Genomic DNA, 125,234 nt, shown 5'->3' with positions numbered 1-125,234 from the left:
GCTCCATAAAACAGTGACCTTGCGGTTAGTCCTCAACTTCCCCATCTGCAAAATGAGTAAGTTTTTTGGGTCTCTTAAAAGTTCGTTTGATTTCATGGATCAACGACTAAAGAGCTGGGACCGTGCTGTTTACAATGATACTAGAATGCCTTCTCATCTGGTTCCCTAAGCGGTCTGTAGGACAGGAAGGCGCACTTCACTAACTGCCTCTCACATGATGCTGGGGGGAGGGGTCTCTCCATCTTCAGAATTCGGCTCAACCACACACTCCCAAGAGCAGCCAGTGATTCTGTGACCCACCTCCCTCTAGCCCCGCAGGGCAGCAAGAAGGTCAACAAAAAAGGCCAGACCGGAATCCAGCCTCTACGTGGGCTCATCCTGAGTTGCATCTTCTTTGCTCACTTCCACCTCTCTACCCACTTCCCAGTCTTACAGAAGAAAGGGGGAGGGAAAGTGGGATGGGGACTGTTAAAGAGGAAGATGAGGGAAAGCGGGCCTCCTGAGTTAGTTACCAAGTGGGGCGTGGGAGTTTGCTATAGGTTCAGAAATAGAATCCAACAAGGAGTTTGAGGGGTTTTGTGTGTGTGTGTGTGTGTGTGTGTGTATTTGTTTTGTTTTCAGGTTGATCTAGCTCAAAAAAGAGCCTGCTGCTGCTGCTAAGTCGCTTCAGTCGTGTCCAACTCTGTGCGATCCCATAGACGGCAGCCCACCAGGCTCCCCCATCCCTGGGATTCTCCAGGCAAGAACACTGGAGTGGGTTGCCATTTCCTTCTCCAATGCATGAAAGTGAAAAGTGAAAGGGAAGTCGCTCAGTCGCGTCCGACTCTTAGCGACCCCATGGAGCCTAGAGATCTAGAAATCTGAGGGGCAGAAGTGGCCAGACAGGAAAGTGGGTGGAGAAAAGTAGGGCTGGATCACATGTGGAGAGAGGGGGGTGGGGACTGGAAGAAATCTGGGTTAGAGGAGCTAGGATATTAGCATATCCCGCAGGTACCTCAAATCTGGTATAAAACTGAATTCATTATTTACCGCCTTCCTGAGCCTGCTATGCTTCCCACATTCCCTATCTCATTGATTAAGAGAACCACTCCCACCTGGAAAAGTGGGCATCCTCCTAGTCTTCCCTCCTTCTAACCCTTTTTCCTATGAGTCATTAAATAAATCCTATCTGCTTCTCAATAACCTATGGATCCTGATCATTGTTCTCAATTCCCACAACCACCGTCCTAACCAGGACTGGCTACATGATTTGTGGTGTCCAGTGTCGTAAGTAGTAAGGAAATTTCAGCAAAGAAGCCCATATTTCACTAGTTAAGCCAAATGAGTAGGACCGGAGGCAAGGGAGGAAGTGGCTGAGGTTGGGTAACTGGGGCGTTTCTTGTTCTTTCAGGCCAGTATAATAGGAGCAGAGCACCTCCTGTTTGAAGCCTGACTGCCCACCAGAAAGGACTGTGCTTCGAGTGAGTTGAACTTCTTCCGCTGAAGAGAGATTTGAAGGCTGGGAGACTCAGGTGAGTACTTTTGTGGTGGATATACTTTTATATTCTCTGTCTCATCTCCCAGGTGGTAAAAACAAACAAACAAACAATAAAAAAAACTGAGGCCTGTTATGTGTGTGTGGCAGAAGGGACTATAGATAGATAGATAGAACTATTATGAATACAGAGGAGAAGGGACTCCTGGGAGGTCTTAAAAGACAGGGGAGACTATCTAGATGGATATTGAAAAGGCTTGGAGATGGGAGTAGACAGAAACTTCATAGATAAAATAGATAAACATTTGGGAAAATCTTTGAGAATGGGAAAGAGGAGGTTGGGGATCTTGGGATGAAAAGGCTTGGGAATGGCTCTGGAGCCCCTGGCACAAACAGTTCAGGTGCCTGGAAGCCCAGAGTTATTCGAGAGATCTGAGTTCAAGGTCAGGTTGTGACTTCCTCTTCTCCCCACCCCTTTCAGCTTCCATCATGTGGAACACTTCTGACGTCAACTTCTCCTGCTACCATGAGTCTGTGCTGGGCTATCGTTACGTGGCAGTTAGCTGGGGAATTGTGGTGGCCGTGACGGGCACCGTGGGCAATGTGCTCACCCTGCTGGCCTTGGCCATCCAGCCCAAGCTCCGAACCCGCTTCAACCTGCTCATCGCTAACCTCACAGTGGCTGATCTGCTCTATTGCACCCTTCTCCAGCCCTTCTCGGTGGACACCTACCTCCACCTGCACTGGCGCACCGGTGCCACCTTCTGCCAGATCTTTGGGCTCCTCCTTTTTGTATCCAACTCTGTCTCCATCCTCACTCTCTGCCTCATCGCCCTGGGACGCTATCTCCTCATTGCCCACCCTAAGCTCTTTCCCCAAGTTTTCAGTGCCAAGGGCATGGTGCTGGCACTGCTGAGCACCTGGGTGGTGGCTGTGGCCAGCTTCGCTCCCCTCTGGCCAATTTATATCTTGGTGCCCGTAGTCTGCACCTGCAGCTTTGATCGCATCCGAGGCCAGCCCTACACCACCATCCTCATGGGCATCTATTTTGTGGTTGGGCTCAGCAGTGTCGGCGTCTTCTATTGCCTCATCCACCAGCAGGTGAAGCGAGCAGCACAGGCACTGGATCAGTACAAGCTGCGCCAGGCAAGCATCCGCTCCAGCCATGTGGCTGGGGCACACGAGGCTGTGCCTGGTCGTTTCCAGGAGCTAGACAGTGGGCTGGCATCAGGAGGACCCAGCGAGGGGATTTCATCTGAGCCAGTCAGTGCTGCCACCACCCAGACCCTGGAAGGAGACTCATCAGAAGTCAGGGACCAGAGCAACAGTAAGGCAGCTAAGCAGATGGCAGAGAAAAACCCTCCAGGAGTGGCTGCCAAGGCCAGGATGACTAAAGGAGCCCAGAGAGCTCAGGACTCTCCATCAGAGTTTGGGAAGGTAACCCGGATGTGTTTTGCTGTGTTCCTCTGCTTCACCCTGAGCTACATCCCTTTCTTGCTACTCAACATCCTGGATGCCAAGGTCCAGGCTCCCCGAGTTGTCCACATGCTCGCTGCCAACCTCACCTGGCTTAATGGCTGCATCAACCCTGTGCTGTATGCAGCCATGAACCGCCAGTTCCGCCAAGCCTATGGCTCCCTCCTGAGACGAGGGCCCCAGAGTTTCCATAGGTTCCATTAAAACTGTGTCCCCAGTCACCAGAATCTGGGATTGTCCCTTCCAGAACTAAGGTGGCCAGCTGTTATAGGAATAGGTGAAAGTGAGACCTGTGGGAATTTTCATGGACAACCACCCCTCAAACTCCCCAAACCCGGCCTCTCCACGCTTCACTCAACATTTCAGCTCTAGGCTGCTCAAGATGCATTATTAATTATTAATAAATGAATTCTATCCTCTTCATGTTCAGGTGTGATCTGTGGGGAAGAAGAAAATAGGCCAGGATTGGTTTGCAGCTGGAACCTAACAGTTGAGGGTTTGCTGCTGCTGCTGCTAAGTCGCTTCAGTCGTGTCCAACTCTGTGCGACCCCATAGACGGCAGCCCACCAGGCTTCCCCGTCCCTGGGATTTTCCAGGCAAGAACACTGGAGTGGGTTGCCATTTCCTTCTCCAATGCAGGAAAGTGAAAAGTGAAAGTGAAGTTGCTCAGTCGTGTCCGACTCTTCGCAACCCCATGGACTGCAGCCTACCAGGCTCCTCCGTCCATGGGATTTTCTAGGCTTTGGGGGGACATAAGTCAGAGCAGGGGCAGGAAGCAGAAACTTGGGACAGCCTTCAGCTGAGGGGTTTCCAGGTATAAATCATGTGAGTTGGTTTAAGAGGATTAGCCTGCCTCTTTTTTTAAAAAAAATCAATTACCATTAGCTTCCCAGGTGGCGCTAGCAGTAAAGAACCCACTTGCAAATGCAGGAGACATAAGAGACACTGGTTCAATGCCTGGGTCAGGAAGATCCCCTGGAGGAGGGCATGGCAACCCACTCCAGTATTCTTGTCTGGAGAATCCCATGGACAGAGGAGCCCGGCAGGCTACAGTCCATAGGGTTGCAAAGAGTCGGACACGACTGAAGAGACAGCATGCACGCACACCCTTAGCGGATGCCAGACACCCAATTCTTCTTTTTTTTTTTTAATATTTTTTTATTTGGTTGCCACGGATCTTAGTTGCAGCATGAAGGATCTCTCCTTGCGGTGCTCGGACTCTCTAGCTGTGGCGAGCTCTGCAGCATGTAGGATCTTAGCTCCCTGAACAAGGATCGACCTTGTGTCCCCTGAATTATTACAAGGTGAATTCTTAACCACTGGACCACCAGTAAAGTCCCTATTAGCCTGCCTTTTTGTTTAACTGAAACTCCAATATTTTGGCCACCTGATGCGAAGAGCTGACTCAAATTTGAAAAGACCCTGATGTTGGGAAAGATTGAAGGCAGGAGGAGAAGGGGACAACAGAGGATGAGATGGTTGGATGGCATCACCGACTCAATGGACATGGGTTTGGGTGGACTCCGGGAGTTGGTAATGGACAGGGAGGCCTGGTGTGCTGCTGTTCATGGGGTCGCAAAGAGTCGGACATGACTGAGCAACTGAACTGATTTGTTTAACTTCCCAGAAATGGCCCCCACTCTAGCTACTGCTGCCAGGATGACCCATCACAACAGTTTTTTTTTTCAACACAAAAAAATTTTGAAATCCAGCTTTGATAGCCACTCCAGTTGAGTCCAGCCCCCTGACCCTTGCCCAGTCCAAAGAGAATGGACATGGGGGAAAACTCCTCTCTCTGTGGAAATGGAACTGAGCTTAACCAAAGCAGTGGCAGGCAGGCATTCTAGCTGCCCTAGCAGGATCACACTGCTTGGAGATAATTCACCTGGGTCCTGGCCCCTCCTCTTCCCTCAGACTTGCTCTTGTCATCCTGGGTTACAAAAGTTACAAAAAGACTCTAGTTAAGAAGGCCCAGGGGCCAGGCTAAGGGGAGGTCACACCACTCCCTTCCTCCAATGTGACAGATATCCTGTCATCCGTGTGCACATGCATGAACTCAAAGCACCTGTGGCCACCAGGTGACGCTGGTTCTCTGTGTTTCCCTTCTGGCTTCCCTATGAGGACAGAAGGTATCATCAGCAAGACAGGGAGTCCAGAGATACTACCACCCTCCTGGCCAGTAAGGGCAGAGATCCAGGAATCCCCACCCCTCCTTTTTGCCCACAGTTTAGGAAGAAAAGTGAAGAATTAGACACTTATTATTCATGAGATATTTACTGTCTACCTAGCTGGGGTGGGTGGAAAGAGTGGGCACTGTGGATAGAATGTGAGTCATGTTGGTGACACTGCTCTGGCTGCATGTATCCCTTCCCTGCCCATAAGTCCATGGTTTGAGAGAACAATGTCCAGAGAGAAGAAGATGAGAGCAGAAAGAACCATAGTCAGAGTGGACAAATTGATACTCTCACGTTCAACACACCTCCAGGGCCCAAGAGTCCTGCTTCCTAATAAGCAACATGTATTTTTGAGTGTCCTCCTTCCACAAAAATCACAGCAGCCTGTACAGAATCAAGTTCAGATGACTGAGCTGGGGGTCCAGACAGGTAGGGGTGAACAGCAAGACCAATAAAGATCATTGGCCTGGGAGTATAGATACCAGGGCTCCAGTCAAGGCTCTCTGATAATTTGTTCTGTGAATTGGAGCAGGAACCTGAGTCATCTTGGACCTCAGGTTTTATCATCTGTACAAAGATGCAGGTGGGGCTGCACTCTTACCATGCACATTATACTGTCCTAAATCCTGTAAATATATTATTTTGTGTAATCTTCACAAAATTTACCATAAGCTATCTGTTATAATGAGCTTCCCAGGTGGTGCCAGTAGTAAAGAATCCACTTGCCAATGCAGGAGATGTAAGAGACTCGAGTTCGATCCCTGGGTTGGGAAGATCCCCTGGAGGAGGAAATGGCACCCCACTCCAGTATTCTTGCCTGGAAAACCCCATGTACAGAGGAGCCTGGTGGGCTACAGTCCACGGGAGTCACAAAGAGTTGGACACGACTGAGCATCTGAGCATAACTATTATAATCTTTTGCTTAAAAAATAAGTAAATAATGCACAAATAGGGCAAGCCATTTGTCTAAAGTCTAAGGGTTAGTAAGTGATATGATCATGATTTGAGAACTGGAAGTCTGACTTTAGTACCAGTCTACATGTCTAACCACAGTAAGACCGAAACTTTTCTATAACTAGAATCAAGTGATCAGATGACCCCTAAAAATCCTTCCTGCTCAGACCTTCTAAGATTCTCAAAGTTGAGAGTTCTCTGCAGGGGTTGTAAAAGGCTCCACTTTTCATATTCTTTGAAGGCGATTCAAAAGCTCTGGCAAGTAGAAATGAGCAGCAATAGGGATTGAAGTTAGACCTCAGGAGGGACTTCCCAATCCTCAGTCACTGGAAAAAATGACTCAAGAGGACACGGGAAACCCTAGAGTCTGAGACCAAACGGGACACATCATAGCGAGAAAGTCACCCCCTCCTCTCTCACCCTCAACAGCCCCACACATATACCCCACCCCTAATCTCCATAGGCGCTGAGTGAGGGGAAAAGAGAAGGAAGATTATGCCTCAGGCTCGTTCTCTCTCTGGCGTGTGTGCACGGCGCGCGTGTCCACGCACGAGGTCCCTCGTGGTGCAGAGCTCACGCGTATCTTGGGCCAGTGTATGCATTTGTCTTGGGGAACTGTTTCACGGGGGCCCTCCTGAGGGTGTCAGTGTCGGTCTCTCTTTTTTCTTTATCTCTGTATCCCGCCAGAGCCCCAGCTCTATCGCTGACTTTCTGACGCTATCTCTCAAGGCTTCTCTTTGTCTCTCTCCATCTGTCCGTCTCTCCTCTACGCTGTGTTCAGCGCTTGTACCTCCGTTATCGCCCTTTTTTCTCCGCAGCTCTTTCTCTCGCGCCTGCACCCCGCCCCCTCCCCTGTCCCCCGCCCCTGCAGCTCTCGCTCGTACGCACACTCTCTCTCTTTCTCTGTCTCTTACAGGCAGATTTATGGTCAGCCCAGGGCCTTTCATTGGCCAAGCGCTGACAGGACTTGATTTAACGCCGCCTCTCATTGGCTGATCTTGACAGGCCGATTTACGAGTCACTCTACCATTGGCCAAACCGCCTTAGCTCTGATTTATGGCTCAGTGGCGGCGGGGAGAGGGGGGCGCCGCTTGGGAAGTGAGGACGCCCCTCCCCTCTGCACCGCTTCCGTCTCCCTCTCCCCTGCTTTTTCTCTCCTTGCTCTCCCTCCTCTCCTGGAACCGCATTCCCTATACCTATTCCTCAAGCTTTCTCCTCCTCTTTCATCCATTGGGAGAGGAAGATGGGGTGTGGTGGTGGTAGGAACTGAAGCAGATGAGGGGGTCTGAAGGGGTAAATAGGACCTGAGGAATCCGCGGGGTAGGATGGGGTACAGTAGGGAGAGAAAAGGAGATTGGAGAGGGAGAGAGAATCCTGAGCTGAAGGGGAAACTGAGGAGGCGCAGTGAGTGACAGAGGAAAAGGAAGACTGAGGAGAAAGGAAAGCCGAGGGAGAGAAAGGGAGGGTGTGAGAAGACTGAAAAGGGCGCGTTTGAGGGGGCTAATGGGCAGAAGCGGGGAGATGGGGGCACAGAGGGGGACTTTTCTCTTCAAACCTCACTATCCAGACAGAATAAGAGATGAAAATTTCCTCTTCAGACAATGGTTCTGAAAAGGGAGAGACTTGGAGGAGCAAAGGCGTAGAGAAAAGCGCAGCAGAGAGGCAAGAGGGGCGCAGGAAAGAACTAGAAGGTAATAGCAAGGAAAGAGGGATGGAGAACTAATCGAGAAGACAGAACTAAGTTTGTTTTTTATTTCAGGGCAGGGAGTGAGAAAAGGCTAATTCCTAGAGGAAATATTGAGAGCCGCAACTCCTCCTCTCAACGAAGACCCACAGGCGTCAGCCTGGGGATAAGTCAGACACCGCCCCCAGGAGATGTTCGGTTTCCTCAAGGCTGCAGTAGGCTCCCCTTCCCCACACCTCACTCCTCCCCTTGCCCACCTCCCCAGTTAAATTTATGAGTTCAGGGCTGGCCTTCAGGAATTAGGAATATTTATGCTTCTTTGAGAGTGAGGTTTGGAAGGTGATAAATAAGGGGCCGTTGGTGGGGGGGTGCAGCTGGGGGCTCCTAATTTTAGCGTGGCCACTTTCCCTAGCCTCCCCCCTCCTCCACCTACCAGTTCTGTCTCATCCTGAGCCAGAGAAGGGAACACTGAGGTGGGGAGTGGGTTTCAGATATCAGGAAGGGGCTTTGACTATCCTGGAAAGCCCCTCAGAGGACTGCAGAGCTTTGCAGCAGAAAGGATTGAAGGCTGATGGGGGAGGAATTTTCCAATCATCCTGGCATTCTTATAGCCCCTGGAGTGCAGTTACAGCATTTTCTGCAGAAGATGGAGAGAAATGGGGAGAAGCCAGTTTCCCCTGTTACCCCCTAAACTCAGTTGCTGAGGAATAAAAAAGAGGAGCCAGTAAATGTAGGGGCAGGTTTCTCTGGCTTGTCATTTCCCTCACAGAGAGAGGAAGATTTGAAATGCCACCCCACCGCCACCACCACAGGCTGGGTCCCTGGGAAAGGAAGCCAGGAATGTGGGGCTCAGGGCATCTCCTAGGAGTCTCAGCCTATCCGCCCCCACTGCTGGCTGAGAATTAAAAACAGCCAGTAATTCAGGATACCCCTTGCCCTGGGCCTCCAGGAAATGAGAGAGGGAGAGAGGATCTTCCCTGTGGATCTACATGACTTCTCCAGCCCTCAGCTTTAGGAGCCATGTCTGTGACCCTCAGCTCAACTGGAGGGCTTGCTCTGGGCTTGGGGAGGTAGTGAACAAAGATGAGGGTCCCTGATATAGAGGAACCTAAAGAGAGCAGAGGGAGCTAGGGAAGAGCTGCCCCCTCCCTCCACATGTACACAGTGGGCCTCCCATCCACTCTGGCCTCAGCAAGGATGGCTGCACATAAACACACACACACCCTCCCACCCCCAGACTGTGCTGCCTGGAGTGGGAGAAGGGAGGGAGAGAAAGGTCTAGACTGGCCCTTTAAGAGCCACTTAGGGTCAGAAAGCCTGGGCTACAGAGAGGGGAAGGAGCTGATGTCAGAAGACGGATGGGCAGCAAGATGGGGATTGATGCTAATGGGGGAGTTAAAGCTAAGTACCCAGACACTCAGAGGGCAGAACTGCAGATCTGTCTTCCTTATGCTTACCCCCCTTCCCCAAACCAGGGCTGTAAATCTGCCTTCTCAATTGGGGGAAGGGGGAGCCAGGAAAAACGAGATGCTGGAGATGCTCACTTCTCCCTTTTCCTATTTTTTTTTCCTTACCCTGTGCAAATCCTCCCATGCACCCACCCCTGCCCCACCATTCTTTTGTCCTTTCCCAGTCTCTGCTCCCAACCCATGAGCCTTTCCCACTGAAATTTCCAAATTTGGGCTTTCCATTGAGAATTAAGAGGATGGTTTCAGCTTGCAGAATTTAAAAAGAAACCACGAGAATGTCTCCTTCATCAGCCCCTGGGTAGGAATGGTTTGGTGGGGCTGTGTTGAGAGACTGGTAGACAGACTAGAAGCTCCCAGTTGCCTTGGTTTCTCTTCCCTCCATCCTTTTTTCACTTGGAGGTAATTCATCCGAGCATCCTTCTCCTGAAACAGTGGGGTGAAGGCAGAAAGCAGGATGTCAGGGAGGGGGAACCAGGAGTTGGAAGTGGTGCAGCTTCAGAGTTGGGTTTTTGGAGGCCTCTGACATGCTGAGATTCTGGAGGGCTAGTGGGGCTCCAAGGGCGGCTAGGGAAGCTGCAGGAGCTGTCCACTGAAAGATATATGGTCTAGTTTCTCGGAAACTCCTGGATCATACCATTCCCTCTCCTTGAGCACACACCCTGCCTGCTGAGTAGAGACAATTTCGGGCCAATAGTCTATTTACTGTAAAGGCAGGGTCCAGCTGCTCCCCATCCTCTCAGTAGGCAGTGGGGGATCTCAGGGAGGCAGGTCTTCTCAAAGGGACTGGAGCTAGCAAGTGTTAATTGCTCAGTCGTGTCCGACTCTGACTCTTTAGACTGTAGCCCACCAGGCTTGTCCATAGAATTCTCCTGGCAAGAATACTGGAGTGGGTTGCCATTCCCTTCTCCAGGGGATCTTCCAGACCCAGAGACTGAACCCAGGTCTCCTGCTTTGCAGGCATATTCTTTACTATCTGAGCCATCAGGAGCTAGTTACTCTTGGGGAATTTCATTTCTTCCTTTGATTTCAGGTGAGATGGTATCTTCCATCTTTCAAGACCTACAGTCACCTTTATCTCCCTCTTTGCTGGCAATCAGGGCCTGTTCTGGAGAAGTCCCTCTAGATGGGGATACCTCTCCATCTCATTTCATCTGTTGCATTGCTAAACCTGAACTCCTTTCTAGTCCAGGAAATAATAGGAACCTGATTGCTGCCTGGTTTCCAGATCCTCCCCAGTATCCATAAGACATCCATCTCCCGTCTTCCCTTTTCCCAGGTTGTTCTTCAAGGTCCCAAAATCACCTGAGGCCGTCCTGTCTTTCCTCAATCTTCAAGAACAAAGGAGAAAGCAAGGTTTGAGTAGGGGAAAGGGTGAGGGGGCGAGAGTTGTGAGCAGGAGCCACTAGAACCCAGGCTTTCCACCTTCCAGCATCTGGCCAAGGACTCCCTCCCATCCAGGGAGGTCAGCCATTGCCCTCAGCCCTGGTCTCTGGCTGCTTCTCTATTCTGGTAATAAATCCTGTCTTTGTCTCCCCTCCAACCCAGGCCCCAGGCGGCTGGGGGTCAGGGGCTGGGGGAGGGGTCAGTGTGGAGGAGGGAGAGATACAAGGAGAGTGGGAGGAGAAGATGGACAGGAGCAGCTGGTGAGCAGGCATGGGGGTGGGCAGTGAGGTGATGGGGCCTCTTGATGCTACAGATCCTAACTGCACATTCCAGCAGGCCTGCATTCCAAGTGAAAAAGCCTGGATTCCTTGGAATCCTGGAAATACCTTGGGGATGGCTCCTGGAGCATCAGGAATACTGGTTGAGGGGTGTATAGGTGTGGGGTGCCTCAAGGAAGGAGGGGCTGAAAGAAATAGGAGAATAATATTGTGGGGATCATCTCTACCCTCACCAGACACCCCTCTATGCCTGTGCCCTGCATTCAGGCACACAGACGGACAGACAGACACACATGCACGCATACACAAGATTTATGGCCCAGCAGTGTGAGGGGGCCCAGGAGGGCCAGGCTGCTCCTTGCCTGGCCCCTCCCTAGCTGCCTTCTCTTGCTATGACTTTCCTGTCTCCATCTTTCCATTCCCCCTGCTCCCAGCTTTGCTCTCTTTGTGTGGGTTTCTCTTACGCAGTTTGCTATGCTGGCTTGCTGCTAACCCTCAACTCTCTTTGTGTCGCAGTCTTTTTCTCTTTCCATCTTTCTGTCCCATTCCTTCCACCTCTCCTACTTTCTTGGACCCTTCATCTGCCTGTCCTGCCTCTGCTGTTCTTCAACTCAGCCATCCTTTACCCCACCCCCACCTCAGAGCTCTCTGTCTGGCCCAGGGGGACTGTCAGATTGCAAAGAGGGATGGAAAGGAGAAATGAGTGACTTTGTATGAGTCTCTGCTTTGGTAGGAGGTCTGGGATCATATTGTGTTGTGATATGGGATGGATGGAGTTGGGGGAGGCCAGGTGACCAGGAGGGAAATTCAACAAATTGAAGAGGGTGAAATGGGAGGGAAGAGAGATTAATAGAAAAAAGATACCGAAGGGCAAACACTGAAGAGAGAAGGGTAAGAACTAAGGGTTTCCTTTAAGTGTGTTTTGGATAAGTCTGAAGGGGAGGAGCTGAAGGGCATTTACTGAGTCATATTGAGACACAGATCCAGACAAGATCTGGAGACCCAGCCGGAGACGTGATGTGATATCTACCAGGCAGCCACAATTCTGAGCTCTCCTGCCTACCTGGGGAGGTCTCACAGACCTCTGCAGTCAGTCTTGGAGTGCTAGTTCTCTCCCCACTCACCCCCTCCTCCCCTCCCCACCTCACCAGTGAGAATGACATCAGCTCTGGCTGCCACTGTCCTCAGCCCAGCTGATGTACTCTCCCATGGGTGAAAAAGAGGCCAGTCACCTCTGCCCCACCCATTCACTCTCCAGTCCAGGAGCTGAAGCTTACCAGCTGAAGCTGAAGCCAGCACCCCGAGGTGGGAGCAGGAGGAGGCTGTACCAGGTGGAAAAAAGTGGGAGCATGGGCACCAGGGGGAGAGCGAGGAACTGGAGGGGGCACTGAGGAAGAGGGGCTGCAGCACTAAATCACCCTGTAGGGGGGCTCCCTCTGCCTGAGCTCAGTGGGGTGGGGAAAGGATAGACATTTGGGGAGGGGGGAGAGAAGAATAGGGAATCGCCACATCTGGCAGGCAGGTGTCTGGCACTATTCAGGCTCTAGTCACTTTCCCAGCCAAAGGGGAGGAGGGGGAGACAGGAGGGAGGAGGGGTTCCCAGGATCCCCTGGGGAAGAGGGAAGGGCTCACAAACAGAGACAGAGGCCCAGAATCAGACAGAGAAAGACCAAGGGAAGGAGAGAATCAGACCCTACTCCTCAGTCTCTGCTTCAGTCAGTGCTGGGGGAGGGCTTGCTCATTGTCCTGAAAAAACATTGTTGGCCAGAGGACTGTGTAGGCCAGGGCACCAGAGTTCCATTCCTAGTGCGAAACAGAAGGCAGGAAAAGTTCACAGCAGGCCAGGCTGGGAAAACAAGCTCAGAGAATTCCAAGTTTGAGAACTGGATAGAACACTACTCTCCACACCATTGCTGATCTCGTGCGTATTCAGTCGTGTCTGGCAGCCCCCAACTCCAGCAGGGTCCATGTTGGGTGATGAGGAGGAGGTTTAGGGTGAAAGTGAAAGTCGCTCAGTTGTGTCCAACTCTTTGGGACCCCACAGACAATTCTCCAGGCGCTTTGCGACCCCATGGACAATTCTCCAGGCCAGAATACTAGAGTGGATAGCCTTTCCCTTCTCCAGGGGACCTTACCAACCCAGGGATCAAACCCACGTCTCCCACACTGCAGGTGGACTCTTTACTAGCTGAGCCACAAGGGAAGCCCGGAGGATTAGGGTGGTAACTTTAATGCCTGAACACTGCTTTTCCCCCAGCTTAGACGGGCAAGACAAAAATCCCTAGCCTTTATCCAGCCCCCTGTACCCCAACTCTCAATGCAGGATTGCAGAGTGCTATACCCAAGCATTTTTTTCTTCCCTTTGCTGAGGGGGACCCCGGGCCCTGGGGTCCCACAGTGGCTGAGCTGAATTGCTAGATTCTCAAAGAGCAGGCAAGATGACACCTCTATGTTTCAGGCATCACTGATGCTGGAGAGGCTTCTCCCTCTGGTTACCTTCCTTCCCTCAACCTTTCCTGTCTCTGTTGCCTAATCCTGAAGTTTACAGGCCCATCTCATGAGCAGTAGAGGTGACTGCAGAGACCCTTAAAATTGCAGTGCAGAGAAGGGCTCCCCACACTCCACCCCCCCCTTCAAATCCTGCAGAGGAAGGGGGAAAGAAAACCAAAGCATTCTCCTGTCGCCGAGGCAACCATAAAACCCCCAGCTAAATCCATCTTGTGAGCTCACCGCCCCATTAAGATGCAGGGCCAGGCTCTGCGCCAGCCCAGCCACATTCATTTGTGCGAATAAAGGTGGAGGAGGGGGTGGGGAGCAGGCTCTGGAGGGATGGGGAAATGGCGAGGAGAGGTTATTTACACCACCGTCCTGACCTTCTGGAGCAGTACTGGCTCCGATAAATAACCCGCTCAGCGCCATTTCGGAGCGGGAGAGGGAGGTGCAGGAAGGGAGCCGGGGCTGCAGGCGAGCCCCCACGCAGGTGCGCGTCTCCGGGTTACTAATGGCTGAGGCGGGAGCAGGCAGCTGGCTTTGGGGGTGGCGGGGGGAGCACTCCATTCCCTGGGACTCCCACTGAGAAAATACCATCCCCACCCCACCCCTGGCGCCAATTTCCAGGAGAGTGGACGGAGAGATGCCAAGGAGGCAAACAGCCCCGTAAATTAGGGATGGGGGCGCAGAATGCTGGGGAGTCTCTGAGGTAGGAAGAAAGAAATATTATAAGATGGGGAGCAAGGGGGGGTGGCGTTTAGAGGAATAGGAGCAGCTGCCAAAAAGAGAGGAAGAGGAACACAAACATCACACAAAGGCAGTTTGGAAAAAGAAATGTTTTATTCCTCTTTGCACAGAGCAGTATATGAAGGTGGCTACCATCCTGACTCCACGTATCTCTTACACAGAAATGCCCCCTCAAGGATGGATGCCCAGTTATCCGCCCACACTCTTGGAGAATTGGCAGTTAGTTGGTGGGGCAGAACTCAAAGTCTCAGGAAGATTTCTTGAGATGTTTTTTGTGGGAAGTTTTGGGTCGGGGGAGAGATGAGACGAAACAGTGGCTGTTCCTTCCTCTGTCTTCCTGGGGGAATCCAAATCCCCAAGGTTTTCTGAAAAAAGGCGCCTCTCTGTGACCAAGGGAGGGAAGGCGCCCAGGCCTACTGCCTGGATGTAAGGCTGAGGCAGAGAGAGGACAGGGTTAAGCAGCAGACAGAGACTGCAGACCCAAGGCAGAGGAGTGAAATGCATATGGGGGAGAGAAGGGGCTGAGAGAGTCCAGAGGCCCAAGTCATAAATTCCACCCTGTCTCTGTTCTGAGCAGAAACTCTCCTTCCCAAGACTAGAATGGAGTTTTAGTTCAGGAACTGGCTTTGCTCCAGGGCACAGAGAGGACAAGCCAGGTGGAGATCCCACGGGTAGTGAAGGTGGAGAGTTAAGGTACTGGCCCAAGAGACAGACCCTCCCACAACGGACACTCACAGACCACAGCAGTCTTGAAGTCACAAGCCAGGATTGGGGTAAAAAAAAAACTCAGCTGTGTTTGAAATAAAGAATTTTATAGGCCCTCTCCAATAAAATTTAAATCACTGCTTCTTCCACACTGTCCCCTGCCTATGAGTTATTCCCAGTCTTTTTTCCCAAGGCTGGAGACCTGGGCAGTAAGAAGAAATGGGAGAAAATACCAAGCCCAGCCAGGCTGTGGCAGAGACCTGATATGCCTCTCCCCACCCTCACTCATTCTATAGAAAAGAATTCCCTTTCCCTCCCCTTGCTGGACATATGGGCTGTTCGGATAAAGGCAAAGGGAGGAAAACACTCAGCACATTCTTTCTCCTGCTTTGAAGCGTAGCTGCAGCAAAGGGCACAGAAAGGGAGGAGAAAATACAGGGGAGCCTAATCCAGGGGAGAAAGGAAGAGGGTGCTGCCCCTGCCCATGTCCAAATCCACTGAGAGCCTGATGGACTCCCAGAACTGCCAAAAGCAGGGAGAAGGAACGGGAAGTGCATATGGGTTTGGGGTGGGAATGAGGAGGCAACAACAGACGGGATGGAGATTTAAGGATCCCTGTGATCCCCAAGATGACCCTGAGAGCATCATTTGGGGGACTGCATGACAAGTCACAGCCGACGTGGATTTTTTGAGGGGGTGAGGAGCCAGGAACAGTGGGGTCTTCACCGAAGGAGGGACCACTTGATCTGTTCTTTGGCTGACTGTAGCACCTGCAGGGACAAGGGCGGCATTGAGGGGCTTGCTGAGGGGCAGGGTGGGGGTGGGGATGGGGCTCTCCTTCCCCTCACTTGCCTTCCCTGTCCTTAGAAGATTGGCAAATAGAAAATCCCCAAGGGTAGAGGGATGGGAAGAAGCTCTCTAAGGCCCTAGAGGACTGTCAGTTTGGGAAATTCCAAAAAAATTCAAGTCCACTGGGGGGATGAAGAGAGAAGAGGTATACCTGGGAGGAAAGAAAAAACTGGGGGTTACTGGACACATGTTAAAAGGAGGGGGGTTACCACATCCAGATGGACTTCTTGGTGAGAATTCCAAGTGGGTAGAAAACAGAATCCCTCCCTGCCCCTCCCCCTCCACCCCCATCAGGTAGACAATCTATCTGCAAAGTAGCAAGATGGATCTGCAAAATCTGCATGCATATTCTACAGTATGAATTGCCAGCTTAGCCCTCATTTGAATAATAAGAGAAAGAGAGAGTGTGTGTGTGCATGCACACAGACCATCTGCTTAAGGCAAGCCTCTGCTGGGGAATAAATCACTGACTGAGGCATCAGGCAGGGAGGATTTGAAGGGTGCAGAGCAAGGCTGACAGCCACTGCTCATAGGAAAGTGGAATGGGAGTTGGGATGGGTAGGAAGCACTGGGCTGTATGAGCCATGAGCCCCAGTTCTCGGGATTAAGTGGGAGCCAAAGAAGATGTGTCTTCAGTCTCTAGTCTGCTGAGTTCAGGCCTGGTGGGCTGGGGTGGAATGCTACGCTAGCCTCTTTAGTGACCCGGTCCCTCTGGAGAGGAGGAAAGAAAGAAGCAAGTCATACCTGAGACACGGTCTGCTCCGTAAGGGGTACATCTTCTCCCTACAGCACAGAGAGACAAGCGTTCAGCGTGGAAAAAAGCTGGAGTGAGACCTGACTGAGGTTGGGCAGTGAGGAAGGAAGAGGTAGAAGAGGTAGTCCTTTAAACTGGTGAAGGGCACATGCCTTAACCTTCTCAGTCCCTCCTAGGGACTAGTTAGTGCAGCTACAATTTTACTTGGCTAGCCACCATTTTACTTGGCCAGAGGGACTGTGAGCAAAAAAAAAAAAAAAAAAAAAAAAAGGGTCATTTCATCCATCTTCTCTTTTAAGGCAGGAGGACTTCTTAAGATTTATTCCATTCCAGGTAATCAGCAGGTTATCTGATTCTCAACTTGGGGGTGGGAGACCTGATTCCCTAGTCAGAGAAGACCTTCCCTGAATATCAATATCGCTAGGGAGAGGATGAGGGGGAGCCCGGGGTAGTTTAATGGATCCCGCAAGGCCTGATGGGTAACGACAGCATGTTAATTTGAGAAATAAACTGCTGCAACAGCAGCCTGAGAAGGGAAAGGAGGGAGTCGGTTGAGGGGGTGGGGGGACCTTCTCTCTTGCCACACAGAGACATATGTTAAAGGAGAAGATTAAACTATGCAAATGGAGCCCACGACAGTTAAGGGAAAAGATTTCCCATTACCCGGCACTGTCAGCCTTCATTCTGGAGGTCAGAGCCGAGACATTCTGTGAGTGGGGAGACTGGCTTTGCTCAGGCCTCCCTGTAGCCCTACAATTTGCTGGTGGGCTCTCTCTGCACCTCGATGACTTGAGGCTTTCTATGGTTAACTCGGAAGCCTCTTTCTGGTACCACTGGCACCAAAGAGGACAGAGGTTCCTGCAAATAAGTACTTCCTGATGGAGAGGTGCTGTCCTCAGTTTCCTGAGACTTTAAGACAAGGAAGACAAGCCTCTGCCTCAGATGATTGGATTCATTCCCCCAGGAAGAAGCAGCCAACCTCAAAGTCCTTTATCATTTTAGAACCATCAATATTCAAGTTCCCTTTATTTCATCTTTGATTTTAAAAGTATGTATTAAATGTCCACTCTGTGCAGACTATATGAGATGCTAGGTACCAGGTTAGGGGCAGAAACACATTCCTTCTGCTTCCCGTCCTTGAGATAAGGACAATTTGAAAGGGAAGGAGACAGTTACATGTATTCTACCAGCCCAACCCTTTAGATCATTGAGGAGGTTTGGTCCTGGAGGATGAGTGGATGGGGGCTGTGGGGAACAAGCACAGTCCTACTTACCCTTAATGCCACCCGGTGTACCACTTGCTGGGGATCGCTCTCTAGGATCACCCTGAAGAGACATAGAAGAGACCACTGTTCACTCTGTCCTGAAGGACCAACTTACTGTGGGGGAACTCTGGTCACTCAGCCCCCTTGCTTCAGGACAGGGGCAGTGGCCCCACCCGTTACCCCAGATCCAGGGAGGCCCAGGGAGGGCAGAGAACTCACCCTCCATCTACGATTTCATCCACAGCCAAGAAGAGCCCCTCCATGTTCTCCAGCAGAGCTCGCTTTTCTACATTCTTCCTGAGTCCCCAAGAGAAGAGAAAACCCAGCCTGGGTGTGAAAGGGATCCTAGGACATGGTCTGAGTTGCGGGAGCCTCAGCTAGACCAATTGTATGTCTCCACTAAGCACACAAAGAAGTGAATAAGAACTTTCTGGCTGACCCATCCTAACACCCTTCCTACACTTCTTTGCTGAGTAAGGATCAGGAATGCCAAGAAAGAGATTCAAAATATACATACAGTCAATTTCTGCCTATTCGAGGGCTGATTTCCAGAGCTATGCTTTCTTTCCTATCTGCTATGATGCTGCTTACAACATTGCTCATGAACACTGACATTAGTGTGTGGAAAAAAGGAAATCCACAGAGCTAACACTCAATCTGGAGGTGGCAGGAGGTGAGGAGAGGCTGAGTGCAAACTCTATTTGCACTCAAGCTCTGACAAGCCTTCTAAGACTCTCCTTGCTCCCTCCCCTCCCCTGGCCTCCTTCCCCAGCTCTGCTCAGGCCTTGAAAAGAAGCCCAACTAGGGGGCTAGGAACCGCCAGGGCCCAGCATCCACCAGCCTCAGATCCGGTGGTTGGTGCACATGGCCAGTCACATCCGTCAGTTTGACTCTTTCACTAGATCACTGAAATGAAGCCTATTCATTCACCTGGCTGAGAAATAAATCATCCCCTTCCTGAGGAAATCTAAGCCATTCACCCTGCTGATTTTGTGGGGCTGAGAGCGCCTGCTGTTCTGCTCCGTCTGGATGGATGTCTGTACTGGGCTCACTGGGGAGCCCTGGATGTTTTCAGGAAAAGTATCTTATATCTCTTCTACGGCCCATCTACGTGGGGAGTAGAAGATGGCGGGGAGGTAGATGGGGAGGAGAGGGTAAAAGGCACATTCTTCCTGTTCTATAGAAGGAACAACTAAGGGCCGCACATGAAAAATTAGGAGTGGTGCCTCCATTCCCGAGGTGCTGATGTCATATCCGGGACACTTCCCTACGCTTGCCCTTTCTCTATCTCGAATGTAAAGAATGAAGCCCAGGAGAACGCTGTGATGTGCTTGGAGCTCCGACAGAGCCACGGCAGGATGTGACAGCAGACACAGGGGCAAAGATTCTGCTCCCTCCCAATCCTTTCTCTCAGGAGAATTATTCCACAGGAGTAACACACTCCCCCATCCAGTCCTCCCCATCAGTGTAAATTACTCTGAAATAATAAGCCCAATTTCTCAAGGTAAATCAACTCCTTGCAGCCTCTGTTGAGCCCCCACAAATCCCTGGGCCCGAAGAATAGCGACTTTCTCTCCCAAACAGATGTCAAGAATGGCCTGCTCACCTCAGCATCTGGCTCAATGAGTCGAAGAGGCAGTTCAGAACAGTCATGAGCATCAGCTATTTGGAGACAGAAGAAGCAGAAGGATAAAGTTCAAGGCCCCGAAAGCTGCTACCTGAAAACAAAACCCTCTAACTCATTAAGGATCAAAAGACACAGGTTTTCACAAAAGACCAGCAGCATATGGTGGAAGTGAGAGTAAAACAGGAAGAAGACAAAAATAAATTCTGCTTCATGATCTTGTAATTTGAGGTCTCTCTTTGACCAGACTGTTCAAACAACTTTCCTGTCAGTCTTCTGCGTGTATTTCCCAACTGTATATGTGTTACCCTATGTCTTAGAAAAATCATTAACCAAGCAATAGCTTAAGTCGGTTGTGCAGACAGCACAGACTTTGGAGTCAGACAGATCTGGACTTGAATCCTCGCTGAAGCATTTCTAGATGTGTGACCCTGGGAAAGTTATCAGGTTGAACCACATGAAACAGCCACATCTGTAGTCCAACAGTGGTCAAATGTAAGTAATTTCATACAGTTCCTCAAGGTTTAGTTTAATCATCTATAAAACGAGGGCACTAGTGCCCAAAACTCATAGAGGTGCTACAAGGTTTAAATAACAATGCATTCTACAAAGCACTTACAGCGGTAAGAATTCAGTAAGAACTGGTTTTCTCAAACTGTGACTTTTGCCTCAAATTATGTGGGGGCTTATTTTGACTTATCTACTCTCCTTAAAAGTTGTGACCTGAGGTAAATAGTTTTTCCTACATATGGGAAGCAGGTTAGGGCTATACACAGTTTTCAAAGAGCCACTCAGAATATATGGCTTCAATATGACCTGGAATATTGCCTAATTGGCCCAAACTCAGTCAGGTGTGGCTCATTCACAGGTGAAAGCTGATCACAACTCAGAAATCCATCTTAAAAACACCATGGAGGGAAGGCCATTGATAATGTATGTTAGTGTGTTATCAAAACATAGACGGTGTGTCCTAGGCGGACACAGAGAGAAAGCTGGGAAAGCTTGCGTTCCAGGTTGATTTAGTTGCTCGGCCATGTTTGTGAGGCTGACATGGATCTCGGACAACTTCATTAGCCAGTCAGAAGCCAAAGGCACACGGCAGTCCTTGGGCCCAGAACCAGTCACAAGGGCCTGCCAGCGGTTCAGGAGGTGAGAGCAGAGATGGCAGAGTGTGGGGATTCTCACCTCATTTTCATAGGAGCTGCCGATCACATAGAAATAGAGATCGATACTGCTTTTGTATACCACTGTCAGGCCTTCCAAGAGGGCAATTTCACCTGTGGGGATGGGTTGGGGGAACAAAGGTGGAAACAGTAGGTGGTCTGAGACTTGGAAGTAGGGTAGAGGGAGTTACCATGAATTAGTATTCAGCTACGTGGGGCTGAGGGAAGGTGGGTCTTAATGACCCCCCCAAAGACCAAAGTTGACCTGCTTTTTCTTTTCAGGTGATAGCAGAAGAAGGCAAGTATAAATGGGGGAGTCTAAGCATCTCCTTCTCTAACTGCTCCCCGCCCCTACTACCCTTATTTCCCTCCTTGTATATGAGACAGGATACTAGTCGATCCTTCGGAGGTGAAAATGCAGAGCGGTCACCTTTACAGACTTCCATTTACCTGCCCTAATGGATGCGGTACAATAAGCAGAGCTGCAGTTAAATTTGTCAAGTGAGGCTCATAAATCCAGGGACTAGACAGGTAGCTAACAGCCAACCTTCTAGCGCGGTATTCCCGCGTGAGGTACACTCACCTCCCCATTACATTTCTGAAGAGTTTATTATATGAGGGGAGGAGGAAAAAAAAAGAGAAAAAGGAGGCAGAGTCATTTCATCCTTCCTCCACAGTCCCATTGCCGCCCCCTTCCCGCTGTGGCTCCCCCCGGCCGCCCGCCACAGGGAGTAGGGAAAGGAAAACAACCTACTGTCAGTCCGATGGGTCTTGTTGAAAATGTTCTTCTCAAAGGCCTTTTGCTCCTTGACACTGGGGTAGGTGTCGTCATAGTACTGGTCAGAGGGAAGGAGACGGGTTGGGCTGTTAGAGCTGGAAGCCCAGGATGATTAGTGACTGTTTTGCCCTGGGTCTTGGATTTCTCCCCTTCAAGGGATGGGGTGAAGAGAAATACTGACAGGAAGAAGGGAGAACCACAGAGGTAGGGAATGGAGAGTGAGTAATCGGATAGAAAACAAATTTTTTAAGGACCCTGCTCTAAGCCACCCTACCTCATGGTTCCCAGGTTGGAAGGGCAAAAGGCCTAGAAGCCCTGTGAGGAGGCTGTGCCCCATCTGTACGCCAGGGCAGCAGCCCTGAGGCCATCCCAGGCGCTACCCCAGGTCAGGGAGCACTGCTAGAGAACACAGAAGGCACCAGCCCTCACTCACTGAGCAAGGCTGAGGAATTGGGAAGGGCTGCAATACCCTCCTCTGTAGAAGGACAAGCTCTGCCTGGGCTCTTGGCTCTCTGGTATTTTAGCTTCCTTTCCAGCAAACTCAAAGAAGCGGGAGGCAAGCTAGCACACCATGGAGCCCACTCCCAAGCTCTCCCTGGCACGGGGGCGGAGATGCAGGCTGCTAAATCGCTCTGCTCTTTAGGGGCTAATCCGTCGCAGTCAGCTGAAGACCTATGACAGGTCTGGCATTTAGTAACTGGATAACTGTTTCAAAAGGTGTCCTGCATAGTTACATCCAATTACAGGGAGGAACAGCTGGTGAATTCTAAACTAATCTCTACCTGCTGATTGATTTATGCGATGCTTGCCCGGAGTTAATACACCAGGGACAGAAAAAATTTCTTTAGGAGGGGGAGAATATGGAGGGAGAGGAGAGGGGTGTCCTTCCTCTTCTCTTTCAATGGATTCAAAGTTAGAAACATCGGACCGGGAAAGTCAGGAAGTAGCAAGCTTGGTAGTGCCTGCGGATGTAGGGCTGGAACCCTGGAACTGCACGAGAATTCCCTGGAAAAACTCAGGCAGGATGATGGGGTAGAAGGGAAAGGGACAGGGGTGATGGGCCTTTGTAAGAAGCAGGCTGCTTCTTACATCCATACACTTCTTTGTTCAGAAACCAAGCTCCAAAGCTTTTCTCTCTTCTGATGTTGATGACAAAGTCTAAGGATGGGCGGATAGGGAAGCAGGGCAACTAACAGACAGGAGCAATTTAGGTTTTATCTGGAGTAGTCAGAAGAATTCTCAAACTTATTTGTGGATGAATAGGAGTGAACGGGGCCAGTCCCAAGATGCAAAACTCTGTCTTGCTTCTCAACTAATCTGAAAGGGAATCTCACCTTGGCAAAAAGTCGATCTCCATCATTGTCCAGAATCAGGATGGCTTTGACGGTATACAGGGAGGGTTCCTGAAGAGATATGAACATAGCTTCAGTCCTGAAGGCTCTTGCCACCACTCACAAACCAGATACCATCTCCTAATCCTACTGGTGCTGCAATGGGTTACAGAGATGCCTCTGTATGTCCCCTATCCCAACCTGGTTAGACTTTGACATTTCCCACTGAGAATGACTGAGCGACAAATGAACTGAATTAAGGGAGGGGACTTTTCAACAAAGGACCCAGAGCAGCGCCAGAGAAACAATTTCTATGAGCCAGACTCACAGAGGGCTTAATCAAAGTAGGTCATGCTGTTATTTCCAAATATTATGCTATAGTTATTTTCCAAATTACTGTCCCTCCTCCCTGGTCTCCTATGCACAGGTGGGTATGGAATGTGACCAGATTAATTAATAAGCACTGCACGGGGCTATAGGAAAACAGGGTTGAATGCCCTAGTGTACTTGGAAGTTGCTGCAGTGGCGATGCAGAGGCATAAAGCAAGCCCTCCCTAAACCACCCACTCACTGAGCAGAGGGGAAGCAGCAGGCATGCGCACACGTACACACTCACACACAGACACAACAGTTCTGAATGCAGCCCAGGGAGACATCCATCTTCTAAGACTTCTCCGAGGATCCCGACTCCTCTACTATACCCTGACCACCACCACTTAACTTGCCAAAACAAAAACCAATCTGAATTTGGGGTCGTTAAGAAGCAGTAAGAAGAGGCTCCATCTAAGAAACACTGTGAAACCTGCAGATAAGGAGCAGGAGAGGAGTGGTCCTTCACCACCAAGAATCAACCTTTGAGGACTGGCTCTCATAAAGAAATGAGGGACTTCCCTGGTGGCCCAGTGGTTAAGACTCCATGCTTCCACTGTAGAGGGCATGGGTTTGTCCCGGGTTGGGAAACTAAGATTCTGCATGCCACACGGCACAGCCACAAAAAAAAAAAAAGAAAGAAATCAAGAATCTCAGCCTTAATGGTTACACTCAAACTCAAAGCATGTCACTTTGTAAAAGCTCCTCCACTTCTGCAACTTCCAGGGAACCAACTAACACGAAAGGAGAAGGGAAGGGAGGTAGCGGTACATGTATGAAAGTGTTTGCAGGCTCAGAGTCCTAGACTATCAACGTTACTTACCATGCATATCCTTCTCCTGTGCTATGAGACAAGGCTGATGCTTTGCTACCTCCATTTCCTGATCCTACTTAGGAAACCCACAGCTCTCACAGGGCCAAACATATTCTGTATTCTCCAAGCATACATTTAACAAAGACCCAAAGGTGAGGAGGAAAGAATCGCTGCCAAGGATCTGTAGCTTCTACCAAGGTAAACTATCCTATGAGGCGCCAGGAGGTTTATGGTTCCAAGCAAAGAACCAACCTGAGCTCAAGGAATTAAGAAGGAGAGGAAAGGGAACCCAGTATTTTAGAACAGAATGATGAAGAATGTAAGCTTTCCCCACTTGGATTCTTGAGGACAGAAAATTTTGTTTCATTCACTGATTTATTTATTACAAGTGTCCAGAATAATACACATACTAAATTCTCAATATTTATTGAATGATTATGAGAATAAATGAAGTTTGAAAGTAAGGTAAAAATTTATTGATGCAATAAGCATCTAGGGGATTTCTCTTATAATTAGGTTTCCTCATACAGGTAGATTTTCTGGTGTGGCCCTTTTGGGTGACATTACTACCAACTCATCCTCCTCTGACGAACACTCCTTAGAAATGCCCATGCTATACACATTACTTTCTGGAATACTCTCTCAAACTGAGGGACTCTGTCTAGCAGAAGGAAGTCCTCTAGAGTCTCATCTAAAAGGTCACAAATACAGCAACTTTCCCAACTCCTAATTCCCCACAGAATGATCTTCCCATAAGCAGGCTCAATTCTGTAGAAACCTGGATCCTTGATTCACCAACAGGGAGACACTCAGGGATTCTTTCCTTAATGAAGGAAAAGAAGTCCATCCGGAAGGGAATTCAGAAGAAATCATTTTCCCCACAGCCTCTTCCCTGGAAATCCTTGGCTCTGTTCAGGCTATCTGCAACCTTAGAGAGCTTCCCAATGGCTTAAACGGGCATTGATCTGGCACAGGTAACTCGTGCTTGCAGCCGCAGGGTCTGGCATCTCTAGAAAGAACGGGATCCCAAAGCAGAGGAAAACGGTTACGGCCACCAGCCAAGTCGGAGAGCCAGACAATCCTCTGTGGCCAACAGGGAAAGAGAGTGCCTAAAACAACTGGCAAAGAGGGGACAGGATGCCTGGGTCCTGCTCCCGGCTCTTTTCACTGGCTTCCTAGAAGGTGCCATCAAGGAAACCCCCAAAATAGAAACATGGATCTTCCTGGGAAGGATAAAAGACAGGGCAAAGGCGGGGGAAGGAGAAGACCAGATGTGACTGTAAGTCTGAAAGGTGTAAGAAGGCACTAGAGAAAAGGCTGGTCATTTCAAACTTCCAAAGGAATGACCACTCTAAATAAAGCCGAGAACTTGGCCAGAGCTTCCACGCTGCTTTAGTTCTCCACTCGGCTACAGCCAGCCTGGCAGCTTCTCCTTTACTTCTCCTGCCACCTCCTGACTACAGCTGGTTCCACTTCAGCCTGGGGCCTTTACCTCTCAGGACTGTGTGTGTGTGGGTGGGGAGGGGGTGGGCAGGGGAGGGCCTGAAGTTCCTCTCATATCATAAAACCAGGCTGTTTAAAGGGCCCAGAAGCCATTACTGATAATGTAATTTCATTTTAAGTTTTTTGCAAAGGGCAAGTTTATAAACAACTCCCAGCTACTGAGAAGCAACATTCCTGGACAATGGACTAGGCCTGACCTTGTTAACACATTAAATGCTGATTATTGAGAAAGACCTTACATGCTTAAGGACACGTTCAAAGGATTTTTAAAGGCCTGTTCTTCCCTCCCACTCCCAAATGGGTAGCTGCTAGAAAGCTTTCGAGACAAAGTTCTGTGATGCACTGACTTTCAGAGAGCCACAGCCTGAGTGTATAACAGAACTTCACCTCAAATGCTAACGGTGACTGGAAATGATAGACAGGCAGATTGGTCTGTGGGAGGTTGGGTGGCTCCGATTTTCATGTCCCTTTTTATTATCAAGAAAACTAGACTGTACTCCTCAGGAGAGCTGAAACAACACCAAACAAGCAACAAGACTGCTACAAACAAGTCTTTGATCTCAATCAGAGGCTTCTGAAGCTTGGTGAAAAACATCAACATCTCCTGGTACCCCCTACCCCAGCACACAGAGGACTAAAAGGGAAGAGTCACTGCTAGTGCTGCCCCCTGTGGGTCTTCAGGTGACCTGCAGCTTCCTCAGGACTATAATTATTAGCAAAAAGACTCAAAAGGCAGCACTGGAGAAAAGCTCTTACCCGTGTGTCTTTTAAGTCAAACTAGAAGAAATGGGCCCTGAAAAAGCATGGAATTAAGTCTGTTCACAACGTATAGTAAAAGGATACTCTGGGATAAGATCGTGATATGCCACCAGAAGAGGACCAGGGTAGTGTTTGGAGCCGGCAGACAGGATATTTGGGGGTTATGACTATTTTATTTGATCTTTGGTGGGGGCAGGGGGAGAAGGCAGAAGGGAGGGAGCCAAGAAGGCTTTGTGGATTTAGAGGATGAGATCCACAAAGGTGAAAGGACACAAGTAAAAAATCTGGTTGAGATTTCTAAAAAGTTCTTCACTCTCTACTTATAAAGAAATCTTTATGGCCATGCCAGAAAGTAGTGCCCTGGCTTGAAAATAGGTCTCAATCAACTAGAAACAAGATGCTCTTTCCTTAAATCTATTTTATAAAGTAAAACCAAGGCTATAAAAAACTAGGAGAAATTTTTAGATACCACTCCAGCTCCACATGGCTGAGCAGGTATTTTGCTCCCTGATTCTGTGCCAATTTCTAAAATGAAAAGCTCCTCTAGGTTTGAAGGCTCCAGTTTGCCAGCCACAAGCCTAGGGACTTCAGATGAGAAGAACTAGCTAAAGGTTTTAGCCAGAGAAAAACCATTTTCACATCCTACCCAAGGGTTTACTTAGATTCAGACAACACAGCTCAGGAAAGAAGAGGAGCCACAGGTACCACAGAACATTCCCCAGCCGACATGAGACCAAATGTTGGTTATTAAGAGGAAAGTGAACCCAAGTGTCAGGAAGGAAGAACTGATGGCAGGAAGAGCCACCCGGAAAGACTCTTCCGATCTGACACAGAAACAAAACATAAAAGCATGGTCACCGGAAGTCTGCCACTACAAGAAAAAATGTCTCTCACTCCTAAAATCTTTTATTACAGTCTGCATCAGCCATTAACTCAAGTCCTACCTTTCTCTAGGAGTCAGCTTTCTCACTGGAGAAATGAGAGCCCTGAGCTAGATCAGTTAAGGTTAGTAACTTTTTTGAGTTACATTAGACCCCCTTCGATAACAATGAAACGTTCGATGAAATCCATGGACCTTGTTACCAGGAAAACACACATTCACAAATTTTTATGATTTCAAGGAGTTCACAGACCTAGATTTAGAATTACATGAGATTCTCTCTGCAGACAAAAAGATGGTGTGGAGAGGGGAGAAAAAAAGGATAAATGAGTGATACTTGTGTAAACCACCCCCTCGCCTCTGCCAAGCACCGAATAATGACTTCAATAAACATGTGTGTGGCCTTCATAAATAAATGATTGAGAAAACTAACACAGCCAGCAGGGGGAGCTAAGGTCAGCACCACACCCCTCCAGCTTTCAGTGAGTAAATCCAGCAGCTCTGAGACAGGCAGGACAAAGATAATCAGATCCCAAACTCTTCAGGAATGCAGTTTCAGGTCCTTTCTTAAAATTCTGAAAGCCCATCTGCCAGAGAATTTTTTGCACAGAGGTTACACAATCCCTAATTCTTCAGCTATTCTGGAAACGGAAGAATTACAAAAATGAGAGTCAAAGCAAGGAGTACTGCTATGAAGAGATGAACTGAACAAGCAGAAATAGAGTACTCCTCAGGTGTGAAATATCTGAACCCTGAGAGCAACATTAGAACTTCCTGCTTGCCCCGTTGGATAATCCAAGAGCCCTCATTTAAATATCACACAGCAAAGGAAAAACTCAAATGGGGCTAGATCTATTTCTTATGAGTCCTTAGTCATGATTTGTATCGTGATTTATTTCCCCCACCTGTGTGCTCCTGAAAACAAAAAGCTAGTCTCTGAAAGACTGAACTGACAGCCTCTGTGTTCATCTTTCAAGCTACTTGCTCCCCCAAATCAACCCTGAGACAGAACTGCTATCTTCTCCCCTAGTTTCAGCCTCCCTCTAAAATCTACACAAATAAAAGAAGCTAGAGAAAATTGGTAGACAGAATTATCCAGGCCAAATGGCTGTGGATGGGGATACCTACCTTAATACTGGGAAATTTTAAAAGCCAAATAAGGAGACCAAGGTTTCATCTGCAGCATGTAAGACTTAGATTACACAACAGGAAAGACTTCCTGAAGAGATGGGGGTGGTCAAACATCAGAAAAAGTGACAGGCTTGGGAGTCTAAGAACAGAACTCCTCTAATAATCTGATCTGAGAGAAAGCATAAACTGTGTAGAATCAGCAGAGGGAGATGTAAGAGGCTCTGGCCAGTACGGGTATCTCAACATGTGCATGGACTCAACCTCCCAATCCATCTTCATCAAAGCTGTCCATGGGCACGCTGCCTTCCATCTTCCTAATTACTCTAGCATAAGTGGGTAGGTAGGCACTGATTCTTTATCCCTGTTCCATCTTTTATTTGCTTCTCAGTTTTCTTATCAGTATCCTGACTCTAACCAAGTCACGTTGACGGAGTAAAGAAAACAGTAGCAAGTATCTAGCTGAAAAAGAGACCCTAAATCTGCCAGTAGGCTCCCTCAAATATCTGGATAATTGCATTCATCCTCCGAAGGAAGACCTGGTTTCTCAGGGGTCTGGCTTTCTTCACATGGAGGCCCCCTCCTCCTCCTTTGACCATGTGACAGCTCCCCTAGACCTCTGATATAATTTATACCTTGCCAGGGACCAACTCTTTCCCACCACTGTGAAGGAGAGGGAAAAAATATATATAAATACGTCGGAAATCTATAACGAGGTCTTCTTGGAGGGCAAGACATGGGGAGAGTTAGAAGCAGCGTCAATTGCTCTTTGGGGGTTTTAGTTCAAGCCGAGGTCTGCTTCCAGCAATCAACCATTAAAACAAGCCGGCCAGAGTAACAGCACAGTTTATTCTGATCATTTAATTTGAAGTGTCAATAAATTAAACTTCAATCAATTAAACTAGGTGTGCAATAACCCAGATGGACACCCCGACACCAACATAATCACAATAAAAATTTTTATGGCTGCCAGGGACCTCACCGGGGGCAGTGCTGGCACTGCTCACGCCCTAGCTGAGAAATATATCTCCACAGTGCAGGAATGAGGAGATTGCTTCTAACGAAATGGACCAGCCAGGCACCGGCAAGGACGCAGCTGGGAGAGGGGCACAGGGGACTGCCAGGAATGAGATGGGAGTGCTTTGGGGGCTTAATGGAATTGATACCTTTGCCCAGAGCAGGGGAAGGGGGCATTTAGGCCAAGTACCTCTACTGTTAGTGCCAAAAGAATTTAACAAAAGCCCCATTAAGATGATTCAGGAAGCGAAGGCCATAGAGCAATATCAGCCTTTAAATGTCATTGATGTATTCTACATAGTTTCTTCCTCCAATATATACGCATACTCCTGTGTGCACTCTGGATTCCCTGATTACTGAAGGAGGCTTAGAATTCAGGATCTGGTCATTGTTTTAGGATAGAAATTTACAAAGGGGAGAGAAAGAATAGAATTAAGAAGTCTAGTCCATAAAGCACTGGAAAAGCTCTCAGAAAGTGAATCCAGAGAGGACTAAGAAAAATGAAACCTATGAGGAAGATTTAAAGATCTGGACTGCTAGAGTAATTCAGTTTTGATGAAAAAAAGGGTAAAAGAGGGAAGGAGGAAGGGGATACGTCATTATCTTTAAGATTCCAGAGGTTATTAATGGAGAATGGTGACCTGCAGAGATCCCTCTCCATTCACCAACAGAGAACCAGCAGAAAAGAGCAGGAAAGAGGAAGCTGTGTCCAGGCCAGGAGCATTAATATCAAGCACTAGGAATGGAAGGAGATGAAAGGGTCTCTTTCCGTAGAAAAGAACCTGAGAAAGATTAGACAAATGTGCTTGAAAGGTAGGAATGGACCACTTAATTCAAGAAAGAAACGTGACCCATTGTAAAGTACATAAATGAAGGGAACGTATTAGCATCACCAACTCAATGGACCTGTTGTCGTTGCTGTTGTTCAGTCCCTCATCGTCTCCAACTCTTTGCAGTCCCACGGACTGCAGCATGCCAGACTGGTGTGTCCTTCACTATCTTCCAGAGTTTGCTCAAGCTCTTGTCTATTGAGTCGGTAATGCCATCCAACCATCTCATCTACTGTCGTCTCCTTTGCCTCCTGCCTTCAATCTTTCCCAGCATCAGGGTCTTTCCAATGAGTTGGCTCTTCATATCAGGTGGCCAAAGTATTGGAGCTTCAGCTTCAGCATCAGTCCTTTCAGTGAATATTCAGGGTTGATTTCTTTTAGAATTGTCTGGTTTAATCTCCTTGCTCTCCAAGGGACTCTCAAGAGTCTTCTCCAGCACCACAGTTCGAAGGTATCAATTCTTTGGCACTCAGCCTTTTTTACTGTCCAGCTCTCACATCTGTATGTGACTACTGGAGAAACCATAGCTTTGACTATATAGACCTTTGTTGGCAAAGTAATGTCTCTGCTTTTTAATACGCTGTCTAGGGTTTTCATAGCTTTTCTTCCAAGGGGTAAGCTTCTTTTAATTTCATGGCTGCAGTCACCATCTGCAGTGATTTTGGAGCCCAAGAAAATAAAGTCTGTCACTGTTTCCATTGTTTCCCTATCTATTTGCCATGAAGTGATGGGACTAGATGCCACAATCTTCGTTTTTTGAATGTTGAGTTTTAAGCCAATGGACCTGAGTTTGAGCAAACTCCAGGAAACAGTGAAGGACAGTGAAGCCTGGTGTGCTGCAGTCCAAGGGGTCACAGAGTTGGACACAACTTAGCGACTGGACAACAACAACAACTGGTATTTAGAAATTTCCATAATCAGATCAAATTTCAAATGATGGTTCTTTTTGACACCTCCCCCCACTTTACTTACCCTTCTCCCCAGTATCCTATGGCTATGTGTCTTGTAAAGGTGAGGACTGAGTATACTTTGATCAGATTTTCCCAGAGGGCCAGTCAAACCAGGAAACAGACATGTGAGAGGAAGTAGCCTAAAAGAACTTTAGAAGAGGTCTGCCTTCTCTAAGAAGCGGTTTGTTAAATACTGGTAGCTCAAACGGTAAAGAATCTGCCTGCAATGCAAGAGACCTAGGTTCAATCCTTGGGTCAGGAAGATCCCCTGGAGAAGGGCGTGGCAACCCACTCCAGTATTCTTGCCTGGAGAATCCCATGGACAGAGGAGCTTGGCAGGATACAGTCCATGGGGTCACAAAGAGTCAGACACAACTGAGTGACTAATACTTTCACTTTCACCCAGATACAATCAACACTTTAGCTCAATAGGAAGCTCAGATAAAAGTCCAGGGAATTCCTTATACTTTTCACAATGAAGATGGTGACCCAAGAATTAGAAGATGCCACTGAGCAGACAGAGAAGGGGATAAGATAAAAAGGAACAGTGAGAAAGGGTGATTCTGAATCAGATGGAGCTATATTTTGTGGATCAGAATGTGAGGGTAGTGAGAAGAGAAAAATTTAGGGAATACCACCTGATTCTCAACCAGGGTTTCACATTTGAAACACTGAATACTGAAAATTATTTAATACTATTTTGTTACTCCTCCCAAAGATAGTATAAAACTAGTAACACTGTGTATACAGAGAAGTTGATTCATTACATACAATGATGTCTTAGAGCATTAGGGCTTAATTCTCCCCTGGAACTCCAGTTGAGAAGGGCTGGAATGGTGAGAAAGATACATAAGTTCTTAATTGGGGGCCCAAAATATATTGAAAATAGTAAAGAGCACACACATATAAAAATGTTGGGAAGCACAGACAAAGAGGGAAGAAATTACTAATATGATATTCTAAGAACTCTGGTGACCAATACAAGAACTTGTATTGGTACTTTGTTGGTACTTTGAAAGTTGGTACTTTGTACCTAACTAAAGTTTTATATAACCAATATTTGAATGTGCAATTTGGCATACTGAAGAGGTGGAAAGCACACAATAATATGAGAGAAATACTTGATCTGGAAGGATTAGGAGTCAAAAACTAATCCTGGTTTTGATTGTGCTTACTCAAGGAAGCCCTTTTCCCTTAACCTTCGTTTCCCCTTACACATCACATAGGTTCCTCAGGACAAAGAATCAGTAAGGTTTCTAAAGCAAACTTCAGGGATACCTGATCAGGTCAGCAAGGATCTGTGAATGAAGCATCTTAGGTAAAGATTAAAATGGATATAAGGAAGAAGCAGGTCGAAACAAATTTCATCATGGAAGCAAAGATAAGAACTGAAGTAAGAGAAAATGTGAGAGGGAGAGAGACTTTCACATATAACTCAGGTCACCTCTACACACAGATCCCTTGTTAAAAGGGCTCCTGGAGTATCATCTTCCTCACTCCTTTACCTATAAGCAGGCTCCCTTCTAAACAGAACTAAGGGGCAGTCTAAAATTTTCTTAAAACTTCCAAAGAAACCAATTCCCTAGAATTCATCTCAGTCTGTTAACTAGTTAAGAACACTGGTTAACTGGTTGGTACAGAAAATATCTTTAGTAAGATTTCAAAGCTTTCTACCTAGACTTCAGTTCAGTTGCTCAGTCGTGTCCGACTCTTTGCGACCCCATCAATCGCAGCACACCAGGCCTCCCTGTCCATCACCAACTCCCGGAGTTCACTCAGACTCACGTCCATCGAGTCAGTGATGCCATCCAGCCAGCTCATCCTCTGTCGTCCCCTTCTCCTCCTGCCTCCAATCCCTCCCAGCATCAGAGTCTTTTCCAATGAGTCAACTCATCGCATGAGGTGGCCAGAAAGTGAAGAGGAACTAAAAAGCCTCTTGATGAAAGTGAAACAGGAGGGTGAAAAAGTTGGCTTAAAGCTCAACATTCAGAAAACTAAGATCATGGCATCTGGTCCCATCACTTCATGGCAAATAGATGGGAAACAGTGGAAACAGTGTCAGACTTTATTTTGGGGGGCTCCAAAATCACTGCAGATGGTGAGTGCAGCCATGAAATTAAAAGATGCTTACTCCTTGGAAGGAAAGTTATGACCAACCTAGATAGCATATTAAAAAGCAGAGACATTACTTTGCCAACAAAGGTCCGTCTAGTTAAGACCATGGTTTTTCCAGTGCTCACTTATGGATGTGAGAATTGGACTGTGAAGAAAGCTGAGCACTGAAGAATTGATACTTTTGAACTGTGGTGTTGGAGAAGACTCTTGAGAGTCCCTTGGACTGCAAGGAGATCCAACTAGTCCATCCTAAAGGAGATCAGTCCTGGGTGTTCACTGGAAGGACTGATGCTGAAGCTGAAACTCCAATCCTTTGGCCACCTCATGCGAAGAGTTGACTCACTGGAAAAGACCCTGATGCTGGGAGGGATTGAGGTCAGAAGAAGGGGACAACAGAGAATGAGATGGCTGGATGGCATCACCGACTCGATGGACATGAGTTTGGGTAAACTCCGGGAGTTGGTGATGGACAGGGAGGCCTGGCGTGCTGCGATTCATGGGGTTGCAAAGAGTCGGACATGACTAAGCGACTGAACTGAATCCCTATATTTGCCATTTTGAAAGAGGGATATTGAAACCTATTACTCTCTTTAACCCGATGAGGATTTGGAAGTGTACATGTGAAGAGCTGAAGGGGGGTAAAAAAGGCAAAAAAGGAACATAGAGTTCATTCAATTAAGGAAGAAGCTGGGAGTTAAATTCCCATACATTACACATACATATATATGTAACAACCCCATGTTTGAAAGGGGTGGGGCACTTTTGAGAGAAATGCTCAGTTCTAAAGAAGAGGTAATAGTATTTTATTTTTTTGAACAAGCAAAAAGGATTATATGGACAGGGGATGTAACACACCTCTTTAGTCACCAAAATTCTTACATAACCAGAGAAGAGTTGGCATCCCAGATCCTACAGTAATAAGAATTACCAAAATTTAAATGAACCGGAAAAAGGAGAACAGAATAAGAAGTCTGAAAAAACATTCCACAATCCAACACTAACTCTTATCAGGTATTCCAGAACTCTAATGGAATACTGATTCCTTATGATGACAAAATCTACATAGTAGGAAATCGAAGAAGAAAATAGTTTTTTAAGGTCTACGACAGGGAATTATCAACGGAGAGTTGCACTGTGACAAGTTGTTTGTGATGACAAACACCTGCACTCTATTCTTACAATTTGAGGCAAGTTTGGAGATTTCGGGGAACTCAAATCACAGTATCATCCACAATGCGCATAATCAGAGAGAATCTGAAGGACCCCAATGCAGTACGCTTATGATCCTATGTGTCCTAAGGACTCCATGTGCTCCCTTCAACTTTCCACCAACTCTGCCCTATCCCCGGCACAGCTTCCTACTCTAAACCGAGGCTTTAGATCCGGCACTAGGCCACAGGCTTATTCCAGGGACCTGCAAAACGTTCGGACCACGAGGATTACCCGGAACTCCCCTTTCTACCACCTCCCACTCAAGCTGAACCCCGACTCCCGGCCCCCCTGGACATTGCAGCATCTCGGCTGCCCCTCCAGCTCCTACCAAAATCAGCGCCTCCATCTTGCCCAGCAGCTGGTGCCGACGTGGAGCCACAGAGGCAACGCCGCCTCTGATTGGCCTTACGTCCTTATTAGATCCCGCCTAGGATGAAGGTTATTGGACAACCAAATGTCATCTATTATTTTATTGACCAATCAGTGTACTAGTTTGCTTAGCGGAAGCAAGGTGTCCAGCCAGAAGGCGCAGGTATTTGATTGTCAGTTTAAACATTCAATAAAACGACAAAACCTCACGGCTGAATGGAGCGGGAAGGTCAGAGGGGCGGGGTTGTTTCCATGGGGAACAGAGGAAGCGATTATTAATTTTCAATTGGCCTGGCGGAGGGCACGTGATATCGTCGGCCGGATTTAGTAACTTTAATTCGCACTCCCTTTAGGGGGCGCTGTGTCTCTTTGGCCCTTAACACTGGCAGGTCTTGATGTAATCCTACCGGAATCTTCATTCCGGAGCCTCCATTGGGTCCCCGATGTCCACGGTTGCTTTGGCAAACACCACTAGCTCTTCCTTCAGATTCTCTCAGATCACTTCAGTATACACAGTCTGCACAGTCATAAAGTAAAGCCACAAGATGACCAGCGTGTTACTTTGATAAAAGAAGGCCGCTAGAGGTTGATTGCTAACAGTAACAATCTACCCTAGGTGGAGTCCCAGACTTTGCTTGATCCAGAGAAGGACAAGAAGCTAGTGAGTTTTCTAAAAGCAGGTTTTCTTTGGCCCGCCGTGAAACGGGCTTTGAGAGCTTTGGATACTGAGGGACACGGGGATAAAGGGTCCAGGATAAGGAACGATGTAGGGAACAGGGTATGCGGTTTTCCAGTAGGGACAAGCCGTTGCAAAATGAGAAAAGAGAAGTTTACTGTATGCAGAGATTTCACAATAGGGAGGGATTTTGATGAAGTTTAGCTTTCCTCACCCTTCAATTTCTTGGTCCCTGACGTTTCTTAGATCAGGGACACCTTTATTTGCCATGTGTGTTAGTCGCTAGTTGTGTCCAACTCTTTGCAACCCCATGGGCTGTAACCCACCAGGCTCCTTTGTCCATGGAATTCTCCAGGCAACAATACTGGAGTGAGTAGCCATTCCCTTCTCTGAGGAATCTTCCTGGCCCAGGGATGGAACCTGGGTTTCCTGCATTACACTCGAATTCTTTACCATCTGAACCATCAGGGAAGCCCTTATTGCCTTATATTGTCCCTCAAAGGTTTTTGTGGGTTTGGCTTTTTTTAATTCATCTCTACCACTTATGTCTTTAGTAGCTCTCCAAAAAGACTATCCAAACCCAGGAGTTTTTCTAGAAATTTCAGAGCAGAATCAGAGTGCCTAAGAGAAAAGTATGCTGCTGCTGCTAAGTCACTTCAGTCATATCAGACTCTGGGCGACTGCATAGACAGCAGCCCACCAGGCTCCCCTGTCCCTGGGATTCTCCAGGCAAGAACACTGGAGTGGGTTGCCATTTCCTTCTCCAAGAGAAAAGTATAGAGCAATACAAAACAAACTACAGAGCTAACATATGCTATGAAGGAAGGTGTCTGATTTTCTGGTAATGTCCCAGGTGACAAGCCCCAAATCTGGGAGAAGCAAAGGTTTTAGCCTTTATCTATTTCCATGTGCAGTCATTCAAACATTTAGCATTGTGCCTGGAATCACAAGATAGTCTTTGGCTTGGCAGTTTAATGATATTACTAACATTTACTGACCAGTTACTGTGTACCAGGTACATCTACATCTTTAACTATGTTATTTAATATATTTTTTAAAAAACTTATAAAGTAGATGGTTACTACTCCCATTTTACAGATGAGAAAACTGGAGCTCGGAGCAGTTAAGTAATTTACTTAAGGCCATACAACTATTAATTGGTAGCCATACATTTGATCAGGGGCTTCCCTGATGGCTCAGTGGTACAGAATCTGCCTGCAATGCAGGAGTAATGGGTTCAATCCCTAGGTCAGGAAGATCCCCTGGAGAAGGAAATGGCAACCTACTCCAGAATTCTTACCTGGGACATCCCATGGACAGAGGAGCCTTGTGGGCTACAGTTCATGGGGTCGCAAAGAGATGGACACAAATGAGTGACTAAACAGTGCATTCGAGCACACGGGGTCTGGTTCTAAAACCATGTTCTTACCCACGATCCACTCCTCTGACCTGTGATACAGTCTTTCTTGTAGCCTAGTGCTACCTAAAGTAGCCTATACCAGTGCCAGATGTTCTCTAGGGACCAAGAGGAAAAATATGTGATGTGGTTGGTTTGTGGGAGGTGGCTGACTCCTCTTTCTTTGTGGAGTAACTGACAAATTTTAACAGTTAGACATTGTTGCAGAAAATGGCTGATTCTTAGCTCTCCAGCCTCTTGAGTAACTGTGCTGCAGAGGGAAGACACCTGGCTGGATGCGAGTCATTAGTTCTTGTCAGTGACTTTGTCTTACTAAAGTCCTTGTATCATCTCTGGACTATAGCTGCCGCTTTGTAAAATGGCTCAGACCAGAGCTTTTTAAGGTCCAACCTAGGGTTAAAGTTCTATGGTCATAGAACTTTGTGGTCATTGCTGTTCCTGCTTCCTTTCCTCTTCACCTGGTAAACCTTTAAGAACTAATCAAATGGAAAATGCATGTTGCCCGCCCCCACACTCTCTCTATATATATGCATATAAAATCATGTATGCTGCTGCTGCTAAGTCGCTTCAGTCGTGTCCAACTCTGTGCGACCCCATAGACGGCAGCCTACGAGGCTCCCCCATCCCTGGGATTCTCCAGGCTAGAACACTGGAGTGGGTTGCCACTTCCTTCTCCAATGCATGAAAGTGAAAAGTGAAAGTGAAGTCACTCAGTCGTGTCCGACCCTCAGCGACCCCATGGACTGCAGCCTTCCAGGCTCCTCTATCCATGGGATTTTCCAGGCAAGAGTACTGGAGTGGGGTGCCATTGCTCCATGTTTTCTAGGTGTCCTAAAATGTGTGGGTGCTATTTTAAAAGGAGAAAAGTAAGCTATTGTATGTTTTTAAAGGGCAAAATCAACATCCTCTCCCCACATAGCCTTGCATGATATTCCTAGGTGAAGTTGGACACTTCCTCCTTGCCGCCATCCTTGGCTCTGGTCATAGTCATGTTGTAATGCATGCATGTGTGTGCATGTGCATGTGTGTGTGTGTGTGTGTGTTAGTTGCTCAGTGAGTCCAACTCTTTGCGACCCATGGACTGTAGCCTGCCAGGCCCCTTTGTCCATGGAACCAATTCTCTAGTCAAGAGTAACTGGAGTGGATTGACATTCCCTTCTTCAGGGGATTGTCCCGACTCAGGATTGAACCTCAGTCTTTGGCATTGCAGGCAGATTCTTTACCATTTGTGCCACCAGGGAAGCCCCCATATTGTAATACATCAATCTTACTCACCAGACTTGCCATCTAAGGCAGTGGTCTGTCCCATTCATTTTGTTTCCTTAGCATCTAGTCTTCAAATGATAAATATTCCATGTTTACCGAATAGAATGAATATTTGTGAAAATGCAAAAAACAAGGTTGAATGAGCAAGGTCAAAGGGGAGTTTACAATTAAATGCTGCTGGAAGAAGCACAAGCTGGAATCAAGATTGCCAGGAAAAATATCAATAACCTCAGATATGCAGATGACACAACCCTTATGGCAGAAATTGAAGAAAAACTAAAGAGCCTCTTGATGAAAGTGAAAGAAGAGAGTGAAAAAGTTGGCTTAAAGCTCAACATTCAGAAAACGAAGACCATGGCATCTGATCCCATCACTTCATGGCAAATAGATGGGGAAACAGTGGAAACAGTGACTGACTTTATATTTTTGGGCTCCAAAATCACTGCAGATGGTGACTGCAGCCATGAAATTAAAAGATGCTTACTCCTTGGAAGGAAAGCTATGAACAACCTAGATAGCATATTAAAAAGCAGAGACATTACTTTGCCAACAAAAGTCCATCTAGTCAAGACTATGGTTTTTCTAGTAGTCATGTATGGATCTGAGAGTTGGACTATAAAGAAAGCTGAGCGCCCAAGAATTGATGCTTTTGAACTGTGGTACTGGAGAAGACTCTTGAGAGTCCCTTGGAATGCAAAGAGATCCAACCAGCCCATCCTAAAGAAAATCGATCCTGATTATTCATTGGAAAGACTGATGTTGAAGCTGAAACTCCAATCCTTTGGCCACCTGATGCGAAGAACTAACTCATTTGAAAAGACCCTGATGCTGGGAAAGATTGAAGGCAGGAGGAGAAGGGGATGACAGAGGATGAGATGGTTGGATGGCATCATGGACTCAATGGACATGAGTTTGAGTAGGCTCTGGGAGTTGGGTGATGGACAGGAAGGCCTGGCGTGCTGCAGTCCATGGGGTCAAAAAGAGTTGGACACGACTGAGCAACTGAACTGAACTGAAGGAGCACAGATATTGAGAAGGAAGTGATCCCTAGGGATTTGGGGTTGAGGTCTTCAGGAGAGTTTCAGTGAGGTGTTCAGGATTTCGGAGTGAGGTTTTCAGGTGAGAGTTCAGGAGAAAAGGAGCTGTTGAGTTAGGACTTGATTCATTTATGCATTGATGGAGTGATAAGTAGGGTTTAGTGTGAATAAAGGGATAGAGGCTAAGATGTGTAAGAAATATTTTTTTGACTTTTTTAAATTTTAAAATAGGGGACTTCTTTGGCGGTCCAGTGGTTAAGAATCTACCTTCCAATGCAGGGGATATGGATTTGATCTCTGGCTGGGGAAGTAAGATCTCACATGCCATGGAGCAATGAAGCCTGAGTGCAGCAGCTAAGACCCAGTGAAGCCAAATAAATTAATTATTTTTAAATTGTAAAATACATGAAAATAGTTTAATTTGTTTTTATTCATAATTAAAATTTGCCATCTTAACCATTTTTAAATGGTTCAAGTTGAGTGGCATTAAGTATATTCATACTGTTACACAACCATCACCACTCTCCATCTCCAGAATTTTTATTATCACAAACTGAAATTCCTTAGCCATAAGCAATGATTCTTCATTCTCTGTCATTCTCCCACCCCAGCCTTTGGTAACCACTGTTCTACTTTCTGTCTCTATGAATTTGACTATTCTAGTATCTTATATCAGAGAAGGCAATGGCACCCCACTCCAGTAGTCTTGCCTGGCAAATCCCATGGACGGAGGAGCCTGGTAGGCTGCAGTCCATGGGGTCGATAGGAGTCGGACACGACTGAGCGACTTCACTTTATTTTTTCACTTTCATGCATTGGAGAAGGAAATGGCAACCCACTCCAGTGTTCTTGCCTGGAGAATCCCAGGGATGGGGGAGCCTGGTGGGCTGCCGTCTATGGGGTCGCACAGAGTCGGACACGACTGAAGCGACTTAGCAGCAGCAGCAGCAGCAGCAGAGAAATGCCAATGGCATGTTAAAGGACAAACATGAGTTGTAGAGGGGGACTTCCATGGTGGGCCAGTGGTTAAGACTCTGAGCTTCTTCTACAGGGAAATCAGATTCCATTTCTGGTCATGGATCCCACGTGCTGCTCAGTGCTGCCAAAAGGAAAAAAAAAAAATGCAGAGGAATTTCTGTGGTATGATTCCATTTTATTCACTAAAAATGTATGACTCTAATCATGAATAACTATGTTTGTAAATGTTTCTATTTATTCACTCATTCAGCAAACATTTATTGAATGCCATCCGTGGACCTGCCATTCATTCTGGAATACAAAAAAACAAGCATTCCTTGAATTCATGAAACTTGCATTCAAGTTAGGGAGCAGGAGCAGACAATAACCAAAGAAATAAGTAAACTATATAGGAGGTTGGGTAGTGATAATTGTCATAGAGAAAATTAAAACTGAAAAAGAGGCTGGAGACAATCCCACTATGTTGCATAATTTGGAGAGTACCACTCACATTTTGGAGACGCACCCTCACTTTTTTAATAGCCATATGAGTGGAGGGCACACTGTGAGTCTTGTGGGATCTTAGTTCCCTCATTCCCTCACCAGGGATTGAACCTGTACCTCTTGAAATGGAGGAGCAAAATCTTAACCACTGGACTGACAGGGAAATCCATGAAGTGGTGTTTCATTGTGATTTTGATTTGCATTTTCCTAATGACTAAGGCTCTGAGCATCTTTTCATGTGCTTGTTGGCCATTTGGATAATTTTATAGAAATGTACCCTACGTCCGAGGTAAGGAACAGCGGCTGCGCTTTGCTGGAGCAGCCGTGAAGAGATACCCCACGTCCAAGGTAAGAGAAACCCCAGTAAGACCGTAAGCACTGAGAGGAGGCATCAGAGGGCAGATAGACTGAAAACACAATCACAGAAAACTAGCCAATCTGTTCACATGGCCCACAGCCTTGTCTAACTCAATGAAACTAAGCCATGCCATGTAGGGCCACCCAAGATGGTCGGGTCATGGTGGAGAGTTCTGACAAAATGTGGTCCACTGGAGAAGGGATTGGCAAACCGCTTCAGTATTCTTACCTTGAGAATCCCATGAACAGTATGAAAAGGCAAAAAGATAGGAAACTGAAAGATGAACTCCCCAGGTCAGTAGGTGCCCAATATGTCGCTGGAGATCAGTGGAGAAGTAACTCCAGAAAGAATGAAGGGACGGAGCCAAAGCAAAAACAATACCCAGTTGTGGATGCGACAGGTGGTAGAAGCAAGGTCCAATGCTGTAAAGAGCAATATTGCATAGGAACCTGGAATGTCAGGTCCATGAATCAAAGCAAATTGGAAGTGGTCAAACAGGAGATGGCAAGGGTGAACACTGACATTCTAGGAATCAGCGAACTAAAATGGACTGGAATGGGTGAATTTAACTCAGGTGACCATTACATCTACTACTGTGGGCAGGAATCCCTTAGAAGAAATGGAGTAGCCATCATAGTCAATAAGAGTCCAAAATGCAGTATTTGGATGCAATCTCAAAACAACAGAATGATCTCTGTTCATTTCCAAGGCAAACTATTCAATATTATGGTAATGCAAGTCTATACCCTGACCAGTAACACTGAAGAAGCTGAAGTTGAACGGGTCTATGAAGACATACAAGACCTTTTAGAACTAACACCCAAAAAATATGTCCTTTTCATTGCAGGGGGCTGGAATGCAAAAGTAGGAAGTCAAAAAACACCTGGAGTAACGGGCAAATTTGACATTGGAGTACAGAATGAAGCAGGGCAAAGGTTAATAGAGTTTTGCCAAGAAAACGCAGTGGTCATAGCAAATACCCTCTTCCAACAATACAAGAGAAGGTTATACAGATGGACATCACCAGATGGTCAATACCAAAAGCAGATTGATTATATTCTTTGCAGCCAAAGATGGAGAAGCTCTATACAGTCAGCAAAAACAAGACTGGGAGCTGACTGGCTCAGATCATGAACTCCTTATTGCCAAATTCAGACTTAAATTGAAGAAAGTAGGGAAAACCACTAGACCATTCAGGTATGACCTAAATCAAATCCCTTATGATTACACAGTGGAAGTGAGAAATAGATTTAAGGGACTAGATCTGATAGACAGAGTGCCTGATGAACTATGGACGTAGGTTCATGACATTGTACAGGAAACAGGGAGCAAGACCATCCCCAAGAAAAAGAAGTGCAAAAAAGCAAAATGGCTGGCTGAGGAGGCCTTACAAATAGCTGAGAAAAGAAAAGAAGTGAAAAGGAAAGATATACCAATTTGAATTCAGAGTTCCAAAGAATAGCAAGGAGAGATAAGAAAGCCTTCCTCAGTGATCAATGCAAATAGAGGAAAACAATAGAATGGGAAAGACTAGAGATCTCTTCAAGAAAATTAGAGATACCAAGGGAACATTTCATGCAAAGATGGGCTCAATAAAGGACAGAAATGGTATGGACCTAACAGAAGCAGAAGATATTAAGAAGAGGTGGCAAGAATACACAGAAGAACTGTACAAAAAAGTTCCTCATGACCCAGATAATCACGATGGTGTGATAGTTCACCTAGAGCCAGACATCCTGGAATGTGAAGTCAAGTGGGCCTTAGGAAGCATCACTACAAACAAAGCTAGTGGAGGTGATGGAATTCCAGTGGAGCTATTTCAAATCCTAAAAGATGATGCTGTGAAAGTGCTGCACTCAATATGCCAAAAAATTTGGAAAACTCAGCAGTGGCCACAGGACTGGATAAGGTCAGTTTTCATTCCAATCCCAAAGAAAGGCAATGCCAAAGAATGCTCAAACTATGGCACAATTGAACTCATCTCACACGCTAGCAAAATAATGCTCAAAATTCTCCAAGCCAGGCTTTAGCAGTATGTGAACCGTGAACTTCCAGATGTTCAAGCTGGATTTAGAAAAGGCAGAGGAACCAGAGATCAAATTGCCAATATCTGTTGGTTCATTGAAAAACCAAGAGAGTTCCAGAAAAAAACATCTATTTCTGCTTTATTGACTATACCAAAGCCTTTGACTTTGTGGATCACAATAAACTGCGGAAAATTCTTAAAGAATGGGAATAGCAGACCTGCCTCTTGAGAAACATGTGTGCAGGTCAGGAAGCAACAGTTAGAACTGGACATGGAACAACAGACTGGTTCCAAATTGGGAAAGGAGTACATCAAGGCTGTATGTTGTCACCCTGCTTATTGAACTTATACGCAGAGTACATCATGAGAAAAGCTGGTCTGGAAGAAGCACAAGCTGGAATCAAGATTGCCAGGGAGAAATATCAATAACCTCAGATATGCAGATGACACCACCCTTATGGCAGAAAGCGAAGAAGAACTAAAGAACCTCTTGATGAAAGTGAAAGAGGAGAGTGAAAAAGTTGGCTTAAAGCTCAACATTCAGAAAACTAAGATCATGGCGTCCGGTCCCATCACTTCATGGGAAATAGATGGGGAAACAGTGGAAACAGTGTCAGACTTTATTTTCTTGGGCTCCAAAATCACTGCAGATGGTGACGGCAGCCATAAAATTAAAAGACACTTGCTCCTTGGAAGGAAAGTTATGACCAACCTAGACAGCATATTCAAAGACATTACTTTGCCAACAAAGGTCTAGTCAAGGCTATGGTTTTTCCAGTAGTCATGTGTGGATGTGAGAGTTGTACTATAAATAAAGCTGAGCGCTGAAGAATTGATGCTTTTGAACTGTGGTACTGGAGAAGACTCTTGAGAGTCCCTTGGACTGCAAGAAGATCCAACCAGTCCATTCTAAAGGAGATCAGTCCTGGGTCTTCATTGGAAGGACTGATGTTGAGGCTGAAACCCCAATCCTTTGGCCACCTGATGTGAAGAGCTGACTCATTTGAAGAGACTCTGATCCTGGGAAGATTGAAGCCGGGAGGAGAAGGGGATGACAGAGGATGAGATGGTTGGATGGCATCACGGACTCAATGGACATGAGTTTGAGTAGGCTCTGTGAGTTGGTGATGGACAGGGAGGCCTGGCATGCTGCAGTTCATGGGGTTGCAAAGATTTGTACATGACTGAGTGACTGAACTGAACTGATTTAAGACATTTACCCATTTTTTAATTGGATTGTTTGTCTTTTTGTTGGTGAGCTCTAAGAGTTCTTTATATAGTCCAGATACTAGACCCTTATCAGATATATGAGTTGCAAGTATTTTCTCCTATGCTGTGGGATGTTTGAAACAGATTTTAAGATAACTGATTTGACAACTGTGTGTACAGGAAAGATTGGAGGAGAAATGAAAGGCAGAAGGACCAACTAGGAAGCCATTGCATTTCTTCAGGTTGCAGTTAACCTGCAAAATAGTAACAGTAGGATAATGCACTCAAAAGATTGTGTACCACAAGTGAAATAAGGAAAAGTCAAAGTGTAATGGATGCGATCAGCCTTATTAGAAGTAGCAAATAACCTGGTGTAGTTTCAGGAAAGCATAATTCTATCAATATATCTAAAGCTGTAGCAGCCTAATCACTTAAAGTAAAATGGTTGAAGCCCTAACACAATCAAACTCTAACCCAATCAATTATAATAAAATGGCTGAAGGGAACAGAAACAGAATCAATTATATTAACTTGGCTGGAGATGAAACCCAATCAGTTGAATTGCACCTTGTCTTCCTAGAAAGGGTAGATAGTCTGCAGAGAATTATCTCTCTCCAACCAAATAAAAAAAAAGTTGTCACTATTTCTCTTGTGATGTTTAGGGAGGAACATTCCCTGTTTGGCCAAGGGAATATCATATATTTACAAAGGTGAGAGATATAATTCTATTAGCCATCAAAATTATCCAGCTAATTTGAATCACTTGTTCACTAAACAGCTTCTAATTATAACATTTGACTTCCAAATTGTCAACTGTTTTCATCAGTCAATAGGATTGCCTAGGCTACTGTAAGTTCTATGTCAAACTATGTAAATCTATGTAAAGTTTTCATTCCAATCCCAAAGAAAGGCAATGCCAAAGAATATTCAAACTACTGTGCAACTGCACTCATTTTACATGCTAGCAAGATAATGCTCAAAATCCTCCAAGCTAGGTTTCAACAGAACGTGAACCAAGAACTTCCAGATGGATTTAGAAAAGGCAGAGGAACCAGAGATTAAACTACCAACATCCATTGGATCATAGAAAAAGCAAGCGAATCCCAGAAAAACATCTACTTTGGCTTCATCGAGTATGCTAAAGCCTTTAACTGTGTGGATCACAACAAACTGTGGAAAATTCTTCAAGACATGGGAATACCAGACCACCTTACCTGTCTCCTGAGAAACCTGTATGCAGAACAAGAAGCAACAATTAGAACTGGACATGGAACAATGGACTGATTCAAAATCGGGAAAGGAGTATGTCAAGGCTATATATTGTCACCCTGCTTATTTAACTTATATGCAGAATATATCATGCAAAATGCTGGGCTGGATGACTCACAAGCTGGAATGAAGATTGCTGGGAGAAATATCAACAACCTCAGATATGCAGATGATACCACTCTAGTGGCAGAAAGTGAAGAGGAACTAAAGAGCCTCTTAATGAGGATGAAAGAGGAGAGTGAAAAAGTTGGCTTAAAACTCAACATTCAAATAACTAAGATCATGGCATCTGATCCCATCAGTTCAGTTCAGTTCAGTTGCTCAGTCATGTCCAACTCTTTGCAACCCCATGGACTGCAACACGCCAGGCCTTCCTGTCCATCACCAACTCCCAGAGCCTACTCAAACTCATGTCCATCGAGTCGGTGATGCCATCCAAGCATCTCATCCTCTGTCATCCCCTTCTCCTCCCACCTTCAATCTTTCCAGCATCAGGGTCTTTTCAAATGAGTCAGTTCTTAGCATCAAGTGGCCAAAGGATTGGAGTTTCAGCTCTAGCATCAGTCCTTCCAATGAACAGTCAGGACTGATTTCCTTTAGGATGGTTGGATCTCCTTGCATTCCAAGGGACTCTCAAGAGTCTTCTCCAATACCACAGTTCAAAAGCATCAATTCTTGGGCACTCAGCTTTCTTTAGGGTCCAATTCTCACATCCATACATGGCTACTGGGAAAACCATAGCTTTGACTAGACAGACTTGTCAGCAAAGTAACGTCTCTGCTTTTTAATATGCCGTCTAGGTTGGTCATAGCTTTTCTTTCAAGGAGCAAGCGTCTTTTAATTTCATGACTGCAGTCACCATCTGCAGTGATTTTGGAGCCCAAGAAAATAAAGTCTGTCACTGTTTCCATTGTTTCCCCATCTATTTGCCATGAAGGACCGGATGCCATGATTTTAGTTTTCTGAATGGCATACAGATGAGGAAAAAGTGACAGATTTTATTCTCTTGGGCTCCAAAATCACTGTGGACAGTGACTGAAATTAAAAATCATGAAATAAAACATTGCTCCTTAGAAGAAAAGCTATGGCAAACCTAGGCGGTGTATTAAAAAGCAGAAACATCACTTTGCCGACAAAGGTCCATACAGTCAAAACTATGTTTTTCCCAGTAGTCATGGATGGATATTAGAGTCGGACCATAAAGAAGGCTGAGTGCTAAAGAACTGATGCTTTTGAATTGCAGTGCTGGAGAAGACTCTTGAGAGTCCCTTGGACTGCAAGGAGATCAAAACAGTCAATTCTAAGGAAATCAACCCTGAATATTCATTGGAAGGACTGATACTGAAGCTGAAGCTCCAATGCTTTGGCCCCCTGCTGCGAAGAGCCAGCTCTTTGAATAAGACCCTGATGCTGGGAAAGATTGAAGACAGGAGGAGAAGGCGACAACAGAGGATGAGATGGTTGGATGGCATCATTGACTTAATGGACATGAGTTTGCGCAAACTCCGGGAGATGGTGAAGGATGGGAAAGCCTGGTGTGCCGCAGTTCATGGAGTTGCAAAGAGTCAGACGTGACTCAGCAACTGAACAACAACGAACAATGTAAATCAGCTGTATGGCTTATGTTATGCTCTATTAAGTTTAGTCAGCATGAGTGGGCTCTCCCAACGTGAATTAATTGACCAAGATCAACCTCTGGGCAAGCAAGCTGAGGTTTGGATCATCTTAAAGAAAAAAGTCAACAATGTTTCTATCTCTTGTCACTCTAAGATCAACCTAGGCATGGAAGGAACTGTATTTCATGTACTCAGAGATATTGAGAGGGGTTTTTCGTTGTGCTTTTCCATTCTAGAATGGAATCAGAGACTCAGAAAAGTGATTGGAATTACCTTAGACACAGCTCACGTAGACTGACTGAAGCTGAAACCCAATCATTTGAATTGTACTTTGTCTTCGTGGGAGGAGACAGTCTGCACAGAATTCGCCTTCTCAACAACAACAAAAAGCTGTAAATATTTCTCCAGTGATGTTTAGGAAAGAAGATTCTCTGTTTGGTACAAGAAAAGATGCTCAGCATTGCTAATTATTAGAGAAATGCAATTCAAAACTACCATGAGGTATCACTTCATACCAGTCAGAGTGACCATTATCAGAAAGTCTACAGATAATAAATGTGGGAGAGGGTTTGGAGAAAACGGAACCCTTCTACATTGTTGGTGTGACTATAAATTGGTATATCTGCTATGGAAAACAGTATGGAGGTTCCTTAAAAAACTAAAAATTGAGTTAGTTACCACATATATTTCTGCAATCCCACTCCTGGGCAAATATCCAAAGAAAACTATAATTCAAAAAGTTACTGCACCCCAGTGCTCATCACAGCACTGTTTATAGTACAAAAGTCAAGACATGGGAGCAACCTAAATGTTTATTGACAGATAAATGGATAAAGAAGATGTGGTACATAAATGCAATGGAATATTACTCAATCACAAAAAGAATGAAATAATGCCATTTGCAGCAACAAGGATGAGAGATTATCATATTAAGTGAAGTAAATCAGACAGAGAAAGATAGTATCAGTTATGATATCGCTTATATGTGGAATCTAAAAAATGAGACAAATGAACTTATGTACAAAACAGAAATAGACTCACAGACAGAGAAAACAAACGTATGGTTATCAAAGGGAAAAGGAGTTGGGGAAAAGGATAAATTAAGAGTTTGGAATTAGCATGTACACATTACTATACACATTAATAAAACAGATAACTGACAAGGACCTACTGTATAGCACATGGAACTATATTCTTAAAAAGAAAGAAAAAAAATTAAAAATAAATAAGGGAATTCCCTGGTTGTCCAGTAATTAGCACTTTCACTGCTGTGGCCTGGGTTCAATCTCTGTTAGGGAACTAAGATCTCACAAGTCTCTCGAGGCCAAACACACACACACACACACACACACACACAAAGAAAATGAATGTAATTCTATCAGCTCAGCACTTTAGCTCCAAGCCCAGGGCTTGCTCTGCCTCTTGCTAAAGCAATCATAGACTGCTTCTACTGCAGCCACTGCAGAATGGGAAACAGTACAAACTGCGATAATCACGGAGAACAGTGTTGGCAGCTCCAGCTGTTGGCTAGATATGTGGGCACATGCCCTCCACAAGGTGACTGGTGAGGACACGTCACTTAAGTCTTGGGTGCTCAGTGAAGCAGGTCTTAAGGAGACAACAGAAGAAGGTAGCATCTTTCTGACCTAATAACAGTCTGGCTTTGTCTCCGACGTATAGGAAGTGTCTCCCCAACATACAGCTATGATGAAACATAAGACCACAAAGATGAAGCTTCCTAGGGTTATATAGCTCCTGCTTTCATCCAAGAGAATGGGTGGGAGGAGTTCTACCTGGGTGAACTCTTAAGACTACCACCTTGTGATTCAGCCCTGCCTCTGAATTATTTTATCAGTCTTCTCAGGACTGATCCATGCAGTCGGCTGCACTTTGCTATGGAGCAGAATTGAATTTTGCTATGCACCCAGAGGAATCTAATTTTCTCATCTTTTCAGAGAACTGAGAGGGGATGGCCTTACTTAGGAACAGGGGTACTTCTTTCATTTTAATGACGTAGAATGTCAAGCATGTAGATGCAAGTAAGCTGGAGGATTTCGTATTGGAAAAATAGGGAAGTCTCATCAGATTACATCTATGTTATCAATGAAATATAGGCAAGGTCAAAAGTGGAGGTGGTGTTAGAGATTTTAAAAGAGAGAAAGCTTGAAATAGTTATTGAACAGAGTAGAGTAGAAAAGAAAATTTACCACACACACACAAAGGAAAAAACAAAAAAGGAATTTACCAGGTAAATATAGAATTAGTTGGAAACTAGTTGAATTTTGGAGGCATAACTTTGAATTAGTTGAGTTATAGGGGCATAAATTTGAAATATACTACTTAACAAGATTCTGGAATTTCCTCCATCAATATGTATATTTTAAAATATGTATTATTTATTTGGCTGTGCTGAGTCTTAGTTGCAGCATAAGGGATCTTCGATCTTCATGGTGACATGCAGTATCTTTAGTTGAGGTATGTATGTGGGATCTAGTTCCCTAACCAGGACCTGAACCCTGGCCCCCTGCCCCCCCCCCCCACCTACATTGGGAGCAGAGTCTTAGCCACTGGACCACCCAGTAAGTCCTTCTCCCATCCATATTTAGCTGCCCAGGTATAGATGTGAAGAAGCTGAATCATTGGATTTAACCAAAAATGTTTTGTTTTGCAGGAAAGTTCAGTGGAGATTGAGAGGCGTAAGGAAGTTTACAGTGTCTGCAAGTTTATAGTTCTGGATATGAAGGGAAGTGGACGGATTATTTTAGAAATAAAATTGAGGTACTTCCCTGGTGGTCCAGGGGTTAAGACCACATTTCCAATGCAGTCAGTGCAGGTTCGATCTCTGATTGGGGAACTAAGATCCCCCACATGCCTCGTGGCATACAAAAAAAAAATTTCTTTTTTAAATAAATAAAGTTAAAATTAAAAGATAGTACTAATGGTTTATCAGTCCTCGAGGCAGGAGGGTATTAGGATGGGAGGAGGAGTGTTAGGGTATGAGAAGGAAAGGCAGATGGTAAACAGAGGATGATTCTTTCCTTTTTTTTTTTTGGCTGCTCTGAGCAGCTTGAAGGATCTTAGTTCAAACCTAGGCCCTGAAAGTGAAAGTGCCAAGTCATAAAGCACTGGACCACCAGGGAATAAGTACTTTCAATTTCAGAGGATTTTGTCTGCATTGAATTGCTCCAGCTCTATCTTCTTTTCTAACCCTTGGTTTCCCCTTATTTCTTCTTTCCACTTCTCCTAACCCAAGAGAGAGAGAAGTGATGGAGTCCTCTTTTCATTTCCTGTCTGGACGACTGAGATGCTGGCTCGGCACCAATCAGATGGGTCTCTGTCTCTCCTTCTCTCTCTCCATTCTCAAAAAGGGAAGTTGATAGTTGGGGGATGATGGGGCCCATGAGCCCTCCACCTTCCTCCTTGTGGATATCTAATTCTCTGGCAAGTGATCTTGTTGAGGGAAAAAAAGGCCAGAGACTGCAGACACCAGCCTATGGGCATGGTTTTAGCTGCAACCAGAAAGAACACAGACAATAACCAGCGAAAGTTGGAGGCCCTGGTGTGGAGACAGCCTTCATGGGAAGAGCTTTCAACACAAGAGAATTTGGGAAGCGATCCAGAGACAGTGGGGCTTCCCAAGTACCAAAGCGGTAAAGAACCCATCTGCCAATGCAGGAGACACAGGAGACTTGGGTTTGATCCCTGGGTCGGGAAGATCCTCTGAAGGAGGAAATGGCAACCCATTATAGTATTCTAGCCTGGAAAATCCCATGGACAGAGGAGCCTGGTGGGCTATAGTTCATGGGGTCACGAAGAGTCAGACATGACTGAGCGACTGAGCACAAAGCACCAGACACTGAGCAAATTAGACAATGCTCATCCTGGTTCTCCATCACCATACATAAGATATGGGGACTCAAAGGGACAACAGGGGAGAGAATCCCAGGATGCCCCCATCTTGTCAGTTTTGGCCAGAATAGTCACTCCAAGAGACTGGAAGCAGTTTGGGAAAAAAACCTCAGGGCTCCCATGGGAGGTCAGCCAAACCTGCCTCAGGGTCCTTGGAGGGAGAGGACTACCCCGAGAACTTTGATAGGCAGCTAGACTCCTGGCAGGGAGGGGGCCCTGGGCTTGGTCACCTCGACCTACCCTACTTTCCCAGGAAAGTTCAGGAAACTACCCCTCCACCCAGATCTCCTTAAAAACACCCTTGGACTCCTAGACTCTGTAACTGACCAAAACTTTATATACTTTCCCCCCACCACTGTGTTTTTACACATAATGTTTCTTCTTCCCAGAATGCTGTGCCCCATTTTTCTCCCTAGCAAATTCATATTCTTCTGTTTCTCAAGACTAGTTGAAAGGTTACCTCCTCTCTGAGGCCTTTCCTCTGAGGCTGCTTTTCCTTTGTTCCCCCTGAAATGTAACTTAGCCATTCTTACTTCACATCACCATTTATCTGTTTATACATGTGTCTGCCCAAAGGCAAGGCTCACTCCTCAGTTATCTTGGTATCCTTCAAATTTAGCAATCTGTTAAATACTCTCAAAATATTTGATGAGTGGGTGACAGTATGCTGTACTCAGAAATAGACACCTTGAGATATATATACAAAAGACAAAACATGGGACTTCCCTGGCAGTCCAGTGGTTAAGACTCTGCCTTCCAGTGCAGGGGGCGCAGGTTCAATCCTTGGTGGATTTCACATGCTGTGGAGTATGGTTTAAAAAAAACCAAACATAAAATGCAATCCCTCACAAGAAGTTTACCTATTAGTTAACAATAATTTAATTTAACATATTTAATATTTATTTTATAATAATAGATGTACCATATATGTGCTATTTAATAGTGTTTATTATATCCCAGGCATTGAATCACTAAATTAAACATACATCAGACCAGATCAGTCGCTCAGTCGTGTCCGACTCTTTGCAACCCCATGAATCGCAGCACGCCAGGCCTCCCTGTCCATCACAAACTCCCGGAGTTCACTGAGACTCACGTCCATCGAGTCGGTGATGCTATCCAGCCATCTCATCCTCTGTCGTCCCCTTCTCCTCTTGCCCCCAATCCCTCCCAGCATCAGAGTCTTTTCCAATGAGTCAGCTCTTCACATGAGGTGGCCAAAGTACTGGAGTTTCAGCTTCAGCATCATTCCTTCCAAAGAAATCCCAGGGCTGACCTCCTTTAGAATGGACTGGTTGGATCTCCTTGCAGTCCAAGGGACTCTCAAGGGTCTTCTCCAACACCACAGTTCAAAAGCATCAATTCTTCAGCGCTCAGCCTTCTTCACAGTCCAACTCTCACATCCATACATGACCACAGAAAAAACCATAGCCTTGATTAGATGAACCTTTGTTGGCAAAGTAATGTCTCTGCTTAGTTGTTAACTTCTCACAATAATATGTAAGATAAGTGTTGTAATTATCCCCAAATTACAGATGGATAAAATTAGGCTCAGAGAGATTAAAGAATTTGCTTGAGATCTCAAACTGACTGTCAGACCCAAGGTTTGAATGAAGGTATTTCTGACTCTAAAACTTGTCTTCTTAACCATTATACTATGATGCTTGAGACAGGTTTTGTATAATACAGTTTTCATGCATGCGTGCTAAGTTCCATTAGTCTCTTTGTGACTCTGTGGATTGTAGCTCACCAGGCTCCTCTGTCCATGGGATTCTCCAGGCAGAATACTGGAGTGGGTTGCCAGGCACTCTCCAGGGGATCTTCCTGACCTAGGGATCTAACCCATGTCTCTTATGTCTTCTGCATTGGCAGGTGGGTTCTTTACCACCAGCACCACCTGGGAAGCCCCCTAATATAGTTTATATTATCACTATTACAGAATGATATAACAACACACAAAATCATATGGTTCAACTGGAAAACATTTATATGAGATTATTAGTTCTCTGGTACATAAAATAATTGCAAAAGGAGTTAGACGAAAAAATATGGGTAAGGGTTAAAGTAGCCCAAGAAAGTGGCGTGGAGACAGAACTTGAATGAAGCTGGATCTTGGACAGTGGATCAGAGGAAGGTATCCAACACTAAAGTCTTTCTGTATAAGCACTATATGTACATTTTCTTATATCCCTCACAAGAAGCTCAGTTCTCCCCACTTACCAAGGGGAAACCAAGGCTCAAGGAGGTTATATAATTTGCCCAAGTCTGAACTTTTAAGTGTGAGCTGAGACTCAAACCCAGATCTCTCTTCCACTCTGTACTGCATCTGGTTGGTAGAAAGGTCCAAGGAGAGCATTCTGGTGCAAGGGAGCAGGTGGAGCAGAGAGAGGAGGCTGGAATGAGCAGGATGCCTGTTTGAAAGAGGAAATGAATAGTGAGGCCTCAAGCCTTCCATCCTCTTGAGGAGCAGAGGGTGGGACTTCCCAGGAAGCTCCGCCCACTGCAGAGGATTGCAACAGGGTGAGGTGAGGGGGAGGGCTCTGGGGTTCCTGGAAGGTGACTGAAGCGCATAAAGCTGGCACTATGCCCATTGCGTGGCTAAAACTGGCCCCACCCAATAGTGCTGGGGTGGGAAAGCCATGGCTCCAGAGCTAGTTCCTGAAAGTCTGCCACCCAGCCCCACAAACACTGCTGCATTCTAGTCCTGGTTCTCTCCCAGAACCAGACTGCCTCCTGGCTTCAGTTCTGTTCCAGGTATCTCTCCACCAGAGTCTGACTTCCAGATAAGTAGACTCTTCTCAATTCCCAAGCCTCTGAGACACTCTGGTTTCCAGGTTTCTAAGCTTCTGAAGAATACACCTGCTAATGCAGGCGGCACAAGAGATGTGGGTTCGATTCCTGGGTTGGGAAGATTCCCTGGAGGAGGACATGGCAACTCAGCCCAGTATTTTTGCCTGGAGAATCCCACGGACAGAGGAGCCTGGTGAGCTATTGTCCATAGGGTCGCACAGAGTCAGACACAACTGAAGCTACTTAGCCTAGCCTGTCATTCCCCAGCCTCGCTTATTGATCTCCTTTAATCTTCCCCCAAACTCCACTGAATAGGTATTATCATCCTTATCTCCATTTTCCCTTGTAAAGAAACAAGGCCCAAGAAGGTTGAGTTGCCCAAAGTCATGTAACTAGTGAATGCAGGGACTCAAGTCCAGGTCTTAAGATTCAAGATCTGAACAACAACAACATTCTACTTACTCTACACCACAAAAAGGTGCAGAAGTCAAAGGTCAATACTGAAATCAGCTTGATTATATTCTTTGCAGCCAAAGATGGAGAAGCTCTATACAGTCAGCAAAAAAAAAATTGGGAGCTGACTATGGCTCAGATCATGAACTCCTTATTGCCAAATTCAGGCTTAAATTGAAGAAAGTAGGGAAAACCACTAGACCATTCAGGTATGACCTAAATCAAATCCCTTACAATTATACAGTGGAAGTGACAAATAGATTCAAGGGATTAGATATGATAGACAAGAGTGCCTGAAGAACTATGGATGAAGGTTCGTGACATTGTACAAGAGGCAGTGATCAAGACCATCCCCAAGAAAAATAAAGGCAAAATGGTTGTCTGAGGAGGCCTTACAAATAGCTAAGAAAAGAAGAGAAGCTAAAGCCAAAGGAGAAAAGGAAAGATATACCAGTTTGAATACAGAGTTCCAAAGAATAGCAAGGAGAGATAAGAAAGCCTTCTTCAGTGATCAATGCAAAGAAATAGAGGAAAATAATAGAATGAGAAAGACTAGAGATCTCTTCAAGAAAATTAAAGATACCAAGGGAACATTTCATGCAAAAATGGGCATAATAAAGGACAGAAATGGTATGGACCTAACAGAAGCAGAAGATATTAAGAAGAGGTGGCAAGAATACACAGAAGAACTATACAAAGAAGATCTTCATGACCCAGATAACCACGATGGCATGATCACTCACCTAGAGCCAGACATCCTGGAATGTGAAGTCAAGTGAGCCTTAGGAAGCATCACTGTGAACAAAGCTAGTGGAGGTGATGGAATTTCACTTTAGCTATTTCAAATCCTAAAAGATGATGCTGTGAAAGTGCTACACTCAATATTTGGAAACATTGGAAAATTTGGAAAACTCAGCAGTGGCCACAGGACTGGAAAAGGTCAGTTTTCATTCCAATCCCAAAGAAAGGCAATGCCAAAGAATGCTCACACTATGGCACAATTGCAGTCATCTCACATGCTAGCAAAGTAATGCTCAAAATTCTCCAAGCCAGGCTTTAGCAGTACGTGAACCGTGAACTTCCAGATGTTCAAGCTGGATTTAGAAAAGGCAGAGGAACCAGAGATCAAATTGCCAATATCTGTTGGTTCATTGAAAAACCAAGAGAGTTCCAGAAAAAACATCTATTTCTGCTTTATTGACTATGCCAAAGCCTTTGACTTTGCGGATCACAATAAACTGTGGAAAATTCTTAAAGAATGGGAATAGCAGACCTGCCTCTTGAGAAACATGTGTGCAGGTCAGGAAGCAACAGTTAGAACTGGACATGGAACAACAGACTGGTTCCAAATTGGGAAAGGAGTACGTCAAGGCTGTATGTTGTCACCCTGCTTATTGAACTTATACGCAGAGTACATCATGAGAAAAGCTGGTCTGGAAGAAGCACAAGCTGGAATCAAGATTGCCGGGAGAAATATCAATAACCTCAGATATGCAGATGACACCACCCTTATGGCAGAAAGCGAAGAAGAACTAAAGAGCCTCTTGATGAAGGTGAAAGAAAAGAGTGAAAAAGCTGGCTTACAACTCAACATTCAAAAAACGAAGATTGTGGCATCCTGTTCCATCACTTCACAGCAAATGGATGGGGAAACAATGGAAACAGCGACAGACTTTATTTTCTTGGGCTCCAAAATCACTGCAGATGGTGACTGCAGCCATGAAATTAAAAGATGTTTGCTCCTTCAAAGAAAAGCTATGACCAACCTAGACAGTATATTAAAAAGCAGAGACATTACTTTGCCAACAAAAGTCCATCTAGTCAAAGCTATGGTTTTTCCAGTAGTCATGTATGGATGTGAGAGTTGGACTATAAAGAAAGCTGAGCGCCCACGAATTGATGCTTTTGAACTGTGGTGCTAGAGAAGACTCTTGAGAGTCCCTTGGAATGCAAAGAGATCCAACCAGTCCATCCTAAAGGAAATCAGTCCTGAATATTCATTGGAGGGACTGATGTTGAAGCTCAAACTCTAATCCTTTGGCCACCTGATGCTAAGAACTGACTCATTTGAAAACACCCTGATGCTGGGAAAGATTGAAGGCGGGAAGAGAAAGGGATGACAGAGGGTGAGATGGTTGGATGGCATCACCGACTCTATGGAGATGAGTTTGAGTGGGCTCTGGGAATTGGTGATGGGAAGCCTGGCGTGCTGCAGTCCATGGGGTCGCAAAGAGTCGGACACGACTGAGTGACAACTGAACTGAACACCACACAATGTACTCCCCTTTCCAGATTTAGAATTAAGCTCCAGGGCTTATGCTGGACTATTCTGGACTCATCTACCAGCCTTCATGTGTCTTAGGTTAGGTGTGGGGCTCTGCTACCTGGGAATAACCCACAGATGCCAGGACTGGGAACCTCGGTCCTCCCCAACCCTCTGGACCCTTGAGAGCCACAAGCTCTTTAGACCTGATAGTGGGGCTCAGTGTCCTGACTCCTGAGTCAATTCTCTTAGAATTCTTATATATGGAAAGGAACCTCTTCAGAGACCTTTTTTTTTTTTTTATCCTATCCTCATCCAAACTGGAACACAAGGAAAAACCAGTGGATGGCTTAGGACATCTGGCTGCACCATCTGGGCCTCAGTTTATATCTCCCTTTCCTTACTTGAGTAAGAGGGGCCTCACTATTCCCTGGTCCCAGACCCCCTCCAACACCTCCCCCAGCCATCCGGGGTAACCGCCAGGCTCTGCAGCCTAGGATAACGCCCAGCCCTCCCTTGCACCCTGTGGCTGCCTCCCCTTTCCGTCTGTTGAGAGAGGAAGCCGGGGGTGGCGGGTGCAATCCTGCAGGGCACTGATAAAAGGGCCAGCCCTGCCCCCGCCCCCTGGGGCCACTGCGGTCAGCCCAGCAGGCAAGCAGGCCAGGCAGCCAGCTCCCTCTGGGACCTGTGGCCCTCCCCTGGTTTCACCTCTACCCACCCCGCCCTACTCGGGAAGCTGGTTGCATAACCCGGTAGGGTGTTTGGCAACACGGCTGTGGCTTGCCCTGATGCTGATGGTGGTGTGCACACACACTGGGGTGAGGGTGGGGTGAATTGACAAGAGGTGACAATAAGACAGCCTTTTGGGGGTGCGTGAGCAGCATGGATGAAGAACGGTATAAGAGTAAAGATATGTGGCCATGTTTTTCTCCACACTCTGTCTCTGCCACTTTGGCTAACGCAGGAGGATCTTGGGGCTAGGAAAATCTTAGGTATTCTGCCTTGCCTAGCTGCAGGCACTGTCCAACCCATTCAGGCTTCTAAAACCCTGTTAATCTTACATCAAGCAAAGGAGATTTAAGATAGAAGGAGGTTGACTCTAGACAGCAGGAATCTGAAAGGAGGGGACTAAAGGAACCATCCACACCCCTGGGGGGCTGTAAAGAGTGTTCTTGGACTGCCCTTGAGGTACAGTGGATAGGAATCCGCCTGCCAATGCAGGGGACATGGGTTTGATCCCCATTCTAGGAAGATCCCACATGCCGCAAAGCAACCAAGCCCATGTACCACAACTACTGAGCCTGCATTCAGAGCCCAAGAGCCACAACTACCGAAGCCCACGTGCACCTAGAACCTGTGCTCCGCAACAAGAGAAGCCACTGTAATGAGAAGACCACACACTGCAAGAAAGAGTAGCCCCACTCTCTGCAACTAGAGGAAGTCCGTGTGCAGCAACAAAGACCCAGTGCAACCAAAAATAATAAATAAATACATTAAAAAAAAAAAAAGAATATTCTAGAGGCAGAACACAGCCTGCTAATCCCAGTAACAGCCTCTTCCTATGGGAGGGGAATAGGGTGAGGTGGGAGAGATATCCTGGCCAGCCGCCTAAATGAAGGCTGTCTGTTGACTTAGCTCAGCCTGTACGACCATGTCTGTCCCCGAAAACAAGTAAACTGCTTCAAACATGCCTTTGACTCGCACATGGGATGAAACACAACCTCCCTAGTTTGACTTTCAAGACTTTTACATCCAGCCCCAATCTCCCCAAGCTTATTTTTCACTACTTCCTTCCCCACACTCCACCCTAGGAAACCCTGAGTACTCTTCTCAGTCTGATGCCTCTGGGCTTTCACACCTCAGCTTGGAATACCCTTCTCCCCTCTTTTCCTGATGAACCCTGAGTCATTCTCCACAGCCCAGCTCAATTGTCACGGCCTCTGTGAAGCCTGCTCTGAATTTCCCCAACAGCAGTTCAGCTCCATGGGGCCTTTTTTTTGTTTTTTTGATGTGGCTCATTTTTGAAGTCTTTATTGAATTTGTTACGATATTGCTTCTGTTGTTTATGTTCTGGTTTTCTGGCCACAAGGCATGTGAGGTCTTACCTCTCCAGCCAGGGATCAAACCCGTACCCCTGAATCGGAAGAAGTCTTAACCACTGGCCCTCCAGGGAAGTCCCTCCATAGTACTTTATATAGACCTTTATTACTGTATCTGACTCTTTGTGGCCCCATGGACTGTATTCTGCCAGGCTCCACTGTCCATGGGATTTTCCGGGCAAAAATACAGGAGTGGGTTGCCATTTCTTTCTCCAGAGGCTCTTCCCAACCCAAAGGCTGAAGCCGCATCTCCTGAGTCTTCTGCATTGGCAGGCAGATTCTTTACTACTAGTGCCGCCTGGAAAACCCCTAATTCCCTGTGTAGGCTGTTAATAAGGACACAGACTGTTTTTATTCATCTTTGTGTGGTTCTGGAGTGGGAAACATAGTAGACCCACAACAAATATTTGTTGAATGAATGAATGATAAGCAGACACTCCATAAATATCCATTCATTCACTGGATAACTTGTGTTATAATTGTATGTGCGATGCCACAAATAGTGTCCTGAACTGGTAGCTTTCATTCAGCAAATGTTTGTTGACTATCTGATACCATTGACTATCTGACTAACTGATACCATTACTGAATCAGCCGCAAGTATGACTATCACCGCCTCTCATCCCCTCCAATGGGCCCAAATAAATACATAAGCTACCTGAGTGTTCATGCTTGTGACCTAGATTCATACCCAGGTCATCAAGAGATTCTGAACCTGCATGTAACATGCAGTGAAGCCATGGGTCACCTCCTGCCCCACACAGATCATGTATGTAGAATTATGATCTCCTGGGGTAGAGATTCAAATCACTGAACTATGGGTTTGGCATGGGTGTTGATCAAACCCACACACACAGGCTGCAGGTATCACATTGCCTCTTGAGTTGCTTGGTTGTGTTATTGGGTTGGGGGCATCCTGAGAGAGAACTGGGGTGGCTGACATAGTACTGTAGTGATGGGGAACACTTGGAAGACTCCCAGAAGCTATTCTTTACCAAGTGGGACAGAATGTTTTCATTATTTTAGTAGTGAACACAAGCCTATCACAGAATGCTGGCTGAATGCCAGTCCTGCCTTAGGGTGGCACCTGCCTACCTCCCCAGTCAATAACTGCTTCCAATTTAACTTGAATATCATAAGAAAAAAAAAAAAAATAGAAAAAAGTGCAAGCTGCAGCTATAAGGAGTGAAGCTAGACATAGGAAAGACTTTCCTTAGAGCTGTAATACTAAAAGCTAGGAGGAAGCCAGACTTTTCTTCTAGTCTCTAGAGAAAGATCTGTTTGGCCTGGAACTTGGGTTGTGGCTTGGAGGCAAAGGGATGAATGAGTGACTTCCAGGGGTACTTCCTGGTCTGCCCCAGAGCTGCTGTGAATGCTGTGGGGCGGGGGGACCTGACACCCTACACACATGTCCTGTTCTGTCCAGAGTATGTGGCTGCCCTGTGACTGGGGGGACTGCCTGGAAGAAAGGACAGAGGGCATCTAGGGTCCCCTTTAAGGCAGGTGAATAATGTCCCTGCCAGGCGGCTCCCCCCCACCCCAACTCCCCTCACACACTGACAACAAACCTGGCCAAGAAAGAGGCCTTTGTCCTAGGACATCTGAGGCTGCAGGGGGAGGGGAGAAGGCTACAGGTGAAAGGACACATCAAAGCGGCTGGGCCCCCCTCCCCTGAAAGCTCCCCTACCCCTTTCCCAGAGCCCAGGCTTTCCTGAAATAAAAGCAGTGTCCCGAAGGCCTACCTGCCTAACGACTGGGATGCTAGACATCTGGTCCTTTTCTCCAGCTGCTCTCCACCCTGCCAGGACTCAGTTTCCCTGTCCTGAAGAAAGTCAAAGGGGCAAAGGGCAGGGGGTTACAACTTGTATGAAGTTTAGAGGTCTCTCTGCCGCTTAGATCATCAGGTTGGAATTCATCATACGCATGGGAGAAACGCAGAGCTGGCTGGACTCCTGGGCTCACACGGAGGGCTGGGAGCCATGTGTGCCCCACGCTGGCCGGGAGCAAGTTGGGGGCGGGGTGTGGGCAGAAACCACACCGGGCTCAAGTTTCCTCTCTTGGCCAGAAGGGGCAGGAGGAGAGGAGGGCCACGGGGAAAGGGGAGGGTTGGAGGAAGGACGGAGAACTCAGGCCGAGGGCTTCAAAGAAGAGGCTGGTGCGCCGGCCCGGAGCTCCCCGCACTCCACACTGGGCGCTCAGCGACCGCCCGGAGCTCCCGGAGCCTGCACACTGGGCGCTCAGCGATGGCCGGGGGGCGGGGCACGGCCCTCCGCGGCTCTCAGAGGTAGCAGGGATCCTCACCCAGGAGGTGTCAGCCCAGGCCGGCCTCATCTCTCTCATCGCTCTCCTCACCTCGCTGGGACCCTGCCACAGGTGCTTGCGGGGCGGGCGGGGAGGAGAACTGCAGTGGATCTGGGGACAGGCTGGGGAGGTGGAGGAGGCAAAGGGAGAGAAGAACCAACTCGCAGGGCGATCCTAGGAGGTCGCAGACCTTACCAGGCTGCCCCTGGTCGAGGAATTTGACAGGTGTGGGAATTTCTCTGGGAGACCTACATGGCTTCTTGAGCCCTTTGGGATTCTTGGGGCAAAATGCTATGCATGGGGACCAGACAGTGGTTCCCCGAGGGACGTCTCAGGGGCTGGGGAGTGACCCTGAGTAACCCTTGGGCAGACTGGCTGTCGCTGGACTCTCAGGTATGCGGTACCATCCTTTCACCTACTCCATCCCATCACGCTGCCCTGCCCAGCCATCTGGGGAGGTCTAAGGGAAGTTGAGGAATCTGAAACAGTGGACACCTGGGCCGCGGAGAAGTGTTGTTGCACCAGGATGGGCTGCTAGGGCTTGGAGGTGCTGAGTTCTCTCCTCCCTGTGTGCCTTCTCTTCTCTGGGCCTGGGGCAGTGGGGATCAGCTCGAAGTGGGAGGGAGAGGAAGGCATCCCACCACAGCATAGTTGCTTCTGACTGGAAATCTTGGCAGCTGAGGAGACAGTCAGCTGGGGACAGTGGCAGAGAGATCACCTGTCACAGCTGCTGGAGCTGAGATTCTCTATCATTGGGCTTCCTAAGGACTGAAGTTGGGGTCTAGTGACTGGGTGATGGGATGGCAGAAACTCGTCCCTCTTTCCCTTGTTCCCATGCACCTGTTTGAGTCATGTGTGACCCCACATATCTTACTGTGCTCAGTCTTACTGTGCTCAAATCTCTCTCCACACCCTCAACTCTCTCTCCCTCCCCATGGCTCCCTCCACCCACCCCTTTCCCCTCCATTCTGTTGCTTTCTCTCACTTCTGTGTGCCTCCCTCTCTTTGGAGATTCTTTCTAATCTTTCTAAGCTGCAGGCTGCTCACACATCACTCCACACCCCAGGTTTTACTGATCCCTCCCCATCCTTTCACTGCTTCTGTTGACACCTGGAGAGGAGAGGGAAGTCTAGTAAGCCTCAGAACCCCCTTGTCAAGGTGTTAGAGACCTGGGGCAGCAGATGGGGCCAAATACCTTCCTCTCCACAGCATCCCTCCCCAAATAGTCCTCAGTCTGTATCCTGAAACATAAAGCTCCATGTCATTCTGTGTGTACTCAGGGATTGTGATAAAATCTCTTTGGGTAAGCCAGAATGGTTTAGGATGAGAGTAAAGAGGGTGGATTATATTCCCTGGAGATGGTGTCCATCCTACTTGATATGCAGTGTTGGGGAGCAAGATGGGTGTGTGACCTCAAAGTGTGGGCTAAACTGGAAAGTGAGGACCATTTTCTGTAAAAGAAAAGGGACACAGGGAAGCAGGCTGCACTTTCCCAGGACCTCTTCACCTTCTGTACCCTTTGTGATGTTTTATTTGATCTGATTCCTTCTCCCTGAGCTATACCACTGGCTGCCAGCTCCCTGGCCTGTCTTCAGGAAGGTAGGCTCCTAAGACCCAGAGGGGCCTACAGCTGGTGTATAGACCACCACCCATCCCTGAGTGTCTAGGGAAGAACACACTACTCCCTTTTGGCCTGGCACAGACTTGTACCAGAGAGCAGGCTGGAGTTGATCCTGAGGTTCTCCTTAACTGCCTCTTTCCTTACTTCCTGTCTCCCCCAGTGACCCTTCTGGATTCTCATTTCCCTGTCCTAGGGTAAGGGGAGGATTAAATTCCTGGTCTTTATGAGAAGGCGCTGATATCTAGTTTCAGAGACCAGGGCAGCCTAGAACCCAGCCTTGCCTGGATCGAGGTTGTAAAAGAGAAGTCTGGAGATTACTTGCCAGACTTTCTGGCTTTGTGTTCTTTCAAGTAAATCCATATGGTTGGACTGGTTAACAGTTTTCAAAGTACGGCGGGCCTCTGGCACAGAAACACCTACGCAGGCCACTTGTTAAAGTGCTGATTGCCAGGTACCTGTACCTATGAACTCAGTTTTGATGGATCTGGGGCGGCTTTCAGAATTCTGTGTTTTCACAAGCACCCCAGGTGAATGCAACCCACAATAAAGTTTGTGATTGCTTGAGCCAGATACAATCTACTGTAAGGAGGTTCTCCAGGTCTGTCTCCATTTAATGGCAGAGAATGAATAGAAAGCAATTTGCCTCAGATCATGCATGTGGAATGCCAGAGAACCTGGTCTCCTGCCTCCTAGGGCAGGATCTTTGTACTGCACCTAAGAGTCAGATCCGGGAAATTATACGGAGGGACAAAACGGGATGTGTGTGTGTGTGTGTGTGTGAGAAGGACTATGAGGCAAGAGTCATTGTCCCTGCCCCCTAAACCCCTTCTCCATTCACTTTGCCTTTGGGCAATTTCCGCCAGAACCTGGGTGGAGAAGGTGGGGTTCCGGTGTTGAAATGGCATCCTGGACAGACATAAACACCCCGCCCTCTGACCACTGGCCAAGGGCCTGTGCCAACTCTCAGCTCTAGGGATGGCCATGCAACAAGGAGTGGGCAGGCAGGGACTTGGGGTGATCCTCCTTCGAAAGGACAATTTGCAGCTCTCGTGAATTTTGTGGTGAGTCAGAGTGGATTCCATATTAAATACCTGTGATAGGCCATCCTTGTGGTGATCTAAGGTCATCCAACCCTGTATTCTGTCTGTCCTTCTGTAAGTCTCCCCCACCCACCCAGTCTGCCTGCCTTTATTTCTACAGCAAACATAGGGTACAGTGCGTGGCCCTAAGAGATCAGGGGGCCCCTGCCAAATCTGCTTGGAGTGTCTTGCCAAAGGCAAGGAGAACAGATGAGGGTGAGATGGGTGTCAGGGAATAGGGAGGTGGAGTGAGGAGAAAGGGTGACAGAAAGGAGAAGATGAAGGCAGGGCTGAGGGATTGCTGAGAATGTTGAACTGTCCAAGCAGAGAGGGAGGGACCTCCAAATTCAACTTGTCTCACTCTCTGGTTTTACAAATGAGGAAACAGAGGCTCAGAGAAAGGCGACGGCTTGCCCGACATCTTGCTGCTGCGCAGGTCTGCAACTCCAGCCCAGATCCAAAGCAAAGGGGCTGGAGGGGAGTGAGTATTCAAGTCTCTAAAGAAATATTCCCTAGAAGAGAAAAGAGGCCAAGATTCCACAGAAGGAGCTGACTGATGCTGCCTACCAGTAGAGTCTCGGCGTAGCAAGACACGGGAGCAGGACTGGGAAGGCGCCTGGAAGGTGGGACAGGCCGTAGAGTCAGCAACCCTAGGTACCAGGCCTGCTCTGCTATTGAGCAGCTTGAGTCTCAGCTTCAGAATGGACCTTATAGGATCTTTGTGAAAATCAATCTCATAAATGAATGCCTATAGACCCCCAGGCTCAGTTCTCAACAAATGCCAAGTAAGTCTTTGCTGTGGTTACTATATGACCTGGTTTGTGGGGTGGGGTATAGCCAAGAGGACCCTTCAGGACACAGGGCAGAGGTCCAGTGTCTCTAGAGACCATTCCTCCTCTGCTGCCTGCCACTGATAAACTTCTTATCTGGCCCAGGCAGGGGAGCCCAGGACCAGGATAGGAGGCGAGGGCAGGGCTGCTATCAGCCAGCAGGCCTGGGCCCTATCTTAGAGAAAGGGAGGGGCTGTCTGCTTGGCTCTTCCCACACACGCTCCTTGGGGATCCCCAGGCACTCACTCTCAACTTGGAAGGAAAAGACTGAGATCCTAAAACTGAGGGCAGAGGAGGAGAGCAGGAGTGATCCCTGATGCTGCTGCAGGAGACAGGAAAAATAAAACCACGACCCTAGGTGATGTGGCTTCTGTCCTGGCCTGTGATACAGTCCTGAGGAGTTAAGCAGTAGGGGAAAGAGAAGGCATCTTATCTGAAAAGAAGATAAAACCTACTGTGCTCCCAGAGGAACTGCCTACAGCCATAGCAGGTGAGGTAGAGATAACACAGCAGAAAAAGGCTTTCTAGCTTAAGGAGTTGTTGATGAGTCCAGAATGAATGGGGGGGTGAGGCATCTCCTTCTCTCAGGTGAAGCTGGAGGGAGCCGCTCCGTGCATGCGCGCGTGTTCAGTCGCTCAGTCGTGTCAGACTCTTGGTGACCCCATGGACTGTAGCCCGCCAGGGTCCTCTGTCCATGGGATTTTCCAGGCAAGAATACTGGAGTGGGTTGCCATTTACTTCTCCAGGGGATCTTCCCCACACAGGGATCAAACCCAAGTCTCCTGCATTGGCAGGTGGATTCCTTACCACTGTGCCACCTGGGAAGCCCAGCTGCTCAATGAAGAAGGACAAAACTGCTGACCCGTGGCAGGAGAGGCCCTAACCCTTGTTTCTCCTTTGATACAGGTTGCTGGGACCATCTGGGCTCTCGGGACCTCGGACCAGGCCCTGGCCCAGTAGGATGTCCCCGTGTCCTCCACAGCAGAGCAGGAACAGGGTAACACAGCTGCCCATTCCGGAGCCAGGTGAGATGGAACTGACTTGGCAGGAGATCATGTCCATCACTGAGCTGCAGGTAAGCCAGGTAGGGGGGAATGAGGTAGTAGGGGGAGGAAAAAGCAGCGAAACAGGGAGTCTGGCTGGGATTGAGGCCCTGGGTGTGCGTGGCAGGGGGTGGCGCTGGAGCAAGCAGAGCCCAGGGTCTCAAGATGGAGATTTTCTGGACACTGTAAAAAGAAGGGCTGGAGTCGAAGAGATCTGGAGGGAAGGCCAGGGCGTCAAGGGGGAGGGGTGCGGATGAGCAGGAGATAGCAGTGGTGGGAAGGAAGGATCTGATTGGGGGTGCAAGCTCTCTGGGCAGCCACTCTGCTCACGTCTCTCTACCTCACCTCCTGCCCCGCCTTCCCTTCTTCACTTTCCTCTGTTCTGCCCTCTTCCAATCCTGCCCATCTTCATCCCTCATTTCCCCACACTGTCCTCAGCAGCTGGGCCCCTTTCCCTCAGGTAGCAGAGCTGTAGTTCAGGGGCTTCAGGAAGGTGGGGGAGGTGGGGTCAGGCTATGCCGGGGTCCTTTCCTCATGCTACTTGGACAAAGGGGTGTCTGTTGGCCTAACAATGATGCCTTTGTCCCCAGCTGGGCTGGAGCAGGGTGGCTCCCTGATGTGGGTTGGGGGCCCAGTTCTCCCCGGCATGTCCTCTCCTCCTCTCTGCACCTGGGCAGGGACAGAGGGACTGGAGGGGAAAGGGCAGAGCTGACGGAGGCTCCCTGAAGTAACTCTCTGCCCCAGACCTGGCACTGTGCCCACTCCATTCTCTCCTGCCACCAGCCGGGGCCCTCAGGATCTGCCCTAAGCCCTCTTCCCACACAGCAGCTCCCTCTGCTGGGCACCCGGGGCATGGCCAGGGTCTGAACCTGACCCTTTGACCCTAGATAATGGCAGCAGGAAAAGGGTTCCAAGGGTCATCGTGGAGTGACTCCTTGTCTTCCTGAAGGAAATAAAGGGACAAGAGACATCTCAAACCAGTAAGAACTTCTCCTGAAGAGGAGGGGATTCCACAGCTGTTGCGGCATTAGGTAGTCCTTTCTGAAGTCTGACTTCAGCGAGTGCCCTTCCTGTTTAAGCCGCTTTCTTCATGAACTTGCTCTGTCACAACTTTGCCAGAAGCTTTCAATGATTATTAGCAACTTTCTGTTCCCTTGTGATTATCTCACTGGTTGTTTCAGTGGGACTCAGATTGGTTCTGAGAGAGAGATGGTTTCTTCTCTTCCTCAGCCCATCTACAAACCTCTTGGTGTCTTTTTTTGCAGGGTCTGAATGCTCCAAGTGAGCCATCGTTCGAGCCCCCAGCCCCTGTCCCATACCCAGGGCCCCCACCGCCTCCAAGTTACTGCCCCTGCTCTATCCACTCGGAGCCTGGCTTTCCCCTTCCTGCACCACCTTATGAGCTCCCGGCACCCACGTCTCATGTCCCAGACCCTCCGTACTCCTATGGCAGCAACATGACTGTACCAGTCTCCAAGCCACTGACCCTCTCGGGCCTGCTCAGTGACCCCCTCCCAGACCCTTTGGCCCTCCTGGACATTGGGTTGTCAGCGGGGCCATCCAAGCCCCAAGAAGACCCAGAATCTGACTCAGGATTATCCCTCAACTATAGCGACGCTGAGTCTCTTGAGTTGGAGGGGACGGAGGCTGGCCGGCGTCGCAGCGAGTATGTAGAGATGTACCCAGTGGAGTACCCCTACTCACTAATGCCCAACTCCTTGACCCACCCCAACTATGCCTTGCCACCTGCCGACAACCCCTTAGCCTTAGAACCCTCCTCGGGCCCTGTGCGGGCCAAGCCCACTGCACGGGGGGAGGCGGGGAGTCGGGATGAGCGGCGGGCCCTGGCCATGAAGATCCCCTTCCCTACGGACAAGATTGTCAACCTGCCAGTAGACGACTTCAACGAGCTGCTGGCGCGGTACCCGCTGACAGAGAGCCAGCTGGCCCTGGTCCGGGACATCCGAAGGCGGGGCAAGAACAAGGTGGCCGCCCAGAACTGTCGCAAGAGAAAGCTGGAGACCATCGTGCAGCTGGAGCGGGAACTGGAGCGGCTGGGCAGCGAGCGGGAGCGGCTTCTCCGGGCCAGAGGGGAGGCCGACCGGACCCTAGAGGTCATGCGCCAACAGCTGACGGACCTGTACCGTGACATTTTCCAGCACTTACGGGATGAAGCAGGCAACAGCTACTCCCCTGAAGAGTATGCGCTACACCAGGCTGCTGATGGGGCCATCTTTCTGGTGCCCCGGGGGACCAAGATGGAGGCCACAGACTGAGCTGGCCCGAGGGGATGGGACTGGTGCTGGGGGTTTCCTTCATTCTCTTCTGATAAAGGTCCTCCCCATCCATGAGGCCCAGTGGGAGCTGAGTTCTGTAGACCAGGAGGGGACCACAGCTGGAAACCTGGCATTTGGAAGGTCCGAGGCGTGTTCAGTGAGGCTTGCCTGGAGGCAAGGATGTGAGGGGAGGGCTGGAATCTCTCTTCAGTGGTTCAGTTTTCTAGGTTTTCAGTCTTGATCGAGCTTTGGTATATAAAGCACTCTACGGAAATGGCCTTGTGCTGTGTCTTCTTTCTCGAGGGAGGGTGATGAACTGGGGTGCTCCTCAGAGCTCACTGCCTGTTGGTGGTGGGGAGGGTGTTCTGCTGAGCTTGCTTCTCTCTCTCCCCTGACTGTAGGAGACACACGACAGTTGGGCCTGAGCAGTGTGATCTACCCCTTTCAAACCCCTTCTCAGAGCCAGAGGCCATGATTTGAGGAACCCCATCTTCTTCAGTGGCCCCCTATTTATAGAGCTAGGATTGCTGCTGGAGCTGGCTAGACCCTCTGTAAGAGGTTCCCGAGTGTTAGGACTGAAAAGCCTAAAATGCCCACACGACAGGCCTTTCTTGATTGGAACAAGAGAATTGGATTGGAACCCAACTTGAGTGTAAGAGAAGGGGGTGACAGGGGAGGGGGTGGTTGGATGGCATCACGGGCTCAATGGACATGAGTTTGAACAAATTCCAGGGGTGAAGGACAGGGAAGCCTGGCGTGCTGCAGTTCACAGGGTCTGAGTCGAACACCACTGAGTGACTGATCAGGTTTTAGAGGACTTCACACACCCAGGACTGGATAAAACTTGCTCCACAGCAACATACCATGTGCATTTTAGTTAAATCATCCATCTCCCTGGTTATGTTAGATGTTACCCAATTCTTGTTTTAGTGCTGCCCTTCCCCCACCCCCTACTTCCCCTTCTATATCCTTCAAGATCTAGGGCCTTTTGCTAGTCTGTTTTTTAGAACACAGTGAAGTTTCAAACAGTGAAGTTTCAAACTCCCTCCACACCACACCTTTGTCCTGTTGCTTGGATTTGGGGCAGTTCCCAATCTTCCTGATCACTAGATTATATAAATTACCTCTTTGGAGTATTTTGCTTCTATTTAACGTTTCTATTCCATTTCACTAGAGAAACCTTACTTCCAAGTTCTTGATACTCATTACAGTTGTTAAAGACAAAAAAATCAGAAGTGATTGAAATAAAAACTTAATGCCTACAGATTCAGAAAAAGTTGGTCTCCAGGGAACGAAAACCTCCTAATAGATCTGAAGACAGTCCAACTTGTCAACTTTCTCAAAAACTTGAAAATGTGGGGTCAGGTAGTTTGAGATAGCAGACTGAAGTTTTTTCATTCAAATCAAACCCACAAAAATGCTAATTCAGCGACTAATTTAGACATTTATTCAACAATTTAATAGGCACATAAGCTCAAGGTATTGTTCTAGGCACTGGAGATACTGCTCATGGAGGTACACTAGTGGCAAAGATTTCTCAGACACGATTCATCAGTAAGCACTTCAGGTGAGAGATGGAAGGGTGCGTCACAGAAATTGGTTATTTCATATAAAAAATGGGGAATTTCCTTACTTGTAATTCTCGTTAATAATGGACTGATGGATTCACAAGCTTTCTTTTACAGAGATGGAAACAGGCTAGAGAAAAATACAAGCACTTGCTCAGAGTTAAATTACTGCTTTCAAACACATTTCTAGGCTTATTACCTTTGTGAAGGTGAGATACCTCCTTTACCATCTTGTGGCTCTTTTTGAAGCTGGAAATAATTGACCAATAAAAGCTCGTTCACTCCTAGATGAGGTCCACTATGCTCAAGAACTTAACACCAATAAGGAATGAGGGTCTAATTCTGGTGTACCAGACAACCTGGCTATCAGTAATTCCTCTATTTCCCATTCTTAAACTTCATCTGGTAAAGAGCAGGCAGCATCAAGTTATTTACCATAAGTATCATGAAGGAAGACAAAGGAAACAAGGCACAAAACCAAGTTAAATGCATTTTATTTTTTTAAAGTTCATTCACAAAACGGAATGATTTGATTCAAGCTGCACAGCAGGTAGTAAGTAACTGCATGGCAGTGACAATCAAGCACCAAGAGGCTCAGATAAAGGTCCTCATAAGGATGTTTCTGCAAAAAGAAAAAAAAGTACATAAGCAGATGAAAGAGTCTACAATTATACCCATTCTCTTCAATGAGAATCCAATTGTTTTAATAGTGTTTGCTGCCTAGTCTATTAGGTAGATAACAGATCAAGCTATGAGACCTCTCTAGTCTATGAGGGACAGCTTGTCATTTTTCTTCGGGAATACTAAGCACTGTTACTTTATAAAAGCTTACCTTTTTATCCATGAGCTTGGACTCAAGTTTCTGGATTTTTTAAAGAGTTGATATGCCTGTGATAGCAGAGTCCTCCCTAGAAAAGTAAACAGCCTTTAGAACTAGCTTTTTTTCAGAGACAAGTTCCATCTCAGGCTAACCCCCCACCTCCCACTAACGGCCCACCCAACCTCCCACAAGCATTTGGGGGAAGATTCTAATATTACTTTGAGCCATTGTTTTAAGAAAATAGATCAAAGGAAGGTAAGAAATATAGAAATTAAAGGGTAAATATATATCAGTAGAGGTAATTAAAAAAAGTGCTCACTTCCTTCATTTGGGAGCCACCAAGAGTAGGGTGTCAATTTAAAGCAACTCAGTTCCAGAAAAACCAAGTTCAGCTTAACTGGACTAGTTTTGGCTCAATATATTAAGGAAAATGAGAAGGCTGGATTTTAGAGAGCTATATGGATGTAAGTAAAATCTGTTCTTACCTATCAGCATAGCAATAAAACCTTTTCTCCTGGTTCTGACTGCTAGTCCTAAGAGTCAGGTGTGCCTTACTCTTGTCTGCCTCCTTCCTTGCGATGGTCACTGAAACTTCACTCTCCTAGCTTTCATGGAGTGCCGTGGCCTGCCCCTGGCTTATCTGTACTCCACATACCACAAGTGTCTACTCTCAGCTGTAGAGTGTCTGGGCTCGGAGCCATTCGCGCTATACTTGCTAGCAGTTCCTAGTAGCTGAACATCTCTCCTGGATCTTTAAAGGCATTGTCACGAATCCTGAGGTATCTGCAAACTCCCTCAATAGTTAAGGTTCCACCTGCCATTGCAAACTCAGCCAATATCAAGCCCATGGAACCATTACCCATGCTTTCCCACCCACCTCCACCTCCCACCCAACCCCACCCCAACCCCCTCCCCAAACTTCCAGGTAACACACCCATGGGATGGAGTACACAATCCTAGTGGTAAACAATTATCTATACTACTAGGTACAATGGCACTGAAATTGAGGGCACCAAAGCGAGGGCTCAAAGGAAGCTATGTACAAATAACAATGATTGGATAATAACGTTATAAAGGTTTTAAAAGTCATTTTCTATACAAGCAACATTTTAGGATGGTTGTGTGATCTTGTGCTGTTATTTAAAGGAAAACTGCAGTTAGCATGTATTTAAGACAATATGGTTTCTCACATGAAATTCTAATCTCCATGTAGTAAGTGGTCAATCCATAAACCTATATAAAGACCCACCCAACCAGGACAGAAACTGCAGTTTTCCTTTAATGTAAGCCTTTTTTTGTGTTGAATAAAATTCTTAATGGCACTAGTCAGTTTTAAAAAAGGTCTTCCCCCAAACTTCTAATTTGTGGATTTACGAGGTGGCATTAGCCAGCAGCTGGTTTCTATTCTCTGGCAGAGTTTTGAACTTGAATTGATAGAAGCATTCAACATCAGGGGTAGAGGGTAGGGAAGGTCCAAAACTCTGCCAGTCCCGAATCCATACAGTTGTCATTCCATTCAAGAGGGTATTAAATCTTTTATTGATTACACATGATAATGGATGATACACAAGCTTCATTCCCATCTATAACTTTATCTGGTACCATAATTCAATTTAGATATATTGCATAGGATGTGCCAACAATCATTAATAACCCAAAAAAATAAAAAAACTCCATGACTTTGCATGGGTGACCCTTTTAATGGTGAACTCCAGGTCACAACACAGTAACTGTCAGTTCAACTACACCAAGGTTCTGAAGACAACAGCTTCTCCACCAAGCAGGTTGTAAATAAATTTCAAATGGAACCTGGCATCACCCTGAAGGAATTCTAACTTCACACTGTTGGGGTAGTTTACCAAAATGGCTTCAGAGTAGACTAACTTTACACAGCACATTAAAAAAAAAAAAAAGACATTTATTCAGCGTCATGATCAGACTATTACATTTAGCAATCAACAGCATGGGTGCAAAAAAAAAAAATCTACATTAAAACCCTTTGTTGGAATGCTTTACACTTTCCACAGAACAGAAACTAAAATAACCTGTTATACAATTAGTCACAAGTACAGTCCTCGAGTTTTTTGCCCATACACATGAGTATTGTCTAAAACATGTCTTCTTTGTAGCAGCTAGGCCCTGCCACCACTGTGCTTGGCTGAGTTCACAAATCTGTTGTAACCTGTAGCTTCCCTGTCACTTCTCTGGCTCTCCTCTCCTGCTAAGCTTTGTTTCCTGTTGAACAATATGGAATAAAGTTGTTAATCTAAACATATTAAGACTCAAGGCTACAATCCAATAGCAAGTTGTTTCCCACAAATTTTGCTGATCTGAATATTAACTTAATATCCACAATTTTACTATAATTATAATGTTAACTATGTTGCACTGCTCAGCTATATTAGGGTTACTGGGTTCATTATAAATTACAATTAAGTGAGAATAACAACAAAAAAAGGTGTTCACTTACCTGGCAGTAATTAAAACCTTCTGCCACTGCCATAGCTACTGCTGCTGCTGGAACCACCATAGCCACCTAAGAACAAAATTTATTCTCTTAAGCTTTAGAAGTACGAACAGTAACGATGTTTTTATAGTTGGGGCTTAACCTATTTATATTGTGTAAGTTGAAAATCACAGGTTGGGGGAGCCCAACTCAAACTATTTTAACTCAGTCTTTTAACATTTCCTCAACGTTTTAAATTGTCAGCGTTTTGGTTTCTACATTTCCTAACAGTGTTAGTTTAGCCCTCCAATACCACATATATACCGTACCTTGGTTTCGTGGTTTGGCAAAGTATTGGCCTCCACCACCATAGGGGCCAGAACTTCTGCCTCCAAAGTTTCCTCCTTTCATGGGTCCAAAATTTGAAGATTGATTGTTGTAATTGCCAAAATCATTGTAGCTTCCGCCACCTCCAAAATTGCTTCCTAAGAATGGAAAAGAGGACCTTTATATGTTATCTTCAGGGAAAATGAGAAATCCTAGTGTTCAGGGTAAAAAAGTTGCTTGATCTGCCTTGCTCCCAAACTTCTGTGGCTCCAATTTCAATTATCTTTGTATTTCATGGGCAAGGCACTCAGTTGAATAATCCAATAACTAAAACTTCACCCAACTCACCATGGCGTAACAAAAGGTACACGCTCGCTTTTAAGGCCTTTACCCAGCCAGGGGCACAGCAAACACATGCTGGATACATCAACTAAGCGCCTAAGATCCCAAGAGTTAACACTAAATCCTGCTAGACGCTAATCTAATTCCAATTGAAGACACCACTATCCACTTAACCGTCTATCTATTTGGGAGTGAGGCGGCCCCAGCTTAAAGCTAGGAGGAGGTAGCATTGCAAGCCCATTAAAAAAAAGTACCATGCAGCACAACACACAATGCTTTAAGACCATCAAATCCTCCTAAGGATAAACTCTAAAAGGCTAATCTAGCTATTGCACCAAGTACTTGGATCACTGGATACCTACCACTACCACCGCCAAAGCCGCCTCCGCCTCCACCGTTGTTATAGCTGTCATAGCTGCCACTCCCGCCATAGCCACTGCCCTGGTTTCCATAACCCTGTCCACCACTTCCATAGCCTCTGCTTCCTCCAGAGTAACCAGGGCCGCCTCCTCCATAACCACCTACAAGAATACAAGTCTTCTCAATAAGACAAAAGTATTCAGCAGTCAAATTCTGTGCAAGCATGGCTAAAGGCCTGCTCACAACATGCTATTAGATCATAGTTGAGCTTATCATGCACTAGGGTTTTAGTCTCTACTAACCTATTCTAAAGGTTGCCAAAATTTTTTTACCTGTGGGTCTTTAAAAACACTTACCGTCATTACCAAATCCATTATATCCATCCCCACTGCCACCATATCCGCCACCACCACGGCTGCCACCAAAGCCACCTAGAAGAAAATGGTATTTAAAAACCAGGTCTAAAGTATGTGGATTGCATACAAGTTACCTTATATTAAGCACAAGTTTAAGGAAGCATTCAATTAGAACTATTCCCATATTTAACAGTTACTGGTTAGAGAGAAGCCAGAACTACATGTGGATTAAAATGTAACTTTCAACAAGTCATCAGGGGATCATTACAATTTTACCATTAACTCTTTATTAGTAAACTATAGCCAAACATACCTCGACCACTGAAGTTTCCTCCACGACCAAAGTTGTCATTCCCACCAAAACCACCTCCTCGACCGCCACCAAAGTTCCCAGAACCACTTCGACCTGAAGAATCAAGATGAAGTGTTGGGCTATACAGACAGACTATAATTATTCAAAATTATGTTTACGGTTTAGTTAAGTAGCAAACTCACCTCTCTGGCTGGATGAAGCACTGGCCATCTCTTGCTTAGACAGGGCTTTTCTCACTTCACAGTTGTGGCCATTCACAGTGTGGTATTTCTGAACTAAACGATTTTGGAAATAAACAGATCATCTCAGAATTCAGTATACAGCATAGATTTCAGAACCCTTAACAAATGCCAGCCACCTGATACTTACTGACAATCTTGTCTACGGAGTCATGGTCATCAAAGGTTACAAAAGCAAAGCCTCTCTTTTTGCCACTGCCTCGGTCAGTCATGATTTCAATTACTTCAATTTTCCCGTACTGTTCAAAATAATCTCTCAGGTGATGTTCTTCAGTGTCTTCTTTAATGCCACCAACAAAAATCTTTTTCACAGTTAAGTGGGCACCAGGTCTTTGAGAATCCTAATGTAAGAAAAATTAATCTATGTTATTGAAACCTATTTAAGTTAGGAATATTAAGTCTATTATACCCCCACATGTAAAGTCCCCCTAGTGGAAATCCTTCAAATGACTAATGCAAGAAGGAAAAAGGTACTTACTTCTCTTGAGACGGCCCTCTTTGGTTCCACAACTCTTCCGTCCACCTTGTGTGGCCTTGCATTCATGGCCGCATCCACCTCCTCCACCGTGGCATATGTGACAAACCCGAAGCCTCTGGAGCGCTTGGTGTTTGGATCCCTCATTACCTTAAAATGTTTAATACGTGTTAAGACCCCCGAAATGGTTGACTTTTCTACCTTGACTAAGGTTAACAAGAAACTTTTATTACCAACAGTTTATCTCAAGTCCTTCCTTCTCCCACTAACCATCTGCAGTAAATTAGTTGGGTGCTTTTTTCCTCAGTTAAAGCCACTCCACACTTACAGCTACCATCCTATTAGCATTCAAACAATAACTGCAGCAACTTAAGCCAAGGAAACCAACTAGTTCTACAGCCCTTTGTCTCTTTCGAGTCTTACCACACAGTCTGTGAGCGTTCCCCATTGCTCAAAATGGCTCCTCAGACTCTCATCGGTTGTTTCAAAGCTCAATCCTCCGATGAAGAGCTTCCGCAGCTGTTCGGGCTCTTTGGGAGACTAGGAGAGGAGGAGGGGAAGAATTAAGTAGGGCTATAACGCAAATCATCTTTCAGTTGCAAGAAAACAGATAGCAACGTACGAAGCACTTATTGTTCCTTTGGGGCGCAACAAACCACGTGCTTCTCCCCACTGGGGGAGGCAGTATGTTGGAGGCTGGGTGGGCTCGGAGGCTCTGAGCGCATGCGTCCCTCTCCCTTCCGACGCACGCGCAACAAAAGGACTAAGAAAGAACTACATGGCCCACATCCGTCTGTAGCTGCTCTTTTAAAAAGCAGCCCATTGGGACAAGGTAAAAAACAGATTAAATGTGCCTAAGAGTTTTGCAAGGGGCACCGAGCAGGCGTGATTGCTAAGGGTCGCAAGACAGCAGCCTCATGGCGACGAGGACAAAATGGCGACCTCAACTTAGGGAGGGGGAGGCCCGAGCAGCGATCGAAGAACCGTCGACAGGGCTGGGGCAAGCAGGCAAACAAACTGCACCCTGCTAAACTCAGGAAAGGAAGAGGAAAGGATATTCAGCTAGAGAGAGCGTCTTACCCACCTCTGATTTAGACATGACGGCAGTGGAGGCGGGGAAGACTTCAACGATGCTTTCTCGGCGGCGTCCACGGGCAGAAAGGAGTAACCTCACGAACGTATCTGCCAGCCTACCTTCGGCCTCCCTTTTTTATCCCGCCTCCGCGCTTTCGGCATTGGTAGACTCCGCCCCCGAATAGCTCTGATTGGATATTTGAAACAGCTTTCCCCTACCATTGGTCTCTGGTGCTGCATTGCTGTGTAACGTCATCCATTTGGGCGTTCTACGCAGTCTCCACCCCGCGGGGTCTATTGGCTCTCGAGTAATATTATTCTTAACTAGTGTGATTGGCTAGTAATTCAATCATTCATGTTCGAATGTACTTAAGTTATTTAAAGAAACTTTTTAATCCTCTACGGCCTTAATTTTATATTCAGTTTACCTGGCAAACCATGATTAATACTATGCATCAGAAAAGCAGTTAGCAAGTTACAATATTTTCTTTTTTTGACAACGACTGCCTGCTGAGCGCATGTGTAGGAAAATGGCGAGTTTACGCAGGCGCGTAAGAAGTTCCGTTTGGCGCTAGGAACACGTGAAATGGCGGGCAGAAGACGGCGGCGAACCTAAGGCGCCTGCGTAGTGGCGGGAGTTGGGCCCCTTTTGCGCAGGCGTAATGGGCGGGGAAAGGGTCGGGTCTCAGGATTGGTCGCGCAGGCGCAGGGAAGGATCCGTTTTGGCGGGCGGTTGGCGTTGCGCAGAAGGCGGCAGCAGCAGTGGCTTGTGGTCTCACCACAGAAAAACAGGGGAGACGTTAGCGTGAGTGGTCGGTCTCGATCCCGGGTAAGTGGCGGAGAGTCTTGCCTACGCATACGAGGTCTTGAACCGACTCCAATTGGTCCCGTTATTGTGTGTAATGAATGGACCGCGGGGTGGGGGGATCGTGAAGGGGGAGCGGTGGGTCCACCCAACCAATGGAAGAACAGGGGCGGGATGTTTTATCCCCGTAGGTTCTGTGGAGCCTTGCAGCCGAAGAGTTTGACTGGCGAGTGTATAGGCCAATTGGGTCTGCCTTTAGCTGCCGACTGACCGGTCCTTGGGCCATCGGTATGTAGGAGGAGGGCTTGCTCCTCCTGAGCAGCGGCTCACTGAGCCAATGAGCACGAAGCGCGCGGTAGGTTGGGCTCTTCGGAGAGGCAGCGGTTTGACTCCAATGGGGGATGCGGGAGTCGAGCGCTTAAATGGATAGACCAAATCTGGAGCCAGTAGGCACACAGCCTATTGAAAGCGCTCGGGCTGACTGCCCAATCAGCGCTCCAGCAGAGGGAGGTCTTAGATTTGGGGGTGCGAGGATGAGGAGTCACTGCCTGCGATGTCGCGTGGGGGTGGGTATTTTATCCACAATGGTTTGAACGAAGCCTTTGAGCTTCCAGGCCACACACTTATCTGGTAGGGAAGCTGTAAGTTTGGTCCTGAATGCCTGAATTTTGGCTTTTGTTTTCCCACATCGGTACATCCCACAATCCCACATTTTTAGGTTGGGGGGTGGGGACAAAGAATGCTTTTTGACTTTGAGAACTTCTTTGCGAAGACTGCCTTGAAATATTAGAAAGTGTAGGATAAATCTCTTTGTACTGTTGCGGAAAGGTACCCAGGAAAAGTCAACATAATAGTAATAATGCATATTTCCACGGACAAAGAGATTTGTAAATCCATAGAAAAAGTTTTGGCAAGCTAACATAACAAAGGGTGTTACCTCCAGGGTTACAGTGGGATGGAGACAGGTTGGATCTCCAATATTTAAATCTTTGCAGGGATAATAATTTGTGATTAAAGTTAAAATTTAAAGCCAATTGTTTTTGTGTTTTTTAGTTACAAGCAAGTACTTCTCACCACTTCCTTACACCTCAAAAAAGTGCTGTTTTTCTGTTAAGAACTAAGGTGACCCTCGATTTTAAAATGCAAATTTTGAAAAGGTCACTGAGTACTTGCTAGGCATCATGCTAAATGTTTTACAAGCATTGCCTATGTCCCCAAAGTCTTTTAAGTTCTTCTCTGAGGATCTTTTCTCTGCATCTGTATCTCTCTCTATAATCCATTACAGATCTCCTAAGCCCTTTCTGCTGTTCCTTTGAGGACATCTGGATTTAGATAAAAAAACAAGTTGCTTAAGGAGGTTAATACTTAGGATGTTGGAGATAGGACTCATTCATCACCTGGGTTGTTTTTTTTTTGGTTTTTTTTTTGCCTTTTGATTTTATTTCCTTCAAAGTATTTTATAAGTAGTCCATATCATGTTGGTAATGGCCATTCTACTCTGTCCAGCATTTTTTAGTAAAATATTTTAATTACATATTGACTGTATCAGAGTCTATACTGCTCTATTATTTACTGATTTATTGTCAAAGAGAAAATCTTTAAATATTGTAATAAATTCAGATCCACATGAAGTACTGTTATGAGTAGAGACCTTTCTGATATACAAAAGGAAGATGATTTTAACTGAGCTTATTGTGAACAGAGGAGAGATTTTCCTGTTTGGCGCTTGCAAAAGGAAAACCTATTTTGTACTTGCTTGTAAGCTGTTTGTAGGTATTCTAATAATGTAACTACTTCATTTATAACATTTATAATAACTAAAGTGATACAGATTAAGGGTGAAAAAAAAGTGAAAGCTTTGGTTGTTCAGTCCTGTCTGACTCTTGCAACCCCATAGACTGTAGCCTGCCAGACTTCTCTGTCCATGGAATTGTCCAGGCAAGAATACTGGAGTGGGTAGTTATTCCTTTCTCCAGGGGATCTTCCCGAACCAGGGATCGAACTCGGGTCTCCTGCATTGCAGGCAGACTACCATCTGAGCCACCAGGGAAGCCCCATTTGTCCCTGATTTATTTAGGTTTGAAAGGAACACAGTTTTGATCTACTACAGAGTTTTTCAGTCTCAGCAATAATGACATTTTGAGCTTGATAAATGCATCTCACCTCCCCCACACCTCTTCTTGTGACAATCAGAATGTCACCAAATGTCCTTTGAGGGAAGAGTGCAAAGTCTCCACTTGAAAACCATTGATCTGAAATGACAGATGGTAGAATCGATTATCTTGTCAAAATCTTTTATTTTACCAATTGGAATTTAGAGATAAAATGGGTGAAGTGTTTAGGAAGTGGTCTTTGGTAAATGGATCCCTAAGTCCTTATGATTATCTCTTCAGATGTAGAGTGATCACTGTTTGATTGGATAAAAGGAAAGCTACATTAACGTTTTTACCATTTCTTTCCATTTAAACACTGATTGCATCTTGTGTTTGGCTTCCTAAAATAATGGTAAATAAGTTTTTGGAGAGGTAGACTTTGCTTCAGATGCTTCTTACATTCTCATCTCACTTAATCCTCTTTCCTTTAAAGTTTCACTATACAAACAGATATGCAAAGCATTCTGACATTTTCTCATTTATAGTACTCTATTTCATTTGTTTAAAAACACAGGTTGATTTCTGCTGAACTGATTTTTCAGCTGTTTAGAGACCCATACTTTGGGGGAAAAGAATTACTGACTTGAAGAACAGGTAAACCAAAACATGCCTCCCTAGGTTACTCTCTGAGTAGATTCCTTTCATCTCCAGCCCTGCCTACTTTGGTCTATAAACAAATTAATCAGTGATCTTAATTTGATGTTTTTTAATGGTATTTTTTTATTTGAAAAATTTCAGGAATTGTACCTAGACTTTTTGGTTTACTGTGATGTGTGAATAAAAGTTGCTTGTTTTATTGTAAGTTCTCTTACACTGTCATAGTTAATAGGTCTGATAAACATTTCTCTCTGGTGGGCAAATTTTGGTGAGTAGTTTTTAATTGAAATCTGAGACTATCATATTGAAAATCCAAAGTTTAGACTTATTTCTTGCTTTTGGAGAACTTGGTTTGATTGTTAACTTGTACACTCTGTTAACAATACAAAATGCTGAGTCTGTGTTACAAAAATTTCAGACACTTGTGCTTAGAACTTAGAGGCATATCCTGTTGCGTCCAAACATAAAATGATTGTTGCTGCTGCTGCTACTAAGTCGCTTCAGTTGTGTCCGACTCTGTGCGACCCCAGAGATGGCAGCTCACCAAGGCTCCCCCGTCCCTGGGATTCTCCAGGCAAGAACACTGGAGTGGGTTGCCATTTCCTTCTTCAATAAAATGATTGTTACCTAAAAGGAAAATTAAATCCAATAGGTAGAAAGCTTCTCTCAGGTAGGAGGTGAGCAGGATGATAACTGGGGAAAGACAAAGACAGAGCATACCTTTGAATTGACTGGATTTTTATATATCTAGGAAAGTTCTGGTGATTTTCAGAGCCCTTGACAATATTTCTGGAAAAGAGAGAACAGTATCCAGAATACAGAGGTTTCTGAGGAAGACTAGTATTTTTTGCTTTTACCATTTATTTAACCACATAGCATAATTTTTATATCTTATTGAAATAGCTCATATCACATCTCCTGTAAAGCATTTTTTTCTTGTCCTTTTACTTTGTCTGTTTTTATTTCCATTCACCTAACATGAAATTGGGCCTAAATGCTCTGGATGTTGACTTTAAAAGCAATAAATTATAGTGCTAGATATCATTTATAACTGACTCAGTGTGGCTGATATTTACACATTGTTATTGATGACCTTAGACTCTGGGCAATTGTCTTTTTTCTCTGACATAAATTGATTTCCCTTCCCTCCTTGTAGAGGATGGCTTTAACTGATCATTGTACTAATGGGAAGGAGTCCAGGTCATCCTGAGAAGAGTTGGCTTGTGCAGAGTCCAGGACGCAGATTTGTTGGATTTCTGTAAGCCACTCGAAGCCACATATTCATTTCTGATGACAACTTTACACTTGTGTTGGCAGAACACCCACAGTGACAACTGTTGCCTATGTTTAGTCTGCCCGGGAGCTCTACCAGCTAGCATGTTTGGGGGAAAACCTACACTGTTCTTGTTAGCAGCTTTGTAAATATTAGACCTTTCTGAATTTGTCTGCTCAGATCTGCCATCCTTTTAGGTAAATTGCATCCTCTGATTGCCTCAACTTACCTTTAAAATGAAAGATTAAAGGATTTAGGCATTCTTTGGGTCATTTAAAGCACAGTTCTTTTTGCATCAGTAATTAGTTTTATAAATGTTTGGTTTATTATTTTTAAAATTTTATTTCCCCTGTGTCTTAGTTTCTTGTGGCTGCAATTACCACAAACCTGGTGGCTTCAAACAACAAGAGTTTATTCTTTCACAATTCTGAAGGCCAGAAGTCTGCAATCAAGGTGTTGAGCCGGGTTCTGGAGGCCTTAGGGGATAATCCCTTCCTTGCCTTTCTAGCTTCTGGTGGTTGTCTGTTTTCCTTGCCTCCTCACTCCCTGCTCAGTCTTCACATTGCTTTCTCTATATGTCTCTCTCAGAACTCCTGCCTCTCTTAAAAAGATATGTGTGATGGCATTTAAGGCCCACCTAATAATCTGGGATAAATTTCTCCTTTCACATCTTTAAAGCACATCTTTTGCCATATAAAGTAATAGTCACAACTTTGAGGGATTAGGTCATGTATATCTTTGCGGGGTGGAGGGGGGCATCATTCAGACTACTGTACCCTGGTTCTTTAATCCCTATCCAAATAAATATTACCTAATTCAAAAAAGAAAAGGTTATTTTTTAAAATGAGCAAGTGGTGGGGAGAGTAGGCAAAGGCTCAGGAAACTCAAAGTGAGCAATTTGCCTTCTTTGGTCCTTAGTTTCTTATGGAAGGAATTGGCTAGGTGATAACTATAGTTCTCTAGCCCTAAAATTTTTTATGAAGTGACTGCTACATTGTCTTGGGAGTTTATTTTTGAAGTCAATTTTAAATGCAAATCAATAACTCGTTCTTATATTTTGGGCCAATATAGTCCATCTGGTTTTCCCTAGAACTTGAGGGACAGAAAACTGAGTTATTGTCTGGTTGTCAATTTCTCAGGGTATTAACACGTGATAACAAACCTGTACTTGGGTGTGATTTTCTAAAACGAGTGTAATAGACTAGCTGAACCACTTCTCAGTCATTCCAATGAGGCTGAGGACTGTGTAGTCTGGATTTCCTATCCAGTAAGAATAGTTCATCAAACTTAAACACTTAAAGTCAGTTTTACCTCAGTTAAGATAAATTTTTTTTTTTAAAGAGAGGGGAGTAAGCAGAATTTTAAGGGGGAGAAAGAACTGACAGATTTTTCTACCTGAAACTAGGTCATGGACCTAGATTTAAAATTTTTCACTTGCAGTCTTGTTTTCTTATGGCTGTGCGGCATGCAGGATCTTAGTCCCTGCAGTGGAAGCTCTTAACCATTGGACCTTCAGGGAAGTTCCGATGTGCAGTCTTACTCTTCAGACTTACGGAGTGCCTGTGGCATCATGTTTCACTGCTAGGAAGCACACCAGAAATCATGGGATTGAGATGGTGTCATTGAAAGGACTGCTTCAAGATCAAGTTTTATAACACACTCATTATTTATTTCTTCCAGGGAGTGGAGGAACCAAATTGAATTCAAGTGTTTCTCTGATTGTAATCTACAATTCTTAGAATAAAACAAGTTCATATCTGAGCCAACGGGCATAATTATGTCAGAATAAAATGCCCTGTACAAAGAGGTCAACCCAACGGGCTAGGAAATCTATCTTTGGTTTCTGAGGCAAATCCTTGAACTCCATGTGCCTTGTTCCGCATCCCTAAATCAGTAAGACTCACTCACCTCACAGGGAGTTGTGGAGGGTAATATACTGCTAATTTGTTCAGTATTTCACAACAGTAAATTATATCTAGTAATCTGATAAACATAGGCAAGCCTCATTTATGTGTGTAGTTGGAGACAAGGATAGATAAAACAGATAGTTCAGAAAATTCATTAAAGTTATTTTTAACTACTTCTGTTATCAAACATTTTATCTTTTGTTTCCTGTGTACTTTCCAAAGTTGTCTTATTCTTTTTCCATAACAGACATGAGGTAAGTAGGGCAAAGAGTTAACACTAATGTAGATGATGAAGGGATCAATTCATCAAGAGGAAACAATTCTAAAATTTATACAACTAATAATCATCAAAATACAAGAAAGAAAACAATAGAACTTTAACACCTTTTAGTTTAAAAAAAAAAAACAAAACTGAAATAATGTGTGCTCTGGGGTCAGTTGTGTCCGACTCTGCAACCCCATGGACTTAGCCTGCTAGGCTTCTCTGCCCATGGCATTTTCCAGGCAAGAATACTGGAATGGGTTGCCATTCTTACTCCAGGGGATCTTCCCAACCCAGGGATCAGAGTCTTCTGCATTGGCAGGCAGATTCTTTACCACTGTGCGGCCTGAGAAGCCCATTAATAGAACAGGTAGACAGCAAAGCAGTAAAGACTTGAATAGCACTGTCAGTGAGTCTGATACCATAGACATTCATAGGATATTCCACTATACATTTTTTTCAAGTGCATAGCAGTATTTAACAAGTCAGACCATCTGTCATAAATCTCAGAAGGATTTGATTTACAAAGTATGTTTTCTGGCTGTAATGGAATTAGAAATCAGTAACTGTAAGACACCTGGAAAATACCCCAAATAATTGAAACTAAACAATATACTTCTGAGTAACCCATGGATCAAAGACAAGATCACACACAAAATTGGAAAATATTTTGAACTGAATAAAAATGATGACATAATGTGTGGGATATAGCCAAGGCAATGCCTAGAGGAAAATTTATAGTATTAAATGCTGTAATTAAAAAGACAACGTTTGAGATTGACACGGACACACTGCTATGTTTAAAATGGATAAACAAGGTCCTACCATATAGCACAGGGAGTGCTGGTAGATGTTACATGGTGGCCTGGGTGGGAGGGGGTTTGAGGGGAGAATGGACATGTGTAGATGAAGGGCTGAGTCCCTTAGCTGTTTACCTGAAACTTTCACAACATTGTTAATCTGCTATACCCCAATACAAATATAAGGTTTTTTTAAAAAAGGTTGGAAGATCTAGAGTCTTTCTATCTTAACCCAGAAAAAGGGATAAGAGTGATGATGTTTAAGGGTACAGAGTTGTAGTAAGTAGTATATAAACTCTAAAGACCTAATGCAGGACTTCCTGATGACACAGTGGATAAGAATCCACCGACTAATACAGGGGGCGTGAATTCGATCTCTGGTCTGGGAAGGTTCCACGTGGTGCACCGCAGCCACTGAGCCCATGCTCTAGAGCCCGCAGCTGCAACTGCTGGAGCAAGTGTACCTGAAGCCCGTGCTCTGCAAAAAGAGGAGCTCGTGCACTGCAGCGAAGAGCAGCCCCTGCTCGCCACAACTCGAGAAAGCCCTCACACAGCAGTGAAGGTCCAGTGCAGCCAAAAATAAAAGTATTTTTAAAAATAATAAATCAAAGACCTAATGCATCATATCATGAATATGGATAATATTGTACTGTAATTATATAATGTGATAAATATGACTACACGGTCTACCATATTACAAAATATAAATGTATCAAAGATATACATGCTGTATACCTTAAAATATTACATGACAAATTCATTCAATTTTTAAAAATCAAGCCCACAGTAAGCAGAAGAAAGGAAATAGTGAAAGTAAAAACAGTGAATAGTTGATGAAATATAAAACAAAACCAGTAGAGAATAAAATCTGAAACTGAAAGTTGTTTTTTTGGGAGAAGATAATGTAGTGAGCAAGTTTGATCAGTGAAAAAAAGACAAATTACTAACATCAGGAATAAGGGATATCACTACTAATCCAATAGACACTGTAAGAGTTACAAGGGAGGATTATGAACAATTATGCCAGTGCATTTAATGTCTAGGATAAAATGAATGGCTTCCTTGAAAGACTACCAAAGCTCACTTCAGAAGAAATTAAGAACCTCACTATTCCTATGTGTATTAAGGAAATGGAATTTGTAGTTAAAAGCCTTCCCACAGAGAAAAACTCGTGGTCCAAATGGCTTCACAGGTGAATTTCCCCAACTTCTATGGAAGAAATAACATCAATTCTACACAAACTCTACCAGAAGATAGAAGTGTATTTTTAACTTCATCTACTATCAGACATTTAACTTCTCTGCTTTATATATTTAAAAGTTTTCTAATATCTAATTTTTTTATTCCCCCACAGCAGACCTGTGAGATAAGCAGGGCAAAGTGCTAACACCTTAGGTTAAGTGACCTGTGTAGTTCAACTTTTTGGTGATCTAGTTGGGATAGGACTCCTATCTTATTCCTAGTTCTGATACTGCTACTGTTAACTAGTTGCCCTTTTAGTAGCTTTTTTTTACAGCAGCCTTTGGGATGGTGCTAGCCACTGCTGACTGAACCCGGGAGAGACTTGGTGATACTTCAGCTTAGTTCTTAGGTTGAAGACGGGCTTAAACTCAGTGCTCATGCAGTATTTGACACTTACTTGGCTCTCAATAAATATATAACCAACCAGAGAATTTTAGAGCAAGGGTCAGTATTACTGTATCATCCTTTTGGCATAGGCTCTGAGTTGGGATGATGGTTGGAAGCTGGACAAAAAGAAACATCTTATTTGGCTTAAGCAATGTGCACAATGCTCAGTGGAAGAGCTGGGTGGTCTGAGATTGGCCATCCCTTAAGCCATTTATCTGATGGTGGCCTTTCTTTGCATTTAACTGTCAATATATCTAAAGTGTAGAGCACACTTTTATGATATTGTAGCATAGTAACTCACACTTATATGTCAATAGAGACACTTGCAAAGATGTACAAGGTTCAATAATTTCTGGTGTGGGTTTGTTTCTCCTGTCATCACCCATTATGTATTTTTTTACAGCTTTTAAATTGCCACAGAGAGAAATTGGTCAGGATCTTAATAGATAGCCAAGGAGCTGCCAAGGATACCGTTGTATGGGATGGGAAAAAGTTCAATACTGGGTTGATTTTATTTATCTAAATTGTAGGCTGTGACTTCAATATAATTCATGTTGCTAATACACCAAGGTAATGGCAGAGCACAAAACTATGCCATATGTTGAAGGAATGCTCTCTTTTACTCCTGGAGGTTTTACAGTCGGAGATACCTTTCTTATTCCAATTATATAAAAACTTATTGTCAGGATGTGTTAATCAGATTTTAGCATACTGATTTAAAGTCTAATACCATCTCAATAGTTACATTAGAGATTTTAGTTTATGGTTATGCAAATTAATTTTTATGACTCTTGAATGTCTTTGCTAAACTAAGACTGTGGTAGAATGTAAATTGTTAGGCATAGTAGAAGCTCTTCCTTCTAATAGAGGATATGTTGAAATGACCTGAAGAAGCCATTGTAACTCTTAAGCTGCTGATAACCAAAATCTGTACAAGCTAGATAAGTTTGAATCTTAAAGTTTACGACTATTTGAGAAATGCTTTATGACTGTAATTTTAATTGGGGATGTGCACTTCAGTTCTCTTTTAACTCCTCCATATTTTGTGAACATGATTTGCCGAAGTGGTATGTAAAAATCTGAGATTCGCAGTCATCTACTCAAATGGTACTCTTATCCATTTTTCTTAAAATTTATGGAGAAATTGCCAGGTTCCTCATGAAAGGTGACAAGCTCTACTAGTTCATGCTTCATCATATTTAATTAATAGAGAGGAGTGGGTGTGAGTTAACACTTGCCAGAGACTGTGGTGCTTTGAGAAATTCAGTACATTCCAAGGATAGAGGTGTTCAGAGGCACCATCTGGAAGACATTTCCCCTTAGTGGTACCAAATTCTACTTTCTCTTGAATCGAGAAACAATTGAATAGCTAACCTCTTGCCCATGATGGCTTTCTTTGTGCCCTAACTAAATTTAGAGAAAGCAGACACTTGGGAGACGAAGCACAGTAGATTTGAATGTAGGAAAAAAACAAATCCCATGTAAGATTATTTTGTGGGATTGTGATCTGGTAATGAGATATCAAGAATTTGTGTGTTACTGCTAAATATACCAATGAACCAAACATAAAACTGAGTTCTGAGAACTGCTGTAGTACACATTCATTTATATTTTTTAATGGGGTCAGAGCTTGGAGGACAATACAGTGACATTTACAGGGTAGCTTTTATCTCCATTTATAATGTATATGTTTTAATCTAAAAGAAGAGAAGACTCTTTACTCCCTTGCTTGCTGGTGCAGGAGGATTAGATAATCAGCAAATAGGATACTTTGCCCCAGAATAATTCTGTGACTGGTGGATGCAGTGCCTTGGCCTGATTTTTAAAGGATGGAGAACTGGAGCTCTGCTAGCCAAGGGAGGAGCATTTCCTCTTTCCACACTCATCTCTATTAATAAAGTTTGTGTTGCCTATATGTGGCTTGTTAATGATAGGGGTGTTAACGACCACAGTTAATCTTCCTCCTCAACTCTTTCCTAATCCAGTCTCTTAAATAGACATTTAAAAAGCTTTTAACTCCTCTTGAATTGGGTGCTCATGCGCTTTTGGTGGATGTGGAGTGATAGTTATCAGCCCATTTAACAAAACCTGAGACAGCCAGGACAGCTGTAATGTGCATCTCTATGCTGTGTTTTTGTTAAGATGCCACATGGCTAATACTTTGGAAATCATAAATCTAGTGGAAGAAAACATCTTTATAGAGGGTATTTTAGTTTTATGCTGTATATGTGGCAAACCTAAAACCATTGGTACTTCTAGATCTATAAAGAGCAAAGAATACAGACCAGATTAAAACGGTTCTGTAAATTTGGTTTCCTTTCATCTGTTTTATTTGCTACAATGGGCTATAAAGAGGACGCCTTGAAGACAACGCTGTAGCTGACAGTTTAATCTTCACATAAGCCAACAGCTTTCCCCAAGGGCCTTAGGGGAGACTTGGGAGTTTCTCAAGCCTGGACCAACGGAAGTCGCCTGTCAGTGGCATATTTAATTAATACATGTGAGAGGGACCTTTGCATATGCCCTCGCCCTTTTCTGCTCTTTAGAATGACTTTTTTTATAGAAGATTTGTGTTCTTAGTGTGCTTATAAAATTTATATTAAAATTATATAAAAGAGCTCATTGATGAATGCATTTTGACACTTGGTTTGACTACCCACAATAGTTCAGCGGGTAGTTCAGTGAGGCAACTTAGCAGTTGCTTTTGTTACTTTTTAAACAATACAAAGAAAGCTTAGAGAAAGACTTAGGATTATTATATATATGTATGTGTGTGTATTTTGGCTGCCCTGGGTCTTCACTGCTACGTACAGGCTTTTTCTCTGGTTGTGGTCAGTGGGGCTTCCTCATTGTGGTGCGTGGCCTTCTCATTGCGGTGGTTTCTCATGTGGAGGAGCACAGACTCCAGGTGTACAGGCTCAGTAGTTGTTACTTGTGGCTTCTGGGCTTTAAAGTGTGGGCTCAGTAGCTGTGGTGCCTGCGCATGTGGAATCGTCCTGGACCAGTGATCCAACCTGTATCCCCTACATTAGCAGGTGGATGGATTCTTAACCACTGCACCACCAGGGAAGTCCTAGTTTATATACACACACACACACACACACACACACACACACACACACACTGTGTGTATACATATGTATATACACACATAAGTATGTGTGTGTATGCTTTTGCTTGTAAGTCGTCATGAAAATGCAAAAGCCACCAGGACAACTGACATTGAAAAGCAGTGAATGGAGGGATTGGGCAGAGTACAGAAACCAACGGTCTCATGTGAGTGGTTCTCTGCTTCCAGTATTGATCTGTTAATGCAAACAGTTAATCATGACATCTGTTGTTCTTCTGGGTTGCCCCAGCTTTCTGTGATACCCTCTCTAATTTCTGGGGACTGGCAGTTTTTACGTTTTTTTTATTCTTCTTTTACCCTTAAAATGTGTGGGATTTTTGGGTCCCTCTCTGCTTCACCTCCTCACCTCTTCCCGTTTTCTCTCTCTCTTTTTTTTTTTTTCTGGAAGATTTCATCTGTTAAAGAAGTTCCCTGTCATCGACTTGGAATGTACGTTCTGACTGCCTGACCGCAAAGGTCTTTGATGTTTGTCCAAGGCTGAATTCTCACCAGATTCCCTGGCTTAGGTGTTTTCCCCCAGCACACAGGGGCTTGCCTGTAAGGTGAATTTGCCTTGTATCATTGATATGAAGGGTTGGTGGGGCCTGCTCTTTCTCGTGATCTGATGGGCACTTAAATTGCTGGACTCTGTCTGTAGTTGTTGATGCCTTTACCAGAGAGTTCCTGTGTGTGTTCAAGAAAAGGCTGAGATATGTTATGTCTGAAAGACGGGACTTGAGAAGCTCACCGCTTCCCATGGAGATTTCCATACGGATAATAAGGTTGTGCTCAAGAGGCTCGGCCTCTCTTCCTCCAGCATGGTATCGGGATTCTACCTTAATCTCTCCATCATCCTGCCAGCCATGTCTCATTTCTCACACTGGAGTACTCCCTGCTCCCAAGCTCAGCGTGAACCACCAGTCTAGATGCTTTATCTGGTCCAGGCTCTAGCCCTTAAATTGTCCGTCTGGCTTTGTGTTTCATTTGACCCTAATACACTGGGTCGCACTGTCTAAAAGAGAATTATGTCCCCTCCTATGTCTGAGTGCATTTCTCATTTCTTACTGCTGCTCCTGAGCAGATCTGTAACTTCAAGGTTAAGATAAGACACATTCCATCAGAACTATGTCGTCATCCTTGCCAGCTTCTGATCTGTGACTGTCCAGGAGATTTACAAGACAATTGCATGCCATTCTTTACAGAATATTATGGTTGGACTCTGACTCCTGGCATCAGGCCCAGTTTGATTTGTCAGCTGTTGCAAAACCCATTTCCCAAAGAGAAAGGGATCTTAGCCATGTGCCTTTTAGCCAGTTCTTAAGAGTGGGAAAGAGGGAATTGATCTGGTTCTTTATTTCCTGATGTTTTAAGGAGAAAGATGGGACACCAGAATGTTTTTGTCCGTTTCCTCATTGGATCCCCTTGTTTTCCCTGAAAGGTTTCACTAAAATCTTACTATTGCTGTCATTCTTTCCTGTCCCTTATCCCTTCACAGAACTGCTGTTTTTTCATTCTGCCGTCTCCAATGTTTTCCTGAGTTTTAAGGAGTAAGAATTTTGCCCTTGAGAGAAAAGGTTACTTGCCTTTTCTCTGAAAGTTTATTGGTTTACCAGCAGCAGGTTAACAAAGACAAGGTTCCTCCTTTCTTGCTCTCTAACATGTTGAACTGCAGGAGTTACTCCATGTAATATGGCTTAATGGCTTAGGAATTTGGAAGGTCACGTATTTCCTGCTGCTGTTGTATTAGGCCCTGTAATATTTTATAAACGCTTCTCTTGGGGGACTTAACAGCCTTTGGTTTCAACATAAACTCACCCTTTCCCTTGGAGGTAGGCAGTGGGGATTTATTTGGCCCCCCTTAGTGATTCTGGGGTTAGACTTAAAATTTATTTACTCAGGATCACACATGGCAAGTTAATCACAGAATCACAACTCTGATCTAATTCCTTTGGCATTGTTTTCATATCCCTTAACTAGGAAAAGTTTTAAAAAGTTACAAGAGTTGAGAAAGGCAGATTTTACTCAGATTTCCTGATGAGTCTATTCAAAGTTGAAGAAATTCTCATAGTTGAAAACTGCCCATTGTGCTCTCATACCCTACAGTTTCTTGTTTGATAGGCAGAATAATCACCATTCTTTTTTTTTTTTTCCCCTCAGTTGGGTTCTTTGCTTTTGATTGTCCCTTATTCATACTCTCTTGTGGCAGCAGCCTTTGTCTCTAAAAGACTCATATCTGTAAAGAAGAGAGCAGAGTTGTGGAGCTCTCTAAAATGTTCTTTAAGACCAGCAGAAAGGAATATTCACAGGACTGCAAGTCTCTTAAGTCTCTTTTCTTTATCTCAGTGCTCCTTTTCTCAAGTATTAGGAATTTTTAATACACAAGGTTTTGATTATTATATTGTATAATTAATGTTCCAAGTGGGTAATTATTTAAAAATGTTTTTTATAATATTATAAAAACAACTAATGAGAAGTGGTTTTCAATTAACAGTAATGGTTGTGACTGGACTGTTCCTTTCCCTTGTTTTTTAAAACTACTGGAGAATTAAATTGTTTTCTGTCTATAATTTCAGTTGAAATTCGGTCGTGCTTCAAGTCTCTGGATTCTGTTTCTGAATCTAGCAATCCCCCAAGAAGGAAAGTTGTATAGTATCTTTGAAATACTTCTCCCTTTCCTGTTACTCCCTGCACCTCCCCCGCCTCCCAGTTTTAATTAACTGTTCAGTGACAGATGGTAGAAAGGGCCTGCCTAAAGTGTTCCTGGCAGGCTGGATTAGGGGGTCGTAGTTTGTCCTGATCATGTTGTAGAAGGATCTAGCCTTTCCCCGCCCCCACTTCCAGTTGAGCGATAATCCTGTTAGATCTTAAAATGCTATTGATTAAATTCCCAGTGCTCTTAGAGAAATAAGCACAAGTTCTGGATTTAAAAACCCAAGAGCCAATTCCCTGGAGCTCTGAATGCCTTAGACTTGAGGCCAAGGGAGGTACCTTCCAACTTCTCCACCCAGCTTTCACTGAAAAGGAAAGTTAAGCCTTTTAACTTTTCCGTTTGCTTCTCTCCCCCCTTAGTCTAGTAAGGCTGCCAGTTGCCATGGCAACGGACTGGGACAGCTGCGCAGTGGCGCCTAGGCAGCTGGGTGGGGGCGGGGGAGCTGCCAGCCCGCCAAGCCCCAGACCTGGGAGGGGAGGCCCCTCCTGTTAGCCCAGAGGGAAAGAAAGAACTGGGGCGATCCGGTAGGTAAAGGAGGGAACCCCCATTCATCTTCTACCTTTGGGGCTCCTCTTCTGCATGAAGGTATAAAAGGAGATTGTCCTCTTTCCTCCCTGAAACTGAAGAACACATATGTAAATCCTTGTTTTTCCTCGTGAGGCAGGGGAGGCCATAGTCACAATGCTTAACTGCATGCATGTAACCCGGGGCTGGTTTTAACCCTGGCTCTCTGACCTAATCTGCTCAGCTCCCGGAAATTCCAAGGTGAGTGGGGGTGGGGTGGGGTATTCTCCCTGGAATATGACATTTCCTGTCTCTGGTGAGGTTGGAGGCTGCTTTTATTTTAAATAAATCAGATTTTTTTCCCTTGAAGCTTAAGGACTTTCGTCTGAATCCGTGGAAAAATTATTTTGAAACTCCTTACCTTACATTCCCCCCACTCCCACTCCCTCATCCCAATGAAGTATTTTGATAAAAAGAGTTTTTTGGGTGGGCACACCTATTGCTAGTAAGTTCTGGAGGTATGAGTTACAACTATATATCCTTGGAATAATTCCCTAAATTTTGCTAGTTTGCAGTAAATTGATTAATGCAACTTTTTATGGTACTCAAAGACAAAATTCTGAGATTACTAGTGACCTTTCCTCTTCCTGGGGTGGTCATCTGATCAGAAAGAAAATGTTTTTAGAATGCTGAAAAAAAAGCTTTAAGGTTTACAGCAAAATAAAATGGAGTTCAGCTAAGAAAACAATCCCTGCTACTCTATAATCCAGACTCTAGGCACCATTTAACATGGTTAAGGAAGAATTCTTAAAAATGATTGTGGTGACAACAAGGAGAGAATTTTAAACACCAGAGTCTCTGCTGCATACCCCCTGGGTGTGCATATTTCTGAGCTTAACTCAATTTCCATTTGTGTTGCCTTGCTTCAGCTTTCCTTGGGCCTATGAATGGTTCTTCTGTGTTTGGAGGCTTCATGTTGCTGTGAGTCTGGGACCAGATCTCTGTTTTCCTCCTCCTCTTCCTTTGGCCCAAAGTCAGCTCCAGTTAAGAGGAGAGGTACCTCCTTAATATTTGGATTAGTTGAGCCTTAAGAATTACTGAACAGCCCAATGACTAGTTTTGATTTTTAGGACAAAAAAATATTTTTCTCTTCCCTGCCTCCCTTCTATCCCCAAATGAAAGATGAGGCTTAATATATTTGAGGTGTCAGCCTTGCTTTTGTGAGCTGATGGATGCTCTGAAGGGACAAGCTCAATTTGTTGAAGGGAAATGTACCGAGTCACTGAAAATGTGGTGAAACATGCCCGAGCAGGCCTTTTTTGTCCTGCTAAGAGACTGTTCAGAATGCTCAGAGCAGAGGAAAGTTAGATTTTGGTGGCTTTTCTTTTTTTTTTTCTCATTTTTATAGAAAATCTTAAATAGAAGGTTTTCCATATTTCTCTTCCAGTTTATGACTTGTAGACAGTTGTAGAGGTACCAGGAGTAAAATACCACACACTACTTGTTTTATGGAATCTGAAATTAGAGTTAGATAATTGTGGCCATCTAATAATTTTGATCTTGTGAGCCGAAGAGAAAGTTGTAATTAAGAAAGTGGGGATCTGCCCATTTTTGGTTACATTCTTAGGACTCATCTGTAGAATGTTTCAAGACCCAAGAGAAAGGTACATGGCAGCTTTGTGTTATACCCGCTGCATCCCATCAAGAAGAGACTGAACATTTTAACTGCTCACATGGATTCTGACCATTTTTGTCCTTCCCATTTGCAGGAAGCCGGTGGCCTTAGTCCTTCAGGTGAATCAGCGTGAGACATGGGAAAGAAAACCAAGCGGACAGCTGACAGTTCTTCTTCAGAAGATGAGGAGGAGTATGTTGTGGAGAAGGTGCTAGACAGGCGTGTGGTTAAGGGGCAAGTGGAATATCTACTGAAGTGGAAAGGCTTTTCCGAGTAAGTACTTTGTCTCATGCTTTGGGACTCAGGCAGGTAGACAGCTTTGGTTCATTTCCCTGTGAGCCATCATCATCTTTGTCTTATTCTTTCCTCGCCTGTACTCCTTTCTAAGAGTCGCAAGACACTGCAGTAAACTAAGCAAAGTCTCCGCTTCTTGGAGCTGATGTTCTAATGAGACTGCTTTTGAGAGGCAGTGTAATGAACTGGTTACAAGCATAGATTAGGGGCCAGATTGCCTGGGTCCAGATTCTTGCTCCCACCACTTACAGTATGAGCTGGGTGATCTTGGTGAAGTTCCTTAATCTTCCTTCCTCCTCAATGAAATAGGGATAAGAAATAGTATATATCGTAGAGATGTTGGGGAAATGTATAGAGTCAGACACATAAGGTCAGTTTAAGTGTAAACTGTTATTATTCTTTTGGATGTAACCAAACTAAAATACATACATTTAAGTAGAAGTTGTAGTTGATCACATAGCTCTCCATAATGACCCTTGGCCCTCAAAAGTGTCCTAGGATGAAACACTCATCTTCGTTATTTTTTTTAACACTCATCCTAATAAGAGACTTAAATCTGAAACCCAATATTTATTTTTAAAAATTTAAAATATATATATATAAAACTGACGCAAAAGAAATTGAGTGAAGACTCAAATACATTCCACCTCTTTTCTACAATAACACTTTTTAATATAATCTTTATTCTTCAATCTGTCTTTTTTACTATTATTTATTTTAAAGACCTTAAAACCCCTCTTTCACGTCAGTGAGCTTTAAGAATGATACTGAAGTGTTGAGTATTCAGAGTTAGGCAGTAACTGACTTTAAGTGCTGAAGTAAATATACACATACTGAAGCATAGAAGAGGTAGCTTGAAAAGTGAATTGCATGAAGCTGTGTAATCATTAGGCATTTTGCCTTAATTTCTCATTAATTCTCTTCCCAGGATGCCTGATAGCAAAGAATGGATTTCTCTGAACAGCAGTGAGCTGATAGGAACTGGTTTAGGCTCCTAGGAGTGTTCAATAGAAATGGAATGCAAGCCAGATGTAATTTTTAATTTTATGGTGGCTACATTAAGGAAAAGTGGAATTAATTTTAATAATATATTTTATTAGACATTCCCATCAAAATGCTATTTCAAAATTAATACAAAAATTATTAATGAAATTTTATATTTTCATGCTAAGAATTTAAAATCTGTTATATATTTTTCATTTTAAAGCACATCTCAGTTCATACTAGCCACATTTCAAATGTTCATTTACCATATGTGGCTAGTAGTTACCGTATTGAACATCACAACTTTAAAGTGTGAAACTTTAATAAAAGATTGAATATTTTGTCAGTACCTCTGGACAAAGGTGTGATCGGGAGCCTTTGGAATATAGTTAAGGTTGTTAAGGGAATCAAGTTTCTCATCTGGAGCATTGTTGGGATTTTAGGCGGGACGGCTCATGCACTGCAGGATTCTTAGCATTTGTAGCACAGAGAGAACTAAATGTGGGTCGCACGGCAGTCAGAATATGCCCGCCATATTTCTAAAGAAGCGGCATCCTCTAGAGTTGAGCATACAGATTTGAGAGGCCTAGAGCATCATGAGATAGGAATTAAAATACACCTTCATGAAGGGGGCTTCCCTGGTGGTCCAGGGGTTGAGAATCTGCCTTGCAATGGAGGGGACACTGGTGTGATCCCTGGTCCAGGAAGATCCCACATATTTCAGAGCAGCTAAGCCCTGTGTAACACAACTGAGCCAGCACTCTAGAGCCTGTGCTGTGCAACAGGAGAAGCCAACGCAATGAGAAGCCTGCACACCGCAACGAAGAGTAGCCCCTGCTTGCTGCAACTAGAGAAAGCTTGAGTGTAACAGCGAAGATCCACCACAGCCAAAAAATAAATGTTTAAAAAACAAAAATACACCTGAAGACTTTAAGAGTGTTTATTTGGCCCATTGAATCGTCACTGGAAATTGTTGGGTGTTTTGAAGAATTTGAAGACTGTGTAGTTGAGCTGTTGGTACCTTACATAGATAAAAGAGGTAAAGAAAAGATTTAGGGTGGATGGATTAACATTTGTCCTGAGTTTTTCAAAAGTATCCAGAGTTTCATTAAAGACTGAGACAGATGGTGCCCCTTCAACATTGTCCACAACTAAGTACCTCCTGTTTGCTAGGCAGTGGTTATATCCTACCTCATGTGTTCTCTGTAATTCTCATAACAGCCTTTAGAGGTATTTTCAGTTTACAGATGAGGAAATTAATTGTTTACCAGAGATAACATACCTGATAACATGCTAAAACAAGGATCCAGCATCACATTTCTTCGGTGCTAAAATCCAAATTCTTTGTAAGTTATACCATGTTGTCTTTTGGGTGAAAACTGATTGATGTAGAAACAATACTAACCTGGTGGGGAAGGGATAATCCCGTTAGAAGATTGGCTTTCCTTGGAGGCAACAGAGATTCTTCTCCTACCTCCGCGTCTTCGCTTGCTTACTGTACTACAGTGTTGGCATGCCTCTTGGTTTTAGTGCCTTAATTCTCCTGGGATAGTAAACTATATATATCTGTGAATTTGGGAGAAGTTATTGTACGAGGATTTTTTTTTTTTTTGGCTGAAAGAAGAGCTGTGAGGGAGAGGCTTTCCAGTTTTAGCTCAAATGATTTAGAAATAAACTTTGTTTCATTCTTAAGCTCTTTTTGCAGAAAGCTGAAGTCTAGAGTAAATATCTCAGATTTTTCCGTCACTATTAAGTTATAGCATGTGTTCAAACCATTCTTAAAGATACTACATTGTTTTTGTTTTTTAATAAAGTATCTAAAATAAATAGTGCATAAATGTAAAAAATATTTCCTAAGTCAGTGAAGGGATAATAGAAACTGTGTCTGTGATATATGTACAGATATATCTTGATGTAGCTAGTTCTTAATGAAAGAACCTCTGCCACTGGCTAGGAGTGAAGAGGATGCCTGGTCTGGTTTTTCCCAAAGAAGATAAATTTCTTGCTTTCATTACATAACCTGCTATTGGTATTGGTGTTTTGCACTTCTAAAATCCATGCTGGGAATACAGAGAACAAGTTTGTGAATGCAAACTTATTTTCCTCATAGAAGGACTCCCTTTGATCCAAGTTTAATTAGACACAGTTATTTAACTTGAATTATTTTTGCTTATTAATACAGAAATGCGTTTTGATTACCTAGTGACAGTAGACTTGAATCCAGAGCAATGAATTAATTAATGCACTCCAAATCCCAATTTTGAGTCTTTTCCTTTTTATGGTTCGCTTATATTCTAATGATTTAAGCCCTTAACTGCCTTTTTTTTCTAATTAACTACTTAAGCCTTCCAACAATTTGTTGGCATTTCTTGGAAATATAAGTAACATAATTAAGACATAATTAATTGTCCTCTCTTCAGGATTTACATAGATGATGTATGAAATCACATTTGCCACTTACAAAGCAGAGCTTATATTTGAGTGTTTAGCAGGTTTATTGATACACAGTTTACATACCATAAAATTCATTTATTGAAAGTATACAATTCAGTGATTTCTGGTAAATTTTTAGAGTTGTGCAACCATCAGCATAGTCCAGTTTTAGAACATTTCCGTAACCTCCCCAAATTCCCTTGAACATTTTTGTATTTAATTGCAAGCTCCAGCCACAAGGAACTACTGATCAGCTTTCTGTTTTTAAATGTCTTTCCTAGACATTTCATATAAATGGAATCAGTGTATGGTGTTTTGCATCTGTTTAGTTTTAACTTAGCACAGTCTTGACGTTCTTCCATGTTGTAGCATATATTAGTATTATGTTCCTTTTTTGTTGCTGAATAGTATTTCATTGTATGGATATACCATGTTATGTTTATCTGTTCGCCTGTTGGTAAGTATTTGAATTGTTTTCTGTCTTTGACTACTAAAATGCTGCTATAATTGTGTGCAAGTTTGTGTGTGTGTATGTGTCGATATATTGGATAGATTTCTAGAATCAAATTTATTATCTCCTTTAAGCATAGGGATTCTATTCCCTTTTTGCCTACTTGTCTTCTGTAAAGTATTGGATTCCCTCCTACCCCAAAACTTCTTCATGTCTTTCCTTTTTTCTCCATTCTTGCCCAGGGAGCACAATACTTGGGAACCTGAGAAAAACTTGGATTGCCCTGAGCTAATTTCTGAGTTTATGAAAAAGTATAAGAAGATGAAGGAGGGTGAAAATAACAAACCCAGGGAGAAATCAGAAAGTAACAAGAGGAAATCCAATTTCTCAAACAGTGCTGATGATATCAAATCCAAAAAAAAGAGAGAGGTAAGCTTTATTTCTCCTCTCCTCCCGCCCCCCCCTCCCCAATCCCCCACTCTTCTGCTTCCGGTGCTTCCTCCTCGCTCCACCCAAAAAAAAGGGGCACTGTTTTGGTTGTTTTTATTCTAAGGATGGCCTGTAAGGCAGATTGTTGAACACGAGCGTTCCCTGGGGAGTGTTGTTGATCCACTACAGCGCCCCCTCCTGGCTGTGTAAGAAATGTAATATGTGTCCACTGAATTGTGCTAAGGTGGCAAAATTAAATCCCTGTAAAACATTCAGCCACTCTGTGCCTTTTTTGTGAATAGGTGGCTGAGTTGTCTTACAGAGAGGCTTTAGTGAATTTTTTAGGGATAGAAAGAAGCTTTAAAATATCTACCACTTCACTTCTTTTATTCCAAAGATAGCACTTAAATTTAACCCTTTATAGTCTTTCTTAACTAAGGTGAAATCACATAACATACAACTAACCATTTTATTTTATTTTTAAATTATTTATTTATGGCCACACCAACACATGTGGGATCTTAATTCCCTGACCAGAATCAAACCCATGCCCCCTGCATTGGGAGTGCATAGTCTTAACCACTGGACCGTCAGGAAAGTCCCCAATTAACCATTTTAAAGTTAACAGTATAGTGGCATGTATAGTCTCTCTTGATCCTATTGTATTTTTACATGCTTCAAATAAATTAATTTTCATCTTCCTTTGGAATCTTTTTATTGTTCAGTTTTGAAAATGTGTTTATGAAATTTTGGTTTGATTCAGTTTTTTTAATCCTTCTGATATTTAGCTGTTAAGTGGCCATAAGCACTGTTCCTGTCTTTTTTTTCTCATCTATATCTTTTCCATCTGTGCTTCCATTCCTTTTATTAATTTCAAGGTTGTGAAGTCTTTTGTGGTGAAGGATATATCATACCCTTAAAGTTTAATACAATAAAAGTGTAAGTCTGCTTCTGAATCTTCTAGCATCCCTGCCATAAGCATCCATATTTATCTTCATTCTCCTTGGATACCCATCTTGCTAGAGCATTAGTTCCCAGCCCTGGCTGCATATTAGACACATTAGTTCCCAGCCCTGGCTGCATATTAGACTCATGGCAGGGGGGCAGGCGGGTGTTTCAAAAGCCTCCGGTGCCCAAGATGCACTCCAGACCAATAAAATTCAAATTTCTGTGGGTTGGACCTGTGCGTTAGTATTTTCTAGCGACTTACACAGGTGATTCCTGGTCTCCAGAGGAGAGAAAATGGGAGAAGAACTTTCCAAAAAGAATTGAAATAAGAATGAAAGATTGGAGGCTGTCAGTGAAAGTGGACGCTAGTATTTTGTTTGTTTCCCTGATTAATTTTATTTTTTGCAATCTTATTTTTTAAAACGGCCCTGTTCTGGTGAGGTGTGCATATCATTATGATATAACATACTAGTCAATAATTTGAAAATGCCTTCCCTTCTCTAAGGAGCTAAGACTTGGGTCTATCTTTCTTTTTACTTTTTTATTAGTCCTTTGTATTCTGGTTTTTGTCATTTGATGCATTTTCCAGCTAAGTAAAGAGACCAAGAAACAACACAGCATGACTTCTGTAGCCATTTTTGACATGCAGTGTGTATTTCCTCAACCTAAGGTTTCTGTTCTTTTAAAAAGGAGCAGTCTGGGGGAGGGGGCAAAAAAAAAGGAGCAATCTGACTTTGAGACACTGGCCAGTGCAGAGTTTGGTTCCTAGGCCAGGTTTTCATGCTGCCGACCTTGAAAACCAGCCCCCCACACACATGTCCCTTACATTGTAATGTTCATCTGGGGCCCCTGGCAGCGTTCTCAGCAGTGCTGATGGCTGTCATGTAGGCAGCTGGGAAGATAGGTGATTGTATATTTTAAAGGTGCAGGAGGGGATTTCGTTTCTTTCTTTAGACCACTGCAGAAGAAATTTGTTAGTCGGCATTATGCCTGATTTAAGATTACTGCCTGTGTGATGATTTTAGCATTTTCCTCGCCTTGGCTCCTTTTCAGCAGCTTGAACATTTTTCTTCTCTTCCCTCCCTATGTGGCAAACTGTTTTCAGCCGCCAGCTATGATTTACGACTTGGTTGCTGTGCCAGCATTCCAGCTGTGAGCAGCTGTGTGCACATCTGGGAACCTCCTCCCTTTAAGCGCCCCCAAAAGAGGCTATGCTTTTGAGCCTGTATGTCCCCTGATTCATGCATGGGATTTCCTGCTCAGTGCAGGTCCTGGTATCTTTGGGACCACCTGGATGCTGAAGGCTTTGTATCTCTCAGAAGAAAGCAAAGTGAACGGCAGATCAGAGATTTTATCATGAATATCAGACATTGGCGATTTAGTTCATTTGGGTAGTCTTTCTAAGTCTTTTTTGTGTTACCATTAGATAAGTTGGCATTATCTTCCATAGTAAGGTTGTTTAAATTACCTGGTTTGTATAAAATTTCACCATTTTGCTCGCACCAGTGCCATCGCACCTGAATCAAATCCTATGCTCCTTATCTAGATTGCATGATTGCAATTTTACCAAGTTTGAATAATCCCCTACAGAATTTTTTTTGTTTTAAATCCCTCTCCAGTTTACTCTATAAAGCTAATGGCCTATCTCCATCAGGAGGGGACAGGCACAGATCAGGGCCTCTTCCCCAGTGCATGGGGATTATAATATGTGATCTCTGAAAGAAATTTGCTATTTTACGGTAGTTCTTTGAATCCCTACTTAATCTTAATCACTGTTCATTTGTAAGTACAGATGGCTATGTGAAAAGAAGTATTAAAAATACTGGTCAGTGTTAGGTGAACTGCAAGTCCAGAGAATAAACTCCAGATTGAGAGGTGGTATACTTGAAGTTTATAAAATGAAAAATGATTTAGTTCACCTGGACTTGTTTATCACCTGAGAAGCAAGTTTAAGGATATTAGATTAGGGGATGAGAGGAGTTCCTAGATGATGACTCCAGAATATTTAAGGGATATTAAGCAGTTTTAGGGGCCACTCCCAGTCCTTTGACGGAATACTAAGAGGACAGCTGCATCTTCCTGCAAAATAGCTCTTAGCATCTCTGTTACTGGCTGACGCAGTATTGTATTTCTGCAGTTCTAAGAACTTTATGAATTGAGTGACCAAAATGGTATCCAGTAATATTAACTTAGGTTGTGCTTTATTGAGCTGAGAAACAGGGAGGTTTTTTACTCTTACCTCCAAGCTGTAACCTTTCTTCATCTTCTGTTTATAGCAGAGCAATGATATCGCTCGGGGCTTTGAGAGAGGACTGGAACCAGAAAAGATCATAGGGGCGACAGATTCCTGTGGCGACTTAATGTTCCTAATGAAATGGTGAGAGAGATTGGGCCTCCCTCTGCAATTGTGTTTCTTTGCAGTGACTTGAATTCGTATGGAAGATAGGGAGGGAAGACTGAGTATTCCCCAACTAAGAATTGTGATTGTCAGGGATCTAAATTTTTAACTGATACCAGCTGTCAGTATTAAATGGGAATTGTGGTTCAGAGTGGATTTAAGATTGTAAAACTTTGGTATTAAGCCAAATTACATTAGCCCACATACCAGAAAATGGTAGAATTGAGGTAGGAAACATATAAACATGACCTAACCATTTATTTACACAGTTCTGAATCATTTACCGTTACACCATGAGCCTGTGGCCATGGGATAGAAATTGAGTGAGGCTTTCTGCCACCACTGTAGACCAAGACCGCTGAATAATGTCTAAAAGAGAAAAGTAATCTTTAACAAACAGCATTAAGGATAATACTAGCCAAAGCACAGGTTATTTCATCCGGTAGAGGGAATAGCTCTTAGAGAAAAGTGTAGTTGCTTCCCCTCAGCTTGGTTTCTTAGAGTCAGAGTGATTTATGGTGCAGCCCCCCTGCCTTTCTGTTTCCAAGTGTTCTGGCTTGTGATTTAAGTTTCATCTCTAAATAGAGGGTTCCTGCTACAGTGCCACTAAGGAAGCTAATTAGCTTAAAAGTTGGATAGTCAGGAGGTTTAATATTTTATCTGATCGTAATTTTGCTGGTAGATTACCCAGAAGCCTATATTTGAAGAATCACTATAATCTGTCCAAAGTCAGGAGCTGTATTGACTGCTTTTCCCACTTAGCCATATGTGGAACTTAACGATTTACATTCACATATTAACTAGCTTTTTCCACCACAGTCCAAATTTGGGTAGCTGCTCTAAGCTGTGTGTTTTCCCCCTCCTCTTCCTACCCATAATGCTTACCTCCATGAGTTCAGCATCTCCATTTTCTAGAAAAGAAGTTAGGTGGAGGGGGGAAGAAAGAAGTTAGTTGTCTTTTCCCACATCTCAGTGGAATGTTAATTAAAAAAATTTTTTTTTTTCTTGATTTGGAATCCTGGTTAAGGAACTTGCTAGATTTTTGTTGTTTTTGTTACACTGGATAGTAAAAAGTGTAACTTGGGTAATTGAAATTTGCAGCTAATTCCTGCATTTCATTTTAGTGACTAGGTTTTACATTCTTTGCTGACTCTATTTTCTCATTGTTCCAACCTACAGTTCTGACCAAAAGGATGAGTGTTTAAAAGGCCAGAAGATGAGGAGGGTTAGGACCCTTTCATGATCCAGATGATCCAGAAACTGGATTGAGCAATTTATGCGTAATCAATAGGGCTGAATGTAGCTTTGATTGTGTGTTCACTCACATGCTCATACACACAAATAAAACTTATGAAAGCAGAATTTATATAGTAGTTTAATTTTCAGCCTTTTAATTAAACCCACTATGTGTTCCATCTATTCTAGCTGAAGTCTTCTGTTTCTTCCTGATGTAGTCATTAAACGATGTTTACTAACAATTTGATTCATTGACTTAAATTTCTCCTTGAAATTGGGAGCCGTTAGGATCCTTTTCCCTTTGATGGAGAGGAAATCAAGTCAGCTAATTCATAATTCAGTAACAAACGAGTGTTTGGACAGACTCTCATTCTTCCTCTCTTCTAAGTCTCATATTCTTTCTCTCCAGGAAAGACACGGATGAAGCAGACCTGGTTCTTGCAAAAGAAGCTAATGTTAAATGCCCACAAATTGTGATAGCATTTTATGAAGAGAGACTGACGTGGCATGCATATCCTGAGGATGCGGAAAACAAAGAGAAAGAAACAGCAAAGAGCTAAAGGAGGGGGTGGTCTCTGTCATTTCTCTTTGTACATAATACATTCAGCTCCCTGCCTCCTCTCCTTTCTACCCACCCCCTTCTATCCTAAACACATCCATAAAAAATGTGCTTATCACTGTGCTCCACAGGAGAAATGTTGGTATTGGTTCTCTTGTAACATAACTGATGGTCTGATTCATGATAAGTGTCTCTCTGTGAAGACCAGGCATTTACATACTGTGTGTAATTCCCACCATTTTTTCCTTTGCCCTGCTCTCTCTCCCTTCTGCTCCCCTGTGACCTCAAGATGAATTTTAACTTTTTAGTCACCTTAGAGTCTTGATCTTTCGGGGTCGGTTGCTTTTTAGGTGGGGGATTTTGTTATAATGATGTTGAATTTTGGTTTCTTGCTTTGGCTCTTAGAACATATTGATGACCAGCTAGCCTTTGTTTTGAGATGTTGGGATGGAAAAGATGTTGCCCGTCTTTTAAAAAAGCCAACAGCAACTGCCTACCTGTTGGGGCTTCCCCAACCTCATTCAGCTCTACCCAGGAGAATACAGGGTTCCTGATGTGGTCTTCTGGGCCACCCTCTGTTGTTCATCCTCACCATCCTCCCAGAAGAGCGGCATCCTTTGGAGGGCTTGAAATTTTACATTCAGATTTGTCAAGGCACTCCTTCTAGCCCCAGGACTTTTGGCCTTATTTCTTAGCAATCCCTGATTCGGCTTCTGCAAGTTGGTGAAGTCTGTTATAAAATGACAAGATTATTAACTGTGGAAATTTGTAGCTATTAGTACATGAGGATGATGGGGTAGGATACAATTGTCTTTATTATCACATTTGGTATGTATGTATTATTTCCTTCCATCTCATTTGGATTATATATTTATGTAGGTGTGAGTGACTGCCTGGTGCTTGTGCCAAGGTGCTAGGCACCCTCCAACCCTGCCAACTTTTGTGGCCTCCCAAAGCAGTCGTGTTACCAAAGAGGCTTCAGACTTCTCAGTGGACCCCACTTTCCCCTCCATGCCATTATTTTCAGTGGGGAATTCTTGGAGGGGAGCCACTGGCCACAGTATCAATTTTAAATATTCATAGCATTTATAATCATAAATTCCTTGCTTTGTTGACTTCTGGATTTGCCACCAAGAGTCCCCAAAGTGTTAATGCCCTTCCCTTTTTCCACCCTCAGACTCTTAGTTGGATTTTATTTTTTTTTTTAATTAATTTCTATGGAAGACTATCGACCTCCGAGAATGACAGGCCCTGGCATGTTGACACAACCTCTCCCCAACTCAGCAAAGTATTTCTTTTTTGGCTTCTTCCTGCTTTGCCATTATGTTGAGAGGTTATTTTTCTGATTATAGCCTTCAGCCTTTGTTCCCCAAGAAACACCCTACTTCTCTTTTCCCTTTTTTTCTTGTAGTTAAAGGGGGCTAGAGAATCAAGACTAAAAGTCAGGAAATAGCAGGGTTTTGAGCATCCTTGTCCCAGCCTGAAGCTGAGGAAATAAGAATAAGTGCTTGAAATAGCCTTAACTCTAGAGTTCACCAGCCATTGAGGTTGTTTTTGTGGTTGCTTTTGATTTTTAAAACATAGCTGTCTGGCCAGGAGCATTCAACCATCTCTAGATTTTTTAGAGTAATGAGGGGAATGAAGAGATTGCTGCAGTTCACAGATGAGCCAAATAATATGCAAATCATATACCCATTCATAGCATTTGTTAACATTGCTTCCCTGCTCAGCTGCTGATTGAATTCTGTGTGCTTGTATAAATTATGTCAAAGATTATACCGCACAGTTGAGAAGACAGCTGTTGCAGTGACATGACAGACTGGAACAATGAAGCTTTTGGTTTTAGCCATCCAGGAAAAGCCTTCTGAATGGTAATGTGATTGGGTGAGAACTCATAACCCACACCTCAAATGGGTAGGAGTTTACTCTCCATCTTCTTTAACTAAAGGAATTAAAGGCCTAGATCAAGTGCTGGATAATTGACAGTTGTTAGTACTTAATCTGATGGGCATGTGAAAGAAAGGTTGGTCAGAAAAGAGGTCTTTCATGCAAGTAACTAAGGATATCAATTAGGATGTGCTAGAACAGAACAAATAGGCCAGAGCTGCCAAGGAGACCATCCGGGTCTCGATTTCCAGGTGGAGAAAAGGACAGCTCATCCATGTGGCTAGTGTCTGTCTCCCAGGAGGAGTGGGCATGTAAACAGAGTACAGTGACCATGTTTTTAGAGCGCAAATCTAGGCCATGGACAAAAACCAGCCCAATTATTTGGTACTGAGATTGGTCTTGAGAAACCTGGGACACATGGTTGCCAGGGTTATGGGTAATGTTTAAGACATTCATCAAAATCTGATTTCTTTCAACAAAAAACCCCCAGGATTATCTACTATTCATCACTGCTTTAATACTTTAGTTTTCACTTCATTCATCTTTTTCTGTCCACAGTTATTGAAATCAAGGTCTTATACTGTGTGCTGCCCAAACAACTTGTTCTCTCCCTGCCTATCCACAGCCAGTTCTGTAGGAAAGAAGGAGCCAGCCGCCAGTACTCATCTCAGCCCTTCAGAAGAAAGGAAACTAGATGCCTGTCTGTGCCTCGGGCATTTGATGGTGTCAAGTAGCTGTCCAGGCCCTTGGAGAATTGCAGCCTCGAACAGAAACCTGCTTTCATGGGGCTTTCTCCTCTCAGAAGAGTTAGTAGCCCTGGGCTAAGCAGTCTTAAATACCTAGGTCTCAGGTGCTCAAAGTGTGTTTTTCCTGTTCGTCCTCTTTCAAAACATCTTCCTATTGCTGAGTTTCTTCTTGTAATCAGCATTCAAGGATTTCTCCTTCCACAGAATGTAGCAGAGCTGTGAGCACCAGAGTCTACCAAATCAGCATAGCTAGCTTCCCTGAGCCCTGGGCTGGGCAGAAGCCCTCATGTTAAGATCAGCTGTTAGAGAATGTCAGCCCTGATGGAAGCACCCGTTTTTAACCTGGAGAGGGCCATATCATTTTTCCTTCTGCACTCCAGCTTTCCTGTGCGTTCTAACACTCAAAAGTCTAGATGGTTCTTGGCAGTCCCTCAGCCATATATCTATAGTACTTTTGTTGAAGAAAAGCTGGTCTTGTTCTTGGGCAGTTTTCAGTTATTCTTAACTCTTTGTTCCTGTGCTGTAGCCTCCCTGCAGTTCAATTTCCTTATTTTTAGGCCAAATCCTGGGGCCTGGGGGAAAGTGCTTGTGATTTTCATCTTGTCATTTGGTTGGATCTCTGTTTAGCCCAGCTTAGCTAAGGTACAGAGGGGTCAGAGGAATCCAGCGAGTGATTGTCTTTGCCCTTAGGGTTTGAATTCTGGGGCCTAAAGTAAGTTCACGGTGGCACAAGAACCTCAGGAAGGGTTATGTCATTAGATTTGAGATGTGGAAATGGTTTCTCACAAACGGGGTCAAAGGAAAAGCTTGTTTGGCAGCCGTAACTCCATCCTTCTGGTTTAGGTTTTTAGAGTGAAGGTTAAGAGTGCTGAGATGTGTACTATTGTAATTAGACCACCAAGCAAGCATACCTGTCAGGACAGAGAGAGGAAAGGTCTGAACCCAGTGTATTTTTTTCATTTTGGCTCTACCACTAATCATAAAAGTTAGGTTTTTCAAAACTAGAGGTGTTACCTGGCTTGCCCCTAAGAGCATATGCTCAGAATTGGGGCCCCCACCCGCCCAGTTAGTCACAGTGGGTTTGTATTGAGCTGTCCAGTTCCTGTCAGTCACATTAGTGTACACCAGCATTTACTTCATTCAGTGGCCATTATTTTGGCCCTGGGGATACAAAGTTCAAAAAGATGCAGTCTCTGACCTCAAAGAATTTCCATACTGCTGCATAGTGTAATAAATGTTACAAGTGGGCACATTTTACATTTTGGGGCAGAGACCACTGGTTGGTGTAGTTTGTGGTTCTAGAGTAGTCGGGTGATGGTTAGGTGCGTGTGTAGAAAAGATCTGTGACCTTGGATGAACCAAGGTAACTGGCCATAGATGAACTGCAAGGGCTTGTTTTAGCCCAGAAAGTAAAGATAACAGGCTTAGTTAGAAATGCTACTCCTGAGAGAGAACAACAGGTTAAGTGGGGGTTGAGAACCCCTGGCTCTGGTCCCTAGGTTCTTTGCTGAAGTATTTAATTGTATAGTTAATCCTCACTTGTGGAAAGCATCGACTATGTTGCACAGCCAGTTTTGTGTTGTTATCATCATAGATTCTGTAAAATGTATTCCTTGTAGATCAACGGTTGCTCACACCCTTTTCAGTTTCTCATGCTTTTTGAAGGAATTAACATGAGGCTGACTTGGAGCCTAAAACAGGGACATACTTTCCAATGTGCTGAAAAGAAGGCTTGGGCCCATCTGGTGACACCTGGACCTCTGTTCTGGACAGTGTAGTTTTATTTCATGCTGCAAAATGGTGATTTCTAAGCAGATACTGTGTCAGTTATGCGGAAACCTCCCAGAAATACATGTGACCTGGAGTTTTGGACTTAATCCGTCTGGGGAGGTCCAGGATGAGGCCGAGCCATGCTAAGAGAGCCATGCTGAGAAACAGTCTGACCTTAAGAAATGTCCTAGTTCTGACCATGTGACCACAGGAAGAATGATACTTTTCTCTGCCTGCATAATTGAGAGTTGGATAATTGAAAGTTGACTAAAAGGTGAAGGTTCTTTGGATAGCTTCATAAAAATTCTAGTTTCTTTTTGCTTGCGCTGAATTTCTTGAATTTTAAACTACCTCATCTTGTCTTTTTAGAGTTTCTTCAGCTTGTCGTTTGCCACTTTAACATCGTGCTTTACTCTGACTGTTTTCTCAGATGGAATGTTTCCTCTTTGTTGAGAGCATGTTTTCTAGCCTTTCGTTCTGATCCTCATTTCACTTAACGTCTCATGTTGCTCCTCTGTCAGAGAAATGTCTTAAGATAGTTTAAAATCTTGGTTCATTGGAATAAAGTGATCCTCCTGCTGTTTGTCTCTGAGGTCAGTAGGAGGAGGAGTTAAAACAAGGTGGTAGGGGAGGGGACAGACCCTGCACTGGAGGCAGCCAACAACGGAAGAGCCATTAATTAAGACAATTTCAAAGTCAACTGATTGTGATCATTAATGTCACAATAGATCAAAACCTAATTATCACAGCCTAGGTAAGAGCCATCAGTATTAATCAGAAAATCTAATAGGAAACTATTATCAAGAAATTAGGCCAAATTGAATGCAATGAACTTTTTATCTTGTCATTCTCTCCTCTCCTTTTTCTCTTTTTCTTTTTTAATTTGGTGATGTCCCCCGGCGTTGGTGAGTGTGACCCTCACAGTTGACCCAGGCCCCGGTGGCCTGTTTGTCATGCTTTCTGAGGAATTCTGATGCAGGCTGACCCTGAACTGTCACCGCTGCTTTAATCAGTCTTGAACTTGCGCATCACCTGGCCTTACCCAGTGTGATCAGCAGTCAATGAGAAAAGGTTGTATTTAGGTCTTGCAGTTGTCGGTCCTTCCTGGAACTAGAGTATCCCTGGTGGACGTGATGCTGTGTGTGTTAACTCACTGTTTGAGCTTCTGATGCACGTAGGATCCTGTTGCTCTGGCTACTGCAAGTGGGTATGGAGGAAAGGAGGTGCTTCCTGCCTGGGGATTCTTCAAAAAGACCTTGGAAGAGGTCCACTGTCATCATACCACGGCACTTTTAAAGGTTCAAGTCAGTGTTTTGCCGTTTCCAGTAGCTTACGGTTTGATTCTAAACCAGGACTGGCTGTGGGTTTAGTTTAGTTTATCCCCTAGTTTTAGGATAACAGTCATAGTGATTTCTACCAGAATCCAGTATAAATCCAAAAGGGGTGGGGATATGTTTTTCTTTTGTTATTTGTTAAAGATTTAGGCCTCTGGCAGGAGGTAGGAATATTACAAGAGTCTCTGACTAGTTAATAAAGATCACTTCATACCACTTCATACCCTCTCCCTAAATGGAAAAATAAGTGTCCCCATCTGTCTCCATCTTGAACTGATGTGAAGATACCACAACTCCTGGGGTTGAGCTGAGGCAGAAAGGGTGGAAAGCTGCCACCCCTGGGTGTCATGGGGAAGGACGAGTGGCAGCAGCGGGCTGGTGCCAGGGTTCCCAGGGGAGCCTGTAGAGAAAGCTGCCACTGCTGTTGCTGGCCTTTCCCCACCAGCGTGGAGCTCAGCGCACTCCCCACCGCCGCTGAGGAAGTGGTTCTTAGCTTTCTGCTTGAGCGTGGTCTTGCTTCATTCTGAATTTCAGGATTTGGGTTACTCAGTATAGAACTTTGAGAAATCAGTGTGACTTAGTCCTTCACATACAGTAAACTGAGTATTTCTTTATAAAAGAATTCATGCCCTTAATGTTTAAAATGTAACTTTATTTTCAAAACGCCCATTAACGCATGACTTTCAGAAGTAGTTTGTTTCTTCTCCAAGACTCCTTGCATATGCTGGATAAATAATAGGCCATCAGTTAATACTTGTGGGTTGATTGAGTTCATCTGGTTTGCAGAGAGAGATCTGCCTACCGACTTCTTTTGCTCTCAAGTGTACTCAGAAAAAAAATGCTCCAGGGTGTGGAACAAGAATTGAGTGGATGCTGACTGTGTGTGCCAAGCTCCTCCTCTGATTCATAATGGCTGACCTTGGGCAAGTCACTCCTTTCAATGCCTCAGTTCCCCATCTGTCAAATGGGGGTAATAATACTGACCTACCTCACAGGGGTGTTGTGAGGCATTGTAAATCATAGTTGACAGAATACTTTAGGGTCCTCGATGGAGGATGCCTTGAGCCGAAGTCTAGGTTTTTGTCCTCACTGAGTTGTCCCAAGGTTGGAACTACTTAGTGACCTCGGCAAGTTCTCTGCCCCCCACCCCTCATCAAAGCTGCTAGTTCAGATGTTGACAGTGTTTTCATGAATGTTGGAATCTTAATAGTCCAGACTTACTTAGGATGTTATGGGGGACGGCACAGTATTTTCTGTCTTGCATCCACAAAAAGAGGCTGTTTGAGACTGAGAGCATTGGATTAAGGAGTCGGGTGCTACTGCTTGTTTCCCTGCAGGTTGGGAGCTAAGGCTTGGAACGTACTGGAGCTGTCTCAGGAGCAAAGTGCACACCGTGGGCGTGACTTAACGTTTCTCCCTCCCTGAACTGATCCCAGGACAGCTGGGTCACTTCACCTCTTCTAGGTATCTGTCCTCGAGCCGCCGCCTCCCCATAGGAACCAGCTGGTTCAATAAACATAACTGCTTCCTCCATCCCCCACCAAAAAGCCACGGTGGAAATTTTTTTTTTCTAGGGACATGATTAACACTCCGAATTGGGCATTGATACTCCTGAGAGCTTCATCCAGTTACGGGTTTCAGCATCTGTCATCTCTTTCTCAGTGTCCACAGTCTGAACCTGACTTTGACCTTTTTCCCTCTGGTTCGGGAAAACTCTCAGACACTATTTGCCCAGGTGTGGGCTCAAGAGCCTTACTCTCCATCTCAGTTTAGGGGCTCAGCCGGCTCCTCTTCTTCCCAACAGGGCTCTTTCTCTCCCTCTCCTTGGCCCTAGATGTGTAACCCATGAAAAAGCACAAGGTCCTGGCCCCTTGCTGCAGTCACATTCCAGTTCTTGGTCTTTTGTGGACTCCTCTGTTCACAGCACCGGCAGCACCAGGCGGTTCTGGGGAGGCGTGGAGGGTGGAGAAAGCACGTCTGCCATCCTGCCAAGTAGTCAGGAGCTGGTTCGCCCGCAGTCCACAGGCCTCCCCACCCCTTCCCACAGGGTGGGCTCTGAGAGACTCCAGGAGCTGGCTTTCTTTCAGCACTCAGTACCATCGTGAGCAGCAAAACAAATCACACTTTGTAGCCAGGTTTCTGAATGGAAAAATGGGAAATTGAATTATCTACGGACCTTTTTGATTTGTGGGGGAGTTTTGGTTGTTTCTTGGTTATATTTCAGCCAAACATGTCTGCTTTTGATTTTTTTTTTTTTTAGGATAAGTGATATATATATATGTTCGCCTTTTAAATGTAAATGTTTCAAAGTAGGCAATTTACGTGTTTCCACACCTGACATCTGATGCAGACCTCATTCTCTCCCCCCTTCCACCCACCCCCTTTCCCTCTTTTCATACTCTTGTATTGGTTCTAATAAATGGTTGCTTTTCAAGTACGGATCCTGAGTGGTGGTTTGAAGATGTGGGTCTTACCCTCCTTCCTTAATTTGGGCTTAAGCTCGGCCAGTAGCAGCACATGGGTTCCTGAAAGAGCTGGGAGAACAGAAAGGGCTTTTTTCTAAGCACTCTTGGTCTCTGACTTTCTGCAAACAGCCACAGGGTGGCGCAAGCCTGAGGGAATAAGAGAAAGTGGACCCTGCTCCTTGCTCCTTCCCTTAACCCCTTCAGATTCTGTGCCTGCCTGGCTGGAAGAATAAACGTTAACTTTCAGGGACCCCAGAAACGTCAGCTCTTAGTTACTGAATTTGTGGAAAACCACATGGACAAACAGGTTTGAAAATCCCAATACATGTGAGTTTATAAATAATGACTGATCTTTTTGATTTGCTTCATAAAAACCAAAGGAATTGAGCATCTGATGATGGGGGGGCGGGCAATTGGGAGTTGGATTAGAAAGAAAATGTAGGTAATTAACGTAGATAGAACATTTGCTGGGTAATATAAGCCTGTCGCAGTTCTGAATCTCATAGGAATGTGGGCAGAACCTCAGGAGCAAGCAGTGAAGACGGAGGGATGCCAGAACCCAGACCCGCTGAGAGGCGCCTCCTCTCCTTTTCCACCATCTCTTATCTGCAATTCCCCTCCTGTTTTCCCTTCTTGCTGCTGAGTTATAGGGTCTCCCCAGTCTAATCTCGTAAAGTCTCATGAAGACATCTGTAGGTTGGCTGGTTTAATGGTCCATGACCTCATAAACATGGGACAGGAGAGCCATTTGGTCCACTTCAGAGCCAGACCCTTCTGGACATTATTTATTTCCTACCTCTGAAGCTGGGGACTGCTTGCCCCCTTCCCTTTCCATCTCTTTCTGGTTCTTTCACCATCACGCACTTTATCTCTGCCTTGGGCCCGTCAGAAAGCGCGACTGGAGTTTTGACACTCGCTCCCACTCCTAAACAGTTTCCCTCCGGTGGGTCAGGGTATGCCGGCCCGGCACTCAGCTAAGCTCTTCGCGGCTCATCACTTTTCTCCCGAGAACCCTGGCCCTCAGCATGCCAGCAGACGAGGCCTCGGCCAGCCGGCCGGCCAGTCATGCCTCCCCCTTTGTCTCCACTGAAGGGCTGCGGAGCTTGCAAAATCAATGCAGCCCCGACAGCCTGGGGAAGATGGAGGGCCGCCGCGTGGGAGTCTGTGCTTAGCCGGATGACTGAGTGCATAGCTTGAAATCGCCCTGTTAAGAGGAAGCAGCCCCCCAGGCAGCCTCCTGCTTTTGGAAGGAAGTGGGAGAGGAGCCCCAGAGCCCCCGTGCTGGGAGCTGCTGCACCAGAGTGTGTGCAGAAAGCAGCCCATTACAGCCTGTGGATAGGCCAAGAGGCTCTCCAGGCCCAGGGTGTGACCTGTGGTGGTGGGTGGGGGACAGATAAGGCAAAGCCTGGCCAACTGGTGTGTGAGCACGCCACATGGGCACAGTGTGGAGGGTAAAGGGGTGGGGGAGAACCCACACAGACTCGCCTGCATAAAGTTGTGAACCCGGTGAAGACATGAATGCAAGGGTCTGGTTGTTTCCTCCTCCCAGGGTTCTCCTCCCCCAACCCCCTCTGCAGCTGTAACATCTTGCTTTCCAGGTGTCAGCTCCCTCCTCTCGCAGCTTCTGTCTTTATTTGTGTGTCGGTATTTTTTATGGTTTCTCCCTTTTGTCTACTCCATCGTGTGTGTTTTTCTCTTTTTTTTTTTCTTCTCATTCTGGTTTCTGCACCCCATGTTCTCTCCACCCCCTTCAAAGTCCATAAGCAGCCTCAATTTGGACATTTAATTTCAACCCCATCAAATTATTATCTTTCTTGCAACAACCTGGGACTCTTTATGAGCTCTTTCTACCCCACGCCACTGCTGGAAACAGGTGCATCTCTTTCTCCGTATGATGTGGTGCCCCCCACTCCCTCCCACCCCCCAGACTGGGAGAGGCGATGCCGGCTCAGCGGCCTCATGCTTCCTCTCAGCAAAGCCTTGTGCGATCATTTGGTTATGAGCCAAGGAGAGAGAAAGAGCTACTGAGAATTGAGCTTGCTGATAAATATGGAGGCTGCTGAGATGAAAAGGTTTGGGGTTATTATTGCACCCTTTCCTCTCTCCCCCTCCACCCCTTCCTCCTGCTGCTGCTCTCTTCTGGGGAAGGAAGCTGGTGAGGAGTGGAGGCACTGGCCACAGCTGCTGCGGTTTATGAAATTCTGCTCCTACATCTGCAGCAAGGGTGGGAGCGGGGCAGGTGAGCTCTGCTGGGAGAGGGAGGGGGGGCAGGGATGCTGAACCCCCTGCCTGAGCTGTGCAGGAATGTGATGGGCCACTCCTGCGACTCCCAAGACCATGCAGCCCTCTCCATGCAGCCTGTTTCCGCCTTACTTCTCAGCCCCGACTGTAACCCGCTGCTGCTTTCCATTTCAACTCTCCTGGCAAGAAGCGGGAGAGTCAGCTCCCAGAGACCTGGCCTCTGTCTCAGCCCCTCTGCCTCTAGTTCCTGTCTCACTCCTCCACTCCAGTCTGCACCTGGAGCTGGGAGGTGGAGGGCATGGAACTGCCGCTTTGATCCTGGGTGAGAGTAGGAGCTGTCTGCTCCTCAGGGTGTCGTTGGGGAGAATGCAGGCACGTCCACCGCTAGACTGGGACACCAGATCTCTCCACGTGTTCTCCACCCTCCCTGCCTCTCCTCCACCGCCTGCCCCTCTGACTTTTTCTCCTGTTCGTCACCCTCTGTCAGTTTCTGTTTTTCCCTTTTAAAATATTAAAAAAAAATTTTTTTCCCTTTTTTCCCTCCCTGTTCTTTTATTTTCATGTTAGTAAGAGGGCTTGAGGGAAGAGGTTGAGAGGAAATGAAAAGTACACTTTTTCCCCCCACTTCTTTGGAGGAATGGGAAAGAGTATCACCCGTTTTCCTTTTTCTGGGGATTGGAGCATCTCTACCCTCAGCCCTTCTGATTTTCTCAGCAATGATGTCTAAAACGGATTTTCGTAACCTTGTAAAACCATTTCTATTTTTATTGGTTTCTTTATGATTTTGTAGGGGAGAGAAAACCTTGCCATCCCTACAAAGTCAGTTCACTGTGTGATACTTTTTCCGTGAGAATTTTTAAGATAATCGCTTTTGAGAATTTCATGACCCTCCTTGAGATGACTGGAGTCTTGGGTGTTGTAACAAGGCTGGAAAACACTGATCTTTAGTGTCCAGCTAAGCCAATTGGATACTTATTTCTGTATGAATTTGTTGCAGCCTTTCATCATGTGAGTAAAAACTTTCTTCACTGGGGACTCCTGTTGCCCCCATTCGTCAGCTTAGGGGATCAAGGACAAGTCAAAACAGTTCTCAGATTCCCGCCCTCACCCCAGAAGGCCGGCCCAGCCTGCCTTGTAGAGGGGGGTGAGGGACAGCGATCTGATCTCTCATCCCCTCCCTTTATTTCACCCCACGCTTTTTTCACTCATTGCGGGTTTGTGGGTTTGGATCAGAGAAGAAGGTTTCTGGTTTGGATTAAGGAGCTGAGTTAGACAGGATTGGGGAAGAACTTACAAGCTTGGATTGGAGGAGGTGTAGCAGGGGAGGGAGAGAAACGGGGGTACAAGGATGTCCCTGCGAAGGACTGGGAGACCAGAATTAAACGAGGAAGGATGGGAGAGAGGAGGCTTGCTGCAGCTACTGCTAAGTCATTTCAGTCGTGTCCGACTCTGTGAGACCCCAGAGACGGCAGCCCACCAGGCTCCCCCATCCCTGGGACTCTCCAGGCAAGAACACTGGAGTGGATTGCCATTTCCTTCTCCAATGCATGAAAGTGAAAAGTGAAAGGGAAGTCGCTCAGTCCTGTCCGACTCTTAGCGACCCCATGGGCTGCAGCCTACCAGGCTCCTCCATCCATGGGATTTTCCAGGCAAGAGTACTGGAGTGGGGTGCCATTGCCTTCTCCGGAGAGGAGGCTTGGAAAACCATTATGTGCTGGGGGCATGTGCGCATGTGCGTATGCGCTACCGCAGATAGGAGAAAAGAGGCTCACCGCGGAGCCTGCAAGGCCCTTCAAGACTGAATCCTCTGTGTCCAGGCATAATATATTCTCCTTCACCCAACGCAGCGGGCTGGAACTTCACTTCTGAAGAGTTGTGGGCGGTGAATCAATGTAGTGTTTACCCTCATGTGTCCTGAGTTAGAATCATCTTTGCTGTGGACTGGATGACCACCCAGAAAATGTAGAAACTTTTAAATTTGGAACGTCCTTCTGCATCCTGAATGACTTCAATTTCCACTCTAGTGTAGGAGGTGGAGTGCCTGGAATCCTGATATTTCTTCCTTCAATCCCCAGTTTTGCTTCTAGCATCCCAGGAAGGGTCTGAGAGGAGAGGGTGTTGGGTGCGGTGGAGTGGCTGTACAGGGGTCCCATTGACTGAAGGCAAGGGTCTGCTAATGTGCATTAGAGATTTCTCAGAACAAAATAGTTGTTGCTATCCCCCCAAAATGGATGAGGCAAACAGCTCCCCTTTTGCCACCAAGGAAATGGCAGGTCTGTGTGTGTATGAGAGTTGAAGGGGTGTGTTAATTTGAGTATAATCAATCCTGAATATTCATTGGAAGGACTGATGTTGAAGCTGAAGCCCCAATACTTTGGCCACCTGATGCGAAGAAGTGACTCATTGGAAAAGACCCTGATGCTGGGAAAGGAGGATAAGGGGACAGAGGATAAGATGGTTGGATGGCATCACCGACTCAATGGACATGAGTTTGAGCAGACTCCGGGAGGTGGTGATGGACAGGGAGGCCTGGTGTGCTGCCATCCATGGGATCACAAAGAGTCGGACACAACTGAGCGACAAAACAACAATTCTTAAATATATGTTTTTGCTCATTTGAATATGTTAAATTCCATGGAGTCCAAGTCAAGTCACTCTAATGGAGGGAATGCAATAGCCTAGGTAATTCAGGGAGAAGATCATCCCAAAACCCTTTATGAATATGGTTGAGAGGTGCTTCGAACTGTGCTCGGGACAGGCTCTGGAAGATGCCTTGTGGGCCAAGGGGAGGAAGGCATTAATGGTGGCAAAGGAAAGCTGCTCATAGCTCTGTACCAGGACAGCCATACAGATCAGAAGCAGAAAATTGCAGGCACTGTGTCTATTCAGGTGGAAAGGCAGAGAGGCCAGAAAGGGCCTCAGGGGCAGCCTGCTACTGCAAGGCTAGCAAGCACGTGGGAAGGTCAAGGGCACAAAGAGAGGCAGGATAAAGTGGGGTTTGAGAGAAATTAGGAAAGAATAGATGCTCACAACTGACCTTGCTCCAGAATTAGCCAAAGCATGAGCCCAGAACAGCCCGGGAAACTGGGAAAAAAATCATCAGATGAGAATTCAAGTCCGGTTTTGTCATTCATAGGCTGCATGATATTGGTTAAATTAATTTCCCGTGCTGGCTGTCAGTTTCCTGAGGGGAGTCAGCTCAAATGTTAAATAATTATTTCATTTTTCACGAAATATTTTATCTTTTATTATAACCATAACAAAAAGTTGATAAAAGGAAAAAGTGGAAAAACCATAATCCTATCATATTACTATATAATACATATTTTTATATTTATGTGCTTGATCAGATTTTTGCCCATAGAAGACAAATTCATATTTTTACATTGTGTGCCATTGGCACAGTGGTAAAGAATCTTCCTGCAGATGCAGGAGACACAAGAGATGTGGGTTCGATCCCTGGGTCAGGAAGAGCCCCTGGAGGAGGAAATGGCAACCCACTCCAGTATTCTTGCCTGGGAAATCCCATGGACAGAGGAGCCTGGCGGGCTACAGTCCATGGGGTCTTAAAAATAGGACATGACTGAGCGAGCACTCAGCACTCACCATTTTGTATGTTTTTGCTTATCATAAAATAGTTCCATAGCACTATATATATATATATATATTTTTTTTTTTTAACCCCAGGTGAAACACAAATAGCAGTATATATTCTTAACAATTATTGCTTAAAATTAATATGCATGTACTACATGTGGATTCTACCAGGACCTGGGGTCTGGAAGGCCCCCTGCTACCTCTCTGGCTGTTTTAACTCAGCCTCGTACCTTTGAACTAGTGATGGTCCCAGTGTTCCACTCTCAGCTCTGGTTCTCATCCCTGGGTTCCCTCCTCCTGAGATAGCTCGACCACTCTCATCATTTCAGCCACCACGTTTTGATAAAGCTCATGAGTCCCAGACCTGTCACTCTGGGCCTCTGTGTCCACATGACTTCTGCTGCCGCCTCCCGAGCATTCTGGAGGCTTCTCCAAGCAAAGAGCTTTATAGATGGAGTTACATCTTGTTTCTTCCTTCTGAGCTCACAGTCTAGGATATAGTTGGTGCTGGGGGATGGGTCATTACAGACTTTCTGAGAGATGGACAGTGAACAAGGATGTGAACATAATTTAAAGAATGACATGCAATGCTGTGGTCCGGGTTCAATCCCTGGTTAGGGAAATAAGATCCCATAAACCATGCTTCATTGCCTAAAAAAAAAAAAAATGACATCAAGGGAGGTTGGATTCGTCTCCCTCATTACCTTCTCCAGAGGATCTCTTCAACTCAGGAATCAAACTGAGGTCTCCTGCATTTCAGGCAGATTCTTTACCATCTGAGCTATCAGGGAAGTCCTCTTTTGTTACCAGCAAGTGTGAAACTCACCAAGAACACTAATGTGGTTGACAAGACCTTCCCTGCCCAAACACTCTGGCCTCAGCTCCAGGCCTCCCTCCCGCCCTCCTGCTTTCTGCATGGCATGGTCTGGGTCTCAACACCCTTATCAGTGAGGCTGGCCCTTGAAGCACCAGAAGATGTTCGATGGGTATTGAAAGGAGATGCTGGAGAGCTCACCTAGGAGAGCAGGGCAAACATCTACGATGGAGAGAGAAGAGGGTTTCTAGAGGATGAAAGGATGGGAAGAAACCAAGGCTCAGAAGAAAGAGGAGAGAGGAAATGGAAATGGTGGGTGCATAAAAGGAGAGAAAAAGAAAAGAGAGTCAAAAGAAAGGGGAGAAGGATGAGGTATGGTGGAGAGTGAAGGAAGAAGCATCACGGCAGGGAAGGGCAGCTGAGTTGTGTCCAGGCACCTCCTGGTCACCATCTCCATGAAAGAAAGGTGAGGAGAGTCTTGACAGGGACAACTTTAGCCAGCCTCCTGTCTGTGAGATGGGGCGGCAGAGGGCTGTGTAACCAGGAATGTCTTAGCGGGTGGATGGGTCTTTGTCACAAGCTCAGAGAGGTTGAGACCAGACCGGAAATAGGGCTGGTATGAGGGAGGCTGTGGCCTGAGCAGGGGTAGGGTGAACCGTGGGTGGAGGCAGAGAGATCGACATTGAGCAGCAAAGTAGAGCTGGCAATGAATGCACTGACACGCCCTTCGTGGTCTGCCTGAGGTGTCACGGTTGATTGGTGACAGAGTCGGGCCTGGAACCCAGGTCTGTCCTCCCCAGAACTTTTGCTGTGCTCTGCTCCCAGAGGCTTTAACTGTACCCTCCTCAATCCTGGGGTGCCTGCTTAGGGCAAGACTGGCCATGATCGAGGGGAGGCGGGGCATCGAGGAGGCCTGCTGCTGCTGCTAAGTCGCTTCAGTCGTGTCCGACTATGTGCGACCCCATAGACGGCAGCCCACCAGGCTCCCCCGTCCCTGGGATTCTCCAGGCAAGAACACTGGAGTGGGTTTCCATTTCCTTCTCCAATGCATGAAAGTGAAAAGTGAAAGTGAAGTCGCTCAGTCGTGTCCGCCCCTCAGCGACCCCATGAACTGCAGCCTACCAGGCTCCTCGGTCCATGGGATTTTCCAGGCAAGAGTACTGGAGTGAGGTGCCATTGCCTTCTCTGTTGAGGAGGCCAAGGGAACAAAAAAGCAGCAGAAAAAGCAGGAGGCATTGGGCGAGGGGTGGGGGTGGGGGAGTCACCAAGACCTGCCTGGGAGGGGATGGTAGAAATAGACTAAGGAGTCAGGGACCAGGACTCAGTCCTGAGAATGGCCCAGAAGGTACCTGCCACTAGTGGTCAGGCAGCCTGAGGCGATTTGGGGGTTTGTGCTGCCCCCTGGTGGCCATTAGGGGAACAGCAGTGAGGACCATCAGCGGACAGGCAGGTGTGACCTCCACCACCCTGGGTAAATGTCTTGCTATCCCATGCATTTCTGTAGAATGTAGACTGCTGAAATTGGAGGTCCTGGAAACCTCAGGCCCTTAAGCGTCTTGGCTTGGACTGTGAGTGGAGATGCTCTCTTGCCCAGAGGGTGGGGGGCAAGATGGATCCTCACGTCGTCTGCCTGGAATCTCAAGAAATCCAACACTTTTTGATATGGAGCAAGCATACACGAGGCCTTCCCCTGTGACTCAGTGGAAAAGAACCTGCCTGCAGCGCAAGAGATGCAGGAGACACTGGTTCGATCCCTTGGTCGGGAAGATCCCCTGGAGGAGGGCATGGCAACCCACTGCAGCATTCTTGCCTGGAGAATCCCATGGACAGAGGACCCTGGCGGGCTACAGTCCATAGGGTTGCAAAAAATCGGACAGAACTGAAGTGACTAAGCGGGCACTCAGGCATTTCATGAACTATTTCATTCAATCATTATGAAGTCCCTTTTAAGTGGTCAATACTCTTCCCATTATTCCCAGTTGAGAAAACAGCCTCAGTGGGAGGAAGTAACTTTTCCAAGGTGATGCAGCCCTAGGCCTCATGACTCTGAGTCTCTCACTCCTCATGTCTTTCCAGTGGAGAGGTGCTTGGACCAAAAGGGAATGGGGTCGGGGTAGGAACTCTCCTGTGGCCTCACAAATGTCTTGCAAAGGATGCTTGGAGCCAGAATAATGTCTCAGATGTGTGTTCTACTCTGGGTGCCTAGGGGAACTATAACTGCATTCATTATTTCTGAACATCTCCTGATGGGAGAGCCAGGACATAGCAACCAACAGTCCCTGTCTTAACAATTTGTTGGGTGCAACTGACCAAACGTTTATATTGTGAGTGTTAACAGATGTCATTACAGATTGCCAGGGGTAAGAAAAATTAGGGTGGGAACAAATTTCTCCCAGAGGAGGAAACGTTTTAGCATGGATTTAAGGATGTGTTGGGCCAGCAGACAAAAGGGAGGGGCAGTCTAGGTGGAAACAAGGAGCAGGTAAAGGTCAGGCAGAGGGAGAGGGCTCTGGGAGAGTTAAATACTCTCCTGCAGTTTTGTGTTATTGAAGCACACGCTGTTATGTGCCTGGGTCTGGCTGTGATGCAAGGGACAAGGCTAAAGATAAAGAAGAGAGATGCTGGCGAAATGTGAGGGGCTTTCCTTGGTGAGAGTGAACAATACACGGTTTATTCTGCAAGCCTGGGGAGTCCATGGAATTTCAAACGCTGACCATGATTAGACCTATGTTTTGGCAAGGGGCTTCCGGAGGCAGGACTATCACCTAGAAGGCTACGCGTTAGTCCAGGCAGGAAAACCTGCCCTGAAATCCCTGGCCTGAAGCGTCAGAGCAAGAGGAATACGTTGCATGACACAGAGAGACGAAAAACGGGAATCTGGGCTTTTAGGCCTGGCCTGCGGCTGGCCGAGGCAGACAGACGCCCGGAAGGTGGCGCGAACCGGGGGAGGTGGATCGGGGAGGCGTGAGACCCCGCTAGCGCCCGAGGCGTGAACAGACCCGGCAGAGGCGCGCGGAGAGAGAGCTCCCGCCGCGCGGGGCCCGCTGGCCAGGAGCCACCCGCCACGAATTTATGGTCCAAAACCGGATGCAGCTGTGCGCAGCTGGCGATGCAAATGTATGCAAATTCACGCTGCCCAGACAGGGCTCGGTCGCCGGCAGCGTCAAAGAGGGATGGGGTGGGGAGTGGTGCAACCTAGTAAGTACTCTTCCGCTCAGAGTTCACACAGGGTGTGTGGGGTGCATCATCCCTGCCCTGACGGTCCCCTCTCAGAACTGTGACAATCTACTGTGACGAACACTGAGTTCCCTTCCTGTTCCCGATGACCCTGTGCACCCCACCCCTCAACCCTCACCCCTAGGATGCGGGCAAAGGGACGGCCCCGGCTCCAACGCTCTCTGAGGATCCCGGCTGGTGAGAGCTTCCTTCTCCGAGCGGAGGCAGCCGCACCGCAGGGGCTGATAATCCCACGCTCGCCTCAGCCTCAAAAACGAATCTCTCCTCACCGCCTGGGGAAGGTCGGAAGGCCCGTTTCTTTTCATCCTTTCATTGCGATGAGTTGAGTCCTCCCAACCGCTTCTAGAAAAGTCCGTCCAGATGTCTAACCACAGTCACATGTGCTACTGTTTCCTACATTTTTCCCTGTGATTTGGTAAGAACACTATTCCCGAAGTGCCGGTGGTTGGGTTTTGAGAGTGTGGAAGTGGGATGAAGGATTGCCGGGCACGGCTAGCCATTGAGCACCCCCTCGCCTCCCCCACCCCACCCCCCGCCAGGCAAGACCTAGAAGGGAGTCTGGCTGGGGACTGTCATCTCCCGGCTGTTGCCCTGTTTTCTTGCCTGCTCTTCCCACAACGGCCACAAGGGGTCTTCCTTGCGCTAAGAATGGGAAATCCTTGCACCAGGTCAGAGCGCTGGGAGGCTCCGGCGCCTGGCGCAGTGTCCTCTCTGCGGTCCCCGAGCATTCAGACCTACAGGCGTCCGGCTAGCCCCGCCCTACCTTCGTGGCTTCACCCGGTTGCAGATGACCTTCAGCTCTCTTGACTCGAGCTCCGGACTGGAGATCGGCTCTCTAGGATCTCCTGCTCCTTCCTCCAAGCTTAGGAAGCAGCAGAAGGCTAGGAGTGAGTCGAGGGGAGGAACTCAGGCCGGACACATAGTAGGCGCTCAATAAATATTTTTGAGATGAATGAAAGAACGTGGCGATGTCCTGTTCAGAAGCTGGGGGAGGGGACCTCAAAAAACCGAGGGCACCATAGAAGCAGCGCACTCAACGCCCTACTGGGGAAACTGAGCCCTTCTGTGGACCCTGGCGAGTGGGACTTGGACATCAGCACAGCCCGGGAGGTCCAGTACAGAGAGGGGATACTGGAAGGGAGAGGACAACCAATCAGAAAACACTTTGGGTTATTTTGACCAGGAAAGGCAAGAGAGACGAAGATCACGAGGGTCCCTAAAAAGAGGCCTTGTCAGGATGGGGAAATAGGATGTGGAAAGGGGACTGAAGACTTGGATGCTTTAGCTAAAGTGAGGAAAGTTAAAGCACCCACTTTCTCCCATGAGGACAAAACTTGTTAGGTTTAGCTGCAGCAGGCAGAATGGTGGTCAGACACCAGGAAGGACTTCCCCATTTGGCTTCAGACCTGCGGGGTATAGTGTAAGGGGGTAATGATTCCCTGTTATCAGGAGCTGGAGGCGAGTTACCCGAAACCACGGAAGTCCGTCAAGGGTGGTTGGGGTGGGAAAAGTAACATAGTTTCAGAGTTAGACGCAGTTGGCAGAAGCCTAGGTGGAGGCGGCCGCCCTTCCTCCACGGAAGCGGCTGCAGGACCCAAGGGGTTGGCGGAGTCTGACCAGGTGCGCTCACTCTGACCGCCCACTGGGAGAGACTCTGGGTGGCCCTGCGACCCGCCCCCCGCCTGGGGCTTGCTGGGAGCCCTTCCCCAGCCGGGAGGGGCGAGCTGTCTCTGGATGAGCCCAGGCTTCGAGGCTCGGACCTCATGCTGGCGGCACAGATCTCCACGAAGGTCTGCACACTGGCTCTTGCTGCACCTCGGCCCCCCGCGCCCCGCCCTTTGGTGCGCTCAGAGCACTTCCTTAAGTGGCTTCTCTGTACCCCTGGGAAAGGGGAGCTTGTTCTGCGCGCGCCAGCCGGACTAGTCTTCCTCTTGGCCCTCTAGTTTGTTTCCCTGGGTGATACTTCATCTGTGAACAGTGACCACACGTTGACTAGCACATAGTGGGGACGTGAATGGAAAAGGAAATGGCAACCCACTCCAGTATTCTTGTCTGGAAAATCCTATGGACAACGGAGCCTGGCGGGCTACAGTCCGTAGAGTCACAAAAATCAGACACTGCTTAGCGACTAAACCACCACCACCACCAGGAACATCAAATATAGCCGTGGGGTGGAGGCCTGGATTTAAGTCGTGTACTTACTAACCATGTGACCTCGGTTTGAAGCTTCCATTTCCCCATCTCTGAAATGGGGATGTACCCCTGTCTTGTTCACTTTCCAGACGGCTGGAAAGAAGAATGGATAAGAAAGTATTGTTTTACGTAAATTGTGAGCTATGAAGGTTCAACCCAGAACTGGCTGTCTCAGACCTAGAATCCATTATTCCAGGGCGAGACCCCAGGTTCCTGCGGAATTCTGGGTGTAGCCCAGCGGGAGTGATGGAAGACTACCCCACTGCTGCAGCCGCGGGTCCGGGTCTCCAGGAGAGACCCCCAGCAGAGGGCGCCCGGACCCGCGAGGCCAACTCAATACGGCTACCTCCAGATCGGGCCTGCCTCCTGCGCGCCCTCTGCTGGCGACAGGGAAAACCGCCGCGCGGCCCCTCCCCTTTGCCCACCCATTGGGCCTTTCTGCTTGTCTCTGGTCTCTTGTCCACGCCCCCTGCTGAAGCCTTGCTGAACACAGACGTCTGACCCTCCAGCCAGGCCTGGCTCAAAATTCCCCTATTCCTCAGCTCTGTGGAGGAGGGTCTGGCTCTTCCCCACCCCTCAAAATTGTGGCTGGATCAAAGTCCCAGTTCCAGGCTTCCTGCCCTTCTCTATACCCGGCTGGTGGGATGGCTGTGGGTGGTGAGGAAAATCACTGCAGCCTGAGGCTTAGAGTCTCTATTCTCACACTCATGGAGGCTTGAAATCTAAACTGCCTGCTCCCAGCTTCCAGACCACTGCCTGGTCCTGATTTGTCAGACCTTCGGGATCTCTCAGCCGGGACATGCTTCATTCACCCTTCTAACTGGACCCTCTGCTATCGTCTGTCTTCTGCGCCTTCCATATTCTCTTTCCAAAGGGCAGGTCACTATCCTACTTAAACCTCTCCTAGCTCCTCACTGCCTGCAAGAAAAGGTTTAGACTCCTGTTCAGGCCACTTCCATCCTTGATAACTCTCCAAGCACCTCTCGCTCTTCCATGTCTCTGCACTACTTTCCATCCCCACTTGGGGAGAGTAGGAACTCTCCCCTCAAGGCCGAGTTCAGATGTCCCCTCTTTGGATTGCTTTTCTCTGACACCCCCAGGCAGGATGTTTCTGTGCTCCTGTGGATTTTATATACTTTTTTTTTTTTTAATGGCACTAAGGCAGAGGGAATTATCTATTTACAAGTCTGTTTTCCCCCTTAGGAACTTGAGTGCCTCTAGGGCAAGGTTTGGTTATTTGTCCTTGCACATACTGGCAGCCTACCACAGGTCTGAACTCACAGTGAATGGCTGGCTGACAGGCAGCTCAGCCGTAGACATCAGAGAATTGGTGTCTTGTGTATGCCCCTCTGCCTGGAATGTGGCAGATAGCTCTGCCTGTTTAAAGACTGGCTGGATATGCCAATCATCTCCCTCCCTGGGGCCAGATTCTGCCTCCCTTCCCAGCCCCCAGGAGATCAGCTGTCCCTGTTTTCTCCCTATTTTTTGCTCCCATCCCTATTGGGAGGGGGGTGGTCCAGACTCTGTAGGTTCTAGAAACTCAATTCTAAGTCCTGTGCAGAGCTTTGTTTCTCAAGAGCCCAGAAATTGATGATAGAGGGAGACTTCTCCCCTCTGCAGAGTACTGGAGACACCCCACAGATTCTTGGACCTCACCCCAAGTCAGCTCCCTCCCTACCCCAGGACTCACCGGATCCTTGCTTGTCTAGCCTGGGGCTTGAGGGCAACATCATAAATTTGGGAGACAAGAGGCGAGATAAAGATCATTTGTTGAAAATGGTGTCATCCATCATGTGCTGGAAAGAATACATCCAAGAATTCCCCAAACCTGGGTGTTTGGCTCCCCACCCCCAACTCCCTGTTATGGTCTCCTCTCCCCCACCCCAAAAAAAAGTGTCCTCCCCCCTCCCCCACAGCCCCAGCCTCCCTAG

The 125,234-nt window shown here is 45.6% G+C and overlaps 5 protein-coding genes across 17 annotated transcripts; 3 read left to right on the top strand and 2 right to left on the bottom strand.

Annotated features, from left to right (window-relative positions):
- The first annotated feature begins 1,371 nt into the window (after nt 1-1,371).
- GPR84 (G protein-coupled receptor 84) lies at nt 1,372-3,373 on the top strand. The gene is made up of 2 exons (XM_006063703.3): nt 1,372-1,511; nt 1,956-3,373. Exon 2 carries the CDS (start codon nt 1,964-1,966, stop codon nt 3,152-3,154), a length of 1,191 nt encoding a protein of 396 aa, XP_006063765.1. The 5' UTR covers nt 1,372-1,511; nt 1,956-1,963; the 3' UTR covers nt 3,155-3,373.
- Nucleotides 3,374-14,203: 10,830 nt separating this feature from the next.
- On the bottom strand, nt 14,204-34,640 carry COPZ1 (COPI coat complex subunit zeta 1). Of its 2 annotated transcripts, XR_003108932.3 has the most exons (10): nt 34,504-34,640; nt 22,602-22,670; nt 21,244-21,325; nt 20,512-20,603; nt 19,309-19,364; nt 17,922-17,999; nt 17,712-17,763; nt 16,428-16,466; nt 15,687-15,834; nt 14,204-15,604 (listed from the first exon to the last, which is right to left on the bottom strand). XR_003108932.3 is itself a non-coding variant. In XM_006063704.4 (9 exons), exons 1-9 carry the CDS (start codon nt 34,519-34,521, stop codon nt 15,557-15,559), a joined length of 534 nt encoding a protein of 177 aa, XP_006063766.1. In that variant the 5' UTR covers nt 34,522-34,635; the 3' UTR covers nt 14,204-15,556. The 2 variants fall into 2 exon arrangements, 1 of the variants encoding a protein (XP_006063766.1); XM_006063704.4 differs by lacking the exon at nt 15,687-15,834 and having other exon boundaries at nt 34,504-34,635.
- A 25,832-nt stretch (nt 34,641-60,472) lies between these two features.
- Nucleotides 60,473-67,817, top strand: NFE2 (nuclear factor, erythroid 2). 5 transcript variants are annotated; one of them, XM_006063708.4, is made up of 4 exons: nt 64,049-64,179; nt 64,463-64,714; nt 65,131-65,299; nt 66,533-67,817. In XM_006063708.4, the coding sequence occupies exons 3-4, from the start codon at nt 65,186-65,188 to the stop codon at nt 67,541-67,543; spliced, it is 1,125 nt and encodes a 374-aa protein (XP_006063770.4). In that variant the 5' UTR covers nt 64,049-64,179; nt 64,463-64,714; nt 65,131-65,185; the 3' UTR covers nt 67,544-67,817. The 5 variants fall into 5 exon arrangements, with proteins under 5 accessions (XP_006063768.4, XP_006063769.4, XP_006063770.4 ...); XM_006063706.4 differs by lacking the exons at nt 64,049-64,179; nt 64,463-64,714 and adding an exon at nt 60,473-60,766; XM_006063707.4 differs by lacking the exons at nt 64,049-64,179; nt 64,463-64,714 and adding an exon at nt 62,946-63,376.
- Nucleotides 67,818-69,588: 1,771 nt separating this feature from the next.
- HNRNPA1 (heterogeneous nuclear ribonucleoprotein A1) lies at nt 69,589-76,028 on the bottom strand. Of its 3 annotated transcripts, XR_003108931.2 has the most exons (12): nt 75,874-76,028; nt 75,213-75,329; nt 74,793-74,939; nt 74,445-74,655; nt 74,258-74,350; nt 74,076-74,168; nt 73,763-73,837; nt 73,409-73,567; nt 72,707-72,862; nt 72,402-72,467; nt 69,944-70,019; nt 69,589-69,733 (listed from the first exon to the last, which is right to left on the bottom strand). XR_003108931.2 is itself a non-coding variant. In XM_006063709.4 (11 exons), the coding sequence occupies exons 1-10, from the start codon at nt 75,886-75,888 to the stop codon at nt 72,412-72,414; spliced, it is 1,122 nt and encodes a 373-aa protein (XP_006063771.1). In that variant the 5' UTR covers nt 75,889-76,028; the 3' UTR covers nt 71,447-72,166; nt 72,402-72,411. The 3 variants fall into 3 exon arrangements, 2 of the variants coding, with proteins under 2 accessions (XP_006063771.1, XP_025140097.1); XM_006063709.4 differs by lacking the exons at nt 69,589-69,733; nt 69,944-70,019 and adding an exon at nt 71,447-72,166; XM_025284312.3 differs by lacking the exons at nt 69,589-69,733; nt 69,944-70,019; nt 73,409-73,567 and adding an exon at nt 71,447-72,166 and having other exon boundaries at nt 75,874-76,027.
- A 510-nt stretch (nt 76,029-76,538) lies between these two features.
- CBX5 (chromobox 5) lies at nt 76,539-111,190 on the top strand. 6 transcript variants are annotated; one of them, XM_006063713.4, is made up of 6 exons: nt 76,542-76,692; nt 76,860-76,956; nt 93,382-93,560; nt 97,692-97,878; nt 101,103-101,203; nt 102,870-111,190. In XM_006063713.4, the coding sequence occupies exons 3-6, from the start codon at nt 93,424-93,426 to the stop codon at nt 103,018-103,020; spliced, it is 576 nt and encodes a 191-aa protein (XP_006063775.1). In that variant the 5' UTR covers nt 76,542-76,692; nt 76,860-76,956; nt 93,382-93,423; the 3' UTR covers nt 103,021-111,190. The 6 variants fall into 6 exon arrangements, with proteins under 6 accessions (XP_044797735.1, XP_006063774.1, XP_006063775.1 ...); XM_025284313.3 differs by having other exon boundaries at nt 76,860-77,023; XM_044941800.2 differs by lacking the exon at nt 76,860-76,956 and having other exon boundaries at nt 76,539-76,692; nt 101,106-101,203.
- The last annotated feature ends 14,044 nt before the right edge of the window (nt 111,191-125,234 follow it).

Source organism: Bubalus bubalis, chromosome 4 (genome assembly GCF_019923935.1).
Source record: "Bubalus bubalis isolate 160015118507 breed Murrah chromosome 4, NDDB_SH_1, whole genome shotgun sequence".
Classification (NCBI taxonomy): domain Eukaryota; kingdom Metazoa; phylum Chordata; class Mammalia; order Artiodactyla; family Bovidae; genus Bubalus; species Bubalus bubalis.
The sequence above is the reverse complement of the archived record's forward strand: the minus strand, read 5'-3'. Positions and strand labels throughout refer to the sequence as shown.

Coding starts and splice junctions, on each gene's coding strand:
- GPR84 (XM_006063703.3), top strand. CDS start 1,964: ATGTGGAACACTTCTGACGTCAACTTCTCCTGCTACCATGAGTCTGTG.
- COPZ1 (XM_006063704.4), bottom strand. Junction 21,326..22,601: donor GAGATCGACTTTTTGCCAAG/GTGAGATTCCCT, acceptor CCCTCTGACCAG/TACTATGACGACACCTACCC. Junction 18,000..19,308: donor TCATTGAGCCAGATGCTGAG/GTGAGCAGGCCA, acceptor TTGGGGACTCAG/GAAGAATGTAGAAAAGCGAG.
- NFE2 (XM_006063705.4), top strand. CDS start 64,139: ATGCCTATAGACCCCCAGGCTCAGTTCTCAACAAATGCCAA. Junction 64,180..65,130: donor CAGTTCTCAACAAATGCCAA/GTAAGTCTTTGC, acceptor CCTTTGATACAG/GTTGCTGGGACCATCTGGGC. Junction 65,300..66,532: donor TGTCCATCACTGAGCTGCAG/GTAAGCCAGGTA, acceptor CTTTTTTTGCAG/GGTCTGAATGCTCCAAGTGA.
- HNRNPA1 (XM_006063709.4), bottom strand. Junction 74,169..74,257: donor TGCTTCATCCAGCCAGAGAG/GTGAGTTTGCTA, acceptor TTGATTCTTCAG/GTCGAAGTGGTTCTGGGAAC. Junction 72,863..73,408: donor CGGCTTTGGCGGTGGTAGTG/GTAGGTATCCAG, acceptor TTCCATTCTTAG/GAAGCAATTTTGGAGGTGGC.
- CBX5 (XM_006063712.4), top strand. CDS start 93,424: ATGGGAAAGAAAACCAAGCGGACAGCTGACAGTTCTTCTTCAGAAGAT. Junction 93,561..97,691: donor AAGTGGAAAGGCTTTTCCGA/GTAAGTACTTTG, acceptor ATTCTTGCCCAG/GGAGCACAATACTTGGGAAC. Junction 101,204..102,869: donor TTAATGTTCCTAATGAAATG/GTGAGAGAGATT, acceptor CTTTCTCTCCAG/GAAAGACACGGATGAAGCAG.